Genomic DNA, 106,755 nt, shown 5'->3' with positions numbered 1-106,755 from the left:
AGGGGACTGGGAGTCTAAAACAATGAGAGACGGTTGCAGAAACTGGGCTTGGCTATCTAGTGAAGAAAGGACCAGGGGAGACAGGAGATCAGTCTTCCAATATTTGAGGGGCTGCCATATAGAGGAGGGGTCAGCTATTCTCCAAAGCACCTGGGCCAGACAAGGAATCATGGATGGAACCGACCAAGGAGAGATTCAACCTAGAAACAAGGAGAAATTTTCAGACAGTGAGAACAATCAACCCATGGAACAGAAGTTGCCTTCGGAAGTGTGGGAGCTTCATCACTAGAGGCTTTCAAGAAGAGATTGGACTGCCATCTATCAGAATGGTGTAGGGTCTCCTTTCTGGGCAAGGGGTTGAACTAGATGATCTACGAGGCAGTAGAAATCTAAAAAAAATTCCTACAGGTTCTGTGCACCTGGCTTGGTGGGGTGGGGTCATGTGACTGGGTGGGAGTGGCTATGTAGTCATGTGACTGGGGGTGTCAAAAGACAGAAACTCCCTTTAACAATGTCCTGCTGGAGCAGGGGGTTGGACTAGATGATCTCCAGGTCCTTTCCAGCCTTGGATTGCTGTGCTCTTTCAGGTATCCTCTGAAGCTGTGTCCAGTGCCAGGTTTGTGGTCCTCCCTCCCTCTCCTTTTTCCCTCCCTCCCTCTCTCTCTCTCTCTCTTTCTTTCTAGCACACCCCCCCCCAGCAGGCTCAGGGAACAAAAACCGACCCCAAATGCTTAAAAAAAATGTTTCCACCATCGTGCAGCACAGCTGATCTTCCGAACTTTTTTTTACTTTGTTAAGCTTTTATTTTTTAACTACCAGTTGGGGGGAATCGGCCTGAACCGGTAGCATTTCACTCCTGCTACAAGGCCCCTCCCAACTCTTTTATTCTGATATTGTCTGGAATGGCATAGAGCTTTCCTGCTTGAGTCAGAAATGGTGCAGAAATGGTCTCCTGCTTGGGCGGGAGGGGGCGGGTTGGATAGAGGTGGGTTCCTACCAGTTCGCACCAGTTCGGTAGAACCGTTCGTCAAATCTACCGAACCGGTTAGAAGAGGTTCCACCAGTGGACCCGAAAGAGGCCACACCTACAGAAGAGGTTCCAAAAATTTTTGAAACCTACCACTGACACACACACACACAAACAGAAGAGAGAGAGACAGACAGACTCACACAGAGAGAGAAAGAGAGGAATAAATAAATAAATAAAAAAATAAAAGAAAGAAAAAGTGAGAGATGAAAGAAAAAAAGGAAAAAGGACAGAGACAAAAGGAAGGGGAGAGAGAGAGAGAGAGAGAGAGAGAGAGAGAGAGAGAGAGAGAGAGAACACATGGCAAGCCACTCCCACCAGGTCACGGCCGCAAGCCACTCCCACAAAGGAGGTCACACCCACAGATAGGTTCCAAAATTTTGTAAAACCCACCATTCTCTCTCTCTCCTCTCTCATACACACACACACACACACACACCCACAGACAGACTCACAGAGAGAAAGAGAAAGAAAGAAGATAAATGAATAAAAAAAGAAAAAAGAAAGAAACGTGAGAAGAGATGAAAGAAAAAAGGAACAGAGAGACAAAGGAGAGAGAGAGAGAGAGAGAGCGCGAGAGAGAGAGAGAACACATGGCCAGCAAGCCACTCCCACAAAGGAGGCCACACCCACAGAGTAGGTTCGAAAATTTTTTTGAAACCCACCACTGGGGTTGGACTAGATGACCTACGAAGTCCCTTCCAAACTCCATTATTCCCATTATTCCGTCAGTTCTGTGTGAACATGAAGATGACTAAGAGGGAACATATGGTTGGATCACTGGAAAAAAACACCAATCACTAAAGTAGGGCTGCACGTGTGTGTGTGTGTGGTGTGTGTGTCTGTGTGTCTGTGTGTCTGTGTGTCTGTGTGTTCTGTGTTGTTTTCTCTCTCTCTCTCTCTCTTTCTGTGTGTCTGTGTGTGCGTTTCTTTCCCATCAGTAACCAGGAGGGAAGGAATTACTGCGTTCTCCGTGACCTTGCTCGATACGAGGTGACTGCGGCAACCGAGCAAGGCAAAATGCATTTACATTCGTGCCGGTTGCATTTGATTAGTAGAAGAAACAGCAGACAAGTGTGTCTTTGTGCACCCCAGCAGGATCCCAGTTTCACACTTCTTCTCTTTCGGCACCAGGCTCGAGGTGAATTAAAAGCAGAGGGTGAGGAGGCTTTTTTTTTTTTTTTTTTAAAACACCCAAAATGCTGTCCTCATTTTATCCCACCAATCCTTATTTTTCTCCCCCTGTTGCTCCCGGGATAACCAGGGACACTGAATTGCTCAGTTCCAGCTTTATTTTCCAGGTGTTAAAAATGCCCTTCGTGGGTGTCAACGGGCGGGAGAGCTTGCAAAAATCCAGATTACGGGCCGCAAGAAAGATTCCCTTCAGACGGCGAGAGAAGGAATGGCAGAGCCGTAGGGAAGGGTGAAAAAGAAGGATCAGACTAGAAGAGATGTGGGCATTTTATGCCCTCCAGGGCCACATCCCGCCCTTTGGCTCCTGCCTGGACTACCTGAGGTCATTGGAATTTAAAAATTAAATGTAAATAAGTGTACACCGTTCACAGAATACACCATTGCATTTAGAGGGATGTGAGAGCATGTTCTAATATCTCACAAAGATGGGGGGGGGGGCAACCTATTCTCCAAAGGAGCTTAGAACAAGAAGCAGTGGGTGGAAACTAATCAAGGAGAGAAGCAACCGATGAAAGAAATGTCCTTCTGGGTTCGGCTCCAAGTGGGGAAAAGACACTGGAGACATGGAGGCTGCTTGGAAAGATGGTTTTACTGGTGGACAGGCCACATGGCTTGAGCCCTGAACAGAAAAGGTGATCACATGCTTCAATGTTGGTGGAGAAGAAGAGAAGGGAAGGAAGGGCTGAGATGCTGAGTCCCTGGTTTTATGCCCTCTCTGGCCTTTGATCTTGAGCTTGTATTCTGATTGGTTGTCAGACTCCCATGGGCTGTGCAGGGGCAACTCTCTAGGCTGCGTGTTGAATCCAGGTTTGGTTCAGTTCTCAGATGCCATGTGGTCAGTTGGGTAAAGGGCCAATATTATCATGCTTTAATCCCATCCCCCCTGGAGCTGAAGTGGAGAAGTCTTTATTATGTAAAGGGACTAGCTCGGCCTTCTTAATGGCCCATTGACAAAGTGGGATGGGCAGGAAGCTACAGGCAGCTACTCTGTCTTTTAAAACATGCAAAACATGCACTTCCAAGAAATATTCTGCCTTTTCAATATTTCCTAGGATATTTCACTTCTCAGGGAGAGGGCTGGGTGATAATGAGCCAAGGTGGCGCAGTGGTTAAATGCAGCACTGCAGGCTACTGCTAGATCAGCAGTTCAGCGGTTCAAATCTCACCGGCTCAGGGTTGACTCAGCCTTCCATCCTTCCGAGGTGGGTAAAATGAGGACCCAGATTGTTGAGGGCAATATGCTGACTCTCTGTAAACCGCTTAGAGAGGGCTGAAAGCCCTATGAAGCGGTATATAAGTCTACTGCTATATTGCTATAACTTCGCACACAACTTAGAACTAAGGACAAATTTCCTAACACTGAAAACTATCAGTGAAACAACTTGCCTCCAGAAGTGAGTGCTTCATCACTGGAGGTTTTTAAGAAGAGATTGAACAACCATTGTCTGAAATGGTGTAGGGCCGGGATGGTGAACCTATGCCATGTGCCATAGGTTGCATAGGTGGTGGCACGCGGAGCCATATTTGCTGGCACGGCAGCCGTCTACTCCGGAGCGCATGCGTGTGCTGGCCAGCTGATTTTTGACCTTTCAGAGGCCTGTGGGAGGCCATTTCTGCCCTCCCCTGGCTTCAGAAAACCCTCCGGAGCCTAGAGAGGGTGAAAGACAGGCCCAATGAGTCAACCGGAAGTTCGGAAATGGTCCGTTTCCGCCTTCCGGAGGGCCTCTAGGGAGCGGGGGAGGCCTCAGGAAAGCTACTGGAGCCTGGGGAAGGCAAAAACTCCCATGGGTGAGTGTTGTGGCCCAGCAGGAGCCGTTGGAGCTGCCGCCAGACTCCGACAACGAGGGTCTTATGAGTCGGCCCTGGAGGAGTGGAGGACCCTGGACAGGGTTCCGACTCTGAGCAGGGCGAGGAGAGACTGGTTGGCCACCAGGTGGCGCCTGAGCCTTGGATCAGTGGGGAGAGACAAGAGTGAGTGATCCAGAAAACACCTGTAAGTTGTTCCGGGATGCACGCCGTCGAAGGGCTACTCGGCGGTCAAGAACAATGGCGTAATCACCGGAGCTCAGCTGATGCTCATTAAGATCTTCTCCTGATTATAAAAGACTGCTTGTGCCACGCCCTTTTGCAGAAGTCAATGTTCAGGATTCAGAGAAACCAACTTGGAGAATTGGTTTGCTGTGAGAGCTTGTTTGCATTGCCTAGGCTTGTAGGACTTGCTGCCAGAGTGCTTATCTCTTTGTTTATTTTGGGCTTGCAGCCAAGGAGAGCCTGGACTGATTAAAAGTATTCTTATTTACATTGGTTTCGGCTTTCGTTCCTGGACGGAGAAAGGGGGGTCAGAACAGGTAGGTGTGTGAGTGTCACGAGTGCATGCGCAGGTGGGTGGGGCCCGCCTGCGTGTGCGATAGGATGCACACACACAATTTTGACAGCCTTTAAAAAAAAGGTTATCATCACTAGTGTAGGGTCTCCTGCCTGAGCAGGCTTGAACAAGAAGACCTCCAAGGTCCTTTCCAACTCATTGGAACGCATTGGAACACAATCCAACTTATTATGCTTTTATTTTGCAAATGAGTACTATTTTTTTTTTCAATGTATGCATGTGTATCCATGTCTACTTGAGAGACCGCCTCCTGCCAATTACCTCCCTTCGACCTATTAGATCGCACAGATTAGGCCTCCTCCGAGTTCCATCCGCCAGTCAGTGCCGACTGGCGACTACGCGGAGGAGAGCCTTCTCAGTAGCAGCTCCGACCCTTTGGAACGATCTCCCCGTGGAGAATCGCACCCTCGCCACCGTCCAGACCTTCCGCACAGCCCTTAAGATCTGGCTATCCCGTCAGGCCTGGGGATAAAGATTCTAATCCGCCCCACCCGAATGTTGAATGAAGTTGTGTTTTATCGTTTTATTTTTTTACTCACGTATTGTCTTATGTTTTGTCTTGCACTCCCCCTCCCATGAATTGTAAGCCGCCCTGAGTCCCCTCAGGGAAAAGGGCGGCCTATAAGTAATAAATAAAATCTAAAATCTAAATCTATGCACCTTCACTGTAATATGTGGGTCCTATTGGTTCGGCCTTCCGCAACAGACCAGGTTTCTCAATTTTGTGCCCGTGAAAATTACGGTAATTTCTCACCCCTGGCCTAGAAACACTACATAGCCAAAAAACCCAAACCCCATTTGACTCTTTTCTAACTCTTCCATTTATTTATGTGTATCCTGCCTTTATTATTTTTACAAATAACTCAAGAATGGCAAATATATCCAACATACCTTCCACCTCGTAATTTTCCAGCAACAACAATCCTGTGAGGTGGGTTGGGCAGAGAGTGATTGGCCCAAAGTCTGCAGGCAAGTTTCATGGCTTAGAGCAGTGTTTCTCAACCTTGGTGACTTGAAGTCCTGTGGACTTCAACTCCCAGAATTCCCCAGCCAGCTATGCTGGCTGGGGATTCTGGGAGTTGAAGTCCACAGGACTTCAAGTCATCAAGGTTGAGAAACACTGGCTTAGAGTGTTAGAACTCAGAGTCTCCTCGTGATTGGCCCACAGCCACCCAGCTGGCTTTCATGCCTAAGGTGGGACTAGAACTCACAATCTCCTCTGATTGGCCCGAAGACACCCAGCTGACTAGAACTCAAGTCTCCTTGTGATTGGCCCACAGCCACCCAGCTAGTTTTCATGCCTAAATTGGAACTAGAACTCACAGTCTCCTCGTGATTGGCCCACAGCCATTCACTTGGGTTTCATGCCTAAAATGGGACTAAAACTCACAGTCTCCTTGTGATTGGCCCACAGCCACTTAGCTGGCTTTCATGCCTAAGGCGGGACTAGAACTCACAGTCTCCTCGTGATTGGCCTGAAGTCACCCAGCTGACTAGAACTCAAGTCTCCTTGTGATTGGCTCACAGCCACCCAGCTAGTTTTCATGCCTAAATTGGGACTAGAACTCACAGTCTCCTCGTGATTGGCCCACAGCCACCCAGCTGGTTTTCATGCCTAAGGCAGGACTAGAACTCACAGTCTCCTCGTGATTGGCCTGAAGTCACCCAGCTGACTAGAACTCAAGTCTCCTTGTGATTGGCCCACAGCCACCCAGCTAGTTTTCATGCCTAAGGTGGGACTAGAACTCAGAGTCTCCTTGTGCTTGGCCCACAGCCACCCAGCTGGCTTTCATGCCTAAGGCGGGACTAGAACTCAGTCTCCTTGTGATTGGCCCACAGCCACCCAGCTGGCTTTCATGCCTAAGGCGGGACTAGAACTCACAGTCTCCTTGTGATTGGCCCACAGCCACCCAGCTGGCTTTCATGCCTAAGGCGGACTAGAACTCAGTCTCCTTGTGATTGGCCCACAGCCACCCAGCTGGCTTTCATGCCTAAGGCGGACTAGAACTCAGAGTCTCCTTGTGATTGGCCCACAGCCACCCAGCTGGCTTTCATGCCTAAGGCGGGACTAGAACTCAGTCTCCTTGTGATTGGCCCACAGCCACCCAGCTGGCTTTCATGCCTAAGGCGGACTAGAACTCAGTCTCCTTGTGATTGGCCCACAGCCACCCAGCTGGCTTTCATGCCTAAGGCGGGACTAGAACTCAAGTCTCCTTGTGATGGCCCACAGCCACCCAGCTAGTTTTCATGCCTAAGGCAGGACTAGAACTCACAGTCTCCTCGTGCTTGGCCCACAGCCACCCTGCTGGCTTTCACGCCTAAGATGGGACTAGAACTCACGTCTCCTTGTGATTGGCCCACAGCCACCCAGCTAGCTAGAACTCACAGTCTCCTCGTGATTGGTCCAAAGTCACCCACCTGGTTTTTATGCCTAAGGCGGGACAAGAACTCACAGTCTCCTCGTGATTGGCCCGAAGTCACCCAGCTGACTAGAACTCAAGTCTCCTTGTGATTGGCCCACAGCTACCCAGCTGGCTTTCATGCCTAAAGTGGCACTAGAATGCAAACGTGCTCACTGTACATTTTAAGAAGACTAGACAGTCACTTTTCTGAAATAGCACAGGTTCGCCTGCTTGAGCAGGGGCTGGACTAGAAGACCTCCAAGGTCCCTTCCAACTCTATTCTATTCTAAGCTTCTTTGGTTCGGACTGAAATGGTGGAGAAAGGATGAATTCCTTCCGTTCTCCACCATTCAGTCAGAACTGAAGCTTCTTGGATGAGAAGCGAAATGTCTTCGAGGAAAACAAAGAAAGTCACGTTTCCTTTGAACCAAAACCTGAATGACGAAGAATCTCTATATTTATTTTGTTCACTTATTTGCTGGAAGTGTTTCATTCTGCATGGCAGGAGGGGGGAGCTCCCTAAAGCACCTCACGAGAGCACTGGGAGAGACATGAATCAAAATTGCTGGCAGAATAAATGATAGGATTGGATTATTAGTCAGGGAGGGAAAAAAGGCTGCATTTCTACTGACTCATAATGCACAATGTGAGCCCTTTAGTCATTCTTCCATTCTTTTTCAAGCTTTTTTCCCCTTTGTGTAGGAATAAATAGGAGATTATCACCAGCGGCTATAAGAGAAAATGTACTTGTGTTCCTGGAAATGGCTGCGTGGTTGAACAGCTGTCATCCAAATCTATTTTTCCCTGATTTAATCACAGTTTTGCCTGTGTACAAGCATTGTGTTTTGTATTTCTTTGAGTTCCGGACAAGGTAAGTGAAGGCAGCATGTTCACAGAATACGTTTCTCCTATGCATTTGGATACTTATTTTGCTCATTTCTCCAGGGACAATTGAAAGAAAAAGAGAGAGAATGATAAGATCTCCTTGGCCATTCCAGCAGCAAACCGTGTATTGTGTTCCCCTAAATGGTTTCTCCAAAAAGCAACTGTTTGGGGGTTTTTTCCCCCTTGAAAACGTTTTGCTTTTCATTCAAGAAGCTTCTTCTTCGGTTCTAGCTGACTGGTAGGGAGTGGAAGGAGTTTCATTCTGCAAAGAATATAAACTCTTCCATTCTCCAGCACTCAATTAGAACTGAAGAAGCTCCTTGGATAAGAAGTGAAACAGGATGGAGGGAAAGAGGAAGGGAGGAAGGAGGGGGGAGGAAAGAGGGGAGTGGGGGAGGAAAGGGGAGAGTGGGGGAGGGAGGGAGAAAGAGGGAAAGAGGAGGACGGAGGAAGAAGGAAGGTGGGAGAGGAGGAAAGAGGGAGATGGGGAGAGGGAGGGAGGGAGGAAAGGGAGAGGGAAAAAGAAAGGAAGGGAGAGGGAGAGGAGGAAGAGAGAGGGTGGAAGAGGAGAAGTACGGAAAGAGGGAGGGTGGGGAAGAGAGAAAGTAAGAAAAGAGGGAGGGAGGGAGGGAGAGTGGGGGGAGGAGAAGGAGGGAAAGAGGAGGGATGGAGAAGAAGGAAGGTGGGAGGGAGAAGAGGGAGATGGAGGGAGAGAGGGAGGGAGGAAGGAAAGAACGAGAGAGGGAGGAAAGAGGGGGGTGGAAGAGGAGAAAGTAAGGAAAGAGGGAGGGTGGGGAAGAGAGAAGTAAGAAAAAGGAGGGAGAGGGTTAGAGGGAGGAAGGAAGAAGGAGGAAGGAAGGAAGGAAGGAAGAAGGAAGGAAGGAAGGAGGAGGAAGGAAGGAAGGAACAGCAACAGCATTAGATATATACGTGGTTCCATAGTGCTTTATGGCACACTCTGGTAGTTTACAATGTCAGCATATTGCCCCAATAATCTGGGTCTCATTTTAACACCGACCTCCCCCGCAAAACGGAAGACTGAATCAAACTTGAGCTATGTACACCTTATGAACAAAAATCATTACTCGTTTTGCTACATGTTTTTCAATTAGCTCATCTCAAACGACCTAAAATAATAAAAATAATTGATAGGATCTTCTTGAATTGACACTGTATTGTTTGGGTTGAAAGCCGTCCAATCATAAAAGTTGGCTAAGAAATGCATAGGATAAAACAGATGCTTTTTAAAAAGAGAATTATCATACAATGAGTACATTTCCCATAAGTGAATGCAGAAAGTTGCTGGGGTGGTGGTGGGGGGACAAACACACATAACTTTTCAATTGCATTTATTTTTCAAATGGAATTGACAGAACTGGCTTTATTTATTAAATGTTCATCTCCCAAGCATAGTTAACACAGTAGCTGATGAAAATAATCCTGACTGCTATTTTTCAAAAGATATGGCTTACATCAATTTATAGGCTTTCTTTCACGTCGTACATACATTAAAGAGGGAAAATTTCCAAATTATAAAAGTTTATGTTTGAAGGCTTGAGCAAATGAATAGTGGGTAAAAACAGGAGCATTTGTATATCTATAAACTGCAAAAAAAAAAAATTCCTACTTCCAATGCCTTACTGGATCCAAGCCAGACAAACACAATCAATTGTACCTGTGTGTGCATTTTTTAAATTTGCATCCTGAGCTACGTGAATAGCACAAGAATAAACTGTCTCGCCAACAGAAGTTTTGTATCTCCCTTCAGAGGTGGGTTCCTACCGGTTCGCACCAGTTCGGTAGAACCGAATTCGTGAAATCTACCGAACCGGTTAGAAGAGGTTTCCACCCGAAAGCAGGCCACACCTACAGAAGAGGTTCCAAAAATTTTGAAACCTACCACTGACACACACACAAACAGAAAGAGAGACAGACAGACGACAGACTCACACAGAGAGAGAAAGAGAAAGAAAGAAAGATAAAAAAAAGTGAGAGATGAAAAAAAAAAAAAAAAACGACAGAGAGACAAAAGGAAGGGGAGAGAGAGAGAGAGAGAGAGAGAGAGAGAACACATGGCCGGCAAGCCACTCCCACCAGGTCACATGGCTGGCAAGCCACTCCCACAAGGAGGTCACACCCCAGAGTAGGTTCAAAAAATTTTTGAAACCCACCCTCACACAGACACAACACACAACACACCACACACAACACACAAGACTCATACGAGAGAGAAAGAGAGAGAAAGGAAGGAAGAAAGAAAGAAAGAAAGAAAGAAGAAAGAAAGAAAGAAAGAAAGAAAGAAAGAAAGAAAGAAAAAAAGAAAGAAAAAGTGAGAGATGAAGAAAAAGGAAAAAAGGACAGAGAGACAAAAGGAAGGAAGGAAGAGAGAGAGAGAGAGAGAGAGAGAGAAGAAAACCATGGCTGGTAAGCTGCCCGGAGTACTCCGGGATTGGGTGGCCTACAAATCGATTTAATAAATAAATAAATCAATTTAATAAATAAATTTGGGCTCAAGGTCGAAGACTTTCTGCAATGGGGCAGGTCTTGCAAAGTAAAGGAAATACGTTTATCCTATTTATCAACTTGCCTCTGCAGCCCTATACACAATCTCTTTGACAGGTTGGCTCCACTTCACAGTGAACAGCAATTAACAACACATAAATAACATAATCCATAAACATTAAGAATCTTCATGGCTTTCTAGAAAACATTGGAGCAATGGCCTTATACTGCAGGAAAAAAACACCCTGATAAAGTTTAATATTACTGATATCTACTTACATCCTTCCTGGACTCTATAAAATAGGGATGGCAACCTTTTTGACACCGATTGCCCAAACCACGATGCACATCAATGCATGCCACAGCAGTGGAAGCCCAAAGAACTGGTTTTTTGGCCTGAAAAAACAGCCTGAAATGCCCCCCCAAAAGGCCTGTTTTGGGGGGCTGTTTTCAGGCCGTTTTCTGGCCCTCGGGCCCTGCGAAGACCGTCTGGCTGGCATGCATGTGCGTGCCGGAAACCAGAAGATCAATTGGTGACAGCTCCATGCGTCCCACGGAGAGGGTTCTGCATCAGGGGTGGGTTGATGCCAACATTACTGCCGGTTTGGTGCGCAAAAAAAAACGTGCTTGCTTCGCGGTGCGCATGCCAAACACGCTCTGAGCATGTGCACATTTGCATCTAAATGCGCAAAACATTAGAAAAGGGGGAAATTACATTTCTGCAGCGAAATTGTTCTCTGCATACGGAACCAAAAATCAAGATGGCGGTGGCAAACCACTGGTTCGTGGGCACAGCAGGCATGAGTTGCTGCCGGTTCCAGCAGCCCAGGCGACCAGTTACTACCGGTTCGGCTGAACCGGTCCAAACCAGTAGGAACCCACCTCTACTCTGCATGCCATCTCTGGCACGTGTACCATAGGTTTGCCATCACGGCTATATTGAGTCAGGACCTAAAGTAAAGCAGGACATCAGTGTGAGACAAGACAGGAAGCGAGGCAAGACAGAAAGAAGGAAATAATTTTTAAGACTTTAGAAAGACAGGAAGATGAAGTGCCAAGCCTCAACTTCTCACCTGCCGCATGTTCAGCAAAGTCCAGTCAACCACAAACACTTTATTGGAAACTAGATGCTTCTTTGCAAGCCACCTGTGACCTCGATCTACATGAGGGGGCCAAGGTGTTTACTTTTTGCATAGTAACAGTAGTCTATAACAGGGGTGGGTTCCCGCCAGTTCTAACCTCTTCTATAGAAGAGGTTCCATAAATCTACAGTGTCGGTTTAGAACCAGTTTCCAGCTCCCGTCCGCCTGCCCGTAAGTAACATCATCAAGATGAAGAGCGAGAGGAGGAATTCTGGGAGTTGAAGTCCACAAGTCTTAAACGCTGTCAAGTTTGAACACCCTGGTTTTTTTTTCCTAAAGGGTTAGGGGTGCAAGGGTCTTGTAACTTGACAGCTTTAAGACTTGCACACTTCAGAGTTTCTGAGCCAACATTTTGGTTGCAAACAAGAGTGTTGTTAAGTGAGTTTCACACCACATTTTACAAATTGGCCACACCCACCTGGTCACATGGCTGGCAATCCACCTCCCACCCGGTCACATGGCCGGCAAGCCACTCCAACAAAGCAGGCCACACCTACAGAAGAGGTTCTAAAAAAAAATTGAAACCCACCACTGTCTAGAGATTATGTGACCAATTAATGCTGACATAGTACATTTCCGTGTCTGACTGCTTTTGAAGAATATATAAGAACTCGCTTCTCCATAAGAAAGCTGTTCAGATGTTTAGATGTCTGCTTTGGCTATCTTGCTCTGGGAGCCACAAAGGTCCTAACCGGAAGCCCCCTGTTCATTCTGGAGCTGACCGCAAGTTCAGTTCCCCCACCATAGATCTCCTCCTAGCGCGCGTCCTTTTTCATCTACCGGTGATAACCGAAAGCCCTATCAATTGTGGAGACAAATGGAAAACCCTCCCCTTGCCATAGAGTCTTTTCCTGGCACACTGTGTTCTCTCCCCACCCACCCACCCCGGACTGGTGACGGAGCCGCAGCAGAGGGGAGGAAAGAGCCACATGCAGCTCCAGCTCCAATGGAGGGAGGGGGAATAAATTTTTGCAATGAAATTGTTGTGTACATGCGCAGAACCGAAAAAAAACAAGATGGCACCGCTGTAGAACTGGTTCGGGGGCGTGGCAGGCCTGGGTCTCTCCTGGTTCCAGCAAGCCAGGCTGCCAAGTGACTACCTGTTCGACCGAACCGGTCCAAACCAGTAGGAAACCCACCTCTGCTGTGATTCTAATTAGAAATTTAGCAGTTAAATTCAGGACAACATGCTAAGTTTGATTGGTTTAAAAACCTTACCTGGGTGTTTTTTTCCCTGTCACCTAACTTGTGGCAGGCAAAAGAATGGATTGTTCATTTAGTTTATGATTTATTATATTGTCTGAACTCAGAAAAGGACAACTTCAGTATGTTTAAGCAAGCTGTATAAATGCAGCCAGGGTGAGAGAGAGAGACACTTTTTTAAAATGAAGTTACTATTGGTAGATTAACATTTCACGCTTTGTCACGATAACCAGATGGCTATTTTTAAAAACATGTTTAATTTTAATTAGCAACTCTTGAGATGAAAATGAGGATTGTTAAAATAATTTCAAATAGCTCTTGGGAAAATAGCAAAGGAAAGCATGGTCATTTTTAAAGGGGGAAAAGTTAATTAGGATAGAAAAGGATGCAAAATTATATATTTATATATATAAATATGCAAAATTTAGGGGATTGGCAACTGGTAAGTATTTGTGACGGTTGCACTGTCCAGGAATCATGTGATCCCCTTTGTCATGTGATTCCCAGACCTGTTTCTGACAAGCAAAGTCGATTGGGGGGGAAGCTTGATTTGCTTAACAATCATACGATTCACTTACAACTCAAGCAATTCACTTAACACCATGGCAAAAAAAAAAATTCGTAAAATTGCACAGAAACTTATTTAAGACTGACTTGCCTCCTCGTCTTCTTTTAACGACCCCATAATCCCTTGCTTGGTGGAGGTCTGAGCAACTGAAGGGAGCTATCAGAGTGTTTATTTGGCCGGATGCCCTTCCTGTCGCCAATAGCGGAGTTTCGTTCAGCAGATACAGTCTCCATGTGCCCATAGAGAGAAAAAATCTGCCTCTATCCGGGGTCGAACTTCACAGCCTCCTGATTGTGAGGCAAGAGCTCCACGTCTAGGGCCACTGCACCACTCCAGAACTGTCTTGCCTAGCAATGGAAATTCTGACGGTCGTAAATTGAGGACTACCTATATGTTGGTTCCATAGAAATATTTAACAGAACATATACAGAGTCTTGTCCCACATATGCTTATGGACTTTGGCACATATCCGTGTAAACCTATGTACTACGGTACATCTACTGCTACCCCCCAACATGGCTCAATTTTACTGCATAAAAACTACAAAAATAGATATAGATACTTTTATTTTTATTGTTCTACTGTTGAGCATTTTTCTTCCGAAAGCAGACAAATATTCTGTCCTTGCCGTACAAAGGAAATCGCATTCCTGCCCAGGTTTCCAAAGTTCGAAAGACTTCGTAGGCATTCAAACTGGGGTTTTCTGTCCATTTTTAACCTCTGAGAAGTGTAGGGGAATGTGGCTTCCTTTGTCTGAGAGGGATAGAAATACTGTCCAACTACTGAACGACACATTTAATTAGGTGAAATGGTTTTTACAATAATGAAATAGACACATTTTTTTTCATGTAATGGCTATTCCCACTTGAAACAAGGAGATTTTGTGAACCTTTAGGTCCCTGAGATGTACATTGCTAAAGTCCAACAGCAGCTCATGGAAAATTCAGCATGTACCGTATTTTTCGGAGCATAAGATGCACTTCCCCCACCCCCAAAGGAGAGTGAAAATTTAGGTGCGTCTTATATACCGAATGTAGCCCTGCCCACCCACTGGCCCCCACCATTTGGCCTCTGCTTCCCAGCAATTTGCCTCCTTGCAGCAAATAGCAATGAGCCTGTTCAGTTTCAGCTTTCAGCACAGTCTGATTAGCACAAGCAGCTGATCGGCCTCACCAACATCAGCTGTTTCAGGCTGCAGGGATTGCCATTGCCTATTGCCGCCGTCCGCGCACTACCCATTTTTGGCCTCTGCATCCCATTTTTGGCCTCTGCGAGCCCCGTCTTTGGCCTCCACATGCCCTGTTTTCCGCCCATCCTGATCCCCCCACCTGGAATGGGCCAAAAATGTGAGGGCACGGAGGCCAAAAATGGGGCATGCGGAGGCCGAAAATGGGGTGCGCAGAGGCAGCAATAGGCAATGGCAATCCCTGCAGCCTGAAACAGCTCATCCTCGGGAGGCTGATCCAACCGACAATCAGCTGCTTGTGCTAATCAGGCTGTACTGAAACTGAAACTTGCTTTTTTGCTGCAAGGAGGCAAATTGCTAGGAGGAAGATTTTTTTTTTCTTGTGCTAATCAAGGTGTGCGGAAACTGAAACAAGCTGTTTGCTGTAAGGAGGCAAATTGCTGGGAGGCAGAGGCGGTGTTTTCCTCCCCAAAAGCTAGGTGCGTCTTATACTTCGGAGCATCTTATACTCTGAAAAATATGGTAATTCCCATCCATTTCAAAAAGAAATTAAAGATGTCGTTTGCCAGATCAGCCACCACCTGTTCACAACTTTTGCCTCTCGAACTTTCCATGACGTGATAATCATGTTGTCCCATCAATGCAGATTTTGTGCATGGTGGGTCCTAAAGAATTGTCATCTTCTGCCTTAGAACATGGGCCATTTATATCTTGTGACTGCCCTGCGCGCTGATTAAAAGGTAAAAGTTTCCCTCTCCAGCCATATCCAACTCTAGAGCCTGTTGCTCATTTCCGAGGGAGCCAACTTTGTCCAAAGACACTTCTGTGGTCATGTGGCCAACATGGCTCTACGCCAAAGGCACAGAGGACGCTGGTACCTTCCCACCAAAGTGATACCTATTAATCTACTCGCATTTGCATGCTTGTGCTCTGATTAAATCGTAACACGTCCTGTGCTTTAATGTTTTTTCAACCTCCCACTGTCCTCTGAAAAGTCAAAATGGGAGGGAGGGGTGTCCCTCTGGACATCTATCCTACTGGATTAGAGCAAAAGTTTATGTGGTCCATAGTTTTGATTCCTGAAGGACCTTGCACAACGTTCAGAGATGACATAACGAAGCTGGGGAAACTATCATTCCGAATGTTTTACGCAAGAGAGAAAGAGTGGTAGGAGAAGGGCAGGCAGAATCTGAAGGTGATGGAGTCAAGAGAGGAACCAGCCAGGAATCCTTATGTTCCCACAAGCGGTTCAAATCCAAAACGTGTTGAATTCCATTAACTGTTACCTAGCATCAATTTAGTGCTGACTATTACTCGGCAGGTAGGACTTTCCAAACTTATGGTCTGTTCCAAGTCTATCTTTCTCTCTCAACCAGGAGTGGATTCAAAAATTTTAGCAACTGGTTCCATGCCGTCGCTGGGTGGGCGTGGCCATGTCTTTGCAACTACCGGTTCGGCGAACCCGATGTAAAATTAGCATCCAGTTCACCCAATCCAGTCCAAACTGGCTGAATCCCACCCCTGCTCTCAACCCCAAGCCCAAGTGAATTCAAATCTCCTGCCTGCCCCCGTATCAGTTCGCTACTTATGGAAAGAAGGGCTTAATGTCAGGGGTGGAGAATCAGGACTAAATTGGTGCTAGATAAGTTAAAGGGATTCAAGATGGATGAGGACGTAGCCTACTTGTGAGAATATAAGGACTCCAAGCTGATTCCTCTCTTGACTTCACCTTGAAGGCTCTCTCCTACACCTGCCACTCTTCCCCTCTTGCATAAAATCCTCAGGATGATGGTTTTCCCCAGCTTCATTATGTCTTCTGTGGACACTGTGCAGGATTCTCATAGATAGAAGCTATGGACCAGGTAACCTTTTGCTCTGATCAGACAGGATAATTGTCCAGTGGGACATCTCATCCAGGGGTGGGATTCTACCAGTTCGGACCGGTTCGAGCAAACCAGTAACTCCCAATGATCAGCTGGGAGCGAACCAGGTCGCTCTGATGATCAGATGGTGCCCACCTGCCTTCCCACGCTATGTTCCTACCTTTCTTCTCAGCTGATTCACGCAGCAGAGTGGATTGGCGCGCAATCAGCTGTGTTACACCTCCGAAGAACCCGGAAGTGAAGATTTGTTCAAATGGCACACATACGAGCAAATCGTGCGATCACCGAACCGGTTGTTAAATTGGGAGGATTCCACCACTGATCCCCTCCCCTCCATGTCACCTTTTAATATTGTATCAGTGCAATGCCCTAAAGTAGGGTTATCCAAACTTGGCTATTTAAGACTTGTGGACTTCACAACTCCCAGAATTCCCCAACCAGCATGGGAGTTGAAAGTATTCTCTCAGCTCTATTACCCTCCAACTGATCAGGCCAGGTTTGATCCGTCTTCTCTTCCAAGAGTGTGTTTCTATCCCACAGTTTCTTCACGTACTTTAGAAGTTCCTTTTGCTCCAGAGAATTTCATCTGTATCTACAGTCTTCCTGGTTCTGTGTCAGTAGAACATTTGATACTGAAATGGGGAGGGATTTAGGGGTATTCACCCCAAGATTTATACAGGAAGTAAGCTGAACATGGCTAAGAGCAATGTGTTAATTTGAGAAGGCAGTCAGTGGGAGGGAGAGAAACAGATGTGTATTCTTTCAAACACCCGCTGGCCATCTTCTTCACAACAGTGTTACCTGTGGGGTCACTAGAATGGAAGGGAGGAGGGAGGGAGGGAGGAAAGAAGAAGAAGGAGAGAGGGAGGGAGGGAGGGAGGAGGAGAGAGAAGGGAGGAAGGTGGGAGAAGAGAGGAGGGGAACAGAGCAGAGGAGAGGAAGGACAAAGGAGAAGGGAGGGAGGGATGGAAGGAAGGGAGAGAGGAGGGGAAGAGAGGAGAGGAAGGACAAAGGGGAAAGAAGGAAGGAAGGGAGAGGAGGGGAGAGAGCAGAGGAGAGGAAGAACAAATGGGAACGAAGGAAGGGAGGGAGGGAGGGGAAAGGAGGGAAGGAGGGGGGGAGAAGAGAGATGGGAAGAGAGCAGAGGAGAGGAAGGACAAAGGGGAAGGAGGAAGGAAGGAAGGAAAGGAAGGAAGGAAGGAAGGAAGGACAGAAAGATGTACTCCATGACCCCAAAAAAGATGACAGAGCTAAGGGGATACACCATGCTTCTTACATTGAAGCTTTTCACAAATCCTGCCCTAATCCACAGCTGATGTGCAAAACAACCCGTCTGAATTCCCTGTTTGACAGGTGTGGCGCCCTCCTGGAAATGAAATACTGATTCCCTAAAAACGATGTGCTCTATTTCTACTGTAAAAATCTTTAGCTAATGTGCTTTGCTTCTTGAGGCCCCCAAGGCAGGGTGCTCATCCCTGCCATACTAAGATGTGCTTCACCCAAACGACAACAGCCCAAAATGGCTGACGAGGGGGAAAAAAAGAGGGGGCGGGTCACCAACTCTGAAGAAAAGCAAAACCTGACGAAAAATATTGCATAATTTTTTTCTCGAAGCGTTAAAATTCGTTTGCACGGGATGCCTGGCCCAGCGGACATGTTTATCCTTGCTCGCCAATTACTTTTCTGCTTCAGGATGTGGCAAAGGACCCCCCCAAAAAACCCTATATTTCGCTTTTTTTTAAAAAAAGAAAAAACAGAAATCCATCCGTTGCATTGGATCAGGAGTAGCCACAGGCATCCGTGTGGACCCTTAAAATCCCCCTGCTGTGCAGACGGAGAAAGTTGAACATCTCCGAAGGCATGGCATGGAATCCGGGTCGAGGTTTGACGTTGTCGTAGTAATGGTGAGTTATAAATATCCCTGAGGGGTTCATGGGGAAACCCCAAAATCCAAAGAGGTGCACCTCTTCACAGAGCTCCAAGGCGGCCGTCACGAGAATCAGCCCTGTGGTGATACGCTTGGCCCGCACCCCTTGAGTCAGCCAGTAGCGGGAGACATTGATGAGATATTTGGGGTGGAAAAAGTAGACGGCCTTCTTCGATTGAAAGTCATCCAGGACGTACCTGACCCTGAGGGAGACGTCGGTGTTGTGGGTGTTGTAGAAGGCGGGAAGCAACACGGAGGAGTTTTCGTAGGATTTCAGGACCTGGTAAAAAGGCCTCCGCCATTTCTCCAGCCTCTGGAACCTGGTATGATTATTCAGAAGGGGAGGAGGAGAAGAGTAAACAAAGAGTAAAAAACGGAGCAATCTAATATTTGGCCTTTAAAATTCTCCTCTGATAAAAAAGCATGTTGCAATTAAAAGAGTTTTATGGTGGACTTCTTGGGGTCTGTGAGACAGGAACTCCTCATTTAAATGTCAAAGGTGTGGAAAAGGAAGGAAAATCAGAAATTGTGTTTTTTTGTCAAATGGCAAGGTCTTTTTTTTGTTTTTTGTTTTTCCTTAAGATCCAGCTCTGGAACCCTCTGAGCCCTCTGGAGACCAAAGACTTGGCTTCTGAGTCATGTTTCGGTTCCAGACACTATAAAATCAGGGATAAATGTTAAATAAATCTCCTTTACTGTTCAGAACAGGTGGAGTCATCTAAGGCAGAAGGAAGGAATGAAGGAAGATAAAAGAAAGAGGGAAGGAGGAAGAAAGAAGGAGGGAAGATAAAAGAGGGAGGAAAGGAGGGTGAAAAGGAAGGAAGAGGGAGGGAGAGAGGGAGGGAGGAAGATAAAGAAAGGGAGGGAGCGAAGAAAAGGAAGGAGGATAAAAGAAAGAGGGAGGAGGAAGAAGAAGGAAAATAAAGAGGGAGGGAAGGAAGGAAGATAAAAGAAAGAGGAGGGTGGAAAATAGGAAGGAAGATAAAAGAGAGGGAGGGAGAGGGAAGAAAAGGATGGAAGGAAAATAGGAAGGTAAAAGAGGGGAAAAGGAGGGAGGGAAGGAAGGAAGATAAAAGAGGGAGGAAAGGAGGGTAAAAGGAAGGGAGAGGAAGGGAGGGAGGGAGGAAGATAAAGATGGAGGGAGCAAAGAAAAGGAAGGAGGATAAAAGAAAGAGGGATGAGGGAGGAAAATAGGAGGAAGATAAAAGAGAGAGGGAAGGGGAGGGGAGGAAGGAAGATAAAAGAAAGAGGGAGGGAGGAAAATAGGAAGGAAGATAAAAGAGAGAGGGAGGGAGAGGGAAGGAAGGAAGATAAAAGAAAGAGGGAGGGAGGGAGGAAAATAGGAAGGAAGATAAAAGAGAGAGGGAGGGGGAGGGAAGGAAGATAAAAGAAAGAGGGAGGGAGATAGGGAAGAAAGGATGGAAGGAAATAGGAAGGTAAAAGAAAGAGGGGAAAAGGAGGGAGGGAAGGAAGGAATAAAAGAGGGAGGAAGGAAAATAGGAGGAAGATAAACAGAGGGAGGGAGGTAAGGAGGACAGACAAGGAAAGGAAGCTAAAGTAGGGAGGGAGGGAATGAGGGAGGGAGGAAAGAAAGCAAGGGAAAGCAAGAACACAGAAGAAGAGAACATGCGTGGGCTGAAGTCCACATGCATCCTTTCAACCGCACGCATTTCCCTGATGACAAGGAAGCTCAAATGACTCTCACTTCCAGTTGCTATGAAATTACAGCGTCGAAAGCCACGAATTGCCAGGGCAAGTAGGACGACGCGGCTCCCTCTTTCTCAGGCCTGCGGCTTCCACAGAGGCTGAGGAGGGGAAAGGATGGCTGGGAAACGACTGACCTTTCGTAATTATGCTGGGGTTTGACCGTCACGGACGTTAGTCTTGACACCAACATCTGCAACGTATTTCCTCGATATGGGTGGCAAATTGCATCTGTAGGATGGAAAAGATCTTAGGGTTATTGTTTTAATGGTAACCCTCTCCCTCCTCATCCAAAACAAACACCAGTTTACACAGCGCCACAAACAGCCAACCGAGTCAGTCTACCAGATGGGATGCCGAGGCCTTTGGGTTTAGACCAGGGGTCGGCAACCTGAAACACTCAAATAGCCACAAAGGTCCTAACCGGAAGCCCCCCCCCCTCCCCGTTCAATTCTGGAGCCGATCGTAAATCGGTTTCCCCACCATAGAGTCTCCTCCTAGTACTGCATCCTTTTCCTCTATGTGTTCTAACCGAAAGCCTATCAATTGTGGAGCTCACCAAAAAAAAAAACACCCCTTGCCATATAGTCTCATCCACTAACCGGAAGTTTCTCTCAAAATTGTGGTGCCAACTGGCAACAGGGAGCCGCAGCAGAGGGATGAAAGAGCCACATGCGGCTCCAGAGCCGCAGGTTGCTGACCCCTGGTTTAGATGAAGGGCTTTATTGGTTGATTTCAATTTAGAAGTGGCCCAACTACAGACAATTCTGGGCAGCTTATAGCAATAGCACTTAGATTTACCCACGTTCCCCAAAAATAAGACAGGATCTTATTTCTTTTGACTCCCCCCCCCTTGAAATAGGGATTGGCCTTATTTTTGGAGAGGTCTTATTATTTTTGAGGTACAGGAGGCGGCGAATGTGGTCACCTCATGGCTGCTACTGTGTTGCAATATTTTTGAGGAGGGCTTATTTTTGGGGGAGGGTTTATTTTAGCACATGTGCTCAAATCCCGATTGGGCTTATTATCAGGGAGGTTCTTATTTTCAGGGAAACAGGGTAGAAACCCGCCTCACAATGTTTACAGGCCTCTCTGCAGAGCCAGCCTATTGCCCCTAACAATTTGGGCCCTCCTTTTACCCGCCTCAGAAGGCTGAGTCAAACTTGAGCCTGGGAAGATATTTTAAACTGTACTGAACAATAAAATAAAAAGAAAAATAAATAAATATCCAAGAAAAAGACATAAGAAATACATTTTAAAATAAACAACCAATGGGAGTTCAACAAACTCCCCACCCTCTATTTTCAGGCCTAGAATAGCCAGATGTTTAAGATTTTAATCTTCCATAATGTCTATGGAATTCAAGGGAATTGGACTTGTGACTATGTTGAGATTATAGGCTGGTCCCTCTTTTGACTCCTCCCGCAGGTTCTGCTACTCGTCCTACACCAGGGGTGTCAAACTCGATTTTCCCACAGGCCGGATCATCTGTCTTCCATGGGCTGGTGGAGCGGGAGAGAGAGGGGAGGAGTTGGCAGGCACGGGCAGGAGTCGGCGGGCGCATGCACGTGCAGGCCCCACCCCTGCCATCCTGGCTGCCTTCTGTGCGTACTTGCACACACCAGGATAGCGTGGGCCGGTTCCACCACAAATCCGCGAAGCCTTATACCGCGGAGACTAAGCACGAAGACTAAGTCGCCCGTTCAAAGCGCTAAGGAAAAACGCGACCCTAACACGATGACATAATCACGGAGGGCAAATCCACGCATTCCCCAAGCACTCGTACCCTAAACCTAACCCTAACCTAACCCTAAACCTAACCCTAAACCTAAACCCTAAACCTAACCCTAAACCTAACCCTAAACCTAACCCTAAACCTAACCCTAAACCTAACCCTAAACCTAAACCTAACCCTAAACCTAACCTAAACCTAACCTAAACCTAACCCTAAACCTAACCCTAAACAAACCCTAAAACAAACCCTAACCTAATCCTAACCCTTACCTTAATTGAAATTGGATTTCTGCCGCAGCGCCGTTTTAAGCGCCCTTCTGTTGCCGCGCTGTTGTCGCGGCGGTGATGACGCGCGGTGATGACGTCGCGGCTTTAGCGACGCGCTTATATCTCCGCGGATAAGGCTTCGCGGTTTTGGTCGTGCCATTGCGTGGGCCAGGGCCGAAGTGATGCAGGCCGGGCCCTTACAATTTCCAAGATGGCCACGCGGGCCAGATCCGACCATATCTGTGTTTGACACCCCTGTCCTACCCTAATACATCCATTTGATCCTGAAGGGCAGCGCACCTTTCTTTCTTTAACTTTTTTCTTATTTTTTTTCCTGATAAAGAAGTAGAAAGAGCAAAAGGAAAATAGTGGTTTTTTTTTCCAAAGGAGCTGGCATCCTGAATAAGATGCAGAGTTATATAAGGAATGCTTAATTGGGAGCAATTTTAGCTTTGAGCTTCTAAGCAAGATCCACATGGAATCTAGCTGCTTTAACAAGGGTCCTTCTCAAATATCTAAATAAATTTCTGTTAAAACCCCAAATCTACTGATGCAGTATCTATTTTCCTTAGATTGTTTTTTTAAATTAAAATTTCAAAACAAACACAACACATAAATCTTCCTTTTTTACATACTGTAGAAAGTGTATCAGTTGGTTACAAAAAACTTTCATGCGTCTCTTCCACAGTCATCAAGCATAATTTTATATAACTCAAGTATTTTAACTCAGATATTTATACATATTACCATCATCATACCTCCATTTTCACTTGACTACAGTTGTTTAAATGTCCTTCATCATAAAATATACCAAGGTTTAATACATAACCACATACTGACATTACATTACTATTTCTAAAATCCTCCAATGACACTAATCCTTATGTCCTATTCTAGCTAAACATTCATAATATGTAATAACAAAGTTTTCTATCCTTCTTTCCAAATCGCTGTTTACAATTCACATCTCATTTCCTTATACTGCATATCAGACATTAATACAATCGAACGAGTTCAGAGATACTTCACGAGAAGAGTCCTCCATTCCTCTGCTCACAATAGAATCCCTTATGCCACCAGACTTGAGATTTGGGGCTTCAGACAACTTAGAACTTTGCCGCCTTTGAATCGTAGTACATAAAATTATCTGCTACAATGTCCTACCTGTCAATGACTACTTCAGCTTCAACCACAACAATACATGAGCGCACAATAGATACAAACTTATGGTAAACAGCTCCAAACTCAATTGCAGAAAATACGACTTCAGCAACAGAGTGGTCCACGCCTGGAATGCTCTACTTGGCTCTGTGGCTTCTTCCCCAAACCCCCAAAACTTTAACCTTGACTGTCTACGGTCAACCTCACCCCATTCCTAAGAAGTCTGTAAAGGGGCGTGCATAAGCGCACCAGCGTGCCTTCCGTCCCTGCCCTAATACTCCTTGTATTCGTATTCATTTCATGTATTCACAATCATGTTTACACTTATATCTGTTATTTAATTAATGCTTGATGAAATAAATGAAATGAAATGAAATGAAATAAAATAAATATCTCCAATTACTGACATTGGCCTGGGAAATTGCACCTTACGTATTTGGGATAAGATGATCATGCTAGGCTTTGAGATTGCTTCCCCCCACCCCACCATCTTTTATCATTATAATTTCCTTATCTCATCCTTTTCAACCGCGTGGATTGAATTGTGTCTTTCTAACTAACCCATTCGGCAAGCCTGCTTTTTTTTCAGCCTCAAAGAACAGCTGGAAGCTGAATTTGTAATCAAGGCAAGGGAAGATTTGCAGAAACCAAAGTACAAGATATAATTAGGAATCCGTTCTTTGTCATTAATCTCCAGCAGAACATAATTTTCGCCTTGATGAAGAAATGCATTTTTGCGGTTTTTATGTAGTAGTTAAGTAACCAGGCTAGAAAGTAAGAGACTCTGAGTTCACGTTCTGCCTTAGCCATGAAACAGGCTGGGTGACTTTCGGCCAATCACCAGGAGACCGTAGTTCTAGTCCTGCCTTAGCCATGAAAAACCAGCTGAGTGATCTTGGGCCAATCACTTTCTCTCAACCCAACCCACCTTACAGACACAGTAAGGAGGACACAAATAAACCTCCAAGTCCTTCAATCGCCCTCAAAAATGCAAACGACCAGCTGTTTGGAAGGAATATAAAATCCTTCCATTCTCCACTGTCCCTGTCAGAAGTGAAAAAGGTTTCTTGGATGAGAAGAGAAACGTCTTCGAAGAAAAAACAGACAACGAAAATCCAGTTGCTTCCTGAAAAAGCACCTTTGGTACAAAACATTTTCAAATCGAAAAATTCTTAGTCCCTTGGAACAGAAATCCACTTTTGAACTGCTGAAGCTGTACTTAAGTTTTAAAAATCCTGTAGAAATCCTTCCAGGCAACTCCAAGAAATTTGTGAGATATACTGTGAGATACAGTATATCTACTCAAAAGGCACTTCAGTGAGGCTAAGAATTGCTCTGGGTCCTACTATTGGTCCAAAAAAGCCAATGCATTCATAAGTTGCCGAGAGATAGAATCAAGATCAGGTAAAGTGTTAATACCACTTTATAATGCCTTGGTAAGGCCACACTTGGAATACTGCATTCAGTTTTGGTCACCTGATGTAAAAAAGATGTGTTGAGACTCTAGAAGAGTGCAGAGAAAAACAACAAAGATGATTAGGGGACTGGAGGCTAAAACATATAAAAAACGTTTGCAGGAACTGGGTATGTCTAGTCTTAATGAAAAGAAGGACTAGGGAGACATGATCGCCGTGTTCCAATATCTCAGGGCTGCCACAAAGAGTGGGAGTCAAGCTATTTTCCAAAGCACCTGAATGCAGGAAAGAGAAGCAACGGATGGGAACGAATCAAGGAGAAACTTGCTACTTTCAGGTGCTACTTGTCACCCATAAAGCCCTACATGGTAGTGGATCTGGGTACTTGAGAGACCACCTACTGCCAATTACCTCCACGCGACCTATTAGATCTCATCGATTAGGCCTCCTCCGAGTTCCATCTGCCGGTCAATGTCGAGTGGCAACTACGCGGAGGCGAGCATTCTCGGTGGTAGCTCCGACCCTATGGAACGATCTCCCCGTGAGATTCATACCCTCACCACCCTCCAGACCTTCCGCACAGCCCTCAGAATCTGGCTATCCCGTCAGGCCTGGGGCTAAGACTGTAACCCACCCGAATGGTATGAATGTTGTGTTTTTAATTATTATTGTCTTATATGTTAAAAGTTTGTCTTCCCCCTCCCCTTTTGGTTGTGAGCCCGCCCTGAGTCCCCCCAGGGAAAAGGGCGGCATACAAATAAACGTCAAATCAAATCAAATCAAAACCAACCAATGACTAAGGAGAAATTTCCTGACAGTGAGAACATTAATCAGTGGAACAACTTGCCTTCAGAAGTTGTGGGTGCTCCATCATATTGGAGATTCTAAGAAGCGATGGGACAACTATTTTCTGAAATTGTGTAGGGTCTACAAGGTCTCTTCCAACTCTATTATTTATGGAGCACATAAGTACGGTCCAATGCATAAAATGACTGGAGGGTCAGTATTGACCAAGTCAGTAAATCCATCAATTTAAATATAATCTCCCAAATGAGTTCATCATGTGGGGATTCCTCAAACTTTTGTTCACTTGTCCACTCTTGTCAGGCATCTTTTGCATTGGGCCTTCAGACCCGTCACATTTCATGCTGTGGGAAAAATGGGAGGGTGGAGGATATATTGGGAGTACAGGAGATATATATTCAAAATAACATTCTTTTCTCAGAGAGTCAAGGACACCTTGCCCTGCACCTTGAGTGGTGTGACTGGGAGGCCTCTCCAGTTGGAACGGTGCCTGATTGGACCATGGGATGGACATGTGTGTGCTGGGCAGGGGCAAGAAACTTGAAATTTCTTTGGGTGGGGAAAAACCTGGAAACTCTCAGATTCAGGTTTTCCCAGAAGTGCCAATATGACATCTCTAATAAAATGGAACTTGAGGAATCTCAAGCCTCAGAATCTTCTTTCGCTGGGGGTGTTCTTGGAACCCTGACCCATTCTTATTTTGATCTCATTCATTGATCTCAGTAGAACAAACTCATGAACACAAAATAAATGGATTTTATAGGAGGGGAATGGAGAGAAGGGGGATTAAATTAATATTCTGTCCCGGCTTCTCAACCCGCTGTGATTCATGGCTCCATAATGCTGAGCCAATAGTCAACCAAGAGGTCAATCCAACTAAACAACCGATGTCCCTCTTGTGTAACTTGGCTGTGTTTTGGAGAAAAGAAGGGAAAAAAATTATTTTGCCTTCAGGCCGCAGTTTCAAACATCACCAGCCAAAAGGAGCTGAAATGGATCCAAGAATCAATTTTATCTTACCGTATATACTCGAGTATAGGCCGACCCGAATATAAGCCGAGGCACCTAATTTACCACAAAAAACTGGAAAAGTTATTGACTCGAGTATAAGCCTAGGGTGGGAAATGCAGCAGCTACCGGTAAATTTCAAAAATAAAAATAGATACCAATAATGTTTTTGATATTTATTCAAAGAAAAACAGTAAACTAGCGGTGTATTCAATGAAATACTTCACTCACCTCAAGATGCTGATGTCCCGCTGTGATGATGATGTCCCGTGCAGCCGCGGGAGCGATGTCCCGCCTCCTATGACACACGCACAGTGATTCCTATCATTGGATCACTGTACCAGAGGAGGTGGGACATCGCTATGTGGCTGCTTGCCATAACAAGGAGGAGGTGGGACATCGTTGCAGAGCGGCAGGAGGGGGAGGAAGGGGAATCGTAAGGCAGCCCTGCATTACATTAGAACGTGAGGAGGGGGGATGGTGCGGTGCGCGCTGCGCGGCAAACTGACACAGAGGGAGGGGAAACTCACAGGGGCACTGGGCCATTCACGAGTGTCACCCAGCGGCATGGCCCCGCCCTTTTTCTCCTCCATTTCGGGCAAATTTTTCACTGACTCGAGTATAAGCCGAGGCGGCTTTTTTCAGCCCAAAAAGTGGGCTGAAAAACTAGGCTTATACTCGAGTATATACAGTAAGTCAGCAGAATCAGAAATGATTTCCTGTCCTTTTTTTTCTTTAATTGAGTCTTAAAACTCTAGATTAACCATCTTGGAAGAATTCGGGGCTCTTTTCGAGACATAAAGCTAATGATTTTTTTCTAAAAATAATTGAAAGTTATTGTATACACTTTATTTATTTATTTATTTGGGGGGTTTCCAATTGCGAATTCTTTTATCAAGAGGCTAAAGGCAGAAAAGCAGAAAAGCAATAAACATTAACATTCGTGGGTTTTTAAAAATGGTTGTGGTTGAGATCTTCTACTGTTGCTATTATTTTTCTGTTCTTTTGCCTTTAAAGAATTAACCAGTTTACAGGTATAAAGTTTTCCACTATTTTCCACTATTTAAATAGTCAAAGACATAAGCATGTAAATTCACACCACTGTCTTATCACTTCTCACTTTTGTAAAAATTTTGAATGCCCTAGTTAAAGAACCATAATCCTTATGACAGAGATGCTATGGCTCAGTGGCTAAGATGATGAGCTTGTCGATCAGAAAGGTTGGCAGTTCAGCAGTTCGAATCCCTAGTACCGCATGACGGAGTGAGCTCCCCAGCTTCTGCCAACCCTATCAGTTCGAAAGCACGTAAAAATGCAAGTAGAAAAATAGGAACCACCTTTGGTGGGAAGGTAACAGCATTTCCGTGTGACTTAGCAATAGCAGTTAGACTTATATACCGCTTCATAGGGCTTTCAGCCATCTCTAAGCGGTTTACAGAGCCAGCATATTGCCCCCAACAACAATCCGGGTCCTCATTTTACCCACTCGGAAGGATGGAAGGCTGAGTCAACCTTGAGCCGGTGAGATTAGAGATTAGAACCGCTGAACTGCAGATAACAGTCAGCTGAAGTAGCCTGCAGTGCCACACTCTAACCACCGCGCCACCTCAGCTCCTAAAACACTTTGGTGTTTAGTCATGCCGGACACATGACCACGGAGACATCTTCGGACAATGCTGGATCTTCGGCTTTGAAACGGAGATGAGCACCGCCCCTTAGAGTCAGGAACAACCTAGCACGCATATGCGGGGAACCTTTACCTTAGTCGTTATGAATTCATTTCCAGTTGCTTCTAACTGTGTAAGACAGGGGTGTCAAACTCAGTCGTCACGGCAGTGTCATATGATGGTCGTGACTTTTCCCCTCTTCGCTAAACCGGGTGTGGCCGTGGCCAACACGTGATGCATCCAGCCCGTGGGACCGCACATTTGAGACCCCTGGTGTAAGAGCTTAGTAAATGAGGTGTGAAAAAAAACCCTCAAAAGTTGCCTATGCCTTCATTAGCACAATAGCAACACAATCACTGAATATAAAAAATCCCAAGGAGATCATGCTGGGCCATTACCGTAACACAAATCGGCAGCGTCGATCTCCTGGCCACATCCGCTGTTCTTCAAAATTCCTCCATTTCCAACCACCGCACATTTCTTAAACTGGAACGAGAATAGGGCATCTCCTGGAGCAACCGAAAAATAGGAGCAATTTTGGAACAGTCGTACACATTTATCCCAAAGGTGCTTTCCCCCCCCCCCCAAGAGGCAACTGGACTTAACAGGGTTGGAAGAAACATCTGGGTTCAGTTCCAAGTGGGGAGAAAGACACTGGATACATGGTGGCTGTTTGGGAAGATGGTTTAATGGCTGACAGGGCCACGTGGTTTGAGGTCCTGGGCAAAGAAAAAAAGCACTTGGGCGGGAGTGAGAGAGAGATTTATACTCTCTCTTGGGCCCCGCCTTGGAGCTTCCTGTTCCTGTGTAGGAAATGTATTCTGTTTGGTTGTCAGACTCCCATGGGGTCCTGCAGGGGTAACCTTGTAGTGTCTTGAGCCCCAAGCTTGGTTGAATCTTGCAGGGTGATGATGAAGGGCCTTTGGGCAATTGCTATGATGGCTGAGGGCTAATCCTATCTTTGTTGGATCTTGAGTGAGGGCATTTGCCTATGAATAGACCTAGCTATCTCTTAAGTGCAGACCTCTGCTGTGGGCTATTGAGGAGGTGGGGGCTATTAAGAGTGAGTCCGCTTCCTGCCTAAAAAAACATGTCTCATCTCCATTTCTCATCCAGGGAACATAATATTCCGTGACCCGTCAAAACCGCGCTCGACTAAGCCACGCCCGATTAAACCATGTCGCTGACGTCATCAACAGGGCGACAACAGCCAGTGCGGAGAAAGAAGGGCGCTTTAAATAGCGCTTTTAAAGCAAGCCGATTCAAGTTAAGGTAAGGGTTAGGTTTAGGGTTAGGTTTAGGGTTAGGTTTAGGGTTAGGTTAAGGGTTAGGGTTAGCTTTAGGGTTAGGTTAAGGGCTAGGGTTAGGGTTAGATTAAGGGTTAAGATTAGGTTTAGGGTTAGGTTTAGGGTTAGGTTAAGGGTTAGGTTTAGGATTAGGTTTAGGGGGGTTAGGTTTAGGGGTTAATTTTAGGTTTTAGGGATTTACAGCGTGCTTCTGTCTCCGCGCTGTTGTCGCCCTGTTGATGACGTCAGCGACGCGGTTTAGTCGAGCGCGGGTTTTGTGGTGGAACCTAATATTCTAAGTTGAGCCAAGGTGGCGCAGTGGTTAAATGCAGCACTGCAGGCTACTGCTAGATCAGCAGGTCAACGGTTCAAATCTCACCGGCTCAGGGTTGACCTCAGCCTTCCATCCTTCCGAGGTGGGTAAAATGAGGACCCAGATTGTTGGGGGCAATATGCTGACTCTCTGTAAACCGCTTAGAGAGGCCTGAAAGGCCTATGAAGCGGTATATAAGTCTACTGCTATTGCTATTATTCTACCTCTTTAATATTTCCTAGAATACTTCATTCTTCTAGGAGAGGGGTGTCTGCTAACTTCCCATAACAGAAAGTCCAGCTGCCTCGTGAAAAAACACCTTTGGGACAACCATGACCTGGATGACTGAGAATCTCCATAGACATTCATACACATTTGTAGATATATATATCTACTCAAAAAGGCACTTCAGTAGGGCTAAGAATTGCTCTGGGTCCTATATATTGGCCCAAAAAGCCAATGCAATCATAGGTTGCCGAGAGATAGAATCGAGATCACGTGAAGCGTTAATACCCTTTTTATAATCCCTTGGTGAGGCCGCACTTGGAATGCGCATCTAGTTTTGGTTACCATGATGTACAAAAGATGTTGAGACTCTAGAAAGAGTGCAGAGAAAAGCAACAAAGAAGATTAGGGGACTGGAGGCTAAAAACATATGAAGAACGGCTGCAGGAACTGGGTATGTCTAATTTAATGAAAAGAAGGACCAGGGGAGGCTTGATAGCAGTCTCCCAATACCTCAGGGGCTGCCACAAAGAAGAGGGAGTCAAACTATTCTCCAAAGCACCTGAACGCAGGAAAATCAGAAGGAGAGAGAGAGGCGTACAAAATAGGTGTGTAAAAGATTCATATTATTATTGAATATTATTAACATTTAACTGGAATTATTTATTTATGTGTTCTACCTGGACGGGGCCCAGAGGTGGGTTCCTACCAGTTCGCACCTATTCGGTAGAACCGGTTCGTCAAATCTACCGAACCGGTTAGAAGAGGTTCCACCAGTGGACCCGGAAAGCAGGCCACACCTACAGAAGAGGTTCCAAAATCTTTTGAAACCCACCTCTGGTCCTTGGATATGATTATTCTACACTATCATGCTCCTATTTGTAAAGCTCAGTGCCTCTGTGAAAGGTAAGGATGACTACTTGCGTTTGTGGTGCAATCAGAACGTTGCGTGTGTTGAAGTTGTTTTAACGCAAACCAAAGATGCCTTTTAAAAACCAAGTTGACATCCTATTCTTATGCATGCCAGTGCTGTGTGAGAGGTAATTTCAGGTGGTTCTGACAAGTGTCGTCGGCATCTCATATCCGCTCACATGGGCGGCAAGCCACTCCCATCCGGTCACATGGGCGTCAAGCCACTCCCACAAAGGAGGCCACACCCACAGAATAGGTTCGAACAATTTTTGAAACCGACCACTGATGGGGCCCCAACCTGCAAAATGAAACTCTGGGCAGCTACCATAGGACTGGGGAGTGGGGGGGGGGGAGAAGCAAGATAAACAAGAAATATAAAAGAACCACACCACACTCTAAAATAACAAACCAAGGCCTAGAAGACAGCATACAGGTAGTCTGTAGCGATTCTCCATCATCCAGGTGTCATGGTTATCCCAAAGGAACTTTTTCAGGAGGCAACTGGACTTTCTTGTACTTTCTTTTGAAGACGTTTTCCTTCTCATCCAAGAAGTTTCTTCAGCTCTGACAGAATAGTGGGGAGTGGAAGGATAATATTCCTTGCAGACAGCTGGTCATTTGCATCTTTTTAGAGAGCCGTTGAAGGACTTGGAGGCTTATCTGTGTCCTCAGGGTCACCTGAGTGGTGCATATGATTTGATTGATTTGATTTGATTTGATTATATGTATATGCCGCCCTTTTCCCCGAAGGGGACTCAGGGCGGCTCACAATTCAAATCAGGGAAGGGGGGGTACAGACAAAAAATAAAAGATGAAAACATAACAATACATAATTTTAAAACACACAACAGTCGTACCATTCGAGACGGGGGCAACAGCTTTTAGCCCCAGGCCTGTCGGAACAGCCAGGTTTTAACGGCTTTGCGGAAGGCCTGGAGGATGGTGAGGGTTCGAATCTCCACGGGAGTTCGTTCCAGAGGGTCGGAGCAGCCACAGAGAAGGCTCTCCTCCGGGTAGTCGCCAGTCGGCACTGGCCGGCGGATGGTTCTTGTAGTCTGCAATTTTTCCTCTGGAAATCAATGACCTGCTTCAACGACCCTCTGAAAGGATGCAAACAACCAGCGGTCTGAAGGAATATAAATCCTTCCATTCCCCACTATCCAGTCAGAGATGAAGAAGCTTCTTGGATGAGAATCGAAACGTCTTCAAAAGAAAAGACAAGTATATCCAGTTGCCCCCTGAAAAAGCCCCTTTGGGACATACAGGTAGTCCTTGATTTACCGCCACAATGAAGTCCAAAATTTCTATTGCTCTGCAGGACAAACGTCACGTGATTTTTTTGTCCCATTTTATGACATTGTTGCAACAGTTGTTAAGTGAACCCCTGCAGTTATTAAATTAGTAGCATGGTTGTGAAGTGACTCTGGCTTCCTCCTTGACCTGGCTTGCCAGAGGTCCGCAAAAGGTGATCACGTGACCCCCGGGATACTGCAACCGTCATAAATGTGAGTCAGTTGTTAAAGTGCCTGGATTTTGATTACGTCAAATGTCTAGTTTAATGAAAAGAAGGACCAGGGGAGACATGATAGCAGTCTTCCGATATCTCAGGGGTTGCCACAAAGAAGAGGGAGTCAAACTATTCTCCAAAGCACCTGAGGGCAGGACAAGAAGCAATGGGTGGAAACTAATCAAGGAGAGAAGCAACTTAGAACTAAGGAGAAATTTCCTGACAGTGAGAACAATTAATCAGTGGAACAACTTGCCTCCAGAAGTTGGGAATGCCCCAACACTGGAAGTCTTTAAGAAGATGTTGGATAGCCAACATCACCTAATCATCTTTGTTGCTTGTCTGGTGTAGGGTTTCCTGCCTAGGCAGGGGGTTGGACTAGAAGACCTCCAAGGTCCCTTCCAATTCTGTTATTCTATTCTATTCTAAACGCTGCAAGTTGTAAGTGTGAGGATCAGTTGTAAGGGCTTTTTTTTCAGTGCCATTGTTAAGTTCACTACGGTTGCTAAATGAATAAATCAAGGACAAAATTTTGAAAGCCTCATGATATTTTCCCTTCCTTCTTCTTACATCAAAGAGAATCAAGATGGACACAGTTCGTTCCTTTCTCATCCTTTCTCGCTCTTCCTAGGCTGAGCTGAAGTCTCTGCAACCTTGTCCAAGGTGATCTCTGCGTGTTCCTCTACCGTAAGGACCAGTTAAGTGGAAAAATTCAGTCCTTTCGTTAATACAGAATATCTGCCAGAGATGTGAGCCAGCTCTTTGAAGCTTTAAATTGAATGAGAGCATATAGGTACGCTCTCAAGTGAAAAGTCCACATTTGATTAGTTAGCTGCATGTAATATCAGCAAGGTAGACTGGCTTCTATCGACCGTTATAGGGGATTGGACATATTTGATGTATTTTCTTTGGCGTCGTTCTTTATTGAACTTTTATTGAAACCACCACAAGGTGTCTCTTCCAGAGAATGTCAGGCAGAAATGCATATAAAATACTGTATGTTTCAGACTATAAGATGCACCGGTGTATAAGACACACCAAGATTTCAAAGAGGTAAGTCAGAGAAAAAGTTTTTGTCTTCTCTGGTCCCCAGGATCACTTTGCAAGCTTCAGCAGGGCTGGGGAAGGCAAAAACGTGCCTGTTTTTGCAAAAAACGGCGCATTTTTCACAAAACCAAGGCATTTTTGCCTTCCTCGGCCTCCAGCAGCACTCGGCTGGTTTCAGCAGGGCTGGGGAAAGGCAAAAACGTGCCTGTTTTGTGAAAAACAGCCTGTTTTGTGAAAAACGGCCTGTTTTTTGTGAAAAACGGCCTGTTTTTGTGAAAAACGGCCCGTTTTTTCACAAAAATGGAGGCATTTTTTGCTTTTCCCCAGCCTTGCTGAAGCCTGCAGATTGCTGCTGGAGGCTGGGGGGAAGGCAAAAATGCCTCCATTTTTGCAAAAAATGGCCCATTTTTTGCAAAAATGGGGCGTGGGGGCAGGGCGTTGAGAAGCCAAAAATGACTGCATTCAGTGTATAAGATGCACCAACATTTCCCATCTTTGTGGGGGGGAGTTGAGGTCTTATACTCCAAAAAATATGGTAATTAAAAAACTGGTTCATCTTTCCTGGGGAAACTTGTAGGTAGGGTCCTTGGTTCTCTCTGAGCTTGGTGGTTTTTGTGCAGACGTTTCATTACCAAACTAGGTAACTCCATCAGTGCATTAAGGTAGGTAGCACTAAGGATGTTATCTAGCTTGGTAATGAAAGGTCTGCAAGAAAATCACCAAGTGAGAGAGCAGTAAGGAGCCCTCATTTCAACTCTGAGCTACAACAATTCTCTTCCATTAGTAATCTGGTAGGTGCTTTCTGCAGCTGCCCCACAATCTTAGGAAAAGATCTGGCTTGCCCCATGGTGGGATGCTGCAGGTTCGGTGAGCTCGTGCGCAGCACTGAAATGGAGCATTTAGAAGCTCAGCTGCTTACCTTGCAAGTCAGCAATGGTAAGTAGCAATAGCAATAGCAGTTAGACTTATATACCAGCTTCATAGGGCTTTCAGCCCTCTCTAAGCAGTTTACAGAGTCAGCATATCGCCCCCACAGTCTGGGTCCTCATTTCACCCACCTCGGAAGGATGGAAGGCTGAGTCAACCTTGAGCCGGTGAGATTAGAACCGCTGAACTGCAGATAACAGTCAGCTGAAGTGGCCTGCAGTACTGCACCCTAACCACTGTGCCACCTCAGCTCAACTGCGGGGGGTGGGGGGAGAGAATCAGCTGTGCAAAGCGATTGAGATGAGCTAGAAAGCAGGAAGTAAAGGACAGGATAGAGCAGGAGTGGGGCCAGTTGATCATCGGAGCTACCTGAACCGGTCCGAACCGGCTGAATACCACCTCTGGGCTGAATACCACCTCCGGATGTTGTGGCAGTGGTGAAATCTAAATCTTTTTTACTAGCAGGTCTGTGGTGTGGCTGGGAGTTGCTTGGTGGGGGGGGGTCATGTGACTAGGTGGGCGTGGCTATGTAGTCATGTAACTGTGTGATCAAAAGACAGACACTCACAATGTCCCGCTGGAGCAGGGTTGGACTAGATGACCTCCAGGTACCTTCCAGCCCTGGATTGTCCTCTGAAGCTGCTTCTAATGCCATGTTTGTAGTCCGTCCTTCCTCTCCTTTTTCTCTCCCTCCCTCCCTTCTTTCTTTTTCTTTATTCTCTCTCTCTCTTTCCTTCTTTCTTTCTCAGCACCCTGACCCTCCCAGGCTTCAGGGGAGCTTGCTGGGAGCAAAAATGGGCACCCCCACCCCTGCGTTTCCGGAGAACCTGTAGCAAAATAAATGCTTAAAAAGTTTTTTAAAAAAACTCCGAAGTTCAGCTGTGTGACTTGTGATCGCATTTATCTCCTGTGTTGTTGGTGCTCTTTCCCTGGGGGTTGTTAAGAAGAGATTGGACAACCATTTGTCTGAATTGTTGTAAGGCAGCGACCCCCAACAATAGAAGATCTCCAAGGTCGTCGTCCCCCCCACTATGTTGTTGTGTTATTCCGGTTTAAGATGTCGCGGGAGTTCCCAATCCTATTTGAGATTGAAACCAAAATACCCCAAGGACCTTTTAGTTTTATCCTTTAAATTCCCAATGCGGCCTTCCATAACTGACACCTGCCACATATGTTGAACTGTGATACCTATCAATCATCCAACATCTAATGCCAACTCCAACTAAGTTGGGCAAAGTATCTTTTGAGTCATGGCACTTCTTCTGTGGAATGCCTTCTTAGACTCATCTAGTCTATCTTAGAGTCATTCTCTATGCCTTATTATTTTTTTAGGTAGCAACGGTAGCAGAGGTGGGTTCCTACCAGTTCGCACCTATTTGGTAGAACCGGTTCTTCAAATCTACCGATTGGTTAGAAGAGGTTCCACCAGTGGACCCGGAAAGCAGGCCACACCTACAGAAGAGGTTCCAAAATTTTTTGAAACCCACCACTGGTCCTTGGATACGATTATTCTACACTATCATGCTCCTATTTATAAAACTCAGTGCCTCTGTGAAAGGTAAGGATGACTACTGCGTTTGTGGTGCAATCAGAACATTGCGTGTGTTGAAGTTGTTTTAACACAAACCAAAGATGCCTTTTAAAAACAAGTTTACATCATATCTTATGCATGCCAGTGCTGGGGGTGAGGTAATTTAAGGTGGTTCTGACAAGTGTCGTCGGCATCTTCATATCCGGTCACATGGGCAGCAAGCCACTCCCATCCGGTCACATGGGCGGCAAGCCACTCCCACAAAGGAGGCCACACCCACAGAGTGGGTTCGAACAATTTTGAAACCCACCACTGAACGGTAGGAAACCAATTTGGAATTTTATTTATTTTTTTGGTAAAGAAAATGTAAAACTACAGGTTTTAATAATTTTTTAAAAACGTCGATTCTGGAAAGCTGAAAATGGATTAAAGAGTCCACATGGACTTGAAATAAGATTTTGAAGTTAATCGTAAGAATCCTTCTCGTGGGAAAATGCTGTTGTTTTGAATTCTTTAAAAAAATTGAGAGAATGGGAAACATAGACACTAGAGGGAGCCAGAAGGAAGGATAGACCACCTTAAAAGATCACAACACTTGATTTACGGATACAGAATGAAGCAAAATACAACATTGGATATCGAGAAATATTTGTGAACCGTAGATCCAGAAGTTAATTTTAACAGTGCCTGCGATTCTATTCTGACTGTGTATGAAAGAGGAATAAGCTTTATCTGACAAGATTAATATTGATCTGAAAGTAGATTTAAAAGTGATAGACTACGACAATTACAGTATTTGTCGGAGTATAAGACGCACCTTTTTCCCTCAAAAAAGAGGCTGAAAATCTGGGTGTCTTATACACGGAATACAGCATTTTTTGCCTCCTGAAATCCCGCCCCTTCACCAAAAGGTCGTGCATAGCTTTTAGGAGGCTTTCAGAGAGTTCCTGGGGCTGGGGAGGGCAGAAATGAGTGAAAATAGAGCCGAAGTGGCTCAGTGGTTAGGGTGCAGTACTGCAGGCCACTTCAGCTGACTGTTATCTGCAGTTCAGCGGTTCAAATCTCACCGGCTCAAGGTTGACTCAGCCTTCCATCCTTCTGATGGTGAAATGAGAGCCCAGACTGTGGGGGCGATATGCTGACTCTGTAAACCGCTTAGAGAGGGCTGGAAGCCCTATGAAGCGGTATAAGTCTAACTGCTATTGCTATTGCTAAAAACGGGCCATTTTTTGCTCAGTTTTGCCCCCCCCCCGCCCCCAGGAGCACTCTATAAGCCTCCTAAAGGCTATTCATGCCCCTTTTTTTGAAAACAAAGTGGGCCCACTAGAACCTGCTAGATTGGTGAGCGGTGCGCCTCCTGGCCGGAGGTGTGTGTGTCCAGGGAGCTTATTTTCGGGGGTGGGCTTATATTTTTGGCCACGCAAAAAATGTGGCAAGGTGTTAGTTTCAGGACAGGTCTTATTTTCAGGGAAACACGGTAATGAAAAGGAATATACAAATACATTAAGAACAACCTAGATAACAAGTTAATGTTTAAAGGTTTAAAAACAATATTTTTTAGAAACTTCTTAATGTAATTCAGAGCATTGTGTGAGTGCAGCCACTGCTCAAGGAAGTTGGAATTTATTTATTTATTTATTTATTTTAAAACCTCATAATGTAACAGCTAGTATGAAACCAGCTCGGATTACATGCGTTCAGGTAAATCTATCTAGATTTTTTTTAAAAAAATTAGCTATTCAGGCCCTGTGAACTGTCCGTTCAACAAAACTGAACTGAACTGAATAACCTTTATTGTCATTTCCCCAATTTTGTACACAGACCTGAGAGGTCGATGACATTAAAAGGCATTTTGTAAATCATTTGCTAAATATAACAAAATGGAGCCTCTCCAGCAAGAAGAAAGCGACAACAAGCTTACAGGATTAAGATTTCATCTCTGCTGTATTTGATGTCACACTGCTGGAAAAAATTTTTTCCTGTGACCTTGGTGGGTGATGATATCATATTAAGAAGGGCCAAGATGTTGACTCAGGGGTGTTAAGACCAGTGGCTGGCTTCTTGCACATACAGAAAGATCTTAAATGAAGGTAAAGGTTCCCCTCGCACATATGTGCTAGTCGTTCCCAACTCTAGGGGGAGTGCTCATCTCCGTTTCAAAGCTGTCGAGCCAGCGCATCTCCGTGATCATGTGGCCGTCATGACTAAACACCGAAGGCGCACAGAACGCTGTTACCTTCCCACCAAAGGTGGTTCCTGTCATGACTAAACACCAGATGCACGGAACGCTGTTACCTTCCCCACCAAAGTGTTCCTGTTTTACTCTATTTTTACATGTCTTTGAACTGCTAGGTTGGCAGAAGCTGGGACAAGTACGGAGCTCACTCCGTTACGTGGCACTAGGGATTCGAACTGCCGAATTGCCGACCTTTCTGATTGACAATCTCAGTGTCTTAACCACGGAGCCCCACGTCCCTAGAAAGACCTTACAATATTGCTAATATATGCATACAGGTAGTCTTCACAAGTCTTCACTTAGTGACTATTCAAATTACAATGGCCCTGAAAAAAGTGACTTATGGCCATTTTTCACACTTATGACCCTTGCAGCATCCCCATGGTCACATGAATAAAATCTAGACAATCGGCTAGATGCTCGTTTTTGACCCCAGCCCCCAGGAGCCCTCTACAAGCCTCCCAAAACTCTGCGCCCCCCCCCACTTTTTTTGTACCAAAAAGGAGGCATGCAGAAGGTTTGGGAGGGCTGCAGAGTGCAAAACCTTTTTTTAAAAATTGCCTCTTCAAAATCATGGTCCATCTTATACTCGGGTGCGTCTTATAGTCCAAAAATATGGTACATTTGTTTCTCTGTTGCAAGCTCATTACTTATAAACTACAGATAGTCCTCAACATACATCCAAAAGTCTGTTACTAAGTAAGACAATGGTTGAGTGAGCTTTGCTCCATTTACAACCTATCTGGCCACAGTTGTTAAGTGAATCACTGCAATTGCTAGTAACACAATTGTTAAATAAATCTTGCTTCCCATTGACTTCGCTTGTCAGAAGGTCGGAAAAGGGGATCATATGACCCCGGGACACAACAGCTGACATAAATATGAGCCAGTTGAAGTCTGGCAGAATGGCTGACTGAGGAATCAATAATACAATAATACAATAGCAGAGTTGGAAGGGACTTTGGAGGTCTTCTAGCCCAACCCCCTGCCTAGGCAGGAAACCCTACACCACTTCAGACAAATGGCTATCCAACATCTTCTTAAAGACTTCCAGCGTTGAGGCATTCACAACTTCTGGAGGCAAGCTGTTCCACTGATTAATTGTTCTAACTGTCAGAAATTTCTCCTTAGTTCTAGGTTGCTTCTTTCCTTGATTAGTTTCCACCCATTACTCTTGTTCTAACCCTCAGGTGCCTTGGAGAATAGTTTGACTCCTCTTCTTTGTGGCAAGCCCTGACATATTGGAACACTGCTATCATGTCTCCCCTAGTCCTTCTTTTCATCAAACTAGAATATTCAGTTCCTGCAACCGTTCTTCATATGTTTTAGTCTCCAGTCCCCTAATCATCTTTGTTGTTCTTCTCTGCACTCTTTCTAGAGTCTCCACATCTTTTCTACATCGTGGCGACCAAAACTGAATGCATTATTCCAAGGTGGCCTTAACAAGGCATTATAAAGTAGTATTAACACTTCACATGATCTGATTCTATCCCTTTGTTGATGTAGCCTAGAATTGTGTTGGCTTTTTTGGCAGCTGCTGCACACGGCTGGTTCCTATTTAAATGGTTGTCCACTAGGACTCCAAGATCCCTCTCACAGTTACTGCTATTGAGCAAGGTATCACCTATACTGTACCTGTGCATTTCGTTTTTCTTGCCTAAATGTAGAACCTTACTTTTTTCACCATTGAATTTCATTTTATCTTAAGCCTGTCTTCTGGAGTGTTGGCTATTCCTGCCAGCTTGGTGTCATCTGCAAATTTGATGAGTTCCCCATCTATCCCCTCATCCAAGTCATTGATGAAGATGTTGAACAGTACTGGGCCTAAAACAGAGCCTTGGGGTACTCCACTGCATACTTCCCTCCATAGATGCAGTTCCATTGGTGACTACACGTTGAGTGTGGTTGGTCAGCCAGTTACGATCCATCTGGTGGTGATGCTGTCTAACCCACTTCTTCTACTTTATCTAGTAGTAGGTTATGGTCTATCTTATCAAATGCCTTACTGAAGTCCAAGTAAACAATATCGACGGCATTCCTCTGGTCCACTAATTTTGTCATTTGTCAAAGAATGCAATAAGATTAGTCTGGCATGATCTGTTTTTGACAAACCCATGTTGGCTTTTGGCTATTACTTTGTTTGCTTCTAGGTGTTCGCTAATTCGTTGCTTGATTATCTTTTCCAGAATCTTTCCTGGTATTGAGGTCAGGCTGATAGGTCTGTAGTTTCCTGGCAGCTTTAAGACTTATGGACTTCAACTCCCAGAATTCTTCAGCCAGCCATGATTGAGGAATTCGGAGTTGGCTGTGGAATTCTGGGAGTTGAAGTCTAACTGAATGGCTGCTGGGGAATTCCTGGAGCTGAAGTCCATAAGTCTTAAAGTTGCCCAGTTTGGAGACCCCTGTTGTAACTCACAGAGACTTTGGGAAAAAGTAAAATTCTAAATAACTTCAAAATGAACAATAGCAAAGAGGTGAAAAGCAAAAAGGAAAGGCATGCTTCACCAGACAACAGGTGGATTAATAAAGTCCTGGTTTGAACAATCCGCTGTTTGCTAAACAAATCACAGTAGGCTGGGGGTCACACTACACCAAAACAGAATAAATTCCATTATCATGTGATGTAGAGTAGAACTCAACTCATTAAGTTAGTAGATCAAATCTCCCTTCACCTACATACTGATTCCGTGTCCTTATTTAAATTATGTTGATTGGCCATTTTCCACATGGATAGGATATCTCTCTGATGTGCTGTGCTAAATAAAATGATGCTGCCTATCTCTTGATGTGCAGGAATGAGGTGACAGGTGGCAGACTAATCAGAGCAGCCATGAAGGAAATCGCAGCAACAGGAAGTCAACACAAATTCACTTGTTTATTTCAGATCTTTTTCTCGCTTTTTCTTGTATCTGCTACAAAATCCAGGCGACGTCTTTGCATCCAACCACACGGATCCAATCTGCAGATAGTCCTCAACCTACGGCCACAATTGAGCCCCACATTTATGTTGCCAAGTGAGAAATTGGTTAAGTGAGCTTTGCCCCACTTTACGACTTTCCTTGCCACATTTGTTCAGTGAATCACTGCAGTTGTTAAAATTAGCCACCCCGGTCTTTAAGTGAATCTGGCTTCCCTCATTGACTTTTGTTGGTCGGAAGGTCGCAAAAATGGGATCACATGACCCCGGGACACTGCAACCGTCATAAATATGAGGCAGTTGTCAAACGTCTGGATCAGGCATGGAATCCTCTTACCTTCGCTACTGGTTCGGAACTGGGAGCATGTGTGAGGCGCTTCTGCACATGCGCAGAATCTTCTGCACGTGCGGAGAGTGTCCGTGATGATGTCTGAGTGGGTGGGCGGAGCCTCCACTCTATCACCACCTACTGGTTCGCCCAAAACAGGGCGAACCAGCAGAATACCACCTCTGGTCCAGTACGGCATACTGGTGCCTGCCGAGAGCACCAGGTACTGTTCCAGTACGGTGCTCCGGAGGGCCCACCCGCGACGCGCCCTTCTTACCTGTATTTAAACTCTTTGGTGCTTCCGCACGGAGTGTATGGTGCCTGAGCGATGTTCCGCGAGCAGCTGGAGCATCGCGGAGGTGTTGTGGAGCATTGCAGGAGATAAGGACGCATGCGCATGCTCCGTGCATGCGCATGTTCATGTGGTGGGCGCTGGGCCCCATTGCACTGTACCGGTTGCAACAGGATCCGGAACCCACCACTGCTCTGGTCTGAATGTAAATTATGTAACCATGGGCATCCTACAATGGTCGTAAGTCTGAAAAATGGTCATAAGTCACTTTTTTCAGTGCCATTGTAAATTTGAACGATCACTAAGTAAGCAGAGTTGTAAGTCAAGGACTACCTGTACTTACGGAGAATTATTTTTAAGTCAACATAGGTACCACACCTTAGGAAACATTCGGAATACTTCGACGTTGATATGGAAAATGCCGCTGGTGTCCACTTCATATTTCAGGTCTGTCCCCAGAGGTGTGTTCTTTTGTGTAGTGAAGAGGAAGGCTGGTGCATTGCAGCATCTGGACAGAGTAGACCTATGGGAAGAAGCAGGAAGGATATGAATCGTGGTGGCGCAGTGGTTAGAATGCAGTATTGCAAGCTAACTTTACTTACTGTCAGGAGTTCGATCCTGACCGGCTTCAAGATTGATTCAGCCTTCCATCCTTCCGAGATCAGTAAAATGAGGACGCAGATTGTTGGGGGCAATAAGCTGCTTAGAAAGGGCTGTATATAAGTCTATATGAGAGCCACGGTGGTGCATTGGGTAGAATGAAGTACTGCAGCTATTTCTGCTGCCTGCCGGCTGCCTGCAATTTGGCAGTTCAAATCTCACCAGGCTCAAGGTTGACTCAGCCTTCCATCCTTCCGAGGTGGGTCAAATGAGGACCCAAGATTGTTGGGGACAAGAGGCTGACTCTGTAAACCACTTAGAGACAGCTGTAAAGCACTGTGAAGCAGCATATAAGCCTAAGGGCTATAGCTAAGTCATATCGCTAAGTGCTACTTACTGCTGTCAAACACAGTCAAACACACTTAAGGGCAGCCAGCTAAGTGTAGCAGGGATACTGAGACAGACAAGCAGAGGATTCATCTAAAGAAGGACTAGGGTAGATGTTCTGACACCCTCGGTCCACACCCAAGCACACTCCAAGTCAAAGATAAGTTATGGCATTTAATTAACAGACAGACAGGTCCTTGGCAGCAAACCGGCACAGACAAGCTTGGGCAGCAATAAACACAGATAAGGCCTGGCAGCAATCCAGCCTGCCAAGCTTCTAACAATGTTCTCCGACATTCGATCCTGTGTTGACTTCTGCAAAGAGGGCCGTGTGCACAAGTAGTCTTTTTATAGTCTGGAGAGGAGCCTAATGACCACCAGCTGAGTGCAATTACCTCCTGTAACTGCGCAACTGTTCCTGACGCCTATTAGCTCTTCGGTGCCGGCATCCAGGAACAACTCACTACTGGCGTCCGGCTCCACTCTCCCTTGTCTCCTCCCCAACTGGTTCCAATGCTCAGGCGCTTGGTGGCCAACCAGCCTCTCTGCGCCCTGCTCAGAGTCGGAACCCTGTCCAGGGTCCTCCACATCCTCCAGAGCCGACTCATAGGGCCCCTCGCTGTCAGAGTCTGGTGGCAGCTCCAACGGCCCCTGCTGGGCCACAAGGTAGATATGATAGCAGTGTTCCAATATTTGAGGGGCTGTCATGGAGAGTAAAGGGGTCAATCTATTCTCCAAAGCACCTGAGGGCAGGCAAGAAGCAATGGATGGAAACCTATTAAATAGAGATCCTTCGGAGAAATTCCTGACAATGAGGACAATCAACCAATGGAACAGCTTATAGTTGTGGATGCTCCATCACTGGAGGTTTTTAAGAAGTGATTGCACATCCTTTTGTCCGGAATGCTATAGGGCAGTGATGGTGAAACTTTTTGGCACTGAGTCGCCCAACTGAAATGAATGTCCATCTGCGCACTTGCCAGCTGGTCTTCATGCATGCCAGAGCATCAGAAACCCAAAGACCAGCATGCCAGTGCGCCTACGCCTGTTTTTTGGCTGATTTTGGCCAGTTTTGGGGCCATTTTTCAGGCCATTTTCAGGCTGTTTGGGGGGCATTTGTTGTTTCATTGCCAGAGTGCCGAAAAATTCTAAGCAAATGTGAAGACTGTCTGAGAACATCAAGAGCAGAGGTCTGACATTAGATAACCAAATTTCCTCCTATGAGTGTCTCTCAGGACTCCCAGAATTCCAAACCCAGCCTATTTCAATCCCAACACATTTAAACTTGCGATGTTGGAGGAGACGCAGCTCAAAGGAACCATTAGCTGATTCAGTGGCTTGGTCCTGTGAAAAATTGTGGTTTGTTGTACACATCACATTGGTTGGGTCACTATTCCTATATAGCAGAGGTCTTCAAACTTGGCAACTTTAAGACTTGTGGACTTCAACTCCCAGTTGAAGTCCACAAGTGTTAAAGTTGCCAAGTTTGGGGGCCCCTGAAATAAAATACAGCCAGGCAGATTTTCTCACAGCAGTAGAAAAGAAAAATCTATACTTCTACCTGGAGCTGAAAAACAATAAACCTGCAATCAACAATTATCCATTTTCTCTGTCAAGATATAGTTTGGGGCTAGGGATTTAGATCGGGTTTTCTAAAATCTCTTAGGCCCTACTTAGCCCCGTGACCTTACTTGAAGAAGTTGGCCTCCGTGATATCATCTCCCACTTGCAGATCTGAAGATTCTTCCACCTTTCAAACAATTCCGTCTGCCTCGCTCTAAAATGGGCAGAAGAAATGGTCACTTTAGAGCTGAGTTCCAAGTGTAGATTCCAATTTTAACAACAACAATGCAACCTTGTACTGGTCAAGGAAGAGTCTCGGGTATGTCTTCTCTCTCTTTTCTGTCTCTGTCTCTCTCTGTCAGTGTGTGTGTGTCTTTCTCTCCTCTCTCTCTCTGTCTCTCCCTCTCTTTCTCTCTGTCTCTCTCTGTCTGTTCTCTCTGGTGTGTCTGTCTGTCTTTGTCTCTCTGTGTGTGTCTGTCTGTCTCTCTCTCTCTCTGTCTCTCCTCTCTTTCTCTTCTCTCTGTCTCTGTCTCTCTCTGTGTCTGGTGTGTGTGTATCTGTCTGTCTGTCTGTCCTGTCTGTCTTCTCTCTCTCTCTCTCTCTTTCTCTGTCTCTGTCTTTCTGTCTGTCTCTGTGTGTCTGTCTGTCTGTCTTTGTCTCTCTCTCTCTGTGTCTGCTCTCTCTCTCTCTGTCTCTCCCTCTCTTTCTCTCTGTCTCTGTCTCTCTGTCTGTCTCTGTGTGTGTGTCTGTCTGTCTGTCTTTGTCTCTCTCTGTGTGTCTGTCTCTCTCTCATCTCTGTCTCCCTCTCTTTCTCTTTCTCTCTGTCTCTGTCTCTCTGTGTGTCTGTCTGTCTGTCTTTCTCTCTCTCTCTCTCTCCCCCCTCTCTTTCTATCTGTCTCTGTCTCTCTCTGTCTGTCTCTCTATGTGTGTCTGTGTCTTTGTCTCTCTCTCACTCTCTGTCTCTTTCTCTATGTCTGTGCCTGTCTGTCTCTTTCTCTGTGTGTGTGTGTCTGTATGTCTGTCTCTCTGTCTCTGTCTCTCTCTCTCTCTGTCTCTGCTCTCTTTCTCTCCCCCCCCCCAAGGCAAAGAAAACCACAGGATATGGAATATACACATAATACATACTACATACATACAATACATACATACATACATACACGTGTGTGTGCGTATCCAATATCCTATGGTTTCCTTTGCTTCTTTTGCCTGTCAACAAAAGAATATTCCCAGAGGAGACTTGGTAAGAGTCAAGCTTTCTGATTGGGCAAAGACAATTGATGGCTTGTCCCAAGTCCAACCCTTTTTTTCTTTCCCCATCGTTCCTTTCTGAAAATTACCTTTCTGCCAATCTCGTCTTCAAGACCTCATCCCCGGTTCCAGAAAGGCTAACAAGCCTGGCAGATGCTCGCTCTCCTGCAAGTTGGGAGCTGACTTACACCTGCCGTAGGTTCCACCTCACCGTTACCCACCAACCCTGACAGGAAAACCTTAGACATTCTGAGCATCGCTGCAAAGTGTAAACTTGAAAACAACCTACTCTGAACGGGGGGAAAAAGGGCTGGATTTTGCCATGTCCTCAGTTCAGCGTTGCCTAGGAGGACAGGAATGAACAGGTTCCTACTTACACCGTCAGGACTTTCAACTGCATTATTTCCCGCCTTAGACCCAGGCATTTTGTAGAGTTGTAGTCAAAAGAACCGTCATAATATTCAAAGTACCTGAGGAAGAACAAACGAGATGCAAAAATAAATGTCATGTCTCACTGCTTCGAGCATCATCTTCAGACAACTGGGTGCACTTTCCCAATAGGTTTGTCGACCAATCTCATGTCCCAACCATCTAACTGCGGTTTGTAGAGCATATAGTCTCCAAAAATAGATGTTGAGATTCAGAGTGCAGAGAAGAGCAACAAAGATGATTAGGGGACTGGAGGCTAAAACATATGAAGAACAGTTGCAGGAATGGATGTGTCTGGTGTAATGAAAAGAAGGACCATGGGAGACATGATAACAGTCTTCCAATATTGAGGGGCTGCACAAAGAGAGGGAGGTCAAACTATTCTCCAAAACACCTGAGGGTAGACAAGAAGCAATGGGTGGAAACTAATCAAGGAGAGAAGCAACCTAGAACTAGGGAGAAATTTCCTGACAGAAAAATTAATCAGTGGAACAACTTGCCTCCAGAAGTTCTGTTCCAACACTGGATGTTTTTTAAGAAGAGTTTGGACAAACATTTGTCTGAAAGGGTGTAAGGTTTCCTGGCTGGGAAGGGGGTTGGACTAGAAGACCTCCAAGGTCCCTTCCAACTCGGTTACTCTGCTATTCTGTTAATAAGGAAATCAACAGGCTAATAAAGAAACAGACCCATCCCACCCACCCCAAAAATGCAGCAACTTTGTTCACACGAATTCTTCCTTTGGTTACCAAATTAACCCATTTTCTGAGTTTGCAGAATGACCCAGAACCATAAACTATCCAATGTTTTAATGCTGTAATCCACCGGAATTGTTTCTATAAGATGGGTGGCAAATAAACTTAATTATATATATATACACTGTGTGTGTATGTGTGTATTTACCAGTACAATTCTGGAACGCCTCAAGCAATTTCAACCCAACTTGGTACACAGATGAGTTACTGTCTGGAAACAAATACTGTGGGGATAAGACACCCCTAATACTCTTCCGGGGTGGTGGGGATAGTGGTGGGGGTGCTGTTCTGTTAGGATACAGCCTGTTGTGCCTTAAAACGGCTTCTACTGTACTGCCTTAAAATGGCTTCTACTGTATGGAGCAGTGGAGTTGCCATGGTAACGGCTTCACAGTACTCCACAAGGGGGCTCCCTCTGGTAAGGTGGAAAATCCAACATTAGAAATTACGTTTGGTCCGGACATTTTCCCCCTATAAATAAATACCTGGACAACGCCAGATTTTTGGCTAGTAAGTGAATAAAATATGGGCTGGATCTGAAGCAAGCAAGAATCCTATCCAGGTTCAGCTGATGTGGAAAGCCAACTTTGAGGTGCATTGTATGAACAAAACTGGTGGTTTTATAGTCATCTCAAAAGACCTGAAACAGATAATTAGTCTACAAGTAGTCCTCCTCAACATATGACCACAATTGAGCCACATTTTTTTTGTTTGTAAACAAGGCAGTTGTTAAGTGGGTTTGCCTCATTTTACGACCATTCTGGCTACAGTTCTTCAGTGAAATAGTGCATCTTTAAGTTAGTAACTCAGTTGTTAAGTGAATCTGGCTTCACGTGACATTCCTCGTCAGAAGTTTGCAAAAAGGGGATCACATGACCCCAGGATTCTGCAACCATCTGGATTTTGATCATATAACCAGGGGGATGCTGCCATGATATGAAAAATGGTCATAAGTTACTTTTTCAATGCTGTTGTAACTTCAAACGGTCACTAAACAAATGGTTGTAAGTCAAGAACTATCTGTATTTGCTCCCAGAGAGACTGCGGAAATCTTGATTTGAAGAATCTGGTTTTGTATATTTTGTATATTTTTTTCCTTGTCAGTGCAATCATGTACAACTCCTACGTTAATTCAACTCAATTAAAATTAAATCAAATATTTAATTTTCCACGTTAGTCTGATGTTCTTTGAAACCGACAGAAATCTGAACAGCCCAGCAGTGTTTTTACAAAATGAATATTGGGCCATATATTTTAAGAAAAGCGACTGGCACAAGGGAAATAACCCAGAGTCCCAGACAGTGATGGATAAGTAAACAGAATTTTGCTTCCTGTGCAAAGGTGGGTTCCTGCCGGCATTACTGCCAGTTCAGCGTGCAAAAAAAAATGTGTCCCACGCGCGTCGCATTTGCAACTAAAAAGGTCTGCGCATGCGCACGTTAGAAAAGAGAAAAAAATACATTTTTGCAATGAAGATTGTTCTGCGCATGCGCAGAACAGAAAATCAAGATGGCGGCCCGAGGATAGAACCGGTTAGGGTGGTATCTAGCCGAGTTACTATCTACTCGGCCAACTGATAGGAAACACCCCTCAGTCTACCCTTCAGAGAGGGCCCGCAACTTGGGTGTCCTCCTGGATCGGCAGCTGACATTAGAACACCATTTGTCGGCTGTGACCAGGGGGGGCTTTGCCCAGGTTCGCCTAGTGCACCAGTTGCGGCCCTATCTGGACCGGGAGGCACTTCAAATGGTCACTCATGCCCTCGTCACCTCAAGGCTCGATTACTGCAACACACTCTACATGGGGCTGCCCTTGAAGAGTGTTCAGAGACTACAGTTGGTCCAGAATGCAGCCGTGCGAGCGATATCGGGTGTACCTCGGTACACCCATGTTACAGCTATCCTCCACGAGCTGCACTGGCTCCCTATTGGTCTCCGGACGCGCTACAAAGTGCTGGTGATTACCTTTAAAGCCCTACATGGCCTTGGACCTGGATATCTGAGAGATCGCCTCCTGCTACACACCTCCCAACGTCCGATAAGAACCCACAGGCTAGGCCTCCTCCGGTGCCGTCGACCGGACAATGCGGCTGGCGACCACTGGGGGAGAGCCTTTTCTGTAGCTGCTCCGGCTCTGTGGAACGAGCTACCAGCAGAGATCCGGACCCGTCCCACTCTCATGGCCTTCCAAAAAGCCACCCAAACCTGGCTGTTCCGACAGGCCTGGGGTTGCTGATTTTTAAATCAGGTCTAACCCCCAGTTAAGCCCAATGTATGTTGTGTTTTTTAAACTGTTTTTGTGTCTTTCCCCTATTTGCTTTTTTATTTTATCTCGTAATTGTAAGCCGCCCGGAGTCCTCCAGGATTGGGCGGCATATAAGCTCATTAAATTACCAATTAATTATTACCAAACCACCTCTGTGGTTCACTGTCTTCAGTGTAATTTCTCTTTTTTCTTCATGAAGCTTATTAAATACTCAAAACTGTAGTAGTGCCAATGAATGGTTGGTGCCCACAAAACCAAAATATACATATCAAATTCATCTATGCGTTGGACAAAGATTGACAGGTTGTATAATGGCCAGTAACAATAGAAGAGTTACACTGTGGTACAGTTCTGATGTATAAGTTAAAAGAATGCCTGAAATGTATGTCATTAACCAAGCAATTCCAGAAAACTCAACCAGATACCCTGAAGTCAGCTCTCTCAGAAAAGCAAGACAATCTTGAAGCTTTTACCGCTATTAGCACATGGATGCATGGAAAATATAACAGGATCTGACCCGGGTAACCCATGTTCCACACATTTTAAATATTCATCCATCTCAGAAAAAATAATAATTCAGAATACACCCCTATTCAAATGCACTTATTTTTCATGAATACGCAAACCTGACTTGCAAAAAACTGGAATCCCACTAAAGTGGTTTTCGACTTACAACTATTCGTTTAGTGACCAAAGTTAGAAAGTTAGTGACTTATGACCGTTTTTCCCATGACAAGCAAAGTTAATGAGGAAGCCAGATTCACTTAACAAACGTGTCGCTAACATAGCAACTGCAGGATCCACTTAACAGCTTTGGCAAGAAGGTTGTAAAATGGGGCAAAACTCGCTGAACAAATCGTTCGCTTTAGCAAGGGAAATTCTGGGCTCAGTGTGGTGGTAAGTCAAGGACTATCTGGATTCCACTTTCTACAGCTGTAGAGGACTTTTAAGGATTGTTTGGATCCCTTTTGTCTCTATATCAGGAGTGTCCAATCTTGGCGACTTTTAAGATTTGTGGAACTTCAACTCCCAGAATTCCCCAGCCAGCCATGGGGAATTCTGGGAGTTGAAGTCCACAAGTCTTAAAGTGGCCAAGGTTGAACACCCCTGGTCTACATGGAAAGAACGTGCCACGTGAACAAGTTATGATATCTTCCCGCGTCATCTGCAGGACTGGCACCCTTCTGTGGCTGTACCCCAATTTCTGTACCTGCTGCCTGTGCCAGCTCCACTCTCAGAGCTCCGCCATCCATGAAATTGGAGCCGTTAGTCCAGTTCGCCCGTCCTCATCACTCTGCCAGCTAAACTGCGGCTCACTAGCAAAGAAACAAGGCAGTTGGTATCTCACATCATTATCTCCATCCTTCTTAGCATTGGCTAGATACAGGTATTCCTCAACTTACAACAGTTCATTTGCTGACTGTTCAAAGTGACGACAGCACTGAAAAAAGTGACTTATGACCATTTTTCACACTTGGGGCCTTTGCAGCATCCCCATGGTCACCTGATCAAAATTAAGATGCTTAGCAACTGGCTCTATCATATCTCCATTTACCATCACCTTTGCCTTTTATTTGTAATATATTGTCTTAATCATGTTAATAGCAATAGCAATAGCAGTTAGACTTATATACCGCTTCATAGAGCTTTCAGCCCTCTCTAAGCGGTTTACAGAGTCAGCATATCGCCCCCACAATCTGGGTCCTCATTTCACCCACCTCGGAAGGATGGAAGGCTGAGTCAACCCTGAGCCGGTGAGATTTGAACCGCTGAACTGCTGAACTAGCAGTCAGCTGAAGTGGCCTGCAGTACTGCACTCTATCCACTGCGCCACCTCGGCTCTTTTAAATAAATCTCTCACCGAAGTCCATAGGTTTTAGTTGTAATAGCATAAAGTGCCAATTTACATTATCAAATGCTTTCTGCGCATCTAAGACAATCAATGTCATTCGTCTTCCAGGATGTGCTTTATAATACTCCAATGTATTTAAAATCGTTCTCATATTGACAAGCAAAGTCAATGGAGAAGCCTGATTCACTGAACAACCGTGTTACTAACTCAACCATGGCAGCGATTCATTAAACAACTGTGGTCACAAATGGAGCAAAGCTCACTTAACTTTCTCGCTTAGCAACAAAAAATTGTGTTCCACTGTTGTCGTAAGTTGAGGACTACCTGTAGTCAACACAAAATATTTCCCAAGACAGGGGAAAACTGAATCCTGCTCGGATGGCTGGTGGACGTCACTCAATCAACTTAATCAGGGGAATATATAAAGGGCAGGACTTTCCCCCGTTTCTAGTGCATTTAGAAGGACTGGGTGACACATTGTTAAAAGACAGTGATGGCATGGCCACAGCTCACTGTCACACATGGATATTATGGTCTGGGTTTGAAAATCAAGAGAGTGAAATGTAAACCAAGTATAATCTCACCTGAGTCAGGGGCTGCCACTAGCCAATCAGTTGTCTGTCTGTCTCTGTCTGTCTATCTATCTATCTATCTATCTATCTATCTATCTATCTATCTATATCTATCTATATCTATCTATCTATCTATCTATCTATCTATTATCTAATCTCTATCTATCTACTTACCTACCTATGTATCTCCTTCTCTCTCTTCTATATCTATCTGTGTCTGTCTGTCTGTCTGTCTGTCTGTCTGCCCTGTTCCCTGAAAATAACACCTCCCTGGATAAAAAGCCCAATCGGGCTTTGAACACATGCACTAAAATAAGTCCTCCCCTGAAAATTAGCCCTCCCTGAAAATATTGCAACAGAGCAGCAGCCATGAAGTGACCACTCTCTCCGCCTCCTGCACCTCAAAAATAATAAGACCTCCCCAAAATAAGGCCAAACGCTTATTCAGGGGTCAAAAGAAAAAGACCCTGTATTTTCGGGGAAACACGGTATCTTACTATCTATCTAATCTCTTTCTATCTACTTACCTACCTCTCTATCACTCCATTTGTCTCTCTTCTATCTATCTATCATCTATCTATCTATCTATCTATCTATCTATCTATCTATCATCTATCTATCATCTATCTATCTATCTATCTATCTATCCATCTATCTATCTATCATCTATCTATCTATCTATCTATCTATCTATCACTATCTATCTATCTAATCTCTCTATTTCTATCTACTTACCTACCTATGTATCTCCATTTCTCTCTCTTCTATATCTATCTATTTTCCCTCTTTCTAGTTATTACTAACTATCTCTGTCCTATCTCTGTCCTATCTCTGTCCTATCTCTACCTACCTACCTACCTACCTACCTACCTACCTACCTACCTACCTACATACCTACCTATATCACTATCTATCTATCTATCTATCTATCTATCTATCTATCTATCTATCTATCTATCTATCTATCTATCTATCATCTATCTATCTATCTAATCTCTCTATTCTATCTACTTACCTACCTATGTATCTCCATTTCTCTCTCTTATATATATCTATTTTCCCTCTTTCTAGTTACTTACTAACTATCTGTGTCCTATCTCTGTCCTATCTCTGTCCTATCTCCTACCTACCTACTACCTACCTACCTACCTACCTACCTACCTCCTACCTACCTACTTACATCTATCTCTCTATCTCCTCATCATCTATATCTATCTATCATCTATCTATCTATCTATATATCCCTATCTATCTATATATCTATCTATCTATCTATCTATCTATCTATCATCTATCTATCTACTAATCTCTATTTCTATCTACTTACCTACCTATGTATATTTCTCTCTCTTCTATATCTATCTATTTTCCCTCTTTCTAGTTACTTACCTAACTATCTTGTCCTATCTCTGTCCTATCTCCTACCTACCTACTTACCTACCTACCTACCTACCTACCTACCTACCTACCTACTGATCTATCTACCTACCGATCTATCTATCTATCTATCTATCTATCTATCTATCATCTATCTATCTATCTATCTATCTATCCCTATCTATCTATATATCTATCTATCTATCTATCTATCTATCTATCTATCTATAATCTATCTATTTCTATCTACTTACCTACCTATGTATCTCCATTTCTCTCTCTCTATATCTATCTATTTTCCCTCTTTCTAGTTACTTAACTATCTCTGTCCTATCTCTGTCCTATCTCCTACCTACCTACTACCTACTACTACATCTATATCTATCTATCTATCTATCTATCTATCTATCTATCTACTATCTATCGATCTATCTATCTATCTATCTATCTATCTTCCCTCTTTCTAGCTACTTACCTACCTATCTCTCACCCATCTCTGTCCTATCTCTCCTACCTACCTACCTACTACCTACTATCTATCTATCTATATCTATCTATCTATCTATCTATCTATCTATCTATATATCTATCTCTATCTGTAGAACATGGATACAAGCAATAGGGATATATGAAAAAACACATAATAATATAAATGTATATAAGATGGAGGTGTATTGTCATCTTTGTAAAGTATAAACCAATCAGTGCATAGTTTTCTTCTGAATTTTGCAAAGCGTTATCCTAGAGGCGCCCATTTTATGCCAACTTGGAAGGAAGTGATCATCTTTTCCTAGGTGCAAATGATGCTTCTCACCCATAGGACATCAGGGCGGCAGAAGCCAACGGCATTTGTTCTTGGCAACGCAAACAGTGCTGCAAAACTGCATCTGTGCCCTCTAGTTCTGCCAGCTATTTCCCTTGCCATGGCTGCCAACTTTCCCACTAGCAATTAGAGTAGAGCAGTTGTGCATAAAACAGGGAAAGATGTTTTGTTTCGGGCTCAGAACAAATTAGCCCACCTGAAACTTTCTACCCAAAGATTTCAGGGTGTGTGCTGCTCTATCTCAAATACAGATAGTCCTCGATTATAACAGGTCGTTAAATGATCGTTCGAAGTTACAATGGCATTGAAAAAAGTGACTCGTGAACGTTTTTCACATTTAATTAGCCATGGTGGCGCAGTGGTTAGAATGCAGTACTGCAGGCTACTTCTGCTGACTGCCGGCTGCTTGCAATTTGGCAGTTCGAATCTCACCAGGCTCAAGGTTGACTCAGCCTTCCATCCTTCCGAGGTCAGTAAAATGAGGACCCAAATTGTTGGGGGCAATAGGATGACTCTGTAAACTGGTTAGAGAGGCTGTAAAGCACTGTGAAGCAGTATGTAAGTACGTATATTATGATAGTTAGCAATAACAATAGCAGTTAGACTTATATACCGCTTCATAGGGCTTTCAGCCTCTCTAAGCGGTTTACAGAGTCAGCATATCGCCCCCAACAACAATCCGGGTCCTCAGTTGCAACATCCCCATGGTCATTTGATCGAAATTAAGAGATGCTTGACATCTGACTCATATTTATGATGGTTGCAGTGCCCTGGGTCATGTGATCCCTTTTGAGACAGTCTGATGAGCAAAATCAATGGGGAAGCCAGATTCACCTAACAACCATGTTACACACTTAACAATGGCAGCAATTCACTTCCATGGCACAAAAGCTTGTAAAATGGAGCAAAACTCACTTTAAAAATGTCTCGTTTAGCAACAGGATATTGAGCTCAGCTGTGGTCATAACTTGAGGATTACTTATATTTTCTTTTACCCCAAAATCAAAACTTAAAGGAGATGCAAGTTCATTGCAGTCCATCTCAAGGCTGTTGCAAAATGTACAGGTACTCCTTGCTTAACAACTAGTTGCTTGCCGATTGTTCAAAGTTACGACAGACCTCCCCAGAGCTACTTATGACCCAATTTCAAAGTTCCAATGGCCGCAACGTCACCTGCAGTCACATTTTGCGGGGCTTGGCAATCAAGGCATACTTATGGCTGCTTATTGTGTCCCATAATCATGCAATCACAATTTTTGGCCAGTTCCTGACATTTATTTCTAATTTTCAGCAAAAAAACATCCATTGGTTTTAAAAACGAGTTTGCTTAATGACTGCAGTATTAGCTTAACAACTGATTCGCTTAATGCATGGTGTATGCTTAATGGCCACCCGAATAAAGGTTGTGAAATCACATGATGACCTTTTAGCAACTGCCACCAACTTATGACCATAATTCTGGGCTCAGTTATAGTTGTTAGTTGAGGACTGCATGGATATCAGTCCATTTCAAGCCCCACTGTTTTCAATGATTGGAGCATTTTAAATGCTGCCACTCAAAAGAGGTTTTATTTCTTACACAATCATGTTTTGAGCCTGTAGCATTTCCTATGAGCCTATGTAAAAGCAGTTGCAAATCGTCAAATGGAGATGGAGTAGAAATACAGCCGTTTCACAAAAATACGTGGCTGCAAACATCATTCACCCAGTATCCATCCTTAATTTTTATTTATTTTTTGCTCAAAAATTAACACAGCAAGGAAGAACTGCATATAAAAACGCAAACATTTGAGGAAGGACGTATGAAGGCGCATGAGATGGGAACCCCCCAAAAAAACACATGACAAAATTTTCTTGCCATTTTTAAAGAATTCTGCAGAATGTCAGGACAGTCTTGATCTTCATTTAATGACCCCCACATCCTTTGCGGGTTGAGTTTGGGCAACTGAATGGAGCTAAGTGTTTACTGGCCAGATGCCCTTCCTGTTGCCAATGCAGAGTTCTATTCAGCAGATATATTTCTCATCGTGCCCAGAGAGAGAAATATCCTGTCTCTACCTAGGATTGAACTCACAGCCTCACTGATTGTGAGGCGAGAACTCTACCTCTAGGCCACTGCACCATGCCAGGACGATCTAACGATTAAATTCATACGATATTAACATAGATGAGATACATCTCTATTCTTTTTTTTGTCAAACGTTGTTTTTTTTTTTAACATATAACATGGTACGGTTGGAACGGGCTCAGCATTGCCCACATGGACACGGTGGTGCACATGCACACACGCACAGCACACGCATGCTTTGCAGCTGCCAGCGACGCTGCCGCAAGCCTCTGTAATGCTCCAGCTGCTCGTCGCGGCGGCGCGCAGGCACTGTATACGCCATGCGCATGTGCGGAAGCGCCAAAGGCTTTAAAGGACAGGTAAGGAGCTTGGGCAGGCAGGTGGGCCCTCCGGAGCACCATACCAGAACGGTACCCGGTGCTCCGGGCAGGGGCGTACCGCCTGCGACCCACCACTGATCTCTATTCTATAGTTCATGTTTTAAGACACAATTTGGGAGAGGAGCAATGAAGCTTTGAACAGTGATGAAACGTGTCATGGAATTGCGTCGCGGCTGTCCAGATGATATTGGGGAGTCCCTAAAACAAACTTGTAGTGTTGAAATATAAATGTATTTTAGATTGAATCTTAAAGGGGTCTTTGTTAGCAAACAACGCAAGATAGTCAGAAACGCAGGAACCTCATGAGGTAATTTTTTACAGTACACACAGAAGAAAAAGGGGGAAAGAGGGAAACGCTCCCTTCACGCCCACAACAACCAATCACAGCGTAGATTGCCTCATGCATTTTCTAACTACGGGAAGTCATCGGCTTATGACCACAATTGAGCCGCCAAAACATTTCTGTCCCTATGCGAAGCATGGGTTAAAAATGAGTTTTGCCCCGTTCTGCAACCTTCCCGGCCGCGGTTGTTGAATGAATCACAGAAATTGTGACGTTAGTAACATGGTTGTTAAGTGAATCTGGCTTCCCCCATTGACTTGGCTGGTCAGAAGGTCGCAGAAAGTGACTGTGTGGCCTTAGGATGCTTCGAGAACTCAGAGCTGCCTTTCTCGGTTTTTCCATCCCTGCTACTTCTACAATAAAGAGAAATTGGCAGTGTCTGCCTGCAAATCACACATTTTACCTAAGAGTCCCAAGCAAAAGACGGACGGACATACACTACATACATTGGCATAGATAGATAACTGGATGGATGCATGGACAGACAGACGGCACACACAAAAAATTATAGATAGATGGATGGATGAATGGATGGATGGATGGATGGATGGATAGATAGATGAAAGAAAGAAAGAAAGAAAGAAAGAAAGAAAGAAAGAAAGAAAGAAAGAAAGAAAAGAAGAAAGGAAAAAAGAAAGAAGAAAGAAGCTGGTCTGAGTTAACTGCACTGCAGAAGACATGGCAGGTTTAAACTCTTACTTAATATTTTAGTTTTACCCTTGAAAAGGTTACCCAAATGTTTCTGCAGGTTCTTCTTACTATCCTTAATGGATCCATATAGGTTGTGGGGGAAGCCACCCACCCCCCTGCTGGAAGAATGAATATTTGGAGGAATATTGAAAAGGCAGGATAAAATATTTCCCCCTAAAATAGAAATAAAAAATCTTAAGGGAGACAGAAACTCAGAATCCCAGTTCCCTGCCCCCAGCAGATTTGTGCCCAGTAAGAAAGACTGGGTCAGCCTATCCACAAAACAAAAGACTTTCAGCTCCAGGATGATGGGATTATCCTTCAAGACATAATAGGATTAACCCACTACTATTAGCAGAAGACACAGAGCACACTACATTGCACAATCTCCTTAAGGGGTATTCAGTCATTGCATCACCCCCAGCAAACATTGACCAAAACTTAGCATCAAAACGCCCTATGATTTGCACTTTGCCTATAGACTCCAGCTATGACCCTAGATATGGCCCCGTGGGAGTCTGCACAACAGCCAATAGAATACATGCTCTGTACAGGAACAGGAAGCTCAAGTGCAAAGCCCAAGAGAAGGTATGAAAACCTCCCACTCTAAACTCCATGTGGTCAGTTGGACCAGAACCATCCATGTGGTTTTGCTCCATCATTAAACCCTCTTTCCAATCATCAGCCTCCAGCCTCCATTTTGTCTCCAGTGCTTTTCTCCCGGCTTGGAACCTAAACCGATGGAATGTTCTTCCAACAATAGTCCTCAACTTATGACTGCAATTGAGCATGAAATTGGGCATGTACTGTGTTAAGTGGGGTCATTATGTGATTGAAGACCTTTTGTTTTTTTGCAGAGGTCATGAAGCCAGCGGTGCTCATACACAAAGCAGTGGTCATTAACGGCTCTCATAGATATTTAGCTGCACTAATTTCTATTATTTAAGGTCTCAATCCAAATGAGTATTCTCCAAACATTGTACACTCTTACTTCACTCTTTCAAAATTTGATTTTGGCTTCTTCATTCTGGCTTTAACAAAGATGCGTGATCTGGCCATTGTTTCAGAACAGATCCCATCCAGCCCTATTCTGATGGAGCAATTGATCGATATATCACTGTATCTGTTTATTTGAAGAATGGTCTAAGGAAGCTATGGCTGTGCTCGGTTGTATTAATTTGCTTGGTTTTGTTTTAACATGTTTTATGAACCTGGGTCCAACCAAAATAACAGAGATTCATTGTGCAGCTGAATATATGAGATAGCTCGATAGCTAGGCAAGCAAGCAGGCAGACAATTGATAGACGGGTAAATGGTATGGATGGATGGATGGATGGATAGAGGCTAGATGGATAGATGGATGGATAATGATAGAGAATGATAGATGGATGATGAATGAGTTAGATAATTGATAGCTGGATGGGTTATAGATGCTGGTTGGATGGATAATAGTATGGCATGGATGGATGGATGGATGGATGGATGGGTGGGTGGATGGATGGATAATTGATAGATGGATGGATGATGAATGAGTAGATAGTTGCTAGTTGGATGGGTTATAGATGATGGTTGGATGGATAATGATAGATGGATGGATAGATGGATGATGAATGAGTAGATTACTGATAGATGGATGGGTTTATAGATGATGGTTGGCTGGATAATAGATGGATGGATGGATGGATGGATGGATAATTGATAGATGGATGGATAGATGGATGATGAATGAGTAGCTAGTTGATAGATGGATGGGTTATAGATGATGGTGGATGGATAATAGATGGAGGAGAATGAGTAGATAATTGATAGATGGATGGGTTATAGATGATGGTTGGTGGTTGGTTGTTGGTTGGATGGATGGATGGATGGATGGATGGATGGATAATGATAAATGGATGGATAGATGGATAATGAATGAGTAGATAGTTGATAGATGGATGGGTATAGATGTGGTTGGTTGGATGGATGATGGATGAAGGATGGATGGAGACAGACAGACAGACAAATTTCGAGCTCTCCCTTAGCCATGCAAGTTCTGTGAGTGTTTCTGAAATAATCCCTCCCTCCCCTCTCCAGACTAATATTTTATGGTTGTAGTGGTGAAGGTTCTGGACTCAGAGCAGGAGGGATGCATTGGGGGTGTGGCCAGGATGTGGTGTGGCCCAGCTTGACGTCATTTGTGCTGACAATTAACAAGGAATTTTAACCTCTCTTTGCAACAGGCTAGAGCCCCATCATGCTTGAAAGCAGCCATAATTATCCCAGTTCTGAAGAAAGCAGCCATAAAAGCTTGAATGACTATAGACCCATTGCACTGACGTCTATAGGGATGAAGGGCTTTGAGAGAGACTGGTCCTACAACACTTCAGGTCCTGTCTCCACCAAATTTTGATCACACACCAGTTTGCTTATAGAAGCAACAGGTCGAAAGGGGATGCCATCACCACTGCTCTACATATTGCACTGAGCCACCTTGAGAAATCTGGGAATTATGTCAGAATGCTTTTTATAGACTATAGCTCGGCCTTTAACACCAACTTACCAGGAATTCTCATTGAAAAGTTGACTGACCTGAATTTCCCTCTCCTCACTTGTGAATGGATCAAAGACTTCCTAACAGATCGTCCACAAACAGTAAGGGTTGGTCCTTTTACATCTTCCGCGCTGAAGCTCAACACAGGCTCCCCTCAGGGCTGTGTGCTCAGCCATACCTGTACTCGCTGTATATATATATATATATGACTACATATCCTCTGATCCATCCAATATCATAATAAAGTTTGCAGACGACACAACGGTGCTGGGTCTCATAACTAGAGGAGACGAATCAGCATACAGGGAAGAAGTCCAGAAGGTATCCGCATGGTGCTCAAGAAACAACTTATATCTAAATACTAGTAAGACAAAGGAGATGGCGCTAGATTTCCGGAACCCAGAGCGGATCATGCCCCACTGTATATCGAGGGGGGCTGCGTGGAGAGGTTTCCTCTTTTGGGAGTGCTTATTAGTCAAGATCTCACCTGGAAAACAACACGTCTCTGGTGATGGAAAGGCCCCAACAGAGACTTCATTTCCTTAGAGTCCTGCGAAAAAATCGGTTCCACCACAAATCCGCGGTAGACTAAAGCGCGCTCGACGAAAGCACGTACGTGACGTCATCACAGCGTGACGAAAACGGCACGTCTGTGAGCGGGTAAATTTAAATTAACACGAAAACCTTACCCTAAACCCCCCCCCCCAAACCTAACCCTAAACCTAACCCTAAGCCTAACCCTAAGCCTAACCCTTTAACCTAACCCTAAACCTAACGCTAACCTTAACCTAACCCTAAACCTAACCCTAACGCTTAACGTAAACCCTAAACTAACCCTAACCCTTAACCTAACCCTAACCCTAACCCTAACCTAAACCTAACCTTACCTTTATGTGAATCGGCTTGCTTTAATTTTATTTTAATTCTATTATTTTTAATTTATTTGTCGCACTGCTGATGACGTCACGTACTCGCTTTGATCCGGTGCGCGCTTTAGTGGACCGCAGTTTTGACGGGTCACGAAAAATCAGGTGGAACAATGGCTGATGACCTCTTTCTATTGGTCCACCATAGAAAGTGTCCTCACCTATTGCGTACAGTATGGTATGCTGGTTTAACAGCTGCGGACGGAAGGCACAACAGAGAGTGATCAATTCGGCACAAGAAACCATTGGTTGCCCTCTAAGACCAATGGATGACCTTGCCAGGTCTCGCTGTTTCAGCAGAGTAAGGAAGATACTCAGAGATGATTCACACCCTGGTCAGTGTCTCTTCGCACTTCTACCATCGGGCAGAAGACATCGAAGCATAGCCAGCGAACAAAGAGGTTTAAAGATAGTGTTCTAACCTTGGGCTGTCAGACTTTGAAATACAACCACAATCACTCCATGCACACGCTAGGTTTTTTTTTTTCTTTCTTTTTTTCTTTCTGCAATAATTCTGCACCAGTGAGGTTAAAACCAATTTTGTCATATTTAAGTACAATGACAATAAGATTTATACTTATACTTGTTGAGGCTCCATTTTTAGACCGTGACGGCCTTCTGCAGCCCACAGCCAGCGGACAACGGAACGTGCAGCCCCCCACCCACCCCGCCAAGCTCCATTTTCGCTGGCAGAGGACTGCAGGAGGCCGTCGCAGCTGAAATTGGAGCATGGGTGGGCCTTGAGCAGATTCCCTGAGCTCCGTTTTTATAGGCAGAGGCACCGCTGGATGGTCCTTGCTGTTTCCAGGGCAGCCCCCGTGGGCCAGATCTATACACCCTGTGGGCCAGATTCAGCCCCCGGCTTTGAGTTTGACACCCCCTGCTATATACCTTACCGTCTACTCATGAACAAAAAGCAACATACCAAGCGAACGTATAGATAAATAGGGCGTGCCATTTTTAGGATACTAAATTGGATATGTTGTTGTTAATGTTTATTTCATTTGTATGCGCCCTTTTCCCCGAAGGGGGACTCAGGGCAGCTCAAACTCAAACCAGGGAAGGGGATACAGACAAATTAACAACAACATAAAACAATACATAATTTAAAACAGCAACAATCATATCATTCGAGATAGGGGCAACGGTTCTTTAGCCCCAGGCCTGTCAGAACAGCCAGGTTTTAAGGGCTTTGCGGAAGGCCTGGAGGGTGGTGAGGGTGCGAATCTCACGGGGAGTTCGTTTCCAGAGGGTCGGAGCAGCCCAGAGAAGGCTCTCCTCCAGGTAGTCGCCAGTCGACACTGGCTGGCGGATGGAATTCGGAGGAGGCCTAGTCTGTGGGATCTAATCGGTTGGTGGAGGTAATTGGCAGCAGGAGGTCTCTCAAGTACCCAGGTCAACAGCTGAAAGGAAGTGAATGCCAACATTGAAACTTAATTTGAAGCAAAATAAAGCAAACTTAGATGGAGTTGATGGAACCAAAGCAAGAAATTAGAATCGATGCCATGTTTAAGGTGTCACAATCTTTATGAACTATGAAGCTGAATGGTTTTTTTTAAAGTATAAAAACACGCCTTCTTTCCCTCTCCGGCTTTAAAAGTAAGACGAAAAAAGGGTTACTTTTTTCAGTTCAGTTTCACTGAAATATTATCTTCTACCTGAAGGGTCCTCCTTCAACTTTTTTTTATAGCCAGCATTTTTCACATTTCCTAAGCGTTCGCACACGCGACATCTGCCTTTGACATGGGACCATTTCACAGGAATAGCCAATGTTTTGACAGAAGCGGGCAGCAGACTTGAAATTATTTTTAGGACGTTTTCTTCTCGTTGTGTCTTTGTTTTCCATTTGCTCGTTCCCTCAGTAAGAAATCTTGGAAGAGTTGAGGGGTCATTTTCTCCTGAAAAAAAGACCAATCACAGAGGTAGAGATGATCATATCAGTGGTGGATTCTACCGGTTCGGACTGGTTCGTCCGAACCGGTAGTAACTTGTGGCCTGGGTCGCTGAACTGGCACGGCATAGGTTCCCACGCCAGTGAACTGGCTTTTTTCTTCTGCGCATGAACAGAGCAATTTAGTTGTACTGCACATGCACGAAAAGCACCTCTGTGAGCGCGTCCCTGAGCGATCCATAGTCTCTGCAGGAACCACCACTGGATCATATGTACAGGCAGAGGTGGTTGCTCCTGGTTCAGCCCAGATTGGGCAGAACCAGTATTGGCGGTGGCGGGAGGCTCCACCCACCTGCTCGGATGCTCTGCACATGTGCAGCAAGCGTCACGCATACAAGCGAACCATAGTAAAAATATAGAAAGAAACAGAATCAATGAAGGAATATAACAAAACCCAAAAATACTAGTTATGAGTAAATAAGAGGGTTAAGAATGTTGAAATCCAAATGAACTACAATAGAAGGGGAAATAATATAGGTGAGCGTGTATCGATTGATAATTGCTATTAGAAAGAACAGGAAGCTCTCGTTAGTATTGTATTGTGTAAATGTGGTGTACGTCTAAGTTTTGTGTGTGTGTATTTTACCTGTTTGTTAATTAAAAATATTAAAAATAATATAGAAAACCCACAATTGGTACCAGGTGAAGAAAACAGATGGAAATTTGTGCTTGTAACTCTCTGCCTAGGCCTATGCAAGGGATATTATGTGCACCACGACCTCGTGTTATAAATAATGGGAATTGTGATGTTTGGATCATTGGGTGATGCTGCATAACATGACTTTGTCATGGCTTAGAAGAAGAACATAGAATAACAAAATTGGGAGCAGGGTGGATTTGATTTAAATCGACTCGACTTAAATCATGATTTAAATCCCTAGTAAAAAGGCTTGATTTAAATCAACTCGATTTTAAATCATAATTTTTAAGGAGAAACTGTCATCTCTGTCCCGCAGCGGATTCTCCTCTGACCCGCGGTTGACTCAACAATAATCCCAATGTTGCAGAACAAGCAGCCTCATGTTACCAGACTAAGTTCCATTTCATGCTGAATAAACTAGATTATTAATGTATCATCATAAATAGAAAACTATCTTTAGATAGATGTTTTTTTACTCCAAAAGCATTTCTATTAAATACATCCGATCAACATCAAAAACATCCATTTAAAATTTTAAATCTGATTCTTTTTTTTTTTTAATCATCGATTTTTATCCAGGGTGATTTATAGCCATTTGCAGCATCCTCTATGCGGTCTACATGGGGCAGCCCTTTGAAGAGCATTCGGAGACTTCAATTCGTCCAGAATGCAGCCGCTGCGAGCGATTGTGGGTGCACCTCAGTACACCACGTTACACCTATCCTCCGCGAGCTGCACGGGCTACCGATCGGTCTCCGGATACGCTTCAAAGTGCTAGTCGTAACTTATAAAGCCCTTCATGGTATTGGACCTGGGTACTTGAGAGGACCGCCTGCTGCCAATTACCTCCCAAAGACCCATTAGATCACACAGGGTCGGCCTCCTCCGGGTTCCGTCCACCAGCCAATGCCACCTGGCTACTACCCGGGGGAGGGCCTTCTCTGTGGCAGCTCCGGCCCTATGGAACGACTCCCCGCAGAGATTCGGACCCTCACTTCTCTCCAGGCCTTCCGGAAAGCCATCAAACCTGGCTGTGCCGGCAGGCCTGGGGTTGACGAGTTCCCCTCCCCTCTCGACTTGTATGGTTGCATGATTCTTGTTTATTTTAATCACGTGTATTGTGTTTTATGTTCCCTTTTTTCCCCCTTTGAGTTGTTCGCCGCCCTGAGTCCCTCCCGGAGAAGGGCAGCATACAAATAACTAAATCTTAATCTTAAATCTTAATCCTCCGTTATGTGACTGCGATTTCGGGTGGGTTTTTTTTTTTTTTTTTTTTGCCAGTTTCCAGTATTGACTTCCAGTTTCTGGCAAAAAATGCCCATTGTGGAAAACACATTTGCTTAGCAGTCATGCTGTTTGCGTCACAACTGCTGCAAATAAAGGTCATAAATTGATCACAGTGTTGTGGTGATCCACTTAATGACCAACCTGACTTATGACTGTAATTCCAGGCTCAATTTTGGTGATTTTCCCCCTTTTCTTCAGCTAATGCTAAGAAAAAAGTATTGGTCTATAGCAGTGGTTCCCAAACTTGGCAACTTTAAGACTTGTGGACTTCAACTCCCACAAGCTCTTCTGGCTGGAGAACTCTGGGAGTTGAAGTCCTCAAGTCTTAAAGTTGCCAAGTTTGGGAACCACTGGTCTACAGGGATTCTCAGTCATTTAGTCATTTTTTTTTTTTTTTTAGTCATTTATTTGACATTTATAGGCTGCCCTTTTCCCTGAGGGGACTCAGGGCGGCTTACAATTAATAGGAAGGGAGTGCAAGACAAAACACAAGAAAAAAAAATGTGAATAAAAAAAATAAACCAGTAAAACACCAACATTCATTCAGCATTCGGGTGGGGCGAGGTTAGGGTCTTATCCCCAGGCCTGACGGGATAGCCAGATCTTGAGGGCCTGTGCGGAAGGTCTGGACAGTGGTGAGGGTGCGAATCTCCACGGGGAGATCGTTCCAAAGAGTCGGAGCTGCAACTGAGAAGGCTCTCCTCCGCATAGTCGCCAGTCGGGCACTGACTGGCGGATGGAATTCGGAGGAGGCCTACTCTATGCGATCTGATGGGACGAAGGGAGGTAATGGCAGAAGGCGGGTCTCTCAAATAGTCAGATCCACTACCATGGAGGGCTTTATGAATGGTGAGTAGCACCTTGAAGCGCACCCGGAGATCAACAGGTAGCCAGCGCAGCTCACGGAGGATCGGTGTTATGTGGGCGAACCGTGGTGCGCCCCACGATCACTCGCCGCGGCCGCATTCTGGACTAGCTGAAGTCGCCGGATGCTCTTAAGGGCAGCCCCATGTAGAGCACATTGCAGTATTCCAGCCTGGAGATCACAAGGCCTCGAGTGACTGTTGTGAGGGCCTCCCGATTCAGGTAGGGCCGCAACTGGCGTACCAGGCGAACCTGGGCAAATGCCCCCCCTGGTCACAGCTGACAAATGATGGTCAAAAGTCAGCTGTGGGTCCAGGAGGACTCCCAAATTGCGGACCCTGTCTGAGGGGTATAAATTTTGACCCCCCAGCCTGAGTGATGGAAAGTTGCCAAATTGTTGGGAGGGAAACACAACAGCCACTCGGTCTTGTCTGGGTTGAGTACCAATTTGTTAGCTCTCATCCAGTCCTTACGGCCCTCAAGACCTCAGTCCTCCAGGTCACAGTTGTCGCAAAGGTGCTTTTAAAAAGGCAATTAGAACTTTGTTTTTTTCCCCTGAAGACGTTTTGCTTCTCATCTAAGAAGCTTCTTCAGTTCTGAATTGAACTGAAGAAGCTTCTTGGATCAGAAGCAAATTTTCAAGGGGAATATAAAGCCAAAAAAAAATGCTTAAAAAATCCAACACAGTTCTAGGCTGCATAAACAGAGGGATAGAATCAAGATCCGTGAAGTGTTAAAACCACATTATAAATGCCTGGTAAGGCCACACTTGGAATACTGCATTCAGTTTTGGTCGCCACGATGTAGAAAAGATGTGGAGACTCTAGAAAGAGTGCAGAGAAGAGCAACAAAGAGGATTAGAGGATTGGAGGCTGAAACATACGAAGAATGGTTGCAGGAACTGGGTCTGTCTAGTTTAATAGAAAGAAGACTAGGGAGACATGATAGCAGTCTTCCAATATCTCAGGGGTTGCCACAAAGAAAGGGAGTCAAACTATTCTCCAAGCACCTGAGGGTAGAACAAGAAGCAATGGGTGGAAACTAATCAAAGAGAGAAGCAACTTAGAACTGAGCAGAAATTTCCTGACAGTTAGAACAATTAATCAGTGGAACAACTTGCCTCCAGAAGTTGTGAATGCCCAACACGGAAGTCTTTAAGAAGATGTTGGATAGCCATTTGTCTGAAGTGGTGTAGGGTTTCTTGCCTAGGCAGGGGGTTGGACCTAGAAGACCTCTAAGCTCCCTTCCAACTCGTTATTCTATTCTATTCTACTTTAAAACAAAGTACAGTTTCCTTTTGAGTTTTCAAAATTCAGCTCCAGGATGATGGGATTAAGACATGGCCCTCAGGACATGATAAGATTAGCACTCTATCCATCATGCAACTGATCTCACCACATGGCACCTGGGAAGATTACATCACCCAGCAAGGCTCAACCAAGCCTGGGACTCAGGACAGCCTACAGAGTTGCCCCTGCATGGCCCCATGGGAGTCTGACAACCAATCAGAATACAAGCTCAAATTCAAAAGCCAGAGAGGATTATAAAACCAGGGCACTCTCAGCATCTCTGCCCTTTTCTTCACACAACATCCTCAAAGCATTGTAGTCCTGTCCGCCATTAAAAAACCATATTCCAAACAGCCACCATGTTCCAGTGTCTTTCTCCCCACTTGAAACAGAACCCAGAAGGACATTTCTACCAGCAGGACAAAAAAATTATTGGTGACAATGCCCAGGCATCAATTTCTGCAAGCATTGCATTAATATTCTTTCTCTTCTCCAAAACTATTCAAACTCTCCACCATCCCCAGCTATAAAGTCAATTGAGAATTTTTTTAAAAAATTATCATGTATGTTAAAAAAAGAACGGAAACTCCTTTAAGCAGGAGAATAAACCTTCTGAGAAAGTGCAAGGCAGAGTTTACTGTTGTGGATCAATTTCTGCAAACCACACCAAGGATTCTTCTATTTTGAAGAGTGACCTCAAGGTTAGAACGAGACAATTAAATACACACACAGCTTTGGGGCAAAGGGAATATTGTGCTGACGCCTTTGGCAGCTTTAGTGCTTACATTGCTTTTATTTTGTGAAATCGAAGGTGGGGTGAAACGAAGCTACACAAAGCTCCAGTGGATTCGGAAGAAAATGTCCCTGTCATTAACCAGCTTCCAAGTTAGCTGAGGTGCTGATATTCAGGAATTCTAGAGTAGGAATGCTCTCCGTGTCAAATAAGAGCATAAGCCAGAGTTGGAAGGGACTTTAGAGGTCTTCCAGTCCAACCCATGCTCAAGCAAAGAACTCTAGTTCTCTGCTTGACAAATGGTTCCAGACAAATGGTTGTCCAATCTCTTCTTAAAAGCCTCCATTATTGGAGCACTCGCAACTTCTGGAGGCAAGTTGTTCCACTGGTAATTGTTCTCACTGTCAATAAATTGGTCCTTAGTTCTAGGTTGCTTTTCTCCTTGATTAGTTTCCATCCATTGCTTCTTGTTCTGCCTTCTGGTGCTTTGGCAAGTAAGTTGAACCGCCATGCAATGGAAAAAACTTGCCTCCAGAAGTTGTGAATGCTCCAACACTGGACATTTTAAAGAAGATGTTGCAGAGGATGAGCAATATTATAAAGTATGGGACTTGTTTACCAATGGTTAGATAAAAAAAACCTGGGAATGAAACTGTTTACTTACGTTGTAATAGTTTTTTTTTCTTTTTTCTTTTCTTTTTTTGTTATGATATAGAGTACTATTTACATGATATATAAAGGACAATAATGATTTTAATGTGTAAGAGTGGGATGATTTGAATGCTTTGGTATAATTGTATGTAGTGACCATTTATATTAGAAAGAACTTTGTATATTAACGGATCAATGATGATGTAAGGAACAATTGATATATACATGAATTGAAATACTTAACCACTATATGGATATTAATAATTAATAATGGGAAACTATTCTGGAATTCTGGATGATTGTTGGTATTATGGTCAATTGAAAATATGAATGTATATTATAAATTAATGGGAATCTTTGTCCCAATCTTTGCTTTTTCTCCTTAGAGATAGGTGATACTATAATACTTTAAAGACTCATTGTTATTTGATAGATAATTATGAATTTAAGGAAATAAGGATTGTTACAAATGAAAGAATATTAATGGTAATTTGAACTACATAATGCTCAATGACGGTGAAATATTCAGTTATGTTTAATGTAAACCAGTGATGTTAACCCTAAACTTAAGAATGATGCACAAAAACTTGTAACCAAACGACATGCTTGATGACATGGAGGAAAGTTGTTCTTTTTTCTCTCTTGCTTTGTTTTGTATGTGTTGTTTTATTTAAAAAGAATAAAAATATATTTAAAAAATAAAATAAAGAAGATGTTGGATATCCATTTTCCTGACGTGGTGTAGGGCTTCCTGCCTAAGCAGGGGATTGGACTAGAAGACCTCCAAGGTCCCTTCCAACTCTGTTATTCTATTCTAATGCTACGCTGCAGGAAGGGTGAACTGGGAACATCTGCGCACACTTTAGTCTGACATCACTGATCAAGGGTGTGTGCTCTGTTTCTACCACCCTTTTCATGTCATTAAAATCTGCAGAGGAATAAAGGAACATGAACTAATGCAGTGTTTCTCAACCTTGGCAACTTGAAGATGTCCGGACTTCAACTCCCAGAATTCCCCAGCCAGCGAATGCTGGCTGGGGAATTCTGGGAGTTGAAGTCCGGACATCTCAAGTTGCCAAGGTTGAGAAACACTGAACCTACTGCATGTGGGAACAGAAATAGGAAAGAGCAGAGGTCATCCAATGGAAGCAATGGGGACTCTTTTGAAAATTTGCAGTTGTATGGAATGAGAAGATCTTTTAAAACCTACCAGTCTGAAAATAGACTGGGGAAGAACTTGATTAGACCTCCTGCCAAGCAGAGGGTTGGACTAGAAGACCTCCAAGGTTCTTTCCAGCCCTATGAATCTATATTATATTGGGGAAGTTATCATCCAGCCCTCTCCCAGAAAATGAAATATCCTAGGAAATATTGAAAAGGCAGAATATTTCTCTGGATATGAAAAGAAAGAAACATGTTTTAAAAGACAGAAACAGTTGCCTGTAGCTTCCTGCCCATCCCCACTGTTAATGGGCCATTAAGAAGGCCAAGCTAGTCCCCTTACATAATAAAGACTTCTCCACTGCAGCCCATGGGGGATGGGAGTAAAGGCATGATAATATTGGCCCTTTACTCAACTGACCACATGGCATCTGAGAACTCATCTATACCTGGATTCAAAACACAGCCCAGAGAGTTGCCCCTGCATGGCCCTATGGGAGGTCTGACAACCAATCAGAATACATTTCTTACACAGCAACAGGAAACAGAGAGGTGGGACTGAACAGGTTATAAAAAGCCTAGCAAGCCCCTCCTTCAGCCCTTCTCTTCTCTTCTCCACCAACATTGAAGCATGTGATCATTTCTGTTCAGGGCTGAAGCCATGTGGCCCTGTCCAACAATAAACCATCTTTCCAAGCAGCCTCCACGTCTCCAGTGTCTTTTTCCCCACTTGGAGCCAAACCCAGAAGGACATTTCTGTCATAAATATAATATAGAATATCTATATTCAAGGTTAGCTAAAATCTTAACAATACCTCCCCAAAATGTTGGAAATGCGAATCAATACACGGAACATATTACTATTTATGGTGGACCTGTGAGGAGGCTAAAATTTTTGGAAAAGGATCAAAAATTGGCTGGAGGCAATAACAGGAGTTAAAATAGAATGGAAACCTGAAGTTTTTTTTTATTAGGAATAATGTCTGCGAAATACAAAAAGAAATCCAGTATTTAATACTACATATAATTATAGCGGTAAGGATGGCCTTTGCCCAGAAATGGAAAACAAATTAATTCCAAGCGAAGATGAAATAATAAGAAAGGTTATGGATTGTGCTGAAATGGACAAACTAACTAAAGAAATCCAGGGAAAAGAAGAATCAGAATTCTACCAGATATGGGATAAATGGTATAGGTGGATGGAGGAAAGAAACAAGAATCAATGAAGGAATATAACAAAACTCAAAAAATAATAGATATGAGTAAAATAAGAGGGTTAGAATGGTGAAATCCAAATGAAATACAATAGAAGTGGAAATAATATAAGGTGAGCGGTATCAATTGATAATTGCTATCAGAAAGAACAGGAAGCTCCTGTTCGTATTGTATTGTGTAAATGTGGTTGTACGTCTAAGTTTTGTGTGTGGGGAAAAAAGAATCTCTATATTCTATATTATATCTCTATATTATATAACATAGATTCATAGGGCTGGGAAGAACCTTGGAGGTCTTCTAGTCCAACCCTCTGCTTGGCAGGAGACCTAACCCAAGTGCTTCTCCGGGCAATTTTTGAAAACCTCAGTGATGAAGCACTCACAGCTCCGGGAGGAAAGCTATTCCGTTGATTGATTGTTCTAAACTTCTAGGTTGGATCTCTCTTTAAAAAGCTTCTATCTGTTATTTTATTTTATTTATCTTATGCCATGTTGTTACTACTTTATTTTACTTTACTTACTTCATTGTAATCACTTTATTTTGTTTTATTCTTTTATTCTAGCTCCCACATTTAGCCTCCAGACCCCTCGTCATCTTTGTTGCCCTTCTCTGCACACTTTCTAAGGCAGAGGTGTCAAACTGGATTTCTTCGAGGGCCAGATCAGCATTGTAGTGCTCCTCTGCGGGCCTACGGGCCGGCGGGGGGGGGGGGGGAAGGAGACGGGATGGATGCCTCCTGCATGATCCGGTCAGTCAAAGATGTAGCCTCCATGTGGCCAGCTTTTGGCGGGCAGAGTGCTACTGAGACCATGGAGGGCTGAAAATGGGACACAGGTGGGCACACACGCCCCCCCTCGCCCCATGGGATATATATGGATGGCAGAGGCACCGCGGGTCGGTCCTTTGATATATTCCGTGGCACGACAAAACCGCGCTCGACTAAAGCGCGCCGATTTAAACCGCGACGCTGACGTCATCAACAGGGCGACAACAGCCAGTGCGGAGAAAGAAGGGCGCTTTAAATAGCGCTTTGAAAGCAAGCCGATTCAAGTTAAGGTAACGGTTAGGTTTAGGGTTAGGTTTAGGGTTATGTTGAGGGTTAGGGTTAGGTTTAGGGTTAGGTTTAGGGTTAGGGTTAGGGTTAGGTTTAGGGTTAGGTTAAGGGTTAGGTTTAGGGTTAGGTTTAGGATTAGGTTTAGGGGGGTTAGGTTTAGGTTTAGGGGTTAATTTTAGGTTTAGCGTTTACAGCGTGCTTTTTTTTTCCGCGCTGTTGTCGCGCTGTGATGACGTCAGCTACGCGGTTTCGTCAAGCGCCATTTAGTCGAACGCGGTTTGTGGTAGAACCGATATATTCAGGCTGGTCCTGCGAGTCAGATTTAAACACCCTGAGTTTGACACCCCTGTTCAAGGGTCTCAGTATCTTTTCTGTATCGTGATGACCATTACACGGTGACTCAGGTGTATTTAAAAAAGGTTGGTATCCATGGACATTTATTATTATATTATTATTATTATTATTATTATTATTATTGTCATAGTCCTGCTTCTTTTCTACTGAATTTCAATTTACTCCCTTGGCTGCATCTGGAGACAGTTTGTTCTGTAATTGCTGAAATTACAATTAAGAGAAATCATTAAATGTCAGCCGTGCCTTTCAGCTGGATTGTCAGCTCCTGTGACGGCAATCTGATCAGAATGGAGCATCTGCGACGTGCATTAGCATTAGTGAAAGCACAACAGTGCTTCAATGGGAGCAAATCGGAAAGAACGCTCAGTGCCGCTATTTGAATCTACCACAATAGAGCTGGAAGGGACCTTGGAGGTTCTTCTAGTCCAACCCCCTCATCCAGTCCATCCATTGTTTCTTGTCTTGCCTTCTGGTGCTTTGAAAAATAGCCGACCCTCTCTTTTTTTGTGGCAAGACCCCCTGCTGCTTTTAAAGGCTACACAAAGATGTGCGCTTATTTATTTTTAGTTCTTTATTCATTTATCCATTACATTTATTTGCCACCACCTCTATCCAGAATGATTCTGGGCAGCTTACAAAACAATATAAATAGAAATATAGAAATATAGAATATAGAAATATAGAAATATAGAAATATAGAATATAGAAATATAGAAATATAGAATATAGAAATATAGAAATATAGAAATATAGAAATATAGAAATATAGAAATATAGAAATATAGAAATATAGAAATATAGAAAGACAGAAAGAGAGAAAGAGAGAGAGAGAGAGAGAGAGAAAGAGAGAAAGAGAGAAAGAGAGAAATATAGAAAGAGAGAGAGAGAGAAAGAGAGAGAAAGAAAGAAAGAAAGATAGATAGATAGATGATAGATAGATAGATAGATAGATAGATAGATAGATAGATGATAGATAGATAGATAGATAGATAGATAGATAGATAGATAGATAGATAGATAGTATCCATCTCACTATCCAGAATGATTCTGGGCAGCTTACAAAACAATAGAAATAGAAATAGAAATAGAAATAATAGAAATAGAAATAGAAATAGAAATAGAAATAGAAATAGATGGATGGATAGAGATAGAGATAGAGATAGAGATAGAGATAGAGATAGAGATAGAGATAGAGATAGAGATAGAGATACATAGATAGTATCCATCTCACTATCCAGAATGATTCTGGGCAGCTTACAAAAAATAGAAATAGAAATAGAAATAGAAATAGAAAAAGATAGATAGATATACTGTAAATGTAGAAAATGTTGAAATTATGAGAATTAAATGGAGTAAAAACCTGCCTTTATTACTTTATAAGTAACTTTATAAATAACTCACATTCTCTTGATCATTGCTTTAAAGTCTCCCAACCAGCTTTCATGCCCAAGGCAGGATTAGAACTCACAGTCTCTTGATCATTGGCCCAATGTCACCCAGCTGGCTTTCCTGCCTAAGGTGGGATTAGAACGCAAGAGTCTCATATATATGTGTATGTAAATATATTCAGGGTATACCCACATACATGCACATTTCAAAGCATATTTTGAGCATCATACGCACTGTTCTCATGACAGCTAAATTCATGCATTACTACAGAGGTGGCATTTCTAGAAGATTGTGAATCAAAAAAAGCTCCTGATTTTTTTTTCTGAAAAGGAACATGATTTAAATTATCATCAGATCAATATCCATCTACAGTTCCCAGAAGTATCATTGATTTTTTTTTAAAAAAAATCGCCTATTTAGTGTGATATGAGCCTTGTGTTCAAAGAAAATATGTGCTGGGGGAAAGTTTGTTTTCACTGAAATGCTAGAAAGTTAGGCAAGAGACCACAACGTAATCAACAATTCCATTTTATTTCAGCCTCTCAATTTTTAGAACGATCAGGGGGGGGGGGAAGTAATATTATAACCCCTTCTAAACTCTCCGAAAGTAGGGAAAAATCCCCATTTTGGAATATTCTTCATGCAGAATTGGAAATGAATAAGGAAGAGGGTGGAGTGCAAGAGCAGAATATCCACTAAGTGGAATGCACGGGGCGCCCTTCAACAAATTAGGCACGGTCAAATACCCATGCCAAATCTTATTTCATTTCATAACTGATTAAAATATGTTGCATAGGAAACTCCCTAAAGGTAAAGGTTCCCCTGGCACATATGTGCTAGTCGTTCCTGACTCTAGGGGGCAGTGCTCATCTCCCTTTTAAAGCCGAAGAGCCAGCGCTGTCTGAAGACGTCTCCGTGGTCATGTGACTGGCAGGACTAAACGCTGAGGGCGCATAGAATGCTGTTTGTTACCTTCCCACCAAAGGTGGTTCCCATTTTTCTACTTGCATCTTTTACGTGCTTTCGAACTGCTAGGTTGGCAGAAGCTGGGGACAAGTAGCGGGAGCTCAGCGCTAGGGATTCGAACCGCTGAACTGCAGACCTTTCTGATCGACAAGCTCAGCATCTTAGCCACTGAGCCACCATATCCCTAGGAAACTCCCTATAGGTTTACAAATAGTGCTTTGTTTAGTGACCATTTCAAGTTACAACGGGACTGAAAGAAGTGACTAATGACTGTTTTTTTTTTTACAGTTTTCCCTATTGCAGCATCTCCACCGTCACGAGAACAGGCTCCAGCTGTTCTTCTGCCCCGCTGATCTGCGGCTCCGAAGGCAGCTGATAACTGTCAGAAGGCCCTGGCCCCCTCTCTGCCTCCGACACAGAGCCCTGATCAGAGCCTTCCCCAGACTCCAGGACTGGCCCATGTTCCTCCCCAACCTCCTCACTGCCTGAGTCTTCCACCAGCTCTGCTGGCCGCTGGTGGGCCACAACACATGTGGCCGTTAAGTCAATTTGTCTTCCTCCATCGACTTACTGGGAAAATAACAAATGGTGATCACATGACCACAGGACAGTGCAGCTGCCATAATTACCTGCCAGTTACCAAGCACTCAGATTTTGATCCTGTGACCACAGGGATATTGCAACGGTCGTAAGTGTGAAAACTGGTCGTAAGCTGCTTTTTTTCAGTGCTGCCATAGCTTCTGATGGTCGCTAAGCAAATAGTTATGGAGACCACAGATTGCGGGAGAGAAGATTTAAGAAAGGAAGGTACACATTCCCACCTACATTCCTTAGCCCTCTAAAGCAAGGTTTCCCTTGGGAACTTTAACATATGTGGACTTCCACTCCCAGAATTCTCCAGCCAACGTAGCTGCCTGGGGAATTCTGGGAGTTGAAATCCACACTTGCCAAGATTGGGAAACTCTGATCTAAAGAACCTTCAATTCAGGAAGGAGCCACTCTGTGCCTGAGAAAATATTCCTGAAATATTCTTCTTTTCTGAAGGTGGTTCCAAAAACAATTCTCTTAATACAATGTAATGGGGGGGGGGGGGGGGTTTCAACATAGCACTTGCCTAATTCAAAAAAGAAAGAAAGAAAGAGGGAGGGAGGGAGGGAGGGAGGGAGGGGAAGGGAAGGAAAAGAAGGGAGGTAGGAAGGATAAAGGGAGGGGAAGGAAGGGGAGGAGGGAGGGGAAGGGAAGGAGGGAGGGGAAGGGAAGGAAGGAAGGTACGAAGGATAAAGGGAGGGGAAAGAAGGAAAGGGAAAGAAGGAGGCAGAGGAAGCAAGCAATTAAATAAGCAAGTAAGCAAAGGCAATAGCACAGATTTATATACTGCTTCACATTATTTTACAGCAGAAAGGAGGGAGGGAGGGAAGGAAGGAGGGAAGAGAAGGAAAGAAGGGAAGGAGGGAGGGGAAGGAAGGGGAGGGAAGGGAAAAAAGGAGGGAAAGGAAGGGAAAAAGGAGGGAAGGGAAGGAAGGAGGGAGGGAGGGAAGGGAAGGAAGGAGGGAAGGGAAGGGAAGGAAGGGGAGGGAAGGGCAGGAAGGAGGGAAGGGAAGGAGGGAAGGGAAGGAGGGAGGGAAGAGAGGGGAGGGGAGGGAAGGAAGGAAGGAAGGAACAAAACAGGGGTGAATAGTAGAACACTACTCTCTGTAGCTACCAAGAGCTAAGGTCAAGTGAAGGGAGATTTTATTTTTAGCACCCCAAATGCTTCTAAGTTACTCCTCTGCTAATGAGGAGGATGGCTTGTGTCTCTCCCCACAAACAAGAAGCCCAAAGGGATCCACATTCTGCAAAGTCGGTCTTAACAATGAAATCCCGGACACATTTTATCTTCTCTGCCAAGTCCATAAATCAAGAGTTAAGATTATTTTTGTGCCCAATTCGGGGACTCCGGTGGCCCTTTCAGTGCAGTTGGCAGAAACGCAGGTCCAAACCCAAGCATTCCCCTGATGTGTCAATAGTATCTCTTTACACCCAGCAATGTCACACAGTTACTCTGTTTTAAAAAAAGAAAGAAACAGCCACTTGATCCCTTCTTATTCTAAGTGGAAAGAGAGCCGCAGCTACAACTCAACCACATTTGAGCACAACTGAACCAAGCTCAAAAGCACTCGCTCGGCTGAGTGCTTGGAGTTAACAGCTTTCCTGGGCAGTTAACCCTCTTAAGCCCCCTTAAACAGGCCAGCAAGAATCTGGTGGCATCTTGGCAAAGCCATAAGCTTCCACAGACTCTTTCGCTCAATGTGACCCGCTGTGGTCTTGTAAGGCACCACAAAAGCTTTCGGCAGTTTGCGTGCCTCGGTGCATTATCCACAAGACTTTAGGGAGGAATTAAACCAATTTAAATAAAGCTCTGGCACTTCCACACCACCTATATACAGTACTAGTGCTTCGCAAGGTATGTCTAACTTGGTTACTGAATTAATATACTGTATACACTTACATACACATATAGTATGAGACTCGTGAGTTCTAGTCCCACCTTAGGCAGGAAAGCCAGCTGGGTGACTTTGGGCCAATGATCAAGAGATTGTGAGTGACTTATAAAATTACTTATAAAGTAATAAAGGCAGGTTTTTACTCCATTTCATTCTTGTCATTTTAACTGTTTCTACATTCACCAAAAAAAACCCCCTCATATTTCTATTTTTATTGTTTTGCAAGCCGCCTAGAATCACTCTGGATAGTGAGATGGGTGACAAATAATGGTAATGAATAAATGAATAAAGAACTGAAATAAATAAGCGCAAATCTTTCTGTAGCCTTTTAAAGCAGCTGGGTTTTCCATTGGAACTGCCTCGCTTTGCTGCTTCAAAGCATTAGCTCACCCACTAAAGTAAATCCCAAAGATTAGGGCAATGGGAGAACCTAGATTTACACTGCACTGTTTAGGATTGAATTCTAATAGAGGAAATTTTCAAAGAGATCCAGGAAAGCGCCCTTATAAAAACAAACACTGCTTTAAAAAAAAAAGCAAATATTAGGGTTCCACCACAAAACCGCGCAGACTAAAGCGCGTGTGACTAAAGCGCGGTGACAAAACCGCACCGTCAAAACCGTGCGACAACAACGCGCCGACAACAGCGCGCCAACAGAAGCGCACTGTAACATAACCCTAAAAATAACCCTAAACCTAACCCTAAATCTAACGCTAAACCTACCCTAAACCTACCCTAAACCTAACCCTAAACCTAACCCTAACCCTAAACCTAACCCTAAACCTAACCCTAAACCTTACCTTAAGTTAAATCGCCCTTCTGTCGGCACGCTGTTGTCGGCGCGCTGTTGTGGGCGCGCTTTTGACATCGCGGTTTTAGCGCCGCGGTGTTGTCGGCACGCTTTTGACGTTCGCGGTTATGTCGTGCCACAAATATTAGTACCGCTTTATAAAGCTTTAGTAAGGCCACACCTGGAATGCTGCATCCAGTTTTGGTCACCACGTTATAAAAAAAGATGTTGAGACTTGGGGAAAAGTGCAAAGAAGAGCAACTGAGAGGATCAAAGGCCTGGAGACAAAAACATACCAAGAATGGTTGCAGGATTTGGGTTTGGCTGGTCGAGCAAAGGACCAGGAGGGGAAAGCAGTATTTTCTGGCTCATGCAACACACTGATAAGAGTTTGATTGGGGGCTATCAATTGAGGGTTAATGATCACAGATGGGTTTTCTCTAGGACACTCTGTGCCCAACCTGGGTTTATATGCTGAGAGAGGAACCAAAGAACCAAAGAGCCAAGGTGGCGCAGTGGTTAAATGCAGCACTGCAGGCTACTGCTAGATCAGCAGTTCAGCGGTTCAAATCTCACCGGCTCAGGGTTGACTCAGCCTTCCATCCTTCCGAGGTGGGTAAAATGAGGACCCAGATTGTTGGGGGCAATATGCTGACTCTCTGTAAACCGCTTAGAGAGGCCTGAAAGCCCTATGAAGCGGTATATAAGTCTACTGCTATTGCTATTGCTATAAAAGGGCTCCTCCATTCACACCACAAGCTGCACCACAGAAGAACCAGCCAAGGTGACCACTAACCAAGCCCAAAGGGGGGAAAAAACGCATCACAGCATCCCCGATGCATCCTTGTCTAATCTAAGGAAAGAGGTTTGTTTCTCATGCTGCGCCTAACCCTTCGGGGCTCCTTTCTCTGCAGGATTCGGGTTCCTGGGGGAAAGCCAGGCCATGATGGGTTTAACCCAGGTTTAAGGGGTCGTGCGAACGCAACCACGAGGTTCTTCTCTTTTTCACCCCCCTTTTACCTCTTCAGATAGTTCCTCCCGTACAGGATCTGCTGCAGCAAAGTCACCACGGCGAAGGCGCAGATGAAAATGAAAAGCAAACTTCGGTTCCCTAGCAAATCCCGGTTGAAAGTCGGGTCCGTGTAGTAGCCCATCCTGGCGGCGGAAGGGCGAAGGCGAGGCTGAAATCCGTCCGGTCAATCCCGGCTCCAAAGCCCCATTTATTCGGGCACCGGGACGGCCAGGCGGCGGGCGGCGGAACCGCTGGGGCGCCCCGGAGGAGCGCGAAAGCCAAGGACGCGCCGCCCCCGCATCGCGCCAGAGAACGGGACGGCGGAGCCGGGATGGGCGCCTTCCCAGCGACCCCGGCAAAGTTTCCCGGCCGCTTGGAAGAAGCGCGGCTCGGCAGAAGACCCGGCAGAACGGGTTCTTCTCCTCTCTCGTCCCTGCCGTCCCCGGCGCGCCCCCGAGGAAGGCGGCGGCGCTGCTGCTTTTCCCCGGGAGAAGCCAAGCAGGCGCGAAGAGCCCCAAAGTGGCCGCCGGCGCCGAACCCTTCCCAGCCCGACGCCTGGCGTGGCTTGACAAGGAAGGGCGGCCGGGGGGGATGGCGCGGAAAGCCGCAGTTCGCCGCGGCGACGCTCCGAGCCGCGTCCAAAGGCGGACGAGGGAGGGAGGGAGGCCGGGGGAGGGTCTCGCTTGGCGGGAGGGAAGCTGGGAGAGAATGGCTCCTCCGTCTCCTGTCTCGGCGATGCCTCCTCCTCCTCCTCCTCCTCCTCCTGCCTTGCGCCGGCTTCTCCTCTCCCCCTCCTCGCCTTCCTCACGCCGTCCAGCCTCGGAGAAAGCGAGCAAGGTCGCCGCGCCTCCCCTTCAAGGACGCGGGAGCGCCGCGCTGCCTCGCCGAAGCTCTGAGGGAAAGCCGGCTGGACACGCGGCCGCAGGCCGGAGACTTTCAAGGATTTTGTCGTGTCGTTCCCCCCCCCACACACACACATACACCCCCAAAGCCCCTCTTCCCCCCCCACCCCCACGTCTCCGTCTCAACCTTTGAGGTGTTTTAAGGGTGGTCCTCGGCTTACAACGGTTCGCTTCGGGACCGTTGGGTGAAGTGACTCTTTCTCTCCCCCCCCCCTCTGTCCAATATTTGAGGTGTTTCACAGATGGTCCTCGACTTACAACACTTCATTTAGTGACTGTTGGGTGAAGTGACTCTATCTCTTTGAGGTGTTTGACAGGTGGTCCTTGACTTACAATGCTTCATTTAGTGACCATTTGGTGAAGTGACTCCCCCCCTCCTCTCCATCCAACGTTTGAGGTGTTTGGCAGGTGGTCCTTGACTTACAATGCTTCATTTAGTGACCATTTGGTGAAGTGACTCCCCCCCCCTCCTTTCCATCCAACGTTTGAGGTGTTTGGCAGGTGGTCCTTGACCTGCAACGCTTTGTTTAGTGACATTTGGGTGAAGTGACTCTTTCTCTTTGAGGTGTTTGACAGGTGGTCCTTGACTTACAATGCTCCATTTAGTGACCATTTGGTGAAGTGACAGTTTCTCCCCCCTCTCTGTCCAACGTTTGAGGTGTTTCACAGGTGGTCCTCAACTTACAACAATTCATTTCGTTTAGGGACTGTTGGATGAAGTGATTTTTTTCTCTTTGAGGTGTTTGACAGGTGGTCCTTGACTTACAATGCTTCATTTAGTGACCATTTGGTGAAGTGACTCCCCCCCTCTATCCAACGTTTGAGGTGTTTCACAGGTGGTCCTTGACTTGCAACGCTTCGTTTAGTGACATTTTGATGAAGTGACTCTCTCTGAGGTGTTCGACAGGTGGTCCTCGACTTACAATGCTTCATTTAGTGACCATTTGGTGAAATGACTCTTTCTCCCCCCCCCTCTATCCAATGTTTGAGGTGTTTCACGGGTGGTCCTCAACTTACAACACTTCATTTAGTGACTGTTGGGTGAAGTGGCCATGGCTCTGAAAGCAAGGACTTAGGACTGTTTTTCACACTTAACGACCATTGTGGCGTTTGCCCAAGATCACCTGAGCAAAATCCGGACCCTTGGCAACCGACTCTTACTTAGGACAGGTAGCTTTACAGCCGCTCTCTAAGCGGTTTGGAAAGTCAGCACATTGCCCCCAACAGTCTGGGTTCTCGGTTTACCAACCTCGGAAGGGATCAGACCGAGTGCTGAAAAGGATGCGCGCACGAGTGCGGGATACTGGAGGACCAGCCGCCCAGTGTACATCAGTGGTGGGATTCAGCCAGTTCGCACCTATTCAGGAGAACCAGTTGGTAACTTTCTAAGCAGTTTGGAGAACCGATTGTTGGAAGAAATCTCCTTTTGGTTTTTTTTCCACTTTACAGGCTAATCCTTGTAAGGAAGGCAGGAAGGAAACATTCTGGTGTTGTTTCTAGCCTCATCTTTATTGCCCTGCTTGCAGAAACTACCTCTACGGTTAACCCTCATTACATTGTAACAGCTAAGGCAAAGCGCCCATCGACCTGAGTGACCTTGAGTTGGCCACGGCCACTCAATCACATGACCACCAAGCCCCGTCTACGCAGCTGGACATTAGAGCAGAGAACCGGTTGTTAAATTATTTGAATCCCACCACTGATGTACATGACTACCTGGTCTTCCAGTTTCTGACGTGCATGTGCATTCGAACACTAGTGCCGGAAACTGGAAAATCAGCAACCCCTTGTGCATACGCGCACCAGGAAGATGATCTTCCAGTTTCTGGTGCGTGTGTGCATTCCGGCCAGCTGGTCTCCCAGTTTCTGGCATGCATGCATGCATGAAACTGGCAGGGGTGCATCCGCGTGCCGGAAACCGGAAGATCATCTTCCCGGCATGCTGATGTGCACTGGGCAGTTGCTCTTTTGGTTTCTGGCACACGTGCGTGCATGTGTGCGCATGTTTCGGCACTCAGTCCTGAAAAGGTTCACCAATACTGCCCTAAGAGAGTGGTTATAAGTTGAGCACAATCTATACTTCATTTGTATTCTGTCCTATGGCTGACCTGTGTTGTGGTCCTCCAGCGGCCTGCAGAGCTGGCAGCAAAGTTGGACAGCAAGGAGGTTGGGGAGGAACATGGGCAAGTCCTGAAGTCTGGGGAAGGCTCGGATGAGGGCTCTGCATGGGAGGCAGAGAGGGGGTCAGGACCATCTGCGAGTTATGTGCTGCCTTCCGAGCCTCCAGAGTCAGACAGCAGCAAGGTAGAGGAACAGGGGGCGCCAGTTCGCGCAAGCGCAGTGCTGTCAGAAGGCAAGAACAGTTAAAAGAGAAGGGACAACTCAGGAGTAAGGTTTGGAAGTGATTGGCACCTCCCATAGGACATAAAGGAGGAGCAAAGGCACGTGAGCGTTTGCAGGAAGCAACTTGGTTCATGCTGGTCGGTTTACCTTCTGAAGCTCCGTTTGGACTCTGTGCTGCGTGTGGCCTTGCCAAGCTAATTGCCAATTAAGTCTTTGACAGCATTTTCAAAGAAGATATCAGCCTTTTCCCGAAGGACTTTGGCAGCCTACTGTAGAACTCTTTACAACTATTTGGGACTCATTAGGGGTTTTAATGAATATAATTCACAGCCTTTGAAATAAAAAGAAGGTTTTTGGACCTAATCATGTGCTTTTTGCTGTATCAGGAAGCCTAGGTCAGAACAATCTGATGATGACCACATCACGTTCACCCTTAGTGTTCCTCGTCAGTCTTCAGGTTCAGTCCCAGAGGTGCCTTTTTTCAAAAGGCGAGTGGAAATTTCTGGTTTTTCTTCGAAGACGTTTCGCTTCTCATCCAGAGCTGGAGAATCTTCTTGGATGAGAAGCAAAACGTCTTCAAAGAAAAACCAGAAATTTCCACTTGCCTCTTGAAAAAAAGCACCTTTGGGACAACTGTGACCTGGATGATTGAGAATCTCTGTAGACCTTCAAGGTTTAGTGTTTTCTGGGCTGCTAGTGTTCCAACATAATTTCTAGGACAGAGACAGAAATTGGAATAATGCCCGTAGATCTGTAAGAGCTTACGTGAGCAATTACTCACTTCAGTGGGTTAGTTCGATGTATTTGGTCCAGGCTTTTTTCAGAAGGGCAAGGCAGGCCTTAACGTACGACCACCATGGAGACTAAAAATTTCTGTTGTTAAGTGAGACGCTTGTTAAGCGAGTTACAACATTTCTGGGCACAGTCATTAAAGGAATCACTGCAGAAGTTAAGTGGGTAACACAGTTGTTAACTGAATCAGGTTCCCCCACTGATTTCACTTGCAAAAGGGGATCACGTGACCCCTGGGACTCACCGTCATAAAGATGAGTCAGTTGTCAGACATCTGAATTTTGATCACGTGCCCCTGGGGACGCTGCAAAGGCCATAACTGTGAAAAACGGCCAGTTTTTCTAGGGCTGAGAGAAAGTGACTGGCTCAAGGTCAGAAATTGGCTTTGGGCCTAAAACGTGGCTAGAACTCATAGTCTTCTGGTTTGTAGCCTGATGCCTTAACCCCGTGATGGCGAACCAATGGCACATGTGCCATAGGTGGCATGCAATTTCCAATTTTAATAGATTTGTATGCCGCCCAATCCCGAAGGACTCCGGGCGGCTTACATAAAAACAGTTTAAAAGCATTTAAAAAAAAGTTTAAAATACAGAACAAAGATGAGTTAAAGAAGGACACAACATACACTCGATCTTAATGGGGCTGAAGATCAGAGCTATTTCTGAGGCCACGCGAGGTGTTGCTCTGTCAGCTCCAGTGCGCATGTGTCCGCTGGCTAGCCGATTTTCAGCCTTGATTTTCGACCTTGATTTTCAGGCATTTTTCGCCCTCCGGAGGCTTCCCTGAAGTGTAAGGGTGTAAAAGCGCCAACGTGCAAACTGGAAGTCCATTCCCGAACTTCCGGTTTGTGTGTTGGGCCATTTTTCGCCCTCCCCAGGCTCCAAGAAAGCCGTGTGTGTGTGTGTCACGCACGAATATGCAGGAGGCACAATGTGTGTGTGGGGGCATTAAATTATGCGGGCGAGCAGACGAGCGTGCACGATAGCGCGCATGTGCATACTTTTGGCACCCGCGGTTAAAAAGGTTCACCATCAGTGCCTTAACCGCTACACCCACCCGGTTCTCAATTGTGCTAAAAGTAGTATAATTAAAAGTATGCCCTTTTTAATGTAAAGTATATCTAAAGCAGTCTGCCAGTGATTAAATGCCAAAATCAAACCATGGGTATCGCTCAACAATCTTAAAATAACATCATTTAAAATGCCCTTAGTGGATGTCATGTCATTTATTTATTTATTTATTTATTTCAAAACCCACTGACATATTCGTGGCTTTTAAAGGAATGAATTTGTTACCGTCTGCTGTCAAAGGAGGAGAAAGAGGGAGGCTGAAAGTTTTGGGAAGCAGTCCTTGACATACGACAGTTTATTTAATGACCATTCAAAGTTACAGCACTGAAAAAAATGACTTATAATGACCGGTTTTCACACTTACGCCGTTGCAGCACCCCCATGGTCATGTGATCAAAAGGCGGCAACTGATTCATATTTACGACGGTTGTGGTGTCCCGGGGTAAAGCGACCGCCTTTTGCGACCTGACAAGCAAAATCAATGGGGAAGCCCGATTCACTTAACAACTGTGTTACTAACTTAACAACTGCAACCATTCGCCTAACAACGATGGCAGGTAAAGTCATAAAACGAGGCAAAATTCACTTAACTGTCTCACTTAGCAACCGAAATTGTGGTCATAAGTCGAGGACTGCTTGTAGCCCAGGTATGTATTTAGCCTCCTTGTGGAGTACTGCAAACCTGTTACCATGACAACTCCACTGTGCTGTACAGTAGAAGCCATTTTAAGGCACAACAGACTATATCTTAGCAGAACTTGAATCCAAAATGCACACTATCACTGTCAAAAGTATTGTAACACTATAGATATAATTCTGTCCTTTTCATTTCAGCAGCCCAAGCGTTCTGGAGTTATGCTGGAACACGCAGACACAGACACCCAAGGGGTGTTAGGAGTGTCTTATCCCCACAGTATTTTGTTCCAGAGAGTAAGTCATCTGTGTACCAAGTTTAGTTGAAATTGTGCGAGGCATTCCAGAGTTATGCTGGAACACACACACACAGCCATTTTTATATATGTAGTTTTGGGTCTTCCTCAGCCATTAATTCCTTTTGATGAGTTATGACAGAGTTATGACAGAAAACTTCTCTTTTGATGAGTTATGGCAGGATGATGGTGAAGATAATTGCTTTTATTGTGATGTTCATCCCTGCCTTTGCTTCGGCTCTTCATCCTAAAAGGTTTTCGCTCCCCTAAAATGTCCTAGGATTTAGGATTTTGTCAACCACTTCTGGATTCTGTAATTAGAAGCAATGCAGAAGTGCATTTCATGAATAAATAATGCAACCTCAGCAATAAACTGAAATTTAACAGTGTCATGAGAGATGAAGGATACAGGACTGTTTAAACAAAGGCCATCCCAGCTCCTAAGTTTGTTAGTTTGTTTCTGTTTCCTCCTTCCTTCCTTCCTTCCTTCCTTTCTTCCCTTCCCTTTCTATTTGTCTTTCTCTCTTTTTCTTTTCTCTTTCTTTCCTTTGCTTTTCTTTCTGTCTTCTTCCTTTTTCTTTCTTTTTTCCCTTTCCTTTCCTTTCTGTTTTCTTTCTTTCCTTTCTGTCTTCTTTCTTTTTCTTTTTCTTTTTCCCTTCCTTCCTTCCTTCCTTCCTTTCTTCCCTTCCCTTTCTATTTGTCTTTCTCTCTTTCTTTCTTTTTCTTTTCTTTTTCTTTCCTTTGCTTTTCTTTCTGTCTTCTTTCTTTTTCTTTCTTTCTTCCCTTTCCTTTCCTTTCTGTTATCTTTCTTTCCTTTCTGTCTTCTTTCTTTTTCTTTTTCTTTTTCTTTTTCCCTTCCTTCCTTCCTTCTATCCTTCCTTCCTTTCCTTACCTGTCTTCTTTTCTTTCTTTGTTTCTCTCTTTGTTTCTTTCTCTGCTTACTTGCATACTTACTTAATATTTTATAAATGTATCTAATGCTCCTTCCTTCCTCCTGTTTTCCCCAAAACAACAACCCTGTGAGGTGGGTTGAGCTAAGAAAGCAACTGGCCCAAGGTCATCCAGCTGGCTTTCAGGCTTATGGCGAGACTAGAACTCATCGTCCCCTGGTGATTGACTCAAAGTCTCCCAGCTGACTTTTATGCCTACAACGGGACTAGACTTCACTGTCTCCTGCTGATTTGCCCAAAGTCACCCAAATGGCTTTCATGGCTAGAGCCAGACTTGGACTCAGAGTTTCCTGCTTTCTCGCCTGCCTGGTGCCCTAAACCAGGGGTCTCCAACCTTGGCAACACAACGCTGGCTGGGGAATTCTCGGAGTTGAAGTCCTCCAGGCTTAATGTTGCCAAGGTTGGAGACCCCTGCCTTAAACCATTAGACCAAGGATGTCATGGGCTGCAATTCACAAAGCTGACAGAGCCAGAACAAAGTCTTTGATTTGATTGCATCTGAAGCTAATTACTAAAATACAGATGCTAAGAATACTGTCCTGTCGTTTCATGTTATAATTCTCTCTTTTCTGTCACATGAAAAACAAAAATTGCTTGCTTGGGTTTCTGGAGACCTTGATAGACTTCCCAGGCCTTCAGCTCCGGAGGCATGCGTTTATACAAGTCTGAAAATAGGCAGCTTCCCACCACTATGGAGGAGGTATGGTGAAGATCAGGCCTTCTTCAACTTTCCATAGAGAAAGTCAGGCTGCCCTTCAGCTTTTCATGGTGAAAGTCAGGCCTTCTCCGTCTTCCCATGAAGAAAGTCAGGCCTTCTCCAGCTTTCCATGCAAAGAGCAGATCTTTTTCAGCTTTCCATGGAGAAAGTCAGGCCTTCTTCAGCTTTCCACAGTGAACATCAGATGTTCTCCAGCTTTCCATGGCAAAGGCAGGCTTTCACAAGTTCCCCATGGTGAATATCAGAACTTCTCCAGCTTTCCATGGAGAAAGTCAGGCCTTCTCCAGTTTTCCAGGGTGAAAGTCAGGCCTTCTCCAGTTTTTCAGGGTGAACATCAGATCGTCTCCATCTTTCCACAGTGAATATCAGATGTTCTCCAGCTTTCCATGGCAGAGGCAGGCTTTCACAAGTTCCCCATGGTGAATACCAGAACTTCTCCAGCTTTCAATAGAGAAAGTCAGGCCTTCTCCAGCTTTCCAGGGTGAAAGTCAGGCCTTCTCCAGTTTTCCAGGGTGAACGTCAGATCGTCTCCATCTTTCCACAGTGAATATCTAATCGTCTCTAGCTTTCCATGGAGGAAGTCAGGCTTTCTCCAACTTTCCATGGCAAAGATCAGGTCTTTTTCAGCTTTCCATGGAGAAAGTCAGACCTTCTTCAACTTGTGCTCCCTCCAGATGCATCACATTCCCTCCCAACATGGATCCTTCTCTAAATGTTGTGCATTTAGCCGTGGAAGAAAGCCTGACAGAGCTGAGTCAGACCCTTCCACTTAAGGCTGAGCTCTGAACAGCTGCATGTTTAAAAATTGCTTCTGACTCCGGAACAGCTAGAAAAGATGTTTTAGGAAAATCTCTCAGAAGCTCAAAGAAAAGCTTTACCGGTTCTGGAAGAAGCCACCCACCAGCCTCCTTCCTGACTGGGACCAACTGGAATTCAGGAGGACCAAGAGCTGCTATTTATAGAGGTTGCTTAAGAACTTGAATTACGTCAGGAACATCTTACCGATGATGTTTAACTATCGTCTAAAGCCCTGAGTTTCCATTTCTTCCTAAACACCTTCAGTTTGTTTAGATTCAAAACCCCACTTTTACTAATATTATGGTTTTAAACGGCTTTGGAAGGGATCTTGGGAGGTCTTTTGGTCCAACCCACTGCTCAGGTAGGGAATGCTGTAGTAATGCTATAGTTAATCAGTGATGATTAACCTTTTTGGTGCCGAGTGCCCAAAGCAGCCGCGGCCAGAACCCCAAAATGCAATGCGAGCGCCCCCTCTCGCACATCAGTGGTGGGTTTCAAAAATTGTTCAAACCTACTCTGTGGGTGTGGCCTCCTTTGTGGGAGTGGCTTGCCACCCATGTGACCGGATGGGAGTGGCTTGCCGCCCATGTGACCGGAAATGAAGATGCCGACGACACTTGTCAGAACCACCTTAAATTACCTCACACACAGCACTGGCATGCATAAGAATAGGATGTCAACTTGGTTTTGAAAAGGCATCTTTGGTTTGCGTTAAAACAACTTCAACACACGCAACGTTCTGATTGCACCACAAACGCAGTAGTCATCCTTACCTTTCACAGAGGCACTGAGCTTTACAAATAGGAGCATGATAGTGTAGAATAATCATATCCAAGGACCAGAGGTGGGTTTCAAAAGATTTTGGAACCTCTTCTGTAGGTGTGGCCTGCTTTCCGGGTCCACTGGTGGAACCTCTTCTAACCGGTTCGGTAGATTTGACGAACCGGTTCTACCGAATAGGTTCGAACTGGTAGGAACCCACCTCTGCCGCACATACACCCTGCTCCCCCCTCTTGAGTGTCCCCCGCACATGCACCCTGCCACTCCACCCATTTTTTGCTTCCAAGTTGGTGCAGAAGGCCTTCCAGGCTCAAAAAAGGGTGGGGGGGGGCACGCACATGCGCAAACTTCCAAAATGCAATGAGAGCATCCCTGCACATACACCCCACCCCTCACGCATGCATCCCTGCATGTGCCCTGAAGCAGAGACCTGAAGCCCAGCTGGCCAGTGGGAGGTGCACGCGCATGCACAGTGGAGCTGGCTGGGGTGACTGTTGGCGTGCCTGCAGAGAGGGCTCTGCGTGTCCCCTGTGGCATGCGTGCCATAGGTTCAGCATCACGGTGCTATACCATTTCAGACAAATGGTAGTCCAATTTCGATCCATAACTCTGTTATTGGCTGCAGAGACCTTTCCCGAAGGGCTTCTGACAGTGAAATGAGGCTGGGGAGGGGGGGGTGCATCAATCCAGAGCCCATTTCCCAGCTGCAGAGGGTTTTCCAGAAGGGATTCTGACAACAAAAAAGAGTCCAGGAGCAATGCGCACGAGCGGCGGCAAGTGACCGCAGAAGAAGTGGGCTGGGAAGGCAAGGCAGATATCAGGGTAGCGAGGCCTGGTAAGTAGGGCAGCTCCACCCACCCACCATCCCCACCCCAGCTTAATTTTTACCCATGTACTTCACCTCACCTCCTGCATCTTGGAATAGACAGGGTCTTAATTAGGGCTTAGTCCTCCGGGATTGGGCGGCCTATAAATCCATTAAATAATAATTATTATTATTATTATTTGTGAGTAGGGCTTATATTGGTGCACATGTAAAAATCAAGCTAGGACTTCAGGATACGTCATATTTTTGGGGAAACATGGTACCACAGAGACTGTGGTGGGTTCCGGATCCCGTTGCAACCGGTACGGGGCCCAGCGTCCACCACATGAACATGCGCAGCGTGTGCATGCGTCCTTACCTCTTGCAACACCTCTGCGAGCCTCTGCAACGCTCCAGCTGCTCAGCGGAGCATCGCGCAGGGGCCGGGTGTTCCGTGAACAGAAGCACCGAAGAGCGCAAATACAGGTAAGGAGCTCGGGCGTGCGGGTGGGCCCTCCAGAGCACCATACCGGAACGATACCCGGTGCTCCGGGCAGGCACCGGTACGCTAGTACCGGGATGTACCGCCTGCAACCCTCCAGTGCACGGAGAACAGCACACACACTGCTAGAGAGAAGTTCCCTGAAAGTCTGAAAGCTCGGAAGACAAAACCGCTAGTCCTGGTAACTGAGTGATTGGCTCCTATGATAATCAGAATCCGCACCTACGTACAAGCCATCCATTTTTATTCATCACTATTTACTATTACTACTTTTTATTCAATAACATTGCCGCTTTGGAAAATACAATTTGTTTTGGACGGTGAGACCGAAAGAAAAATTTGGGATTATTGCAGCTGTCTTGTATGCAAACACTTTAAACATGAGAATTAAATTAAATAATTGCCCTATAGAAATGACTATTAGCCAAAGTACCACCAAGAGCTGCAACAAGGCACACATTTCTACTACAAATGGTTTACAGGCTGAGTTAACACACTGCCAATATGTATAGTCATGGTGTTTGGATAACCAAAATGTCAAGCCTGCAGCCACATTTTCCTGTGGGTCTTTGGCCTGCCACACTTTCTATTATTCTACTATGCATTTTCTATTGTGGGAAAATGGGAGGGGAGGGATTGTATGGAGTTGGATGATATGCAGCCATAACAAAATTCTTTCTAGAAAGCCAAGGTCATCCTTTGTCTCTGCACCTCTGCACCTGACTGGAACTGGATGGGTGGAACTGCCAGCATGGCAGTGGGAGATTGGACCATGGGATGGACTTGTGGGTGTGGGGGAGAAGATCTTGAACTTTCAACTGGGTGGGGAAAACCAGGAAGCTTTCAGATTTGGGTTTTCCCAGATGTGCCAACATGGCTCTCTTAATAAATGGGAACTTTGAGCAGTATTTTGCCTTGGACTCTGATTTAATTTTGGATGCTATTTGGAACCCTGACACAAAATTTATTGGCATCACATGTTGTGCAAAGATGTAAACTATGCAGACTGCAATAGATGTTTAAGTCATAAAATGTTTTATAAAATTTGCCAAATTTCAATTCCACAGGAATCAGGGGGTCACAGATTTTGGACACATTATGTAAGTTAGTCCATTTGGAGTACCTTGGTTGAAAAACTCTTGCCCTATGATGTACGAATTTGCCCAGTTAAAGGTTACAGGAATAAGAATATTAGTAACAAATACATATAAGCGCTCCTCCTTGTTGAACATTTTAGTCGTGCCAATGAATGACTGTCTATCTGCACCCATATGTTTCATCATCTATATTGGGAACTGCTGGGTGCTGAGATTGGTAACATAGCATCAATCTATCTGCAACAACCTGCCCTGTCTGACTTCAATCCTTTCCATTTAAAAACCGTTTTGCGGAATTCTAAATGCTTCTTGACATGGTGTGGGTCCCTCAAAAATTGGAAGGGAGAGAGCTGAGGCCCAGTTCTTACTAAGCTATTCACTTTAACCCCCAGAATTCCCGGAGAAAGGAATAGCAACAGCACTTATATACAGTACAGGGGTGAAATCCAGCAGGTTCTGACAGGTTCTGGAGAAATGGTAGCGGAAACTTTGAGTAGTTTGGAGAACTGGTAGCAGAAATTTTGAGTAGTTTGGAGAACCGGCAAATGCCACCTCTGGCTGGGAATGGAGATTTTGCAGTATCCTTCCCTTGGGGTGGGGTGGGAATAGAGATTTTGCAGTATCCTTCTGCCATGCCCACCAAGCCATGCCCACAGAACCAGTAGTAAAAAAAATTGAATTTCACCACTGCTTATATACCTCTTCACAGTGCTTTTATAGCCCCCTCTAAGCGGTTTACAGGGTCAGCCTCTTGTCCCCAACAATCTGGGCCCTCATTTTACCCACCTCGGAAGGATGGAAGGCTGAGTCAACCTTGAGCCTGGTGAGATTTGAACTGCCAAATTGCAGGTAGCTGGCAGTCAGCAAAAGTAGCCTGCAGTACTGCATTCTTATGTCCTGATCATTAGTGATCCTTCTACCGAACTGCCTGGTTTTGACCCACCTCGCTGTGTCTGGACCAAATTGAACAGAATTAGGTTTGATACAGGAAGAAGAACTGATACTGCCCTGTATCAGTGAGTCTGGAAAGATTCCCCTCGTTGCGATTGTGGTGCTGATATACAAACTACTAGCTGGATACCAGTGCTTCACGATGAAGCTATGTGATCGGGCTATGCAGGAGAAATTCAGTTCATAATCCGTTGGCTCAGTGGTGGTTGGTGATTGAAAGGGAATATCAGTCCCACCGCCTTGAGTCCGGAGGCAGTTCCATAGGTGGAAGGCATAGACATTTTGGTGAGGTACTGACGTTTAGTACTGTAAGTAGCCCCAGACTACTCCTGAGTGAAGGAGTGGAATATCTGCCAGTTTGAACTGAGGTAACAGAATGTGAGGCAACTGGAAGTTGGAACAGAGTTCTTTTCAGGTGAGGAGGGGGGGGGGTAGAATGTTTAACTCCTTAGCATCAGAGCATGTTAATATAAGGCAACTGGCAGTTGGAACAGAGTTCTTTTCAGGTGGGGAGGGGGAGTAGAACTCCTTAGCATCAGAGCGTGTTAATTACTGTATAAAAAATACTAATCATCTGATGGTCATTTCGAAAAATCCTTTCTTAGTGAGCACCTGTTCTCTGGTTCCCTAGAACAGGAGTGTCAAACTCAGTTTCATTGAAGGCTGCATCAGGGCTGTGGTTGACCTCGGTGGGGCCAGGTGGGATGGCCAACTGGGTAAGTGCGGCCAGCTTGACGCCACTCACTGGGCCTGGCCAACTGGGTGGGCGTGGCCAGACGCCACTGCCCAAACTGTTGGCCTGTTTCCTCTTTGCACTGGGTAGATCGGGCTGAAGCCACACTGGCCCGATGTTTCTTCTTCACATTAGGTAGACCGGCCTGAAGCGCCATGGGCCACCCCCTTACATTTTCCAAGATGGCCCCATGGACCAGATCCAATCACAATCACCCCATGGATCTTGTATTTGACACCCCTGCTCTAGAAGATCTGTACGAAGCAATGACAGGTAATATCAGTGTTCCAATATCTCAGGGGCTGCCACAAAGAAGAGGGAGTCAAACTATTCTCCAAGGCACCTGAGGGTAGAACAAGAAGCAATGGGTGGAAACTAATCAAGGAGAGAAGGAACCTAGAACTAAGGAGGAATTTGCTGACAGAACAATTAATCAGTGGAACAGCTTGCCTCCAGAACTTGTGAATGCCCCAACACTGGAAGTCTTTAAGATGTTGGATAGCCATCTGTCTGAAACGGTATAGGGTTTCCTGCCTAGGCAGGGGGTTGGACTAGAAGACCTCCAAGGTCCCTTCCAACTCTGCTATTCTATTGTATTGTATATGCCTGGAGTGTTGAATTGGACATCCAGTTATGAGGCCACTGTGGTATTCCTGTTGAAGAATGGTATATAATTATGTTCATTGTGGGTATATTTTTACTTCTGTCATGTTCTCATCGCATGCTAAATAAATAAATAATAAAACCATTTGGCTTTTAAGGAAATAAAACTTTTTTTATATATATACACGACCTCTATTTGCTTTTCTGGTTTTATTTTATACACAGTTATTTGATGGTTTTATAGCAGGAGATCTTTAGCAGCCCTGACATTATTTAGGGATCCATTAATGACATGTTTGAAGGGTATTTTATTGTCAGATATTCTTGTTCTCCATTGCCCGTGGAGCTGGCTTGCCGGGAGCGTGTGATTTATAAATAGGGCAAATAAATAAATTCGAGCCAATCTTGGCTGGCATTTTGGGTGCTTTCCAAAAGCCCTAATGTGTTCACTAGGATGAAATCTGAGACCTGCTCTCTACGGAGTGAGATGATTTAAGTCCATCTGCCAAGCGGTTTGGACCTCCCATATCCAAAGATCCTTAGATCCAAGTTTCTGCTATCCAAAGATCCTTAGATCCAAGAAAGCACATCTCTCTATTCCATCTGCCTCCTCTCCTAGAAGGGGTTGGAGAGGGGTAACTATGAGAGGGATCTTGGAGGATCCCAATTAAATATGAGCCAACAGTATTCAGCCGCCACCAAAAGAACTAAGTGTCAGCCCTGCAGCTGGTTCCTTTTGGCCTGCCACACTAATATTCTATTCTATTATGCTGTTTCATTAGTGGGGAATTGGGAGGGGGAATAGTAAGGAGTAGAGCAATAGCAGTTAGCAATAGCAGTTAGACTTATATACCGCTTCATAGGGCGGTTTACAGAGTCAGCATATCGCCCCCACAGTCTGGGTCCTCATTTCACCCACCTCGGAAGGATGGAAGGCTGAGTCAACCTTGAGCCGGTGAGATTTGAACCGCTGAACTGCAGATAGCAGTCAGCTGAAGTGGCCTGCAGTACTGCACCCTAACCACTGCGCCACCTAGAACATGATGTTGCCAAAAGAAAATTCTTTCTAGAAAGCCAAGGTCATCCTTTGTCTCTGCACCTCTGCACCTGACCGGAACTGGATGGGTGGAAGATGCCAGCGTGGCGGTGGGAGATTGGACCATGTGATGGAATTGTGGGTGGAGGGGGGCAGGATCTTGAACTCTCAACTGGGTGGGGAAAACCAGGAAGCTTTCAGATTCGGGTTTCCCACAGATGTGCCAACATGTCTCTCTTAATAAATTGGAACTTTTGAGCAATGCTTTGCCTTGGACTCTGATTTAATTTTGGATGTTATCTGGAACCCTGACACTAAGTTGCATTAACAGAGGGATTCAATCAATCACGTCAGGTATTAGTAAGTCCTGAAGATCTAGAATACTGGATCCAGTTTTGGTCACCACATTATTAAAAAGATGCTGAGGCTGTAGAACAGGGGTTAGGGAAGTGAGGGCGAACCTTTTCAGCACCGAGTGCCCAAACTGGAACATGTGTGCGCTTATGTGCATGTATGCACATGTGCGCCAGGGCCCAGGAACTCCGAAGACCAGCTGATCGGTGTGCATGTGCAGGCCAGGCACCTGGTCTTCTGGCTTCCGGCGCACGTATGCCACCTGGTCTTCACGCGTGCTGGATCCCAAAGACCAGGTGGCCGGCACGCGCATGTGCACTGGCCAGCTGGTCTTCGGGATTCTGGGGCTCTGGCATGTGCAAAGATTGCCGGTGTGCATGCATGTGCCGGAAACCGAAAGAGCAGCTGGCAACGGGACATGTGCCCACAGAGAGGGCTCTGTCTGCCCCCCCCGGCACACACGCCACAGGCTTGCTCTCATGGGTTTAGGGTTTGCAAACATCTGACAAGCAAAGTCGGTGGGGGAAGAACTGCATGATTCACTTAACAACTTTGGCAAGAGAGGTCATAAAATGGGGCAAAACTCACTTAACAACTGGCTTGTTTAGCGCCTGAATTTTTGGGCTCAGCTACGGTCGTAAGTCAAAGAGTATTGACATAGGCAAAACCAATCTGCCCCACGGCGTTCAGTGTAGCCTCAGCAACCATAATTCACTGCCCAGCCACTTTCTCCCCGCCCTGCCTTCTCTACAGGGTTGTTGTTCTGGAGAGAAAAGTCAAAGGGCAACCGCACCTACGTTGCCTACAGCTGACTCTCCTGCAGGAAGGGCAGCATATGAAGAAATGCAGGCAGTCTCGACTTACAATGGTTCATTTAGCGACCGTTCAAATTTACGACGGCCCTGAAAAATATGACTTATGACCATTTTTAGACTTAGAGGCTTAGAATAACTTTATTTCACTTTGAATGCACACTAATCATCATACATTAAAATGAAATTTCATTGCATGCAGCTCTCAAAGGGTCTCCACCTCTAATATACACAACATAAACATGATAAAACAAATAAATATGCATATACCTACATATTGTGGCCCAGCAGGAGCCGTTGGAGTGCCCCCAGACTCTGACAGCAAAGGGCCCTATGAGTTGGCCCTGGAGGATGTGGAGGACCCTGGACAGAGTTCTTGACTCTGAGCAGGGCAAAGAGAGACTGGTTGGCCACCAGGTGGCGCCTGAGCCTTGGATCAGTGGAGAGGAGACAAGGGAGAGTGATCCAGAAACCAACTGTGAGTTGTTCCAGGATGCACGCCATCGAAGAGCTACTCGGCGTCAAGAACAACTACGTAATTACAGGAGGTAATTACGCTCGGCTGATGGTCATTAGGCTCCACTCCAGACTATAAAAGAGACTGCTTGTTCCATGCCCTTCTTGCAGAAATCAATGCTTGGACTAAAGAGAAACTAACTTGGCAGGCTGGATTGCTGCCAGAGTTTGTTTGCATTGCTGCCAAGGTTTGTCGGACGTGCTGCCAAAGTCCTTATCTGTTTGTTTACTTGGCTTTCAGCCACCAAGAGTCTGGACTTGTTATTAAAGGACATTCTCATTTAAGCTTATCTCGGCATTCATTACTGGACGGAGGAGGGAGTCAGAACACCTACATATATTATATGATACAAAGAAGCAACACAGTCTAGTTCGGATGTATACATATACAAACAAAGCTGTTACAGAATCTGGTAGACCTGCTAGAAATACTTCGAAAACTCCTCCCAGAGGGGAGCAACAGAAGCAGACCGTGAAGTGGGTGTGTGGGGTCTCTAACAATGCTCTAAGCACATAGTACTTGTAAGTGGTATCCTGAGTAACAGAAAGCAAGCTTCCTGTAATCTCCACTGTCTTCACCACTCTCTGTATGGACTTTCTATCTGAGACACTGCGGCCACCAAACCAAACAGGTGATTGTTAAATCAATCTCAGTTGTGGTTCTGTACAAAGTGGCCAGGAGGGAAGGAGGAAGATGTGCTCTCCTCCTCCGATGCAGGAAATGAAGACGCTTCATTTCACGCTTCACTAAGGACGACATGTGGAGAGTCCAGATTGTTAATTATCTGCTCCCCCGGTTACCTTTTCACAATTACTTGCGACCTTCAAAAATCAAAATTCAGGTGCTGGGCAACTAGTTCATGTTTATGACCATTGCTGTGTCCCACGGTCACGTGATGCCCTCTGGCGACCTTCTGACAAGCAAAGTCAATGGGGAAGCCAGATTCACTTAACAGCCAAGTGACTATCTTTACAACTGCGGTGATTCACTTAACAACTACCTGGTTGCAACTGGCTGGTCGCGAACAGCAGGGAGGTGACACGTGGCTGGATCCAGACGATAGTTAACACCTCTCTCCGGGAGGGATCCTTCCCACTCCTTCTAAAGGTTGCAGTGGTGAGACCCCTCCTGAAGAAGCCATCTTTGGATCCAGCCATCTTGAGCAACTACCGTCCAGTTTCCAAGTTTGGGAAGATTGTTGAGAAAGTGGTGGCCTTTCAATTCCGGCCGTCCTTGGATGAAACCGATTATCTGGATTCCTTTCAGTCTGGATTCAGGCCTGTCTACAGCATAGAAACTGCTTTGGTCACGCTGATCAATGATCTCTGGAGAGCCAGGGATAGGGGCCATGCCTGTATCCTAGTGCTCCTTGACCTCTCAACGGCCTTCGATACCATCGACCATGGTATCCTTCTGCGACGGTTGCGGGAGGTGGGAGTGGGAGGCACCGTTCTTCGGTGGTTCTCCTCCTACCTCTCAGACAGGTTGCAGTCGGTGTTGGTTGGAGGGCAGAGATCGACCCCCAGGCCCCTCAATTATGGGGTGCCGCAGGGTTCGGTCCTGTCCCCCCTCCTATTTAATATCTACATGAAGCCGCTGGGTGAGATCATGCGTCGGCACGGGATAAAATACCACCAATACGCGGACGATACTCAGCTGTATCTGTCCGCCCCGTGCCAACTCAGTGAAGCGGTTGAAGTGATGTGTCAGTTCCTGGAGGCTGTCAGGGTCTAGATGGGAATGAACAAGCTTGCACTCAATCCCGACAAGACTGAGTGATGCTCCCTCCCAAAGATTGGCCATGTACTCCATCTCTCAGGCTGGGGGGTGAAATTATACGCCCCTCAGAAAGGGTTCGCAATTTGGGAGTCCTCCTGGACCCACAGCTGACTTTAGAACATCATCTGTCAGCTGTGACCAGGGGGGCATTTGCCCAGGTTCGCCTGGTGCACCAATTGCGACCCTACCTGGACAGGGAGGCCCTTCGAATAGTCACTCACGCCCTTGTGACCTCAAGACTGGACTACTGTAACGCACTCTACATGGGGCTGCCCTTGAAGAGTATTCGGAGACTTCAGCTTGTCCAGAATGCAGCCGCGCGAGCGATTGTGGGTGCACCTCGGTACACCCACGTTACACCTATCCTCCGCGAGCTGCACTGGCTGCCCATTGGGCTCCGGACACACTTCAAGGTGCTAGTCGTTACTTTTAAAGCCCTGCATGGTATTGGACCTGGGTACTTGAGAGACCGACTCCTGCCAATTACCTCCCTACGACCAATTAGATCCCACAGATTAGGCCTCCTCCGAATTCCACCGGCCAGCCAGTGTCGAATGGCAACTCCCCGGGGGAGGGCCTTCTCTGTGGCTGCTCCGGCCCTCTGGATCGATCTCCCCATTGAGATCCGGACCCTCACCACCCTTCCGGCTTTCCGCAAAGCCACTAAGACCTGGTTGTTCCGGCAGGCCTGGGGCTGATGAATTTCCAGCCCCACTTGAATTGTTGCGACTGTTGCTGTGTTTTAATTTGTCTGTCTTTTGTTTCCTATTTGTATCCCCTCTTCCCCTTTGGTTGTTAGCTGCCCTGAGTCTCTCGGGAATAGGGCGGCATACAAATTGAATAAACATCAAACATCAACTGTGGTAGGAAAATTCATAAATTCATAAAAACTCACTTAACCGATGTCTCACTTGGCAACATAAATTTTAGGCTGTGGTTGTAAGTCGAGGATTACTTGTAATCATCCTCAAAGCTAAACCTGGCTAATCAATTGCACAGATGCAGAAAATGGGAGACGCTGTTTTTTTTTATTCAAAGGGGGAAGTTTTTAACCTTTCGGGGGCCGGAGACAATGAGGACTGGAGCCTTGGAGACAAGCAAAGCCCACCTCAAATTAATTGCGTTGAACAAAGGAAGCTTAGCATAAAGCCATAAATCCACAGAATTCCCAGGGAGAACTTTTAAAAGGTTTCAAAACTGCTTTCAATCAATTTCCAGCGAATCCATTGAAGCTGCGTTTTGCACTTACGCTTGCTAAAAGATCCGTGGGTGGCATTTCACTAAGGGAGCAGGTGGGCCCCTTTGCAAAAAGAAAAAGAAAAAGAAAAATTGTGAAAAGTGAAATGGCGGTCCTGCCACCAGGATTGCCACTCGGACCAAAGGAGGACCTGATTGGTGATGTGGAAAGCCAAAGGATGGGATAGGAAGGATGCTGAATTCACTAAGGCTGGAATCTCGCTCATGGGGAGGAAGTTCTCCAGAGGTTGGCGGGCTAAAGCTTGTCTTCCTAGCTAGGAAGAATTCATTGTCATCATCCCTGATCATAATTAGAGTAGAGTAGAGTAGAACAGAACAGAACAGAATAGAATAAGAATGGATAGGATAGGATAGGATAGGATAGGATAGGATAGGATAGGATAGGATAGGATAGGATAGGATAGGATAGGATGAGAAGAGAAGAGTAGAGAAGAGAAGAGAAGGGAAGAGAAGAGTAGAGAAGGGAAGAGAAGAGAAGAGAAGAGTTGGAGGGACCTTGGAGGTCTTCTAGTCCAACCCCCTGCCTAGGCAGGAAACCCTATACCATTTCAGACAAATGGTTGTCCAACATCTTCTTAAAGACTTCCAGTGTTGGAGCATTCACTACTTCTGGAGCCAAGCTGTTCCACTGATTAATTATTCAAACTGTCAGGAAATTTCTCCTCAGTTCTAAGTTGCTTTTCTCCTTGATTAGTTTCCACCCATTGCTTCTTGTTCTACACTCAGGTGCCTTGGATAATAGTTTGACTCCCTCTTCTTTGTGGCAACCCCTGAGATATTGGACTGCTATCATGTCTCCCCTCGTCCTTCTTTTCATTAAACTAGATATATTCAGTTTCTGCAACCGTTCTTCATATGTTTTAGCCTCCAATCGCCTAATCAACTTTGTTGCTCTTCTCTGCAGTCTTTCTAGAGTCTTCGCATCTTTTCTACATCGTGGCAACCAAAACTGAATGCAGTATTCCAAGTGTGGCCTTACCAAGGCATTATAAAGTGGTATTAACACTTCACGTGATCTTGATTCTATCCCTCTGTTGATGCAGCCTAGAACTGTGTTGGCTTTTTTGGCAGCTGCTGCACACGGCTGGCTCCTATTTAAATGGTTGTCCACTAGGACTCCAAGATCCCTCTCACAGTTACTACTATTGAGCAAGGTACCACCTATACTGTACCTGTGCATTTCGTTTTTCTTGCCTAAATGTAGAACCTTACTCTTTTCTTGTTCTATCCTCTGGTGCTTTGGAGAATAGTTTGACTCCCTCTTCTTTGTGGCAACCCCTGAGATATCAGAACACTGCTATCATGCCACCCCTAGTCCTTCTTTTCATTAAACTAGACATACCCAGTTCCTGCAACACGCACACTCACATTTCTGAATTGGTAGGGAACGTAAGTGAATCCTACCCCTCGTCATATTATAAATTAATAAAGACTATAAACATAAAAAGTTTAAACACTATTCAGTTCTTCTTATGCCAGGCAGCGGGCCATCTGTTGAGTCTATCTCTCTGCCGTTCAGTTTTAATAGAAATCCAGTAATACGTACTTAATAAACAGGAGGACATTAGATTCCAGCGCAATTCAGTTATGCATTCGTTTTCCTCACGGTCTTCAGTAAAGATATCCAACAAAACATCAGGAAGATGATTTAGTGCAGTGTTTTGCAATCTTGGCGACTTTAAGTCCTGTGGACTTCAACTCCCAGAATCCCCCAGCAAGTTGAAGTCCACAGCATTTGAAGTCGCCAAGGTTGGGAAACACCGATTTAGTGGCAATAAAATAATAATCACTGGATGAGTTTTCTGGTTCTATGATTGAGGGCCTTGGCGAGGCGAAGGGGCTTGTGTGGGGATATAAAATTGTGGGCTAAGTTAAAGTTCCCCAACCTTTCTGGGTTAGTGGCCCAGAGGAGTGGGAGGGAGGGGCAGGGCCTTTACGCACACATGCGCATGTGCAAATGGGACCATGCGCATGAATGGGGTCATGAGCATGCGCACAATGCAAACGGGATGGGAACAGTAGAGCCCGTGTGGTGATTCCAGCAACGGTAAAGCCCGTGGGGTACCGTGACCTGTCAAAACCGCGCTCGACTAAGCCACACCCAATTAAACCGCGTCGCTGACGTCATCAACAGGGCGACAACAGCCAGCGCGGAGAAAGAAGGGCGCTTTAAATAGCGCTTTGAAAGCAAGCTGATTCAACTTAAGGTAAGGGTTAGGTTTAGGGTTAGGTTAAGGGTTAGGTTTAGGTTTAGGGTTAGGTTAAGGGTTAGGGTTAGGTTAAGGGTTAGGTTAAGGGTTAGGATTAGGTTTAGGGTTAGGTTAAGGGTTAGGTTTAGGGTTAGGTTTAGGGGGGTTAGGTTTAGGTTTAGGGGTTAATTTTAGGTTTAGGGTTTACAGCGTGCTTCTGTCTCCGTGCTGTTGTCGCCCTGTTGATGACGTCAGCGACGCGGTTTAGTCGGGCGCGGTTTAGTCGAGCGCGGTTTTGTGGTGGAACCATGGGGTACTTGCCATGGCGGTAGCACCCTCACAGCAATGCTAGCACAAGCGGGGTGTCTGCATTCATACATGCATGTCCATAGGCCATCCAGACATGTCGCCCAGTGGCCAACAGGCCATGGCTCAGTAGTGGCCCACAGCCTACAGGTTGGGAACCCCTGAGCTAAGTTGTTAGATGTGTATATCAGGAGTGGATTTTTGCTGGTTTGGTGCGCACGCGATTTGCTCTCCGCGCATGCAAAGTTGCTGTAAATAGGTCGGTGCCTGCACAGAACATTAAAAATGTCATAAAACATGCTGCGGCAATCGGGGAACCGGTTCAGGGGCGTGGCGAGCCTGCCATCCCTACCAGTTCGGCAACCCAGTTGCAATTTCCACTAACCAGTTCACTCCAACCGATGCAAACCGGTAGCAATCGATCTCTGGTGTATATGTCCAGAGGGGACTCCCAAGGGGAACAGGGCACAAATAGATACACTAGGCCAGTGTTTCTCAACCTTGGCAACTTGAAGATGTCTGGACTTCAACTCCCAGAATTCCCCAGCCAGCATTCGCATTCGCTGGCTGGGGAATTCTGGGAGTTGAAGTCCGGACATCTTCAAGTTGCCAAGGTTGAGAAACACTGCACTAGGCTAACGTCAATCACACCTGCCAAACCGCATTGGACCCGAATGGCAGATTATGGTCTGTTCCTTCCCTATGTCAATACAGGTAGTTCTCGGTTTACAACAATTCATTTAGTAACTGCGGCACTGCCAAAAATGATGATGATGATGATGGGTTTTCACATTTATAACCCTTGCAGCCACCCATGGCTACAGGATCAGAATTCAGATACTGGGCAATTGGTACATACTTATGAGGCTTGCATTGTCCAGGGGTCGTGTGATCCGCTTTTGCAACCTTCTGACAAGCCAAGTCAATGGGGAAGCCAGATTCACTTAACAACCGGGTTAAGTGCAGTGAATCAACCTCAGTGATTCACTTAACAACTGTGGCAAAAAAGATCGTAAAACAGGGGCAAAACTCACTTAACAAATGTGTCACATAACAACAGAAATGTTGGGCTCAATTGTGGTCATAAGTTGAGGACTACCTGCACATCGTCGTCATTTTTCTCAGTGCTATACAGGTAGTCCTCGACTTACGACCTCAAACAATACAAACCAGAATTTCTGTTGTTAAGCAAGGCAGTTAAGTGAGTGAAATATATATATTTGCCATGCTGGTTGCCGAGTGACCAAATTTTGATCACGTGACTTTGGGGACATTGCAACGGTCCGAAAGGTGAGTGGGGGTTGAAAGTCACCTTTTCTAGCGGCATGTTAACTTCAAATAGTCGCTAAACGAATGGGTTTAAGTCGAGGATTACCTGTAGTTGTGATTCGAGTGGCGCAGCTGTCTAGAAGATGGGAAATAAGAAAAATTGTGATGAGGGAGCTAGTTTTTCCTTGGCTCTCAATTTTAACAGCTGAGGGAAAGTGGAGGCTATAGGTCCTTTAAATTTAAAAATTTATTTAAAAAATTAAATTAAAAAAAAGGAAACTTGTAGGAAAATAGGACTCACTTCTGGTTCAGGTTTTTGGGTGACCCCTTTGAAGATCCCTATTAATAGTTTTTATCTGCAAAAAAAAATCCAATCATAATGTTGCCCTGTACTCATGGCACATGTCTCATGAAGGAAATTGACGGCATTGCTTATGTTTCAAATTAAAGTTTCTCAAATCCCCCAGAGGAACATCACTTGAAAGACTCTAGAGCAGTGGCGTTTTCAAGTTTTGCCACTTTAAGGCTTAAGAGTGGCCAACACACTTTTAGAGAAACTAAGGATGGACTGATTGCATCCTGTAAAACCGGTGTTCTGACTTAGGCTTCCCCAAAAAGCATGAAGCAGATTCCTGGTCCCGGCAAAACCCCTTTTATTAAACGAATGTGAATTCCTCTCATTCACACTCAGCAAAGGCCTGGCAAACAGTCTTTCAAAGGAGTATTTATGACTATAGACCTTATCTGTCTTGGAAAGCTGCCATGTCAATATTTTCCAAAGGAGGTGCTGTGCAAGGAAAGACTGGGCACAGAGTCTCTGAGATTCACAGACAGATCTTCACACTCCTGAAATGAGTGAACAAATTGTTTCCTGCAAAAGCCCACTCCCCTTTCGCTCCTCTTTTATTTTCTCTAGGAGGGGCCATTCACCATCCACCTGTGACTTTATTCCAAAGTTGACCCAGATTTCCCGAGGTGTCACAGTGGGTAGAGTGCAGTACTGCAAGCCACTTCAGCTGACTACTATCTGCAGTTCAGCGGTTCAAATCTCACCAGCTCAGGGTTGACTCAGCCTTCCATCCTTCTGAGGTGGGTAAAATGAGGACCCAGATTGTTGGGGGCAATATGCTGACTCTCTGTAAACCGCTTAGAGAGGCCTGAAAGGCCTATGAAGCGGTATATAAGTCTACTGCTATTGCTATTGCTATTGCTATGAAGTGGTATATAAGTCTAACTGCTATTGCTATTGCTACTGCTATTGCTATTCTTAGCTGTTCTTTTCTTCTGGCAGCTCTGCGCATGCGCGCACTGTGAACAGGCTCCAGGTGTTCCAGAGGTGGGTTGCTCCCGGTTCTGCTCAGATCAGGCAAACTGGTAGTAGTGGCGGCGGGAGGCTCTGCCCACCCAAGCGGACGCTTCTGCGTATGCGCAGTCGCATTGCGTGCAAGCACATCCGAACCCCTGGTAAAACAATTGGCAACCCACCACTGGGCTGAATGCTATTTAGCTCCACAGGGAGCTGAGAACTGCCAGATGGCCTCAGCCCACTGGTGGGTTGCCGGTACGGGTGTACAAGTGCCTGCCCGGAGCACTGGGTATCGCTCCTGTACAGTGCTCCAGAGGGCCCACCCGCCTGCCTGAGCTCCTAACCTGTATTTGAGCTCTTCGGTGCGTCCGCAGAGGGACACAGAGCACACAGCGCCTGCGCAATGCTCTGCTGAGCAGCTGGAGGCTCGCGGAGGCTCGCGGAGGCACCACAAGAGGTAAGGAGGCATGCGCGCACTGTGTGCATTCATGTGGAGAACGCCAGGCCCCATTACAACCATACCAGTTGCAATGGGATACGGAACCCACCACTGCCTCATCCCCATCTCTGCCTCCGATACAGAGCCCACGTCGGAGCCTTCCCCAGCCTCCAGGACTGGCCCATGTTCCTCCCCAACCTCCTCACTGTCCGACTCTGCTGCCAGTTCTGCTGACCGCTGGCAGGCCACAACAAGCAGAGCCAACCAGACGGGGAACAACAGAGCTAATCAGATTAACAGAACAGGATAACGAAGTTGGAAGGGTACCTTGGAGGTATTTTATCCCAACCCCTTGCCCAAGCGGGAGACCCTATACCACTCTCCTAGTCAGTGGCGGGTTCCAGATCCCGTCGCAACCAGTTCGCTGTGATGGGGCCGGGCATCCACCACGTGCACATGCACTGTGCACGCATGCGCACCACCGCTCTGTGATGCTCCAGCTGCTCGGTGGAGTATCGCGCAGGCTCCGTACGCTGCATGCGCATGTGCAAATGGCCCGGTTGGGTCAAAGACAGGTAAGGAACGCAGGTAGGTGGGTGGGCCCTCCGAAGCACCGTACCAGAACAGTGCCTGTGTGCTTCACCCCCGTACTCCGCCTGCCCCCCGCACCTGCACTCATGTCTCCCGTGACCAAAACGTCAGTTGGCCGGCAGGAGGTGCACACGGCTTGCAAGGTGGAGCTAAGCTGGGTGACAGCTCCGTGTGCCATGTGTGGCACGCGGGCCATAAGTTCACTACCACGGATCTAGAACCTGTATATAAAGGGGGTTAGACTAGAAGACTTCCAAGGTCCCTTGCAAAAACCTTGTTATTCTGTATTCGGGAAGTTGCCAGGAGACGAGACAGACTCAATGGGCCCCGCGGCGTCTCACGATTCCGCTAGTCAGTTGTTCTAGCCAGCTACCATATGCTCACTTCATTCAGCAAAGGGCCCACCTGCTCCATCACTGCAAGAGACCCCCGTTGTCATTTCTGCAGTTGACATGGAAAGTTAATCGCTCGGTTCAGAAGAAGTCGCCGTCAAGAACAAGCAGACACCCACATTTGTACACCATGCGCTTTTAAAATATCATTAGTCATAAAACCGTAACTGCCAGCCAATCAACCCTTTGCTTCTCCCACCAAGGCTGATTAACTCAATTCAGACTGACAACCGACTTCTGGCCCGAACAATAACGCTTGAACAGGAAACTGAAATGGGACCGGATGAAAAATTGCCGTCCAGGATCTCCAGCTGAAAATGCTGCGAAGCAGGAAAACTGCTCTTTGATTTATGGACTCGCAAAACTTCCTCAGCAGAGTTTGAAGTCGCGGGCAAGAATGAAGGACCTGAGCGACAATTCTAATTAAAAATTTAAAAAGCAGAAATAACACTCCACATGGAATCGAACGGATAAAAAGAATGAATGAATCAGTAAAAGGTGGTCCTTGAATTGCCACCACAAACGAGCCCAAAATTTATGATGCTAAGCAAAACAGGTGTTAAGCAAAGTTGGCTGAACTGTGGCCATTTTCTTTTTGTGTCGTTGTTAGAGAGGTTTCTTTTCTCACAGCTTCAGAGCTGACACGGCCTGGTGTGAGGGGGCCGGGGAGAGGTTAGTAGAGATTAGCTGGTGTATTGTTGTTGTGGCCCGCCGGCGGCCAGTGCAGCTGGCAACAGAGTCAGACAGTGAGGAGGTTGTGGAGGAGCATGGGCCAGTCCTGGAGGCTGGGGAAGGCTCGGATGAGGGCTCTGCATCGGAAGCAGGGAGGGAGCCAGGGCCGTATGCCAGTTATCAGCTGCCTTTGGAGTCAGACAGCAATGAGGCAGAGGAACAGCTGGAGCCTGTTCCCAGTGTGCGCATGCGCAGAGCTGCCAGAAGACAAGAACAACTAAGAAAGCAGAGTTGACTTAGGAGTAAAGCCACACCTTGGAGGTGATTGGCCCCTCCCATAGGAAACAAGAGAGGAGCGAATGGGGAGAGGGGCTTTTGCAGGAAACAATTTGTTCCTTCGGTCGTTTCAAGAGTGGAAAGTTCTGTTTGTGACTATAAGAGACTCTGTGCCAAGTGTTGCCTTGCCCTGTGTTTGGAAACTACTTATCTGGCAGCTTGCCAAGCGAGATAAGGTTCGTGTTGATAAATATTCCTCTTGCTAAAGCCTTGCTGACTGTGAATGAAAGGAATTCACAGTTGTGTAAATAAAAGGGTTTTTTGCTGGGACCAAGACTCTGCTTCTTGCTTTTTTAAGGAAGCCTTAAAAAGAACAGTTGTCGTCTAAATAAAATTATTTCCCCTGGGAATCAAGGATGCAGATGCCTGCAGGACATAGGCTGAGGTCATCCTGCAACTGGACTGAGACTCTGAGAGGGAAAATTATGAAGTTTTACTTTTAATTAAGGGAGGAAACTGGCACCCAGCTTAGAGCCAGTTTTCCACCAGGAAGTTGCTAATTGGTTACGTCCAAATAAAAATGTTCTTTGAGGAAATTGCCTGCCTCGGAATTCTTATTAAATGGAGCGTATTACTCACTGACAGTGAGTTACTTTCTTGCCTCAGCTTGAAGCGTATCACTGCCATTGTTGGGTTAGTAACATGGTTGTAAAGTGAATCGGGCTTCCCCAATGACTTTGCTTGGGCCCATCTAACCATCTCAACATCGTTTCCACCACAAAACCGCGTTCGACTAAAGGGCGCTCGACGAAACCGCGTAGCTGATGTCATCACAGCGCGACAACAGCGCGGAGAAAAAAGCACGCTGTAAACGCTAAATCTAAAATTAACCCCTAAACCTAAAACTAACCCCCCTAAACCTAATCCTAAACCTAACCCTAACCCTAACCCTAACCCTTAACCTAACCCTAACCCTAACCCTAACCCTTAACCTAACCCTAAACCTAACCCTAAAGCTAACCCTAACCCTAACCCTAACCCTTAACCTAACCCTAAACCTAACCCTAACCCTTAACCTAACCCTAAACCTAACCCTAACCCTTAACCTAACCCTAAACCTAACCCTAAAGCTAACCCTAACCCTAACCCTAACCCTTAACCTAACCCTAAAGCTAACCCTAACCCTAACCCTAACCCTTAACCTAACCCTAAACCTAACCCTAACCCTTAACCTAACCCTAACCCTAACCCTAACCCTTAACCTAACCCTAAAGCTAACCCTAAAGCTAACCCTAACCCTAACCCTAACCCTTAACCTAACCCTAAACCTAACCCTAACCCTTAACCTAACCCT

General features: G+C 45.3%; 1 protein-coding gene across 1 annotated transcript; it reads right to left on the bottom strand.

The window, feature by feature from the left end:
• Window positions 1-18,156: 18,156 nt before the first annotated feature.
• On the bottom strand, window positions 18,157-78,375 carry LOC116506260 (alpha-2,8-sialyltransferase 8E-like). Its single transcript, XM_032213908.1, is given in 14 exon segments — window positions 18,157-18,625; window positions 20,147-20,178; window positions 20,180-20,240; window positions 26,630-26,638; window positions 28,472-28,556; window positions 28,559-28,574; window positions 41,965-42,109; window positions 44,265-44,289; window positions 44,292-44,350; window positions 45,762-45,854; window positions 50,041-50,062; window positions 50,065-50,112; window positions 50,115-50,146; window positions 78,242-78,375. Coding segments are annotated over 14 exon segments (1,230 nt in total).
• Window positions 78,376-106,755: the final 28,380 nt, after the last annotated feature.

This window comes from Thamnophis elegans, chromosome 3 (assembly GCF_009769535.1).
Source record: "Thamnophis elegans isolate rThaEle1 chromosome 3, rThaEle1.pri, whole genome shotgun sequence".
In the NCBI taxonomy this organism is placed as follows: domain Eukaryota; kingdom Metazoa; phylum Chordata; class Lepidosauria; order Squamata; family Colubridae; genus Thamnophis; species Thamnophis elegans.
The sequence above is the reverse complement of the archived record's forward strand: the minus strand, read 5'-3'. Positions and strand labels throughout refer to the sequence as shown.